Here is a 134,659-nt window from a genome sequence, read left to right as displayed (position 1 = left end):
TTTATTGCGCGCGTTAACGCGCCCCTCGCTGACGGAGAGCATGGCTCCGTTTAATTAGGGACCCTCGTCCGCGGGTATTAATGCCGTTTCCCGCATCGGAACGCTCGGCTCGGGCAAGTTTCTCGACAACCGGCGCGGGCCGTAACGTCCGACGCCCAAAGCCGCGTCAACGCGGCGGCGGAGCGCGATGGAAATTAGACCTGTAACGTTCGTCCAATCTGCCGTCGTATTTGGCGCAATATCTCAGTCCGTTTACTCGCTGGCGCGCGCGGCTCGACGCAGCCTTGCTTTACGAGCTCGGCTCTGGCAAACGACCGAAATAAAGTGAAAGGTGCCGCCGCCGCCGCCGCCGCCGCCGCTGAATATACATTCCGGGACTGCGACTGCGAGTGCACCCGCCGAGGGGAAAACGCCTCACCTGCCGTAAGTGCCGAGGCTGCCGCGCCTCTTGTCCTCGGTGCAGTAGTCCGGACTCTTGGTCGTGTAGAGCAGGTTGTTGTGGTGGTAGAGCGGCGGCAGCCTGCCGCTCGAGGTCGGCCTCACCTCGGCGGCGCTGGCGTAGCGCCTCAGCAGCCGCGCGCCGGCCGCGGCCGGACCGCTCGCGCCCAGGCCGCGCCAGCACGTGCGCACGCTGCACGAGCCCGACACCCCGTGGCACTTGCACTCGAGCGCCAGCGACTGCTCCACTGCCTGCGTGACGACGGACGGCCGGTGAGCGCTGGCTCGGCCCGAGAAAGCAAGAGAGAGAGAGAGAGAGAGAGAGAGAGAGAGAGAGAGAGAGAGAGAGAGAGAGAGAGAGAGAGAGAGAGAGAGAGAGAGAGACGGCAACGAACCCTGCGTCCAGCGCGGTTGTTGTGCATGTTGACGGCGTGGAGGAACTTGGCCTGGGCGCCGGCCCCGGGCTGCGGACTGGCGCCCTGCAGGAAGCGCTTGGCCATGCGCGAGGCCGAGCGCACGTTGTCGCCGCAGCCGCCCCACTTGAAGGCGCTGCGCGCGGCGGCGCCGGACCCGAGGGCCAGGTCGGCCGGCGCGAAGGCCGCCGCGCCGGCGGCCGTCTGGATGAGCGCCGAGGCCGCGGCCGGCGGCTCGCGGCGCGGCGGCGTCGCGCACGAGCAGGCGGCCAGGTTGCCCAGGGCGCAGCCGCGCGCCAGGCGCCACACCGCCGCCGCCGCCGACATGGCGTACACGAACGCCTGCTCCTTGGTGCCTGCGGGCGAGCGAGCGACGCGGTGAGCGCGGCTCGGACGGCGCCGCCCGCCCACCCCCGCCCCGTCCCCGCTCACCTGACAGCAGCTCGGCGCCGAAGTCGGGCGCGCGCTCCACGCTGCTGCAGTTCCAGCGCTGATGGCGGAAGGCCTGCTGGCACACGGCCACCGTGTCCCGGGCGGCCTGCACCAGGGTGCGCATCACGTCGGGGCTGGCCTTGCAGGCGCGCGCCTGCTTGCGCTCCAGCAGGCCCGAGGCGCGCGCGCCCATGCACGCCTCGCGGGTCCACTCGAAGCCGTCGGCCGCTCGACCCAGCGCTCTGCGACACCACCACCACCACCACGCCACGTTGCTCGTCCGTCAGTGCGCCCTTGCCCGGCTGCCCCTCGCCCAGCCCGGAGCGGGAGGGGACGGATTTACGACCGTCGCGACGCTGCGGAGCTCTCGGCGCGGGCCGAGTCGCTCGATGACGCGAGCTCGGCAACGAACGCCAGGGCAAATTATATATCCTGCGGCAGCGCCTGATTTATGCGTTCGGTGCTCGATGCGCGCAAGAAGGAGATCCGTTGAGGAATTGGCCACGCTGCGCGGCGAGAGGAGCGGCACGATGCGAAACGACGTTGGTCGATCTGGCCTCGCCAAATACGCGTAACGCTCGCCTCCCCGAAGCCAAGTCGAGTCGGCAGCGACTCGATGGAGAAGCTCGAGTGTCATCGGAACCGCGGCTCGGGAACTTGCATACTTCCGATCGAACGATGCCCGCCGAGGCAGTTTAGGTCCACGGGACGATCCAGTCAAATGAAATGACAGTACGCGCGAGACAAAAAGGAAAAGGGCCAGGTGACGCTCCAGTGGTTCTTCTTCTTTGAGGATTACCGTAAAGCCTGGCGCTTTTACGGGGTTTGGCCGGACGAACGGGAGCGGATCCAACGGGGAGCGCGGCAGTGTCGACGACAATGCGCTCCGGCAAAGGCGTCCGTCCGCAAGTGTCGAAGAAGACGAGCCGATCGGCGAAGATCATCCGCCATTTATAGCGACGGCAAAAGGCGAGTTATTATTATCGCGCGTAAATCCGCCGGCCGTTAAAGCCGCTGCCATTGTCTTCGAATGCGAGCGCGACCTATGGGAGATGCCGCGTTTCAAGGGGGGCCCCACCGCAGAGTCGTTAAATGCTCGGCGCGTGCGCGGCCATGTTGCGCCGACGAGTAACAATAATTGCGCGCCTTCGGCGATGAGCTCTCGGCCGTCGACGGGGCTCCTCGGGGCACGATTGAGAAGCGAAAGCGCCCCCGTTCGGGCCGTCGTTGCGCGAACGACGGAGTCTCGGCGTCGGCGGGCCTCAGCCGCGCGCAAGCACTTGGAAGGGAGCGGAGATCCGGAGAGAAGACAAAAGCAGCCGCGACGAGAAGAAGCGGAGCAAGGATAGCTTGTGGCGTACGTCGGTGAAAGCTGGCGCATGCTGCGTGCGTGCTCGAAAAGGGGAGAGGGCAAGGCGAAAGATCATTGTCGATCCGCGCACGCGGCGTCCGCGGAAAAATTGATTTTCACGCCTCTCGCCTTCTCGGCGCTCGGGCCCCGAAAGCCGAGGATTGTGCGCCGCGCCGCGATAAATTGCCGCGTGCGCCCGCTCCCATTTTCGCCCGTGATTCTCTCTTTCTCTCCTTTCTCTCTCCCTCTCATCTCCGATGCGCATACGGATTCGTTATAGTTTAAAGGTAATCAATCACGCGCTCGCGCGCCACGTTCCAGTCAACTATTTTACGTTCTTCGGCTTTACTTTTTTTTTCTTTTTTCCTTTTTTTGGCTTTCTCGACGCTTCGGTTATCGACTGGATATTCATTGGTTTTCATTATAGCGTTCGTCGCGAAACTGCAAGTCCATCAATAATAATCGTTTGACGCTCGGGTCTCGGCGTACCTTTTACGGCGGTCGAGCTTTGTTGTTTGCCAATGCGAAAATTGCGGAGCTCTGCAGATTTTCGTAGTTCCGACGTGCGAATGATCTTCGGAAAACGTCCATGCGTATGAAACCGAACTACGAAATAATAAAGTAGAAATGCAGCTAACAAAATTGGCCTTACTCCGAAGCGCGCTTTCGTTCGGCCAAAGCCTCTAAATTAAGTAATGCCGTAAACGTCAAATAAACTATCGCTCGTATCCCTCCAATGATTAACATTCATTGAGAGGCCGAGAAAAGGAAGGAGACAGACGTATAGGAGGAGCGACGCGACGGCATCCTTATGACTTACGAGGAGCTCGAAGCAAAACTTCTCGTAGACGGCGCAACACGCCTCCTCTGAAACACAGCTCTGATTACCCCTAAGGAGGTCCTGCGGCCGGTTTCTCTCCTCTCTCTCTCGGCGTCGCGCCTTGTAAATCGAAAATTGAATGCGCGTAGCGCCGTCGCTCGAAAAAAAGTTAATTGAGACACGAGAGCTATTCGCCTCGTACCTTTTTCAAATCTCGTAAATTAGCCTGTTAATTGCCGAAGAAAAAATGTTGCGCCTAATTAAAGCGGTGGAAAACATCTCGTTACGTCGCAGAGAGCAAACGATCGCCGTCGCCCACGCGCGCGGGAATTACAACTGCCGCGCGCGGGCCTTTCGAAAGAGGCGATATTCCGTTACGAACCTTCTTTTTTTCCTTTTCCTCTCTGCCGTCCGAATCCCTCGAGCCAACGCTGCTGCGCCTAGCCTTTAACGTCCTACGCACTACGTCGAGGTTAATCACCACCTTGCGAGCTCTCCCTCTCTCGCCCGCACACACGTACACGCCCGACCGCTCGCTTTTTTTTCTTCTCAGCGCGCGAACCGCCGATACACGGGAATGCGTATTTTCGAGGAAACGGACGATGATTATAAGTCGCCGCCGACTAGCCAACGGCCGTGCAAAAGATCGGGAAGCTCGTGGGCAGCAGCCGTCCCGGTTGAGAAAAGCCAAGCTTCGCCGCAAGCACGCGCGCGACGAATCAATAGCGGAGCGACCTAATAATCGCACCGCGGTCGGCGTGCGCGCGTAACGATGTCCAACCCTTCGCACGCCACTTGAACTCGCTGCTGCGTTTCTTTGTGGCGCGCCTACCGGTTTTTGCTCGCTTGCCGCCGAGCCGAGAGCGCACGCAAAATCACCATCGGCCAGCGCGAGCGCCCATTCATCATCCACGCCATCCCCTGTTTCCGGTCTCATTGTCTCACGTGAACACTGCTGCCTTGCGCTTGCTTACCCTCCCCCCGCTTATATTCTTCGCTTTTTGCTCTCTCGACGAACAATCGCTCGTGTGCCCCCCGACTCCCTTTTTTTTCAAACCGTATGGATTGCTAATTTTGGGCTCTCTCTCTCTCTCTCTCTCTCTCGAGTGCCTGTCTGCGTAGACATCGATCAGCTTATTTTCTTGTCTACTCCTCGGGGATGCAGTTATTGTTGCCGCCGTGCCCGGCAACTGGCGCGTTTTCGAGTGACGCTCGATTACGATATGGCCGCTAATCCTTGCCAGTTGCTCTTTCCTTCGGACCGGGCAGCTTCTATTCGGGATAGCATCGATCGCCGAGTTTACCGAAATCTCGTGCTCGCCGGCAATTATCGAGATTACAGGCTCGTCCAGATCCAGACGACTCGCAGTCCGCATTTGCTCGGTCGGAGAAAACGAAAGCGAAGGAGAAGCGTATCGATCCGGCTTGTTTTTGCAAGCAGCGCATCAAAGATCAAACGTCAGCGCGTCTCCCGCGAAGCCCGCCGTGGACGAGCCTTAGCGGGTCGTCCCCTTTCGGCGCTCGCGTCCGCACGCTGGCTCGTTCGTCGATGAGCGTGGCGCGTCGCGATTTGCCGCTCATTAGCGTGGCCGCATTAATCAACGGACCTCCTCGCGCGCGGGCAGCTCGGCACGCGCGCCCAAAACGATCGCCAACGCAGGCGCGGACGCAGCGTGATTTATCGGGCGCTTTCCCCGTCCGCCGAGCAGCGCGCAGCTGACGAGCGCCTTTGGAATTCGCGCGCGCGCGGCCGAGGCGCAGCCGAGCAATTGCCGGCAATCTATGCGGATAAAAATAGTGGGCGCTCGGAGTAATTAAACGGTGATGCGCTGATGAAGGGAGACGTCTCGGCCTGCAATTGGATGACTGGGATAATTGAGCGCAAATTCAAGGGTACTTACAGCCACTTGATGCACGTGCCCTCCTTGGCGAGCAGCAGCAGCAGTAGCAGCAGCAGCAGCAGCACCAGTGGCGGCAGCGGCCAACGTAGCCGGCCGAGTGCGAGGGGATTCCGCTGATTCCGCTGCATGTCGCCACGCAGATGGACCGCCACGAGCCGAAAATCACATCTCCGTCTGCGTCCCAGGCTCGTCCACGCTCACCCGCTTCGCCGATCTTTCTCAGTGGCAGCCGCAGCGATCGCCATTCGCCGTCCTCTCGCGCCCGGCTATGCCCATGTCGTCGTCGTTGCCGTCGTCGTCGTCGTCGTCGTCGTCGTCGTCGTCGTCGTCCTCGTCCTCGTTCAAATCAGGCTTTTCGCGCACGGCGAGCACTGCTGCGACGCACCAACTCATTCACAGTCACCAACCCGAAGAGAGGAGAGCGCTACTCCCGCCGCGAGAAGAGACGGAGCGCCGATGGTTTGGACGCGTGTGAGCGAGCGCCGCGTTTTAGCTTACAGGTGTCCGAGGCGAGCGAGAGCTGTGCGCGCCGCGCGGCGCTGCTCGCTTGCGCCAGCAGCAGCCTCAACGGGGATACAGAGAGAGAGAGAGAGAGAGAGAGAGAGAGAGAGAGAGAGAGAGAGAGCGACGAAGAGAAGAAGGGGAGGGCACCGTGCGCGCGAACGATGGAAGGGCGGTGCGAAGGGTCGAGCTCGCCGACCTGCATATGTAGGCAGCTATCGCTAATGATACGATGATTTTTCACACAAACCTTCGATCGGCCCGTTCCTTTTTACTTTTCCTTCTGTGGCAAGCTGCGCGATCGACTGACGGGTACGCGAACAAATTTTTCAGGTTTGGAGTGAAGAACCCAAGATTTCCGATTATTAACAACTACGATCGCGAACGAATTTCCGTTCCCGTTTTGTTCCTTGAATCCAAATCACGTATTTTTGCAGACATACGATTAGCAAAACTCAGTCGGCAATTTCGAGATTTCATGCACAAACTACGAGTACTGTCAAAATCATGCTACGGCATTGTCAACGGCATACGCGTTTCTTCCGCTTCACAAATACATAAACCCGGAAGCATCAAGAGAGCAGTTTAGTGATTTTTCTAATGCCCTATAGTTTATGAAACGACTGCGCGAAAAAAGGTGCGCGTTTCTGATAAGTTTCAATTTGGGTGCACTTTTAATTTGGTGATATTAGCATTATTCCATGTGACCTCAAGAATTAAAAAAAGTTAGACCTGTCACCAAATAAATTTACGGCATCCTTCTTTGTGCTCATAAAAGTGCTAAAATTAACATCGTTTCCGTGGTTTTTTAAAATTTCAGAAAATATATCGGAAACCATAAGTTGATTTAACCTCTATTCAAGATTTTAATAGTCACAAAAATGTAGAGCCAATACATATAATGGAAGATTTTCAAAGAAAAGTTTCAAAACCGAAATTAAAACAAAATATAGGTTTCGAGGTAAAATTAGATTTGGAGCTCAGGTTGAGGCTATTGCTTTTCATTTTTTATTACGAATTTCAAAATAAAAAAATTTTTAATATTTTTCATGTTTATCGAAAGCAGAAAGCAAAGCTCGTAGGTGGTGTTAACGTGCAAAAACTTGGATGACCACAAAAAAGTGGGGTCAGACCCAAGAATTGCGCACAATACCGTGAAATGGTGAAAACGATGCCACATTCAGCTACTTTTTTTCATGTAATCGGTCACATACGTGTGCACAGAGCAAGAACCGAGGCAAAAATTTCAAGACGCGAGAAAAGAACTGACCAAGAGGCATATCAAAGTTGGTCAGACAAAAAGGATACGCCGCCCAATCATTAGACCGCAGGGAAAGTGTGCACGAACGAACGAAGAGGCGTACGATAATTTTTTTTTTCTCGTAATAAGGTTGAAAGCCCGCACTCGTGGAAGTGTAATTCTTTTTTCGAAAGGTTCAATTTAAGCGTCGCAAATTAGCCCCGCAACAGTACGTACTCGACGGTGCTAAACTATAATTACAGGACGACTTGTTGAAGATATCACCGAGCATAAAGTGTTGCGCTTACGCGGCGTAGCGCTTTTAAAGTAGTGAATTTGGCGCTCGCAAGAGAGCGTCAACTTAACGACGTAATGAACGTCTGCCGGAATATTATTTATCGGCGAAAGGGCGGCGCGGTAGAAGCGCCTTTGTCGAGGAGTGAGAGAAACGGAAGATCGTTCAACTCTTGGCGCGTCACTGGCTACCGACGTTTGCGCGCGACGGCCCAGCGTTACTTTCGCACCTCCGAACTCGATTATGCGCCGGCGAATGAAAGCGCAGGCCGAAAATTGGCCGAACGACAAAAGGAACAGGGCCGTGAAAGCTCGCGGTATACAAGTCCGCGCACCTCGATATCGCGGGGGCGGGATCGTTAAAAATTTAATCATGATCCACGAAAAAAAGAGAACGAGTTCATCGGACGCTGAATTATCCATAGCGAGGCACGACGGCCCGGAATGCCGATAGGTAAAAGAATTCCAATAGCTATGCGGATTATTAAATGCGCGCCTAGTCTAATCGATAAATCTTGTAGGCAAGATGAAAAATCATATCAATTGTGCAGTGAAAAATCACGGGGGTCGTTTGGAGGATCGAACGGGTATGAGCGAAGGAGGAAGAGAGAGAGAGAGAGAGAGTGAGCGAAGCTATCGGCTAATTGATATCGTAAACGATTGTGCGGGCGCGCTTTGTTGGCGGCTAACGCGGCGTTGTGGGTGGGTTTTACAGAGTGCGGGAATTACCGGAGATAAACGATCCCCGCGATGCGTCCTTTGTTCCCAGCTCTATGAGAAATTGTATGATTCGCTTGAAATATTACGCGGTTGATTTCTTTTCTCGTCCCTCCATCTCACCCTCCCCCACGTTTTTAATCAAGTGCTATTTTTTACGCCTAGTACAGTCGTTTCGAATTAAATCTTCGATTAAGCGATCGAGTCGAGGTTTCAAGGGAGAACGTGCAGCTTTTACTGTGCTCCGGTGCAGTCGATCTGATCCAAGTAAAAAGTCGTCGAGCGTGAAACGGCAGAACGTCGAAGGGCCGACAGTCGCAGCGTTATAAAAATTGGGTTACGATTTTTGTGTATGATGCGTAACAGCCATCTCGGTGAAGCCCATGAAATATCAAACAACGAGACAGCTGCGCGGGTATTAAAAGCGACTTACGAGCAGCCCCGCACTCGCTCTCTCTCTCTCTCTCTCTCTCTCTCTTTGACTTCATAGCACACTGATCCTCTCGAGCCTTTTCTCTACCCCCCTTTCGACAAAGTTTCGATTAAATACACCCGCCGCCGACATCGTCGCGATCCGCGCATCTCTCTCCCACTGCCTCGCTCTCTCCTCGATCTCCTTTTGTTTTGGACTCCACTTTTTGTCCCGCTCGTCTTTTCCTGCATGTTAATTACCGCCCGCTCCCTCCACTCAGCCGCGAGGGCTTCTGTTGCAATTGGCCGCCACGGAGAGCTCCTTCGCGTTGCGAAATAATTGTTCTTTTTCTTTTTTTTCGAGCCATGAATGCCTGACAGACTCGCTCGTTGTTCACTGTTTTGATCTACTATTTAATTTCATCTCTTCCCTTGTACATCATTTGACTGCTCGTGGCGATTCGTTGATTTACGTTTTTCTTTTATTTGAAGCGTAGTGAATGGTCGGACGGAATCGATGCGAAAACCACGGGCAAGTTGCGTTTAAAACAGCCTCGGAAATAATCCGCACCGTTGTTCATCGATACGAGAGTCGCAGCGATAAACAATTATTATTCGTGCATAAAGGCCGGCATTCAGTCACCCAAATGCGCGCCGCGCAGTCAACGTCAGTTTTCGCGTGTCACGTCCAGACCTCGGCCGCCGCCACGCATTCGTGATGTATAACGGTAGGTGCACGTGGCAAACCCAAAGTGGCCTTTTACCGTCCCTCCCTCCCTCCCTCCCGCGCTCGTTTTTGCGCGCCCTGTTGATCTAGTTGTACGTTGAAAAATCGACTTCCATGAATCGCAGAGGAAAGTGCATAAATAACGAGGCCGCGAGCGCGTCAGGCGTACTCTCGGCTGTGAAATCGATCGAAGGCCACGACGACGGACGAGCAGCAATGATCCGATGAGATGAAGCGCGCGCGCGACTTCTCATTTCCATCGAATTGCGCGAAGCTTTAATATGGCGAGGCTGCGGAGCGAGGCGATGCAGCGAGCCGGGGGTACGCGTGCGCGCTCCTGGCATTAAAACGACATCAGCGCTGAAACTCGGCGGGCGAGAAGAGGGAAGACGCATCAGGGCCAAAATGAAACGGCGCGCGCTCCCGAGATTTCGCCTCCGCGCGGCCCGCGCTTCATCTGCATAATCCCTATACAATGACGAACAAAGCGAGTTTCTTACGCGCTCCTTCGCCTCCTCCTCCTCCTCCTCCTCCTCTTCGCTCGCCCGTCGACTCGCTCTTTTTTCATCCTCTAAGTCGCCAGCAGTCTAATTAACGACGCAAGCCGGCTTATTATAAATACGCGCTCGGCTAACTAATTATCCGACAGAGAGGGGAGGAGAGGGAGCCGGAGCCGGCTCGCGATTAACTATTTTTCATTTTTCTTTTCCTCCTCTCGCTGGCGGATGAAACGCACGACGAGGACGCAATCAATTGCGGAGTTGCGTAATACAGATACTACGCGCGTGCTTTCTTTTGCGCAACGGCAACGTTATTATCTATCCATTAGCGCGGGCTCTTTCTCCGTCGGTGGCCATGGCACTGAGGAATTACTTGGGCGCTCGCTATGAAAGAAATGGTAACGCGCTCGAAGACGAAGACGAACAAGTGAATCAATAACAGGATCAACATTATACGTATATTGATGCGAACGAGTCGACGCGCATTGTCGACTCGAAATTTTGCTTATCAGTTCGTTATCGTTCGTCATCGGAAGCGTTCTTGTTGTCCGTATTGTTTCGGCCCAGAATACGAGCAGGGCTCTGCTGTCGGGAGAGTTTGCGGTACCAAAACCTTGCGGTAGCTGTCGATGAACATCTTTAGAGCAACGACGTCCTGAAAAATCCAACAGGTCGCCGGTCACCGCATCGCCCTCGTCGTAAATTGTAGTCTACGTACGTTAGGTCTCTGCTTTGACAAGTCGCGCGTCTCGCAAGGATCGCTAACGATGTCAAACAGACACGTGTCGCTACACTTGGAATAGTTGGCCGAATGTCGACAGGTTACAACAGCACTGGCTCGCAACGCTCGAGCTTCGTCCTCGGTCGAGTTAACGAAGCCGGGCAACCGAGCGATAGCCAGACCAGCTGCCGAGTTGAACGCCTCCGTCAAGTTGTACGACGGGTACGAAGGACTGTTGCAGCTGTGCCCGAAATAACCGTCGATGGACTTGTCGACAGCTGCAAATCGACGAATAATACACAAAGGTGGCCGAGGTCTACGAACAATCTGAGATTTGACGCACGCTTGATGATCTTGAGTCGGCCGACGATCGCCGCTTCCTCGGCGCGCAGCTCGTCGATGTTCAGCAGCAGGTTTCGCCGCGGCGAGGCGAGATCTTCGGTGAGCGATCGCCACTGATCGAAGCCGTCGATGTCGGAGCCGAGGTCGGAGACGTTGCCACCCGCGGCCGAGTACAGCGTCGGCAGCCAGTCCGTCACGTGCACGTACTCCTCGGATAACTTCCGCGATCGCTTGATCAACGGCGAAAACACGAAGGTCGCGCTGCGAACGGCGCCCTCGAACAGCGTGTCTTTGATCTGGCGAGTGTCGTTAATGAGCGCGTGGCCCGTCGACCGGACGGGCCGAGCGCTCGTCGCACGCGTATATACGTACGCCGCGCAAAGGATAATTCGAGCCTGCGTTATTCGAGGGGCCGACCGTCGCCGCTCCGTTGTCGGACATGAACACGACGATGGAGTTGTCCAGCATGCCAGCGTCGCACAGGGCTTCCACGACTCTGCCCACGGATTCGTCCAGTGCTCGCATCACTCCTGCGATTGTCGATCGATCGATAGCGAATTGCCGGGTGAACTGTCGGAACGTTTGGTTAGCGTGTACCGTACCCGCGTGCCTTCTGCACTTCTTGTCCTCGATGTAAGCGAACGCTCGGTCGTTTTCCGTCGGGTCGCGAACTTGTTGCGGATCGTCGGTCGAGAACGCAGCGTGAGGCGCGAAATGAGCGATCTCGAGGAAGAGCTGCCTCTTGTCTGCATTGCTCTTGATAATCCTCACGGCCTCGTCGGTGATCAGATCGGTGAAGTATTTGCTGTTGTTCAGCTCTACCTTCATGCCATGGGAATCGTCGCGATGCAAGTTGTAACCTATCACCTCCTACGTACGAGCGTTTTTTTACCTTGTCGTCGCAATAATAACAGCCCAGAAACATACGTACCAGCTCGTCTTGCACCTGCTGGCTGGTCGTGTTGGTGAAATAGCTGATCAGTCCGTTGTAACAGCCTACGAAAGAGTCGAAACCTCGGCGTACCGGCGTATGGTTTTTAGTGTAATAGCCGAGATCCCATTTGCCGAGGAGGCGAGTCTCGTAGCCGAGATCGCGCAGATATTGTGGCATGAGTGTGACATTGAGAGGCACCCCACGTGGATGTGCATTATCCACTGGTACGCCTTGCAGCCCTTGGACCGACAAGCTCGTTATCCAACTGATTCAATGGAAATCTTGGCTCTTGCGTGCTTGACTCTTAATCGAGCACGCAGAAGCGGTTCGTCGTCTCGTTCGAGTATTCGAAAATTCAAGCGGTCGTATTTTTAAGGATTGATCGTTGCATCGAAAAAACAGTCTTATCTAAGGCAATTACCTTCTCTAATGGCATACCGACCGGTCATCAGGGACATCCTCGATGGCGTGCACGTCGGCAAAACGTAGTGCCTATTCAATATCACGCCGTTGTAGGCAAGGGTATCGATATTCGGCGTAGAAATTTCATTCGCTCCGTGAAAGCTCACGTCGTTCCAGCCCTAATGTTCACGCGTACGGAACAAAAATCAACGGCTATTGTCTCGCGTCAACTCGTTCCGGCTCGATCGCCGGTGCCTTAACTTACCGAGCTTCACTTACCAAATCGTCAGCGACAATTAAAATAATGTGGGGTGGCTTATCGCGACCGTCGCGAGCTTTCTTCCACGCTACGTATCCTACGTAACCACAAAGAGCTCCGATCAACGACACTCCCACGGCTACAATGATTATCTGGTACGTTTTCATGCTCGCGGACAAATTTTCCGAGTAGCGAATTCGCGCGACCATTTATCCTGTTGGAATCCTGCCTGTTGGATATTTACTCGCCACGTACTGAGCGTTGCAGCGAAACTTTCGCAGTGCGACGAGTAAAACGCCTAACTTATCGGCTTCTAAAGTAGACGCGCGCATGCGAGTTTAATGTGCTAATTGTCTATTTTAAGACAAATTAAGCCGTGAAATTGCTGACGAAACCTTCGAGAGCAACCGTGCATTAAACGCACACTTGTAGCGTTAATTAAGGAAAAGCGAACTAACACAAGGTAGGAGGTGGGCATCGACAACTAATAAACTCTTGGAAAACAATTGTTAGGGCGTTTAATGCGGCGCTCAAAGATCAAACTGAAACATTCAATCATCGACTAAGTTACCGAGAAGCACTGGTCAAAGCGGCGTCATCTTTCCTCCAAGGCATCCACGAGCCGTTGAAGTACTGGGGAAACGCACAGTCATCGATGTGCGCGACGCCTTGCGGCGCCAAAACTGCTCGATACTTTTCAATGAGCATCTGTAGAAGCTGCAGCATCTGCAAATAATTGATTTGGAAGCAATAGCAGTCGTGCCAGCACTCGAGCGAAACGAGATCGACTTACGAAGACGTTGACCAGCGAATAATTGCTTGACAAGTCCTGCGTCTCGCAAGGATCACTGATAATGTCGAAAAGGCAGGCTTCCGAGCATGTTTTCGGGACAGCCTCGCGTCGACAATTCACCACGGCACTGTCTCGAAGCTTACGAGCTTGCTCTGCCGTGACACTGGTGAATTCGGATAATCGACCGATGGCCAGACCTGCCGGTGAAGTCAAGGCCTCTTCCACGGTGTACTCGGGATAGAGCGGATCGTTGCCGGTAGCGCCGTAATAGCGTTCGGTGGAGGGGTCGGCGCCTTCGTCGCACGCCAACCAAAGAAAACACGTTATCGCGAGTAATTGTAAATGACATGACGCCAATGCAAACTACATATCCCCACACCTTTGACAAGCTTGTATCTGCCGACAATGGCCGCTTCCACTTTATGCGTTTCGTCAATGTTGATCAGAACGTTGTGTCGCGGTGAAACCACCCCGTTCACCAACGAATCCCACTGATCGTAGCCGTCGATTTCTCCGAGATCGGCGACTTGTCCATCAGCCGCGGAATAAAAGGTTGGCAACCAATCTGTCACGTGCACGTACTCCTCCCACAGCCTCGATGACTTTTTTATCAGAGGCGAAAATATGCAAGCTGCCCCGCGCACTCCGCCTTCGAACGTCGTATTTTTTATCTGATACAGAGTGTTCGTTGCGTGAACAAATCATTCATTCCAATCTTCCGATGTTATATATTGTTGCGTAGAACTGAGCGACAGCTAACAGGATTCCTTAACGTTTCCTAGTTACCTTATCCCGTGACCAGGAATCTCAAAATCATTTCACCGCTAACGTCCACGAGTATCCTTTACTTATGGAATTATAATGTGCAATCAGTAATTGCAAAAAAGTTCACGGGATACTTACACCACGCAGGGGATAATTAGAACCAAAATTTTCATAAAGATACTTTGTTGGCGCGCCGTTATCCGACATGAAGAGGACGATACTATTTTCGAGCATGCGAGCTTCACTCAAAGCTTTGACAACTTTACCCACGGACTCGTCCAATGCCTTCATCACTCCTGTAATTTATTTATTTTAAGTGGTAATCAACTGCTCTAATGTCGTTTATTTTCTAATGAAAACTCAAATAAAATCATTTTAATTGTAGCCATGAAGCAGCTTACCGGCATATGTTCGACGATCATTATCTTTGATATAGGCAAAAGTCTCGTTGACTTCTTTTGAATTACGAACTTCCAGTGGATTATCCTTAATACCGTTCGAGTGAGTCGCAAGATGAGCGATTTCAAGGTATAGCGGCTTTTCGTTACGATTGACCTGAATAATTTTAACGGCTTCCTCTGTTATCAGATCGGTAAAGTATTCATCGTTGCCATACTCTACACAGAGACGTTGATGATTGTCCCGATGTAAATCATATCCTACGTGCTGATCATCAAATTTGTTTGAAAGTGCGTATATCGAAAAAAAGAAAATGATTAAAAGATTTGTTTGAAATTTACCAAATGATCCTCGGCGCGTACAGCAATCGTTTTATTGAAGTAGGTAATGTGTCCGTTGTAGTAGCCGTAAAAAGAGTCGAAACCACGCCGAGCTGGTGTATGGCTTTCGGTGTAATAGCCGAGGTGCCATTTGCCAACGAGTCTTGTCTCATAGCCGAGTTGACGCATGTACTCTGGCATTAAAGTGACATTGAGCGGTAAGCCCTTCGGTTGGCCAGGACTAAGTGGCGTCCCTTGCATGCCTTTGAAAAATCAGCTTAAGATGGAATGCTTCTCTCTCTCTCCCAAATCATTAGGGATTCGATTAGATCCGAGCTACTATTTCAGCGTTTATTCGGAGGATGAATCCGAGGATTAATTCATCGAGTATCGCGGTCGCGGTACGCACGTGAGTATAGACGTGAAATAGCTATGGAGCCTTCCCGCACCCGCCGCTATTTATAATAAATTAGCTGATCAGGCCTCCCCCAAAAGTATTTTGTCGTCTTTATAGTGTCCACGCATCATATATTAATATATCAAATAGTAAAGTAAAAAGTCTAAATTAGCATTTTTCATTGAAAAAAAGTCCAATAAATGCAATTTGGATAATTATTTTCAATACAAGATTTTTTTGTCGTTTTCTCAGATAATTTTTCGTCGCCGGTTTTGCCTCAGGTTGACGCAGTGTACATAACTTGCATATTAAATACATACTTTGATCTATTACTAAAAATGTCACTTGAGGTGTGCAATTCTAAGCACTTGTATCTATGGGCCCACCGCTTTTTTCAAAAAATAAAACTGAGCTGCGAGTAGGCTACAGCTAATACCTAAAGCCTAACCAATTTTGTAGTTGTATAAGTAAGTAAAAATTGTAATTTAACAATTTTATACGCTAAATAACTATTTTCAGACGTATATTCCATTTTCATACGAAAGAAAACGAAATCGAAAATATGAAATTTCTTCTTTGTTTGCCTGTTAAGCTTTCGTTACGAAAAGCTTTCGACAGAAATAGAAAATATTACTTCAATCTTCTAACGTGAAATGTTGAGTAGTGAACGATGTTTTGCATGAAAATGAAAGTGAAGCACGAACTTCTTTCCTTACTGGTACGATAAATACTTTACAAGTACATTCAACAATGTCTCCTTTGATTTATTTGACAATCGGTGCATAATAGTAAAGTTTGAGTTCCAATGGCACTTACCGTCTCTAATGGCATAACGGCCAGTCATCAAAGAGGACCTTGATGGCGTGCACGTCGGCAAAACGTAGTGCCTATTCAATATCACGCCGTTGTAGGCGAGAGCGTCGATGTTCGGAGTAGGAATTTGATTGGCGCCGTGAAAACTTACGTCGTTCCAGCCCTAAAAAGACGTTCAAACTCTTGTACTACGCTAATGTTGTAGACGCGGCAAGTTACAAATTCTTGACTCACTGTTTCTAAATAAAAAACAAAAAAGATCTCGCTTCGGCAAATCCCAAAGCTTGGTTAAGCTTTCGAATAAAAATTGCGACTTACCATATCGTCAGCCACTATAATGATGATATGCGGTTTCCGTGCAGACGGAACTTGAAGCTTACACCATATCGCATAAGAATTAAAGCTCACGAAAGTTATGAGTAGTACTATGAACATTGGAAATGTTCTAGCTCGCCGTACATTTTGAAAGCCTAATCGATTGTAGTTCATCGTTCGTCAAGCACTACTAGGTACAGTTGTAGAACTGTCGATACTTCACCAATTCTCTATGCCAGAAAATGACAGATATAATCGACAGCTTATTGATTATTATAAGTCGTTATTCCGCCATCTAATAACAAATAATACAACGGCTCACGGTCAATGAAGCCTTATCCGTTCCGCTCTAACGGAAAAGTAATTCAACTAATTGTTCCGATAAAATATCAATTTTCAGACAGTCTAATGTAAGATAAGAAATGAGCACGAGGCATGTATATTTTTAAAGTGTTCTCGATACTTTCTACGAGAAAACAAAAGTCAAGTGAAACTTATTCTTCGAAATAAGTTGATGGGAAAAGAGTGTTGTATTTATTTAAGGAATATTGATAATGTCAAGTGACTATGCTCTTCAATATTGACACACGCTGCTTGGTATTATGGTCGATAGATCGCTTTTTAGCCAAGGCATCCAGGTGCCATTGAAATACTTGGGGAACGAGCACGCGTCTATTGGATGACGCGTTCCTGTAGAATTTCTTTGCTGCATCAAAACGCTTCGATAGCTGTCGATGAGCGATTCCAAAGCTTTTACCACCTGGACGACAATATTCAAAAATGAATGATTTGAACGGTGATTATTCGAAAGATCCATGCATGCTTACCTTCGGTCGCCGTTCAGATAAGTCTTGAGACTCGCAGGGGTCGTTGACAATGTCGAAAAGGCAGGTACCCGAGCAGTTGGCATATCTGCTGACTGGCTCACAATGTACAGTCGCTAGTTGGCGTAATTTTCGCGCTTTCTTGGCCGAAGGACTGACAAAGCCTTGTAGCCGCCTGATCACTTGGCCTGTCGTTGACGACAATGCATTTTCTACATCGTAAGCTGGATAAGAAGAATCGCTGCCGGTTTCACCGTAGTAGCCTTCGCCCAGATTTATAGCGCCTAGTAGCAACGAGAAATTTCGATTTAAAAAAATTAGTCTTGCTGGTAAACGAAGTGTGTGAAATCGAGTACATCGTGAATTAGTGAATTGCAAATGAAAACGCTGGAATATTGACAATGCAAGAGGAAATGACTTGCAACGCGATGCCCCAAAGCTTCATCTGACCTTTGACAAGTTTGTGCCTGCCAATGATAGCAGCTTCCCAATTGCGCATCTCGTCGATGTTGACGAGTACATTGTGTCGCGCCGGCGCGAAGGAAGCTTGCGTCAGTGCTTCCCACTGATCCATGCCGTCGATTTCACCGAGATCGCCGACTTGCCCACCGGCGGCCGAATAAAGGGTTGGCAACCAGTCGGCTATGTGAAATAATTGCTCGGACAGCCTCGACGGCGCTTTGATCAGCGGTGAGAAAACGCAGGCTGCGCCGCGAACCGCCCCTTCGAATAACGTGTCCTTTATCTAGAGTGCGACAGATAACGCGCAGAGCGTACGAACATTGGGTCATTTACACTTGTTGATTGACATTTCTATCGAAAAGTTAAGCAGCCGTGCCGACTTTGTCACGACAAGAGAAGCTGAGAAGCAAGGATCAATAAGCCCGATACGGGTGCAAAGGAAATCTTACGCCACGGAGGGGATAATTAGAGCCGGCATTCTCGTACATGTCGATTGTCGGCGCTCCGTTATCAGCCATAAAGACGACAATACTATTGTCCAACATTCGGGCTTCGCTTAAGGCTTTCGTAATCCTACCCACTGACTCGTCCATTGCCATCATCATCCCTGTGCACAACGACAATCATTATTCGCGGCAGCGCCGGCAAACAAGTCGCTTCGCCGCGCGTACCGGCGTATTTTCTGCGCTTGCTGTCCTTGATGTGGGCGAAGGTCTCGTTCACCACGGTCGCATTGCGAACTTGGAGTGTTTCCAGCGGGGAATCGCTGGCGTGAACCGCCAGATGTGCCACTTGAAGAAAGAGTGGCTTCTCATTGCCATTGCTCTTTATGATCCTTTCGGCCTCGCCGGTAATTAAATCGGTGAAGTATCGAGAATCGATGGGTTCTATGCTCAGACTACTTGGCCCGTCACGGTGAAGGTCCTTGCCGGCTCTCACCTATTTTTTATTGCCAGGCAAAAACATTGTTCTTTAGATCTCTCGATGACTACTCAACTCAAACGACCGTTTCTTACAGACGATACTTCGCGTCAAATCATTAATCAATGCAAGCAAAGCTCATGGTCTTTACGATCCATCTTATTTGTATAACCGATAAAGCTTTATTGCGGTATGATATCATCCGCCAATAAACATATGTACGTAGTCGAGGCTGTAAAATGCTTTTGTCGAAGCTTGCGCGTAAACGTGACCGGTAGAAAACAAGGCCAAGGTGTTCTTAGCTCTCTCTCTCTCACTCTCTCTCTAAGAGAGATCACTTTGTAAATCGAATGATATTCCAAATACTCACACTTCCGTCGTCCAACGTTTGACTAATAGTTTTATTAAAGTAGTCGATGTATCCATTGTAATATCCAAAGAACGAGTCGAAGCCTCGTCTTGCTGGTGTATAGGCTTCGGCGTAGTAACCGAGATGCCATTTGCCGACAAGCCGGGTTTCGTAGCCAAGCTGTCGCATGTGCTCCGGCATTAGAGTGACGTTCAGGGGAATACTTCGCCTTTCGCCTGCTTGTAATGGAAAACCTTGCATCCCTTCGGAGCAGATTCAATAATCAAATTGATTTTTAAAAAGTCATGGGATCTCGGTGTTTAACTTTCTTATCTATTTCTATTTTTATTTTGTTATAAAACAATTGTTGCTTCTATTAATTCTACTTGTGTGTTTATTTAATATTTAAAAAACAAGTATTCAATCATTCGCTACTATAGCGATTCCATTTTGAAAATTTAGGAATCAACTCCATATCGCTTGCTAATTATTTTTATCCTCTAAACGACTCCAAACAAATTGCGCTTCATCGTTCCTTCAAATTTCGAAGAAGATTCTGTCCACCAAAGCATTGCCATCGCTTTTTAGCTCTTTTTAAAAATTAAGTCTATGGTACGCTGAGCAAATCGTACCGAGGAAAGATAAGTGATAATTTAACCACATAAATAATTTGCTTTTCGGTCAACAATCGTTTCAACACAAGAAACTGACTATGCACCATTAAATGCATTATTTAGTACTTAAGATAATTTACAAAAAAAGCGCTTCAAAGTGCATTTGACGAAACTAAATAAAAGGTAAGTGTCAAATATACAGAAAAACACTGACCTTAATAAAAAACTGCTCCGAAGAAATGACTAATAAACGCGACAGTGAAATTATTTAAGTAAAATAAAATATGAACGTTAAAATGAAAAATAAACATTATAAAATTTTGAGCATTACTGTATAATTTAGAACAAGAGTTACAATTGCATTTAACAATTTCACTGGCATAATATAGAAAAAAAGATTTGCTCGATTACCGTCTCTAATGGCATAACGGCCAGTCATCAAAGTCGTCCTCGAGGGTGTGCAAATTGGCAGAACATAATGCCTGTTTAATATTACTCCGTTATAGGCGAGAGCATCGATGTTCGGGGTGGGAATCTGATCTGCGCCGTGGAAACTCACGTCGTTCCATCCCTAAAATTAATGCCAACCGCAAGCTCAGTATTGTCGTTACATCAAGCGGCTCTCTCCTTTTTATTTGCGACTATTGTCCGACAATCATCCACGTTGATTTTGACATTATTATTATTGATTGCCGACGTTAACATTGAAGATTATAGTTTCTACTTACTTTCTCACATGCCATTGATGCGCAACACGCAGTTAGATGGTCCTTAATCGATATAATGGAAGGACTAGCAATCACCCGATAACCACCAACTTGGCGTACAATTAAATACAAAATAATTCAAACACGTACCATGTCATCTGCTACAATGAGTATAATATGCGGTTTTCTCATCGATTTGGCTTGAGGTTTCTTCCAAGCTACAGTTCCATATCCCAACAAACTGCCAATCCCAATCATGCTCGAAAAAGTTAACAAACATTTCAGATACGTATTCATCTCTTCGCGGGTATCGCTACGAAACGCAATGTCTGCTCGCTTGCGCACGCACGCCACAAATTTATCTTGTCCGCAGTAGCACTGTTGGCGTATCGGTGCAATCAGCTGGAATGAATAGCTTTTTTCCTTCTCTGACTGCTTACAGCAAGGTCGCCGCCTGTGAGCACGAGCCACGCTCTGCAAGTGTCAATCCGCGATATTGCAACTCGGGCGTCGTTTTCGGTCGGACTGATTCGTTAATCTCGCTCGACTGACTGTTGTTGCATATCCCGTTACCGCGTCTGCAAACTCAATGTTACGGTGAAGCTAGTATCGTGGCGCCATGTGCTTTTTGCGATGACTAGATCGACTATATGGAAAAGTCATCGGTTATTATATAATGTAACTATTTTTATCGACTAATTCATTTGTCCAAATTTATTTCTGATTTTTTGTATTTTTTAAGTCTATAAATTATTATATATAAAAACATGTTTCGCTACTATTTATAGAACACTTGCAATTAATTTTCCTTAATGACGTCTACTTAAACTTATGGAAGATTTACTTTGTATTGAAAAAATATTGAGTCTGGTTGTTGAAAAAGAAATCAATATTGACATTGAGAAAAAGAAAATTTACTACGAAATTAACTTAATTGCATTACAAATAATTTCGTGCCAGCACATTAGTGCTCGATAATCACGGAAAATCAGGAATTGGTAATTCATGACTGACCGTCAATATTTTCTTTTCCTTTAATTCTGACAAGTATTGTTATAAATACTATTCACCAAGTGTATTCATTAAACAAATTTATACGTATTATCGTTTCCGATGAATGTTTTGTAAGTAAACCAATGAAAGGAGATCGACAAAGCAATCAGCATAAATATTGAGCGAAATGGAAGATCTTTGAAACTGGCTGATTATCCATTCAAACGTAATGAATGGAAAATAATACGGGGCGAAATAAGTTGCCACATTTTTTAAATTTTATTTAAAATTTAAGAAGTTAAGTTACGATCTGATAAAATTTTGAGTTACTTATTTATTAATTATTAAGCTTAACCATTTACAATACTATAATAATATCCGATACAGATGTATCTATTTTTTTTACATATGATCATCTGATTTATGAAACTACTCTCTATAACGTTTTGGTTTTCAAAATTCTTAAGCGTAAATAATACTCATTATATATATATATGTAATGTAAAATTTGCAATTAATAATAATAATAATTACAAAACGCTTCATGGAAAAAATTTACATAAACCGGTACAACGAGTTTCGAATAATAAACAGCACTGTATTTTGAACATTATTCTCAAAGAGCAAATGAAAGAAGTCCAAACAAGCTCACCTTGACAACTATAACAAAGAATCATCACTTTTTGCGATTTTAAATACATATGAATATTTATGATAATAAGAATTTTTTATAATAAAATGTATTTAAATAAAGTATGTAGACGTTCATTTATCTTTCATAAACTTCTTTTTCAATTGCAGTAGAAAAAGAAAGCTTACATTTTTTTGGTAATAGTATACGGAGCTCGCAGCGCTAATTGAAATTCAACACACGTCAGAGTCTTTCGTTGTGCATCAAATATGATTGCGTTTTAATCTTCTATATATCAATTTTCATAGACACTTCGGGTATCGTTATCCGTTCATCTTATCGTATCGTTTTTTTCCTTGTTACCACGATCGCGGCACTTGGGACATCGTTTGCAATTGGATTTGTCTTGAGGATTAGCACGAAGTCAGATGAACGTGCGCAATCCGATGATAATAAAAGCCAGACCAATATGAGCACAAACTGCAACGCCGCCAAAAGTCGAGCCAGCGTTTTGATAAAAAGACGTATAATAGCTATCGTAGACACCGCCGAGCCACGGTTGCCATGTGTAGTTCCAACGACGTGGCTCCGCATTGTAATCCACCGGCAGCTCTAACTGGCGTTGCAATACGTTACGATAACGTTGAATGTACTGATTCAAATCTTCTGTAAACTGTAGAATCAACAAAACAAAAACAATTGAAATTAATCGAAATGTAACCTACTGGTTTGTCTCTTATTTATTGATTATTCATTCACAACCGAGAGTACGCGGCTGCGTTAAAAATATTTTATTGAAAATTTATGCAAGCTACTGTATTAAAAGTAATTTTCACGCTGAATTCAATGAATAATTTAAGTAGCTGCTTAACTATTTGATTAGATCTAATCGATACATATTTAAATACGTATGATAATTGATTCGATAAAAGTCAAGTAACAGCCACAAATGTGTAGTTATTTTACGAACACAGTTCAATAAATATCAACAAATTCAAGTGATGTGATTCCAATATACAGCCGAAAAATGATGTGACGCTAGAAAACATAAACTACAAACCTTAGGATAACTCTTAGCAATATTATTGGTTTCACAAGGATCGCTGCTAAGATCGAACAAACATTCGCTGTCGTTGCACGACGTGAGAGTTGGTCGATTGACGTAGAGCATATTGGTGATATTTGGCCTGCACAAGACAGTCGCCTGAGCTTGAAGATGCCACATACTACTCGCTTGAATGACCGGTCCTCCGAGATGCTGACGTATCGCATCGGACACTGCACTCTGCAGTACTTTGGTCGTGTTGTATTGTGGTACGTCACGACCGCGGCCTGTATCGCTTTCAACGTTGTCGTAGTAGCCGCGAAATAGTGAACCTAAAACATGAAAATTATGTATAATAATTAATAAAAATTAAGCCTTCATTGTTGAAAAATTGTTAACGTACCTCTGACGAGCTTAAAACGCTGATAAATGGCAGCTTCAGTTCTGGTGACTTCGTCGATGTTTAGAAGAATGCGGTCGCGTACATTGCCAGTGCCGATACTCAATACGTCCCATTGATTGACACCGTCGATCGGTGGAAGATCATGCAGATCACCACCGGCTGCTGAGTACAGAGTTGGTAACCAATCAGTCACGTGGAACAGTTGTTCGGAAACCCGACCTTTGCTGACTAATCTTGGTGACCAAATTGCAGCTACGCTACGTACGCCACCTTCGTACAGCGTATACTTTGTCTGCACAAAGGCGATTGCAGTGAAAAGAAATGGTATGGAAAATATTTGCTGATAAGGTGTGCATACTTACGCCTCTAAGTGGCCAATTAGAACCCCAATTACGGAACTTGCCAATCGGCGCAGCGCCGTTATCGCTGAAGAGTACAATCACGGAATTCTGCAACAATCCCCGATCCCCCAATTTGGACATGACACGGCCGAGCGATTCGTCCAACTTCATCACCATTTCTGCAGATAATTATCCATGTAGAATAAAACTGTACTAGAGCAATTATTCACAATGAATACATTGCCAGGCTCACTTGCATAATTACGTCGATTAGGATCAATGATGTGTCGAAGCTCCTCGTCATACAGATACTCGTTAGGCACGTCGAGCGGTGAATGAGGCGCCAAATGATTGATCTGCATGAAAAGTGGCTGAGTCGGATCGTGACGTTCGATTTCATCGATGGCCACTGTGGTCAGTAGATCGGTCAAGTATTCACCTTCCATGCCGTAAGCTGGATTGTTGTTCAGGTGCATATCGAAACCAGACATGTTCTGCAAAAAGGCTCAGTGATCTTAGCCGATTAGCCATCTGAATCGTGACAATGCACAATGCCTCGCCGAGACTGGAGCAAATTGATTTTCGCTAATGGCATTCACTTGATAACGGTGTTTTATCTCAGAGAATTCAACGATTCAAAATCACATATGAAAAAATATTTCCTTATACATACACCTTGCGTGTACCGGTAGTCGTAGTAGCCAACGTAGCTATTGTAAAATCCGAAGAAAAAGTCAAAACCACGATGCTTCGGTGTGTGAAGTGGCGTGTGATAACCAACGTGCCACTTGCCAATGAGCTTCGTAGTGTAGCCAAGTCCTTGCAGGCACTCCGGCAAGATTTTCACGCTCAATGGAATGCCGCGGGGCTCGCCGCCCCGAATTCCACTCCCTTGCATCGCTGCCAATCGACCGAGATACTTCCATCAGCGAATGGAACAAGCGCGAATGGAACCAGTTGACAAGATGCGAGTGATACGTACCCATTCTGAGAGGATATTGGCCTGTGAGAAAAGCCGCTCTGGTCGGACTGCACGAGGGCTGCACGTAATGCTTGTTTAGAATGATGCCGTTGTAGGCAAGCGCGTCTATGTTCGGTGTCGGGATTTGTGACGAACCGTGAAAACCCACATCGTTCCATCCCTGCGTATTTCAATGAAATTTAATGGTTGTTTTATGCGTACGAATGCCTATACTCATGCTTGTTAACCAATTTTCAATTTCAATTTGCATTATCTGCAACGGGATCACGCCTTGCAAGTTTTTATTGAAATCGCGAGTGATGAATCGTCATTTCACAAGTAGCTGTGGCGATGCTCTTGAATTTCTAGTGCGTTTAGATGTCTTGCATGAAAAAAGAAAGGCAATGAAACAAATAGCTTAAATCACTCGTATATAGAAGATTATGTTCGAAAGACTGACTGTGCCGCAGTGTTACTTGACTCGTATAAAAAATACATACCTATTTATGCTACTCAATACATATATTGTTCGCTTACTTTTTTCTAGTTTATCAGCTTTATCTAACTGCTATGATCGTGCCGAGTAATTGATATTGTTATGAAATAAAATTTAATCTACGATCACTTGGTATTAATTAAAAGAAATGGATATTTTATAAATTTGGCATAGAAATACGTTAGTGTGTCTAATCCACTCGACACACAACGTCCGCCACTCTATCACTCGAAAAACATTTTAAAAAAAAACCTTAAAACTTCATCCAATTAGCTTGCCCGGAAGTCTGCAGAGCAAACGACGTCACCACGCTAATTAAAACCGGAAAGTAACCGTGCGGCTACATTTCGGCTCTGGGAATTTTTATTTGTTTGATGCTCGGATGTGCACATACTTATACGCGCGACAAGTCTTTCTCTCGGTGAATCAGCAATGGGCATCCTTGCGTAGGCGTAGACGCTGTAATTGTCTCAACTAATGACTACATTAATTCAAGTCTCGCGACGGCGCTAGTACTCGATTGTGGAAAAAAAGAAGAAGTCGGAAGACTACTCATTGCCGCACTCTAATGACTTAAAATAATAATATTATGCGCGCGAGCGGAACTAGAGAGAGAGAGAGAGAGAGAGAGAGAGAGAGAGAGAGAGAAGGAGAGAGAAAACCGCAAATGAAGAGCATATGTGTCATTATTCAATCAACCGATTGTTGCTTAATAGTCATTTATGATTACAAGCGCGCCAACCGCCTCATTAAATATACGCACCAGATCGTCAGCCATGAAGACGATTATGTGGGGCGGTTTGTTGTACAATGGCGTCTCTTGTTCTAGTTGACCATAAGTCCCAACCACAGCCCATAACAGCAGATTGAAACTCTTCCACCGCATCATATCCATTCAAATGAAACCTTCCTTTCTTATATCGTCTTTTCGCTGTTCTGTTGCTTCTACGTTGTCGTTGTCCACTTGGTTGACGCCGCTCTTTTTCTGTCCCTTGGCTCTCTCGTTCGCGCGCCGTCAATCGCACTCTATTAACATGCAAAATTAAAATCATTTAAATTGTATTTTGCTCGTTGAAAGGCATTAATTTGTTTTTCTTTTTACATTTCGTATTCGTTGTTAATTTGCAACGTAACAAATGTCGCAAACGTAACGGGTAGAAAAGAAAACATTACAAAATTCATATTGATGTTGATCTGAGCATTATCAGATTTTTAGTACCGAGTTGATCGAGACAATGATATTGAGTAAAGCTTAGTTTAGTAGAGTAACAATCTGAATAACAAAAATTGACTTAGATAATTCTGCAATCTGATCGCAGAGGCGCACTTTAAAAATATTGAATGTCAGTGAAACTACATGCTTTTTTCATTCATATCCAATTTGTCAATAATATAATAATACTATTTTTAAATAGCTTTTTTAGTCAAATTTAATCAATGATAGATTGTAACAATAACAATGAACTCACAATTTAAATAGTCGCACCAAAATGAACGCCAATTAGATTCATTAAAAAAAATCAAAATTAAATTTGAGCAACTATCACGTGTAAAACACAAGTAGATAATCTGAGAGACAATAAACGAACAGATGAACAAAAAAATTAAGCGTCCCTATGATCAGCGCATCTTGCGTTGCAAGTACTTTTCCCGAACTGAGAAGCTTCGCGTGAGATTAGGCCGGCTTTATATACCCCGCCCACGAGACAAGTGGCTGTTGTCGATGAATGAACTGAAGAGGGCCGCTTTGAGAGAAAAAAATACTCAAGACATAGACTTGTACTTCAGTAATGACGAGCATACTTACGTGACGCATCTCAACCTAGACGCCGACTTATACTTGCGCGTCTATGATCAAATAGAACGCCGATGAAGATCTTTTGCTTGATTGATTGATGGGAAAGCGAATGTGAGCTATCCGTGTGGTTTTTATTTCTTTTATGTTTCCATCTGTTTTCGATTAAATATTGAAATTGAAATATTGCATTTAAGTACAATTAAATTTTTAATTTCATTATTAAACACCTGTAAATTTTTTCAATTAAAGTTTTCTATAAGAATTTTTATATGAACTGTTATGAAGCACATGAGGAATTTTTTCGAGCACAAAGGATTTGAATTTTCGTTTACGTACAAAGATCAGGTTGATAAATTGATAAATGAATATATGTACCTTGATTTTTTTTTTACTCGAATAACATGATGTCAATAGTTTGCGTTTTTAATAAAAATGGTCAATTTTATAACATATTAATATTAAGTATATTGCATATTATTCAACGTAAAGAGTATTTCACAAATATTTTATTTGCTGCAATGATATTGATTGATTACATGATTTTCATATTTGATATTTCATCGTTATTATTAAATCGCAACGCATTGTCAAATTAAAAAAATATGCAACGGAGCATTTCATTCTGCACTCAACTGGACAGCTTTTATTCCAAAATTAATTCGATGTGGCTTTCATCAGATATAATTAATGCAATCAAGAAGTTAATTCGTCACGCACGGGACTTGAAAATATTCAAGTAAATGGCCTGTCAAAAAGAAACTAATTTGCGCAGCGTACAAATGTTAAATCTTCCGTAATTGTGGTTTGCTATATCTTGTAGCCTCGTCGCAGACAAAAGGTGGCGGTTTTACTTCCGTTGGGACAGTTTAACACTTTCTTTGTCTTTGTTGCTTTTCCTTTTGGAGAGACGTAGACAGAGAGCGTCAATTCAACTTATAACCGCAAGCTGCTGCATCTCGCCTCGCGATTAAAGTGGAGGAAGAATTCATGAACGGCACGCGCGTCGCCCCTCCCGTATCATCTTACACTATCCGTTAAACTAATTCAATCTAAAGCAGCGACATAGACGACAGCTGTTCCTGACGCGCGAGCTCGCCTGAAAAGTCGGAAGAGCTTTGTATAAGTCTGTGACGTTTAATTAATGACACACTGTGCGGCGCAATGCGCGCAGGGGACCTTGTTTATCAATGCCTTCAGGAAAATTAAGCGACCCGCGGCTTCGCCACTTCTAAGTGATCGAGTTGGTCTGTTATGTACGCGTGCGGCTGCTTTATATTCAACGTTTCGTTAAATGTTATTGAGACCAGCAGATGCTGTTGACTCGCTTAAAATTCTTTTCTGTACTTTCTCTGTGCTTTTAAACGAGATGCAGCTGATTGAATGACAGTGGACGACGCCTTGATATTAATTTTCTCAACAAATATTTCTTACTGCAGTAGTGTTCACTTTTGAACAATTGGTAAATGAACCGACGATATACCGAATCTATTTCAAAAAATTATTATAACGAAATTACGTATTATCGTTTCGATTGCAATTGTTGAGAACAATTAATGATCTTATTTGAATTGTCAATTGATTCACCGTTAACCAAAAATAATATTCTATTAAAAGGCATAAAATTAAAGACTAATAGAGATGGTTAACTCTTTTTAAATAGAATAAAATCTATCATCAGCTAATTCTAGGTTAAAGAAAAAATAATTTCGGAATCTTAGAAAAAAGTGCGCTGTGTTGTTTCTTCTTTTCGTTGTTTCTTCGCGAATACTCCAAAAGTAAAAGCTCGTATGCCTGAAATAAAAAAATTAAACATATGATAACTAACAAATATAAAATTCGGATTCTCAAACAAATGATTCACTGCATACTTGAATCTTGAATATTCTGACTTTTAGAATAATTGGCAGGTGACTGAGCAATAATATTTTCCGGTGGTTGCGGATATTGCATTTTAGGACTAATCTTCTGCATTGGAGAACACGCATTTCTCATAAACTTGTCATAATCTAGATCACCGTCCTCAGAATTCAGATCAGAGTCTACGATTAAAACATTTTTTTATTCGTTCGTATGAAAAAAATTTAAAAAGCTATTTTGCTAAAGTTTACCATACAAACGCCTTGCCAATTCAAAACTACCTCCAGGCTCAGTAATCTCACTGCCAAGAATATATGAGATATTATCAGGGAAGTTATAACTATTGTCAGCTGAATGCATGGTTGTAGACATCATACTTGACGGCTCTATTACTGCGGTTTTCGGAGTGATGTTTTCATTTTGCTGGACTCCATTTCCGAAAGGAAGTTGGTAGGTGACTGGCGTCGATTTCATTTTCGTCATAGCTGAAGTACTCCTAGTTGTTGATATTTCAGACAACGTTTGAGGTGCTGGTTCTACTGGTGCTTGAAATTTGCTTGACCGCTATTCAAAATTTAGCGTGTTACTCATTTAAATAATCTAAACATACGTTGAAGTCACATTTATTATCTAGAAAAATATTCCTACCTTGTAGTTAAGAGCTTGCAGATCGTAGTTTACATAATCATTCGATACGATCACTGGCTTGTTGGTAGATGAACGCTTCGAAAAATCCAATTGCTCCGAATTCTGTGGCGACACTTCCATTTTCTGAGTTTGTTGGCGCAGTTCTGAGCGTTGTTCGTCTCGCAAGTACATCTCCTGCTGATGATGATTTTGTTGATGTGTTTGTTGTTGCTGTATACACATTTTTTGAGACGATTGTCGTGATACTTGTTGCTGTTGATACGTTTCTTGAGATGGATGCCGTGATAATCGTTGCTCTTGATACGCCTCTTGCAAAGATTGGTGAGGCAATTGATTGTGTTGTTGATTTTCCTGCAACGAGTGTTTTAGTACCTAACTGTTTTGCTGTTGTTGAATAATTTCTTGTTTGTTAGTTTGATTATGCGAATGCTTTTCTTGGAACGAGCTTTTTGTCACCTTTGTTGATGTCACAATTGGGCAACGGGGAGAAGTAGAGAATTGAACGTTTTGTACTTTTCCATCATTTGCAATACTTACATTCAGCGGCATGTTTTCTTTGTTTTGTTGCTGTATTTTATTTACTAAAAAACAAATCATAATATTATCATAAAATAGATTAACCATAATTATTAAGATGCAATTATTGAATATTATGGATGACTTTTATGAAAATATAAAATGAAAGAAAAAATCTTACTTCGTTTTCTGGATGAGTTCGCATTTGAATGGCTCTCTTGGCTGTCTACCGCTTGATCGAACTGTAACAAATATTTACACTAAAATTAAATTAGTAAAGCTTACTCAAGACATCTTTCTTAGTTTAAAATAAATAAAATACAATTTTCATGTACATAATATATACAAAAATCTTTTCATATTAAACCAGTGATTGCATATAACTAACAATTCTATTATATTCGCCAACGTTGCATTCATCTAAAAGCGGAGTGGATTGAATTTTGCCCTCATTATCAGAAGCACCCTTGAAATCAAGTTTTCTCGGCGATTCTTTGGAATGAACTAGTTCACACTCTTGACTATTGATTTCTTCAGTATCGATTTCCATTGGCATAATATCTTGAGTATCTATGTCCATAGCTATGAAAAAAATTCTTTATAACAATAAACATTGAACAAAATCTCAAAATTTTAAAAAGTTTTTAGAATTCCCACCTTTATTTTGACTACTGTCTAATTTTTGACTGCTCTGCCCATTGTTATTGATGTATTCTTCCTCCAAAATATATGAATTGATGGACATAGTGTCTGAAATATATTCATATGTTTAATAATTATATAATAAAGTTTTTAGAAATTTCTTTGAAAATACAAACCTAACTTGTCTTGTCCTTTATGTCGGTGTATAATAAAACGCGACAGATCTACTTGAGGTAATTTTTGAGGTTTCATTAACGCCGAAGCTTTTTGGAGCTCAGTATTTAATTTTTGTTTCTTAGAATTGTCTTTTTCTTGAAGCTTTAAACGTAAAAAAGTTTTGAAATACATCCCATTTGAAAAAGTAAATGGAAATGGAAGGCAATAAGAAAAAATTTACTTGTTGTCGCAAATGTTGTACTTGCTCCGTGAGCTTTCTATTAAAATCCCACAGTTCTCGACAATGCTTTTGTCTTTTCATGTAGTCCAGCATCAGTTGAGCAAATTTGATGACTAGAGCTTGCTCTTGCTTTTTTCTGACTAGTTCTCTTAACTGCACCATACGCTGTGCTTCTTTCATTTTCTTCGAAACTAATCGATGTTTAATCGATGTGCACATATATTTTGCTTCAGCTTGGCGTATTTTTCTCACTGACGCTAAACTTTCATACTCTTCCTGTGTATCGAAAATCAATATAATATATAATATTAAAATTAGTCTAAAATACTAGTATTTGGTAAGGTACCTTGTATTTCTGCCAAATGCTTTTCTGCTCATCTAACATATGCTTGTACTTCTTTATCAATTCACGCTGTTTCAAGGATTCATTATCCTCCATTTTTGCAACCAAATCGATCTGTTTCCTCACCAATTTTTCAGATTCCTCCAATCTTACAAATAACGAGTGAGTTAAAATTTTTTCCGTTTATATACGGGATGAACACAGAAGCAAATACAATAGTGTCAGACAAGTCTTAAAGTTTTTGTATAAAATATATTGATTCTAATAGTAAATTAAAATACTAAAAAAATTGTTTTTAAAATTTAATAATTACAATATAAATGACTGACCTGTCTAAAATTTGAAGCTGGAGAGCTTCTCTCTGCTTGACTTCTTCAATTTTCTTCTTGAGCTCTTTTCTATTTTGCAGCTCATCTTTTATTTTTTCTATTAAAACTTTCACTTTGTTTTCATATTCTTAAAAAAATTAATAAAATTGAGTGACTTTTCGGTCAAAAAACTTAATTGATTTATGTGGAGACAGAAATCATTAAAGCCTACCAACAATTAATTCTGCAACTTGCTTTTCTGTGAGTAATTCCATTTTCCAGTATTAATAAAAAATGATTTGCGAAACTAATCGTAAATTGTCAATATACCTTTGTCAAACAACGGCTGTACTTATTTTGTACAAATTTACAATAAACAATTGAACACCCTACAATGAATTGCTTTTTCTCGACGAAATTGTTGAAACTAAAAAGTTGGTTTCTTGAAAAGTGTCGGGGACGTAACCGCCCTCTGAACGTTTTTTGAAACTGTTCGAACAACACCTACACATATATTTTCGTATCCATCATATTTACCTATTAAAATTTTTTATTTAAATACACGTAGATAATGTTACTACTCATTAAATTTATTTATTAATAATTTATTGATAATCTTTCAAGATAAATACCCACACCCGGTGTATAATTATGTTTTGACAATAATTTTATTTTAATATTTATTTTAATATAGTATGAAACATTTATATTTTCAAAATCTTGATTTTACAATAAACTATGCCTATGCACAGCATTTAAAAATAAAAATATAATTTTTGTTTTGAAATCTTACTGTCGGTAATACAGAACGATTGTGTACTCATCGCAGGTGGCAGTATGAAGCTGTGCAGAGCCTATATTAATCGCAGTTCTACTCCAAACTTAACACATCCATAAATATATATATATATGAATACACGTGTTTTTATTTTGTACTTTCTAGCGGATGTTTTGAGGTAATAACGTAAATAAAGCCATTTCCAGTTAGAGTATAAAATAGTGTCGATATTGTCAAAGATAAAAGTTAACTGTGTTGTAAATTATCGTTAAATGTATGAATAAGTCTAATCTGCACGCTCGATTGAAAGCGTAATCAAGGGATGCGTAATCTACACGCGCAGATATGATACCCCTACACAAGATGAGGTTTGCATAACTTGTGTAATGTTCTCAACGAAAGAGCAGTTGATAAAGAAAACAGGGAAACATGGGGTCGGACGCTTCGCCTTTTTACAACAGTTAGTCAATGAATATAACGCAAGCAAGTCTCGAGGTAGGTCTCGAAACAGTTGAGAATAATTTTAAAAAATAGATAAAAATTACAATATTATTGAAACTGACGAGTACGAATATAACGTAACCTTATTCCTCAAAACAAAATGCAGTTATCAATACTTTTTGTTTCAGAGGCAAAAGAACAAGTATTGGCTAATTTAGCAAATTTTGCATATGATCCAGTGAATTATGATTATCTTTGGAGATTGAGAATACTTGACTTATTTTTTGAAGCACTGGAAGACAATAACAATAAAATTGTTTCTTATGCTATTGGAGGAATTTGTAATATTTGTTTAGGTAAAGGAAAAGTTATAAAATCACATACTTGTGAAAGTGAAAATCTAAACATTACATTTTTTTGTTTACAGAACCATTGAGTAGAGAATATATTATTCGAAATCATGGAATAAAAAGTATTTCAACTCTCTTATCAAGTAATGAAGAATCCATAGTATTATCAGCCATAACATCTTTGATTTATTTGGATACTCCCAGCTCAAGAAATGAGATTACATCACTTGCAAATGTGAAAAGAATCACTGAATTATCTAAGAGCATAAATCCTAGAATAAAAAACATAGCAATTATATTCTTGAAAGATTTGTGCAATGTTAATTTCAGCACTCAATTACATTTAAGGAAGATAGCAACAGCAAACAAGAAAACTAGTCAGAACAAAACTTGTGATACAAATAAAAGCACAAATACTACAACAAGTACAACTGCAACTGCAAGTACAAGTAGTACGCCTTATTAAAAGTTATTAAAACAAAAAAGCAATGAAAAAAGCAAAAATGTTTCGCACAATACTTGCCTCGGCAAAAAAATATTGTAGCAAAACACCCTCTAGTTCAAGTGCAACAGCAACTCTGGAAGACCTTAAAATTGGAAATAGAGTTTCGATTCAAAGAACAGTAACCGAAGATGATGTTCTTGGATTTGCTCAACTAACTAATGATTATAATCCAATACATATAAATTCAACCAAAAATATTGTTCATGGAGCCTTTTTGAATGGACTTTTATCTGGTATTCTTGGTACCAAATTGCCTGGACCTGGTACAGTTGTAGTAGAACAAATACTACGCTACCCAAAACCATGTTATGTTGGAGACACTGTTGAAATTTCTGTTGAGATAACATCAGTAAGAAAAATAGTTAAATGTAAATATACTTGTGTAGCAAACTCAGAAAGAATTGTAATGGAAGGGGAAGCTAAGTTAGTAACAAATGCAAATAAAACTCAAAAGATCATATTTACAAAATAAACGATTAAATAAGTAGGCACATTTGTTTGAATATTATATTATGAAGTTTATTTAACATATAAGATTATGAAGAGTAATGTACATATTAAAGTGGGCCTCAATATACATATGAATGTGAATGTTACATCAGCCATTTAACGAATATGCAAAGCAAGCACTTTCATTCCATACATTTTGATTTCAACATTTCAATACACAAAGTTTGGTAAGAGGATAAAGCAAGAAAGAACTTTAAGCAGATCATTTGTACTCAATTCATCAAAGCTACTACATTCATTAAAATTTTAGTGAGTATCCACTATTCCACGATTTTATCACAAGTATTTTGATAAATTAATCATTTACTGACTTCTTAGGTAAACATGTATCAGTTCTTTGGTATACTATTACTAGTATCACTAATACATGGACACGAGGACAATTCAATCACAGAAACCATACCACCAATAGTAATGACTACAACAACAGAAATACCAGTTACTACGATAAAATCAGAACCATCATTAATTCCATGTAGTTGTGGTGTTTTCTTGAGTGGTCAATTAAAAAAAGGAAACAAAATATCACCCAGTGGAAATCCAGCTCTTCTTCATGAAATGAGTGAAACATACCCATGTACAAGTGCTGGAAATAAAATGTGCATTAACAAATGCTTAGATATGGTGAGAAAATTTTGAATTACCTACATCAATTTACCTATTTCTATTCAAATGCATTAAAAAAATAATTTATTGTATTGTTTCAGATTGTAAAACACTTACCCAACAGTCCAAATATTCTTTGTGGATCTATTGAAAGGGATATTCATAAAGAAAGAGTAAATTTATTTAAATAATTTATTTGTCAATTAGTTAATATTTTTCATTTATATTTACAATTTTATTAACTATACCATAAAAGTATTTTTTTAATTGAAAGATTTAAAAAAATAATGTTATAAACAATTTAATGGATATTTGTAATATCAAAAACATAAAAATAACAATTTATTGCAGGCATACTTATTCATCAAAAACTGCAAAGACGAATGGGTAAATACAAACTTATCTGCTGGTCGAGAATATTGCTGCAAGGATGGCCTACCTTACAAGTGTCCTCTTTTGAGCTGAATCCTCTAGCTAAAATGAATATTTATATCGTTATTTTTTTATACTACTATCGATAATTAGAACTAAGCTTTTTATATAACATGACATTGAATAATAAAAGTCCAGATAACGTTTTAATAGACATTGTCGATTTTATTTAAATATTCGTTTAACCATTTTGAAAACGTTTACTGACATTTAACAGCCAGCTCATCAAATGAAAATCTGCCCCGCTCCAAAACGTGCCTCTATATTTAGTGGAGGTCGGCGCGTGCAAGTTCGAGCAGCCAAGAATACGAAAGCTGCGCTGCTATCGGCAGCCTCGTCGTCGTAATCGAATGTAAAGTTTGAATTAGGAGAAAAAACGAGAAGATGTAACTGTGTCTTTGATTGAGAAAAAGGAGAAGAAAAATAAGCGCGAGTGTTAAGTGGTATTATTGAACAATACGAGCAGGACGCTCGACAACGTTGAACTAACAACCGCACGATCTCATCTTGTACTTCCCGACGATTATAATTTTGGGCCGAAAATAGTTGGGACGAGCTGCGTAAGAAGTGTGCAGTCTACTAGACGGCTAAACTCATTCATACGCTTTGAAAAAGTGCTATTGATAGGTTTTTAAGCCATATGTCAATTCGACAGTTTAGCCACAGTCTGGGCATCGACTCGACGCTGATGATTATAAATAAACCTTTCTGTATGTATTAAATAAGCAACCCACGTTGTTGTTTTTTTGTCTCTGTGCGTGTTTCGCGATTACGTATTCTTTAGCTGTCGATCGTTTGTTTGTTGTTCGTTTGTTTTTTCTTCGCTTGTGCCTTGCCAAATCGGTAGCTTCGAAGGTCTTTTTTTATACAACTGCATTTTCGTGAAATAATATGATAGAGCATTACTTAATCGCCTGGCATACGAGAATTTCCGTTCGATTAACAAGGCGCGAAGCTGCAAAAACGATGACGCCGTCTTTTATTCGGTGGGTATTTATGAAATAATTGTCGATAAAACTGTTGCCGAGCTGGTTCTCTGTACTACGTCAACTTAATCGAGATTGATTATTATATTACAAAAGCTGCGTGGACGTTGTTTCATTTTGTCGGTGTTACTTATTCCTTTGTCGAAGCGGTTCGAATCAGCACGGAATCCTCGCGAAGATATTGACACGTTGCATTTGTCATTAACATTTGATTGTTATATATACGCACCAGATTCAATCGTCATTCATTAAAACATTGAAAAAGCCAGCCTGAAATTCTGAAATGGTCTTCGAGCAGGCTCGCCAATAAGGATGCGCTAGCAAATTGCACTCGGCAGGCAATCGTCTCGATCGAGAAGGAAAAGATGTGTGCTCGCTTGCTGGCATGTCCGTTATGCTCGCAACCGGGTTTCCTGACACTGGATTCACTGCGAGCTGGTCTTGTCAGTGTGTCGACGCGTCCACTGGCGTGCCCAGTTTGCAACGAAGTGCTACTGGGTATCGACAAGCTGACCATTCACTTGTTCGGCCACACGGTCAGTTCCGGTAACACACCAGTCGGCGGCGGCAACGAGTCCGCCAAGCTCATCGAGAACGCCAACAACGCCCAAATCGTGCGCAGCGCCATTCAGTCGTGGAATGTGCTGGACGCGAACAACGTCCAGGTGAAGGATACCAGCAGAGATAACACGGGCAGTGGGATCTACATACCCATCGACGAGATCGAGACTTTTCGCAACCTGACGACCATCAAGGACGGGAGTGGCATGATTCCGGTGCAGAGCGCACAGGCAATGCTTGCAAGCTCCGGGGAATCGAGCGGAAGCTAATGTCGTTTGTTTGGTGTGCACGCAGAACGGCGCGCAGAACGGCCCGAGCCAGGTGATTTTCCTGCAGAACGTCGGCTCTCAACCCAAGCTATTCTCGGCAGACCTGATGGAGCCGATAGTCAAGCCGCACGAGCAGGCGAGCCTCTATCAGACGATCCAGGCGGCGACGGGCGTAGCTTGCAACGGCATGGCGGAGCCGAACGCGAGTGCCGATCTGATAGAGCTCGGGGCTCCAAGCCGTGCCGCTGAACTCGAGCAGCAGCAAAGTGCACGGGTATCGCTGCCGAGCGACGAGTGCCGAAGCCTTCGGTTTCTTGACGAGGGCGCGATTTCTCTGTTCCAGGCCTCGTGGCGCGAAGGCGCGAAGCCCAGCGAGTCCTCTCCCGCGTTCCCCCAGAGATCCCACACGGACCGCCTCGAGGAGCTCGTCAAATCCGCTCAGATCAGCTCCTCGCCGCTGGGCACATTCCACGAGGCGTACGACTGCTCGAGGCCCGCCTCGCCGAAGGCGGCCGAGGCGACGGCGACGAGCAGCGGCAAGCCGGTCGTCAAATCCACCCAGATACTCGCGGCCGGCGAGCGCATGGAGCGCTGCAACGTCTGTGGCATCAGCTTCCCGGGGCGCAACGTCTTGATTCTGCACAAGCAGCTCGTGCACATGATCAAAGAAAAGGACGCGAGCGTGTCGCCGGACGACCTCATGAAGAATTATCCGTGCCACCTGTGCACCAAGGTCTTCAAGATGCGCGGCAGTCTGATGGTCCACATGAGAGTCGCTCATCCCGGAGTCCATGTGCCAAGAGGTATTTACAAGATGAGTTACTTTTCTATCCTGCGTATGCATCAGAAGAGGATGCGCAAGTCAAGTTGAATTTGCCGCTTTTCTCTCTCTCTCTCTTCCCTTTTTTTACTCTGGCTCACTGTCTTTCTGTTCTGTTCTGTTCTTTCAAGTTGATCGAATAAAGCCAACATTCATAACCACGAGATTATCCAGTGATTATTTTGTATTTTTCTTTCTCTTAACGACTCGCCACGGAGCGACCTCGCCACTCGGTGCCGTCGGTTCGCGCACTCGATATTGTCGATCGTCGTCATAATGCAAAAACCATTTGAACGCAGCGTCGAAGCCGGCCCCGAAGCCGATTCAAGAGCCAACTCAAGAGCCGATTCCAGAGCCGATTCAAAACGACGAGCCAGCGAGCGACGAGCCCGAGGGCAACTACATCTGCCCGACGTGCGGCAAGAGTTTCAAAAAGGTGAGTAATGGCAGAGCGACGTGTCTCGATCGCAATGAACCGCGTGTACAGCAACGCTACGATTGACCCGCGAGCAGGAGCACCAAGTCACCCAGCACATCAAAATCCACGACACCAAGCAGTTCGAGTGCGACATCTGCAGCAAAATGTTCACTACCAAGTACTTCCTGAAGAAGCACAAGCGCCTGCACTCGGGCGAGATGCCCTACAAGTGCAACATTTGCGACAAGACCTTCACCTTTCAGCAGTCTTATCACAAGCATCGACTCTATCACAAAGACGACAAGCCGCACACTTGCAACACTTGCGGCCGCTCTTTCAAAGAATTGTCCACGCTGCATAATCACGAGAGGATTCACACCGGCGAGAAACCCTTCTCTTGCGAAACTTGCGGTACGACGTGCGCGCCTCTCTCTCTCTCTCTCTCTCTCTCTCTCTCTCTCTCACTCTCTGCGCGTGTGTGTGTGTGTGTCTGTGGCGCGCTCGTGTACACTCGTGTACGTAGCTTCCAAAAATACGACTTAGCTTTTCTCTCACTTTGGTTGTTTTCTAACTAATATTGCCGGTATGTTCCGCAAAGGCTCAAAGTTCAATGCAGCACTTTGACGGAATTGAAAGAGGCCCATCGCGTAACCGAATTGCATTTCCAGGCAAATGTTTCCGGCAAAGGGTGTCTTACTTGGTGCACCGTCGTATTCACACTGGCGCAATGCCATACGAGTGTCTGGCTTGCGGCAAAAGCTTCAGATACAAGGTAATCCTCGACGGACCTCCGCGTTCTTCACACTGACGAAACTGCTTATGAATCTCAACGACAGGTCAGTCAAAGGACTCACAAGTGTCCAATGCAGCCGCAAGACGGCTCGGAGCAGCGATCCGGTGAGGCGTCGCAAGCTTCCTTGGACAACGACAATTTCGAGATGAGAGACACGCTGGAGATGTCGTCGCAAGACGAGCACAGCATGGACGATTCGGTGACCAGCGAAGATAATCAGTACATCTTGGTTTTGGGCAACGACGGTCAGCACGTACTGAAAAAAAAGACGGAGGTCGGCAATGAATCTAACCAAACTTCGACGAGCGAACAAACCGCCAAGCAAACAAACCAACAAGCCAACGGCGAGAGCCACGCTGTAATGAGCAATATGTGGAGCGAAGAACAGCCCCATCGAATGGAATTCAAAGAAGACAGTTGTTCCAAGAGCGAAGACGCGACTGAGAACGCCAACTTGTGGGGTGAATCGTTCAATACCAAGAACGTCAATCAACATGAAAATTCGAACGAATTGTGGAGTCAGATAGCAAAGCGAAATGCCTCAGCTGAAAAACCATTCGACAAGAACGACTCGAGCAACACGCGCGATTTCCTATCGATGATACTGGATAACGAGATGACAACTCCGTCCGCGGAAATGGAACACTTGAGGCTGTCATCGCCAGTCAACAGTTCGGAAAACAATTCGAGCGAGACCAAGGACTGCTTTCCACCGATGAACAGCAGCGCCAGTGCAGTGCAAGTGGACCACCATCATCGTGCAGATGAGACGTTCAGTAGTAGTAATCTGTCGACCCTGCAAACCATCAACGAAGACTCGCTTAAAGAGTTGTTAAACAGCATCGCCGATAAATAAGAAAGCACAATTATTCATTGTGATTCTATACTCTAACGTTTACTGCATTACCAGTCTTAAATTTGTGTTTTTGTTTTTTTTTTTTGTTTTTTGTTTTTTTTGTATGAAACCCACTTGTTATAACTCAACGTGACTTTCTTCGAAATAAAACTGTTTTTTCTATCTTACCTCAATTTTTACGAGCCACGTTAATCTGTAAGTCGCGCTCGATAAAAAGCCCGCGCAGGTCAAGATAAATCGAAACAAAGATGGTTGAGCATTCAGACCAAACATCAAGCGACTCACAATATATACAGTACATATAGGACGTACAGTGTACTCTCGGAAAAGCTAGTTGGAACCAATACAAATAGAATATAGATAAACGTTATATGTGGACACTGCGCGAGGATATCAAATGAGTTTTGGCGTTCTTTTGCCTTTCAAATCTAATGCAGATTCATGACAATGTCAATTTGTATTGGACAAGGTAGGAAACTTATTATCAACGTGTATTTTCTCTTTGAAAATTTAACATTTAGTGTTGCAATGAGAGTCAATAAATTATTTGTGCCGTAGTAGTCGATCGTAATTAATATTTTACAGAAAAGAACGCTTGAAATGGGGAATGATACTGCTGAGTGGAACTTGTCTTGTTTATGCATCAAGAACATCTGTTCCTCTCTTAGTGCCAATAATTGGAAAAGAAAGAGGATGGAGCAAACCAGACTCTGGGATAATTCTCTCCAGCTTTTTCTGGGGCTACACATTAACACAAGTGTTAGGTGGATATATCAGTGATAGAATTGGTGGACATCGTATTATGTGGATCGCTGCTGTAGGTTGGGGTACCTCCACTTTCTTCTTACCTGATATTATTAGATATTTTTCCAAAGACGATTACTCTATTCAGATTATAGCTTTTGCTAGAGTCATCAATGGAGCATTTCAAGGTAATTATTCATTTTCATAGAAGCTTTACTGTTCAGTATTTATAATCTCCCGATGTATTTTTAGGAATGCATTTTCCTAGTATGATTAGCTTAACAAGTCAGAGACTGACCGAATCAGAAAGGGCCTCATTTTTTAGCCTAGTTACTTCAGGTTCTGCATTGGGAACCCTTTTAACAGGAGTTCTAGGCTCTTATGTATTGGAGAATTATAAATGGGACACTGTTTTCAGAGTCCTAGGTAAACAATAGATATTGTTTTTATTTTGCTTGTTCATTAACTCGAAGTGATAAACAAATGATTAAAAATTGTAATTGAATTGAACTTAGGGATCATAAGTGTCGCATGGACAATGATTCTTATTTACCATTCAATGTTATTAAATGGAAGACCTACAATTAGTAAATATTCATCCAGTAATAGATTGCCAATAAGAGAGCTGATAACAAAAGCACCTTTCTGGTAATAATGGTAGATACAGTCTAATGACTTGTTTTCTTTATTAACTTTAACTGAATAACACTTGTTTTAATATAATTTATCCAATATCTAATGTAAAACATTTTTTCAGGTCTTGTGTAATTGGTCATGCATGTCAAAACAATTGTTTTTTTATTCTATTATCATGGATGCCTACATACTTTCATGACACATTTCCAGAAGTTAAAGTAACTTTTTACTTTTCTTACTTTTCTCTCAATAACTTTCTTCATAAAGAAAACAAAAACAATTATTTACAGAGTTGGATCGTAAATGTGATGCCCTGGCTGGCTTCAATACCATCTATATTTGTAGGCAGAGCACTTTCTGAGAAGCTTATAAATACTGGTTATTCTATAACGGCCACACGTAAAATTATACAAACTACTTGTTTTGCTATACAATCCATAAATTTGCTCTTTATAGGTTTGTATACAAATTTTAATAATTTTATGAAATACTTTAAGTTATTTACACTTTACTTACAAGCTTATATTTTTTCTTTCTAGCTACAACAGATTCAGCTGAGAGAGCAATTTTGTATATGACTTTAATAATTGCTGGATCAGGGTTTCACAATAGTGCAATTGTTGTCAATCCCTCGGATTTAGCCCCAAAGCATTCAGGCAGTGTTTTTGGTTTTATGAATACTGTTGGCTCAGTACCAGGTAAGAATTATAAATTTTATATTTCAAAACATGTCTATATTAGTATCAAATTTTAATTAACTTTAATGTTATTGTAGGATTTCTGGGTGTATACTTGGCTGGACATATTTTACACTTAACACACAGTTGGGCTGTTGTATTTATGTATATTTTCATTGTAGAAATAATAGGATGCTCTGTTTACCTTATATTTGGCTCTGGCAAAGCAATCTTGTAAATACCAGTATTCCTTTTACAAAACAAATTTATTAAAGAGTCTTTGACATATAAGGTCCATCTAATTCATAACCCATTTTCCTGTAGTAATTTCTAGTTCCAACTCCTGTAAACATTTAATAAATTTAATATTTTCTTCTATTTAAAATATTTAAGACAAAACAAGGCTTGTAAACACATGTTACCTGAAATAACAGCAATTTTAGTAGAACCATGTTCTTCTTTTGCAATTCGTTCTGCTTCTTCCATAAGTAGCATACCAAATCCTTGATGTTGAAACTTTGTAGGATCGCGGGCATTTACAGGAACAACGCTTCCATAGACATGAAGTTCCCTCACAATAGAACATTTTTCTTTCAATTCAGATCTACAGAATTTTATTGAAAATTAGTAAATTATAACTCCAATTATATTTATAAACAGTACCTAAATGTATCAGATGAACATTTCCTAAGTCTTAATAATCCTACTAAAATATCTTGTAACGGGTCTTCGTACGATAAAAATGTTTCCCATCCGTTATTTGCTACATAATCTCGACGTATTAGTTCAATCTCGTAAGGTTGAATTTTATTATGGATTTCTTGAATACCAACTTCTCTAGTCCTTACATCTCTACATGTGACGCCCAAGTCTTTCATTCTTTCTAAAGCTAATTCACGAAGATTACCATGTTCAACGCCTGAACTGTAATAATATTTTTTGTTAAATCACATAATAATAATTATCCTCTGAATTCATACCTTACTAGTGGCATTGGAATATCTCTTTGTACTCGATAAACTCGAGTCCATGGTGGAATGAGAGCTAATATACGTGCTATAAGATCAATAAGTGTCAGAGGAGGATAGCTTTTATATCTTCCAGTTTTCCAAAGTTCATATAAACCAGTGCCTCTTATAACTAAAGTGGGATAAATTTTCAATCCATCTGCTCTAAATGCAGGATTTTCAAAAAATTCCTAATAGTAAATAAGTTATTTAATATTAATATAAAATGAAATGAAAATCTTTATACACATCTTTCCAGTCAACTCACAATAAATTGTTCGATATCTCTTTCAATATCTACATTTGGCAAATCTGGCATCATATGGGCAATTACTTTAAAACCAGCATCTTTAGACATGGAAAAACTTTCACATACTGCACGAACTGTGTGGCCTCTGTTAGTGTCTCTGGCTACATCTTCATACACAGATTGAACTCCAATTTCAAGTCGAGTGCACCTATTTGACACATTTATTTTTAATTTACAATGACTACAAGTTAATCAATGAATAATGTTACATATTACTTACCCATAATTAAGCATATCTGAAAGATGCTTTTTTAGACAATAGTCTGGTCGAGTTTCAATTGTAATACCTATACACTTAGTTCTACTTCTTTCTGAATATTTCACAGCTTCTGCTACATTATTACTCACATGTCCTGAGAGAGCATCATGTAAATTTCTTATAAAATAATCCCTATAATCTTCCGGTAAAGACATAAATGTTCCTCCCATAACAATGAATTCGACTTTGTCAACACTGTGTCCTAATTGTTTCAACTAATGAAAAAAAATTTATTTTATTTTATTTTTACAAATAAAATATAATTAATAAGAAATGTTTAAATATTTACAAACCTGTTCTATTCTATGTCTAGTTTGAAGAAAAGGATCATAACGGGCTCTTATTGCTCTCATTGATGTTGGCTCATATCCAGTGTAAGATTGTGTAGAATATTCAAAATCTGAATCAGGACCACCAGGACAATAAACACAAATATTTCCTGTCATGTTTATGTGAGGACATCTGTGTGGCTTGCACATGAGAGCAACAACAGCAATCTGAATAGATATGATTTTTTATTTATATGTATCAATAAATTACTTTACTAACAAAATGTCAATTACCCCACTAGCAGTTCTTATAGGCTTTGCTTTGAGTTTTGGTAATAAAATGTGTTTGACATCATATGGAACTGCAGCAATAATGTCGACTAATTTAGGTGATGACGAGAGTCCATACTTTGCAGATATTTGAGTTTTTAACTTATTTAAATCCACATCTTTGTTTTCCTCATATGCATTTAAAAGCTCTCGAATGATATCAGTAATAGTCATTATCATACGAGCTTCCTTACTTTCAGTAAATTCTAACAATATATCAAAGATTTAACGGCATATTTAATAATCGTATTTTATCATTCAAAATGAAATGTTAAACTAAATTCAAATTGACTTTAAAAGTTTATATTAATGTTTTGAGAAATATATTTGATAGATATTGTACACTTGACAATTAACAAATTTAATTATCAATAAGATTTATTTATTTACCTTTCCGTTTCTTCCCCATGATTTGTACAACTCTTCGGCAGTAAATAAAAAATAATAATAAATAAACGATGTGTGACAACTAATTTTACTTTTTGATTCTTATGAATACAGATTGGGAAAACCACGCACGTTTTGGCACATTCCTCTGGATCTACCGAATCAACCAATCAAAAGTGTAAACCGTTAATGGCGGAAGTAGCGCAGATATATTAGTTAACTTCGTGTTCGTGAGACCCTCGCCACATATGCGCATACGCGCGCGTACGAGCGCATACAAACGCGTACAAATCGCTAAAAATTTTAATAGTGCCAACAACAGAAAGTTACTACTATTCCTCGCATGGCCCAAACGAACACACTTACTCCCGGGACAAACGTATCATAACCTTCAATAATATAGCGTTATGATACGTTTGTTCCGGGAGTAAGTGTGTTCGTTTGGGGCATGCGAGAAATAGTGGTAACTTTCTGTTGTTGGCACTATCAAAATTTTTAGCGATTTGTACGCGTTTGTACGCCCTCGTACGCGCGCGTATGCGCATATGTAGCGAGGGCCTGAGTAGCCAATGTATTCGACTCAGTGTTACCGACCAAAATCGGTAATGAAGCTAGACTGTTGATGATAACACCTGTCTCATTGTCAGACATCTCTGATAATAACTTGGTTCGATATATATACGTATAGTATTCCAGCTTTTTATGATAGCAGGGGTCCGGGGACAGTGTTGCCGCTGGAAAAATTGCTTTCAGGGACCGTATAAATTAAGGCACTAGATTTCTGAATGTTTGAGTTGTGTCGGCTGCTTGACCAGTGCCGTATTCACCTTATTGAACTAAAAACTTGCCGGTACCACTGCTCACACTTTTTTAGGTGATAAATAAACATAACAATGTTATTTATTGTTGACAATTAAGATTAGCTGCGTCGATTCTGTAATTGAACTAGCCTGTAATAAATAAATTACGTACAAAGTAATAAAATCAAAATAAATTATTAGGTATATACAATAACAGACTCCGAGGTTATACATTCAGTTAGAGTAAGCACTTATCTAAAATGAATACGTAGCAGGCATTGGTCGAGCAGCCAACGCAACCCAAACATTCAGAAATTGTCTGAATTTAATTCTAGGATCCCTGAGAGTTTTTCCAGCGGCAACGCTCTGCGGGGATCTTGGCCGTATGGCGGCGAACAAACAAACCAAAGGAGGGACACATGCTTATATACGAATTTTTTCATAAATTTATCAGTATGTGGCGGTCTCATGATTCCGCTCATCCACATCGAGATAGCATCGGCCAGCCACGAGCGGCAAGAAATACGCTCCCTAAGTATATAAGTTCGCATAGCGACTGACGCACTTCGAGCGTATGAGGCAGATGTTACCGGCCGTCGAGCCTCACTGACGAGTCCAGCCGGTAACATCGGGACGAAACCCTTCCTTCTTTACCGACTGCCCGAGTTTCAGCCTGGCTAGCTCACACTGCGACCAAACCTTTTCTCGAGACTCCTCGTACCAATTTACGCATGCGCGAACGACGCGCATGTAGCCAAAAGTACATCACGAAATTTAAAAATAATTTATTTTTTTTGCACAAGAAACAAATTTATGTTAATGTGAAAATATCTTAATAGATACTTACCATATTATAGTACAACCGATTACTTATTTATTTGTAAAACTTTCAAGTAGTACATTAAATTTCCACTGATTTTTAGTTTGAGCATAGAATAATTTACACGAATGTTCAATATACATGCAAGTAAGTGAGCTGAATATGTATCAAATTAAGTTTTTCTTTGTGGATGTGAAAAGAAAGGAACAAAAGAAGCAATAATAGTCCAAGAAATAAAATGAAACTCATTTATAATAAAGGATTGGCGTAACATAGCTTGCGTTCATAAATGGTAATAACTTGGATTTAAAGCTTATCCATATTACCAGCACGCATTTAGTACGATTTACTCCTCAATCATTTCTAATTTAACTATAATTTTATTTTATACAACTGACGCGGACCACTTATTTCTCTTTACACATACATTATTTTTCACGTTGTTCTTAATCCGTAAGATGAATTACGAATAGAATGTTGTAAAAATAATTGCATATTCTTTGTTTATGGCTATACAATAACATATTTATTAACATTGCCAAGTAAACGCTGCATACATCATCAGACCAATAATCATATAAAATATGTGCAGTTCATATTCTCGACTTTATGTTCCTTTTCCACATGTCAGGACTTCAAACTGAAAAATTAACACTATAGTTTGATATCAACTTACATACGAAAGATCACTTATATAAATACACATGACATAGCTCATTAACAACAAAAATCAAACTTCGTACTTGTTCAATTGACTAACTGTATTTGAGAAAGTCACTGTAAAATAGATAAAAACGTGGTCTGGTGATGCTGGCCGTACTTTTACACAACTAAGTAATAATCAAACTGTTGACCTACAATGAAAAATATTAAATGATAGTTACGATGATACACATAATAAAATTAAATGTAAAGACGTTGCAATTTCAATTGTGCATCCGTATATGCGCTATCCGTCGTTCTTCGGAGAAACCGGCCACAATGTAGATGCGAAGAGATCGATTACAAAAGAAAAAATGAATCTCACGAGAAAATAAAGTCAAACAACGAACAAGAGACACGATATCATCCATTATCATATAGTTGTATGTATATTATATATGTTTACGGGTACGGTCATCCTTCCAATCCCCATTTATATCGCATTTATGCACTAACTCGATATAGCACATGCCTTGAGTTATACCTTTTTATTTTTCCCTTTATGAATCATGAAGAATGCTTAATCTCCGCACCGCTTGACGAGGCAGGGGAGAATGGGCATTTGATGCACAGAGATGCGAGAGGCATCAATGATATAAAACTTTTTACTTACATCTAGCAAACGTCCTTTTCACGTTAGCTTATACTTCAATTAGTTATAGTTTATATTGTGATACCGGTTTTTCTGAACCATCCGTTCACTATTATATAAAGTATTTATATATACTTGCATATCAAACTATGTCGAGATAATATACTTCATATGTACAACGTTTTCGTTTTCATTTTTTTTCTTTTTTGTTGCTCTCAAAATGTTTATTTTAACTTTGCAACACACACTCTCACGCGCCAGAAAAACAAGTCATTGCTTTCGAGTTCAGAACACTGCGTAAGTGTATCTGACTTGCAACCAATACTTTAACCATCCCAAATATCTTATACTCTTGGTTTACTCTTCTATCTGATAAAATTATTGTATATCACAACTCCAAATCGTTACACGTACAAAAATGAACACTAAATTGGAATTCATAAAAATGAAATATAAACAAGAAAATAAAAGTAATATACGGAGATATTGATCCGTTTCATAAAGCAAAAACTAAATTCTTGTAAATTGTGTAAAAGATTCATTGTCTCCAATATGTTTTCTGCTATTTTTATAATCGTTTTTTTTTGTTTATTGGATTGCTTCTCGCGCTTTTTCACTAGGCAGAGCCAAAAGTGAAAAAAAGAATATACTGTGTTTCAAATTTCCATTTCTAGGAGAGATGGAAAGAATGTTGTCCTTCTTGCGCAGCTATTCTGAGTTTTTCTTTCATAATTTCCAAAGTAGAGTAGTCGGGCAGTTTTAAATAGTTGACACAAGTCATAACCGATGGTAAAAATTCGTCTGGTTTCATAGAAACATCAAACGTTTTTCGCACTATTGTAAGAGGTGGCGTTAAACTCTTGAAACCTAAAAAGAGGAAAAAAGAAGAAAAAAATAGAAGAAATTTCCATTAGCTTTATGTTCTTTGGATAACTAAGCTCTAGTTAGATGAATTAATTTATGATGTACTTTATAAATTTGAAACTTACCGCCAACGGGTAATCGTGGGGACCCAGTAACAAATTGAACGAACTGTCTCTGTTCTTCGCTAGTGTATTCTGCCATACACTCATACAAAAAGCGTATAGCTCGCGAGTCGGGCGTGTAACCATGATCAGTTCGACAACACTCGGACAATGTCTTTATATCCCACTTGCCACCAGCTTGCGAATGGCCACAAAACACTGCTTCTAATTCTTCAGGAAAGAATAGCCGCAACTGTGCAGGTGGGAAAACTGATTCGAATCCTTCTCGGAATGCCTCCATTTGTCTAAACACTCCTTCATAAAGATACCAATGCACCACAAGCTGCAATAATTATAAAAGAAAAGAATCGTCAATTATTATTGTAAATATATTTTTTTATTTTTCAGTAAAATTATTTATACCTTAATATACTGATCTAGATTATGAATCGTAACGTTAATATCACTTCCACCTTTACGCAATTCAATATTGTCGTAACCAGGTAATTGATAAGCTAATCCGAGTTCAGCGATTCGACAGCCATCCAAGTCTAATGTTTCTATCATTTGGGTTTTTTCATTCGATCGCAAGTTTTGATCTTTTTCGATTATTTCTTTTCGTTTAGCAATATCTTGTAATTTACAAAGAGTACGGTATACATCAGCGTCTACGTAGGCAAGATCTGATAAATTAAGCGCATGTTCTTCACCTAACAACCATCGATAGAAAGTTAAACTGAATGGAAGGTCCAACTGCAAAATAATAAAAATTGTTTGAATGATAAAAAAGTTCAAAATATCTCTATTAATAATATTTAAAGCAATAACAATACTCCTGCAAATAGACTTTAAGATAATGTCGCTTTAACTTTCAAACTTAAATTATACTTAATTGAACAATATAAGCTACACGTGTTTGGTATGAAAAACGCAGAGAGATTTTATCTAATCGATGGTGTAATTAACTTTTGATTAAAAATAATAGAAAAAAAGTTATTGAATGTTGAAAGTTAAGACGACTCATTTAAAATCTACATTTAAACAAGACATTACCATTCTCGAATCGTAGATTGCTTTCGCCATAAACTTTCCTAAGAACTTGAATTTTGTTTTAAGTTTGGCAAGGTTGGAGACTTTAGTATTCCATGCAATCGGAGCAGGGAACAAACCCTGTGAAAGATATACGTAGCCTTGTTCTGTAGGACTTGAGCTTCCGTGCCACAATTCTAAATCAGCACGTTGCAGTTCTTTTGATACTAACGCATAAAATTCTAGAGTTGGTCCGAGACCAGTTCCAACCTATGATAAAATATTCCATGATTACACGTAAATATGCTTAATTTAATGTCAAATAAAAGCAAACAAATTGCAAGAATTACCTCATTTACATATTGCACTTCCAATAGAGCTTTACTCGAGGCTAAATCTTGAATGACTTGTTCGGCTTGTTTAAGAATATCAGTTCGCGAGATCGTTCGTTTTCTTCTCTCCAGTCTTGGGGTAACTCTTTCTTGGCTATCTGAACCACTCAGTTCCGGCGCGGAATCAAGAAGTCGCTGCAAAGCTCTATCACGATCAAAGGACGTTGCGTAGAATAGTAATTGTCTTGTTTCGAACGGGAACAAGAATGGACTAAAAGCAAAGAAACATTTCAAATACTGTTTTTAAGATAGGTTCTATTAATTGATCACACCTGTTAATTACTTACCAAACTGAAGCAATTTGTTGTAACCACGAAGGTAAATTTCCAGTCATTATCACTAGTGGATCTTGAAGTTGTCTACTTACTTTAGCTGCTATCTTATTATTAATAAAGTCTTGTGAAGATAATACACTACTACTCTTGACATTTGGGTAGAGTATACCCCAGTGACGATTTAGAGAGTAGAGTAGACGTAAGAGGCATAAGCCATCCAGAGAAGCATCTGCAATGGTTACAGCCGGAGGTAGGATTGGAGTCAAGAATGGCATTAAGGGGCAGCGTTGTTGAGGTATCGATCCCTCGAGCCATAGGCTGTCTTCTTTCCTCTTGGAGAGAATCTTTGTACTTTTACCTTTGCCCTTACGGCTGCTAGATTGCGAGCTAGAACCTGGCTTTGACGACGAGGATGACTCTTCCTCGGGTACTGGCCTGTAATATATCGTGTGAGTCTGCACCCAAACGGCATCGTGACCGAGAGGAGGCTCACTATCAGCATCAGCTTCTGAATGATCGTTGTTTGGGCAACTAAATTGCCTCACAGCTTGATAAACAGTCATGTTGAATGGAAGAATTTCGTCTCCAATCAAGAACTGTAACTTGTGCTTTGCCGAGCCTTGAGTGATGACAACTGCCGCGAGAGTATCATCTATATCATCTTCGCTGTTGTCGTCATCGCTTATCATAGATTCAGCATCACGTATTCTTCCATAGCCACGGACCATCAAATAACGTTCTATAGTCTGTACAAGAGCAAGTGGATCGACTTTTACGGTTCCGCCTTTCCACTGTTTCAAATTATTACAGTCTGGATGACGTTGAAGATTGCACTTGAGTTGATGTGTATTGAAAAATTTGAGGGCACTTGTGCCACCTCTACCTGCTCCAGAACCGGCTGGTAAGTCATGAACTTTGACTGGAAATTGTTCTAATTGGGATACACAACTACTGAGCTTCGAAACCAATGCTCCAAATGCACCAGGTTGAATATCTGCCAAGTTGTCTTTTTGCAACTGTAAAACACGATTGATTATTACAAAACATCCTAAAAATAATCTAAACTCAATTATTAAATGTGTATAATATACTCACTGTAGATTCTGCAAATAACTTCCAAAACATTTTAAGACGATCATAACGACTACCAGGACTTTCCGTTGTGGTAAGATAATTGAGCAGGGCTTTAATCAGGCCACTGTGATTCATTTCAAACGGTGAAATATCACTCTCCAAGATCACATCACGTAATTCCGTAAGTGCAGAATACATTTCTTCCAAGTCCTAGAAAAATACCGAGCAGTGTTAAAAATAGTTGTAATTTTAGACAAAAGTAATTTTTTTGATTACGACTTACGCTTGATTGTAGGCGTTGAATTGCTGAAGTCAATCTTGATAGAACAGTGAGTGCTGGATGCGTACATGGAGCATCTAATTGATATCTAACCAAAAATTGTTGTGCTTCCTCTCTTACCCAAGCTTTGGCTTTTTCACGATTGCTACCTGTCAAACTTGGATTGCTGGGTGGTTTCGACAGACTTGTGGACGAACTGGAATCTCTCTTTTCGCTCACGCTATTAGGCGACGATTTTTTGCCCCAACGAGCTGGATTTAGATTGCCCAAGAAACGACTATTCTTAGGCGTGAAACCAGTAAACATAGACTCTGGCTGCTGAGTTTGCGGTGATGCGTTACTTCCTAAGCGTGAAAATCGACTCTTTTTATTCTGGCGCTTTCGTTTTAGCACGTCACCGATTCTCATGTGAGCATTTGGCGGTGTAGTTGAATCTTCCATACTGACGCTCAAGTCGGATCTACTGCGAGTTTCCATAGTGGCAGCGAGGTTTGGCTTCATTTGACTTGTAGCTATTGTACCGAAGAGAATATTGCCGTTGGTTGTTGGCGAAGCAACCGGCGATGTGGCACTGCTAGAAGACAATGCCATTGTAGAAGATAGAGGAGTGCTTGATGGTCCTGGTTGTGGACTTGGTAATGAACCTAAACATATAAAATTAAACATATAATGTTTTAAATATTAAATTTTAATAAATATTTATATTAATGGCGAAAATATTAACCAGAAGGGCACTTGGGTGGAGATACTCCAAGAGGAATATCCGGATCGGCTAGTTGACGTACTTGATGCAATACTCCCTCACGATGAAAATGAACTCTAAACACGTGAGGCAGCCTTGTCATTAATATATTTGCCATTTGCAGAGCTCCAATAACTATTCGCAAATCTTGTGATGCTAACATTCCAGCTATATGAGAAGAAACTACTTGATTTTTCAGCATCTCCTGGAAATAATAAAATGATGAAAAATAATTAATTTTTTTTTGAAGTTCACAAAATTGAAGCTTTTACATACCTTCAGGAGATCACTTGGTGAGTAATATAACATTCTAAGTAATGCCCGTAAGCATTTACATTTAACAGCCGGACCAGCTGAACTACTGTAAACCTCATACAACACAGAGAACAGTGTTCGTATAAAATTTACAACCCACTCATTAACTTTGACTACGAGAGGCACAACATAAGAGTTGCTGAAAAGAAAGAATGATAATTTACGAATAAAATCTCAGCGAATTTATTATTTTAATTTAACATATTTGCAAGACATTTACTTTGACGACGAAGGTACGTTTTCACCTTCAGTGGGCTGAGTGTTTACTCTACGAAAAATACTTCTAGCGACTCCGATGTCTTCGTTAATTTGCTTCATCACAGTTAAATCAATTGTATAAGTGCGTCCGAGAGTGGACAGGCAGATTTCATCTTCTCCATTCTGGAAAGCCATCTGTGAATAGTGAAGAAAATTATTAAACAATAAGTCTTAAATTCTGAAAAATAGTTTTGTATAAAACAAATGCTGTATACCTCAATGATTCTGGAATCAATAGTGCTAAATGGATGACAGCACTGTCTCTCGTCGCGCCACTCCCAGGTAACGGTCTCTTGTTGATTGCTAGATCTATCGAGTAAACTATCTACATTGAAGATGCCGTCAGTGGGTAACGGTGGCATGAGCTCCTCGATCAAACACGTTATCTCGAAGAGTTCTTGTGGTGAACGTGGCACCAACTCAACGTCCTCCATCTTAACGTCTAGGGAACCAGTCAAAAGATAGCTTAGAGTAAATGCTATATTCTGCTGGAGAAGCAGAATCGCTAGGTCGGAACAGCGATTCGATATCACAGAAAGCATTCGTAGAACAGTTATAAAGTTGCCGGTGCTGTTCACTGGAGGCGTTATCATCAACTGTAAATAATAAAAAATATTAGTTTACGACTCTACATCTACTCTCGTAGACCAACAAAAATCAAACGGTGAAATTGAATCTTTTACCAATTGTTGTAAGTTCTGCAATAACTCTGCATTCACTATTTTGTACAACATCACTTCGTCATGTTGGAAACTGTCGACCAAACGACTGAAAGCTTGGCACACACACTCGACACTCTTTTTGTCTTGGTTGGTCAGACGGCTAGTAAGAAGAGGAAGGCTGTCAGCCACAAGATGAAAATCATCGGGATGTAAATTCTGACAACAGTTCGCGGTGATGGTCAGTGCAGCACGCTGAGCGGTAATGTTGAAAAAGTCGACAAATTTCAAACAAGCCGACACGCCACCCTGCAAACGCGAAAAAAATATATTTTACATTTGATCACAAAGAAATGCATATAAGTTATAATAAAAATAATACTCACTGCATGGAGGATAGTCTTGCTGTGTCTTCGAGATAGCATCGCCAAAGCCGTTAAACACTGCTCAGCAACGTCCATACACTCGATGGACTCAAGCTTCTGCAAGAAAACGGGCACGGCATCGACGACGACAGTCGAGGAGCGTGGCAAGGCCTCCATCATGTAGGTCAAAGCCCGGCAAGCATGTGTCATTATGGCGAAATTGTGCTCGATGCCGAGTAGATTTATGAGAGCTGCAACGACCTGCTTGACGGGGAAACCCGTGAGGGTATCCTCATTGCCCATCACGAGAATCTCACCCATGCCAATCACCGCCTGGAGCTGCTCGCCTTCATCATCGACGGCTTGCAATCCAGCTAAAAGCTGTTGCGCTTTTGCGGCTGAAATTGACAGGTAAAGTCCTACATTGTGACAGGATTGCGGGCCAAACAGAAAAGAAAACACGTTTTTGATGACTAATCTGATGTGTGACTGTGTTGTTTTGTAGTTATTTATTTTACACGTATAGGTGCTTACATGTGCGAGTTTTCGAGTTTTGTTAGATACATCGCATTTTAAATATATTTGTAAGTTATTTAAAATACGATATGCACAAATTTTCAAGTTAAAATTTGTCAGTGTCAGTAGGCGCTTTTAAAATGTACTATTAATTTATATTTCAAACACCCAATGTGTTTTATATATACAACGTGTGCAATAATCATGTGAATATTTACATGATTTTAAAAATGATAAGTACAAAAATACAAAATATTAGAAAGATAAGCTATTATTTTGCCCTAAAGTTTCAAAAAGACATACGTGCACTCGAATAAAATCCAAAGTTATGATAAGCGATATTACATTAAATTTAATTGTAGTTGCAATATAAAAGTATTCTGAAAAATTTTCAAGTTAAGAGCAAAACAACATGCTCGTCAAAAGCATATAACTAGATTTACCGCTCAGTCTTATATAAAAATAATATTCTGAAGTTAATACAATTTGTCGTGCTATCCATCTTCCAGTTAACCTGCATCATTGCATTATACGCATTTTGCTCATATTAAGAGATCTCACAGACAGCACGACAAATATGTTGTTAACGAAACCCGTAAAAGCCCCCAGCTGCGAGCACCCATTGCATAAAAAACATCTTCTAAACCTACCGCTGCTTGCGCCCATGCTTCTATTGAGCAGATGCTGCATCCTCGGACCAAGTGCACCAAACACGTGCGGCGGCAACCCTCTAGCTTCTAAAAGTGCCTGAAGTCGACCAACTTCACCATCGTCACTCTCACTGTCAGCTGCAGCAGCGGCGGCAGCACCACCACTCATTCCTGACGGTCCGCCACCGGTTGGTGTCGGTTGCGTTGCTTGTACTGTGTCCTCTTCGATACCCGTGACTGGCAACGGTAGCGTCGGTGGAATTTGAGCTGTATTTGCTGTTGCAGCTGCTGCTACTGACGTCGACGTTGAAGTTGGCGTTACACCGCTTGTATTTCCGCTGCCGTTGGTCAGCGAATCACTCGCTGACATCACAAGGCTAGCGCTGCTACTTGCGGCACCGGCTACTACTGCTGCTGCACAAGCTGCTTCTGCTGCACTTGCTGTTGCTTTTCGTACGCGTGACGATGAACGATGCCTGAAAAATCGAAACTCCTGTTAACACGTTGTTATTTTTTATGTTGTTTCTAATTAGTTTATTTGGAACTAATGGCCCATATTTTTACACACAAGTACATTTGAAATATTTCAAATGCTAATCTTATTTTTACGTTTTTTACCATTTACAACTGAAAGTCATTCTGGCAACGATGCTATTCCTAAATCTTAGAGGTGTTTATGAGACTATGATAGGAAGACGAATGACACCGGTAGTTTAACTCTCAGGATAAGATTATTTGTGGGGGCGCATACCTGCGAAATCCGTATCTCATTTGAATTTAAGCGCGCAGGCGTATTTCTAATTTTCCGTGCTATACCTTTCTACTTCCGCCACTCGTTATATACGAATAGGTGTCGTCTGCTTCGAATACAGCATCTTCTCTCCTATATTGTTTGTGTTGCAGCATAAATATACTCTTCCATCGCTCAGTGGCATTTTAATTCGGAAACAAAAATATATTTTTTCCCCAAATCACGAAAAATTACGGCTTTAGATTAATCGATTAATATGATTATTAATCGAATAGAAAACAATCCGCAAATTATTTCACATTCTTGATACCTTTTATTATATATCTTCAACGTGAAATTCTCAATTTGTCTCATGTATTATGTTCGTCTTAGCAATTTCATCAAATCGAACAATAATTTACACGATCATTCAACTCTCTCTTTCGTGTTGTATAATTAACACAATTTAATTGAAGTTTTTTTGAAGCACAAAACGCGAAAAAAAGAATTAGGCGAATTCAACGCATCAATTATAGTTTCGCCAGCACGCACGACCTTTTACGCTATAAATAAATAAGTACGTAATCATTGATCTATAACGAGATTGAAAAGTGCGTTTCAAGCTTCTTCACACGCTGCTCCAAATAGCAACATATTTAAATTTACAAATAAATTACCTTTCCAATGGATGATTGATTAATACATCCCAAGACCCAAGACATCAAATTATCGAATGCTCACTTGGAATTTCAAAATGTAAAAATGGAAGCGGAAGAAAATGAGACGATCAGCGAGCATTATGTGTACAAACTTTGGCGTCGATTCTTTATCATGACTATCGTGCATACCAGCGCTGAAAAGCACGTGACAAAGCTGAAAAAAAGCGCGCGATGGATGTACGGTTACATAAAAATGCATAATCCCACGGCAACGTCACTGCTGTAAACGTCGGTGACCCCGCGACTGTTGCTACTGGCGCGTTTAACCTTGTGTGAAAAGGGCCGGCGCTAGAAATAGCGCATTTCCAATTGGCGTAGTTGTGCTCACCTAGACGAGGAGGAGCTGGCGGATCCGGAGTCCTTCTTGTGGTACTTGCCGGTGTGCTTGCTTTGCTGCTGGAAGTCTTTGAGGTGCTCGCCTCCGAGTTTGACGCGCGACCTGAGCAGGTGCTTGTGCTGGGGCACAGCTAGCAGAGGTGGGCCAGCAGCGGCTGCAGTAATAGCAGTAGCCCCGACGCTACTGGCCGCGGCGGCGGGAGCCAAAAGGTGGTGGTAACCGGCGACCGAGTTACTACTGCTGCTGCTGCTGCTGCTCGCTGCGGCGGCGGCTGCTGCTGCGACGACCTCATGAGCCGCGGAGCTGAGATTGACCGCCGCGGCAGCTCCGCCCTCGCCGCCGCCACCACCACTGCTTGCCGCGTTACCCACTCTGGCGGAGCTGCTGGCGCCGCTGCCCGCAGATGCTGCTGCCGCCGCCGCTGCCGCCGCCGCCGCGGCCGCCGCTGCTGCCTTGGCGAACTCGACGTTCGACGATGACGACGAGGACGACGACGAGGTGGTGGATGACGAGCTGCTGCTGCTACTGCTACACTGCTGCACTGCTTGCTTCGAACCTGCAACGATGCATCGGACGGGCGGTTAGTACGGGCAGGCTACTACAGAGCACACGGACGGATGGCTCGAATCTAGAGCGCGAGCGTCCTTTGTATTTTTAGAACGAGCACGTGGGAGGCCACAGTCGCGTTCTCGCTCGCTGGCACTCGCTCACTCGAACCTTTTCCTTTCGCCACCACATATTACCATTGGACAGACACGCACACACACGCACACCCCGAAGTGCACGAGGCATAGCACGCACGTGTGCGCGACATGCTCTCTCGCGCACTTTCGCCCCTATAAATTTCCGAAACGCACTTCTTTTTTTTAAGCCGCTGCTTTCATTGATTCTTTTGAAAATTTTTCTAACGAGCGATTTACAGACGTTAGAGCCATTCATCCGCTGTATATAGTTATGTGACAGAATGAGGAAAAAGATTTTTTGTATGCGTGATTACTGTTGTAGCTAGGAATTTTGAAGCATGGCATTATTACTTGGTTTCGGATTTCGCAATGTTATTTTTCATGAATAGAACAATCGTATAATATTTTATTTAAAGTGAATTTCCAATGAGAATTTCGATATACATATTATCAAATAATCAAGAAAACGAACTATTCAACGTTTATCAATTCTAAATTGCAGCTTTTCATCCAAATCGCAACATAAAACATGAGCACACGTTTAAGTTGAATAATAAAAACATTTACTTTCTTTCAAGGCCTCATTTCTCATATATATATGCTTAAGAATTTTTATTTTATAATGATTATTCACAAAAAAAATAAATTGATTAAGAAAGGTTTGAAAATACAATACTTTATGGATTTCCATGCAGGTATTACATAGACATAAATGTGTGTTTAATATGGAAAAAAATTATATACAGTTGTCTGCAAAAGTTTCGGGCTAAACCTATTTTCATAAATAATTTTTTTTATTTAATCGAATAAAAAAAAACTAACTAGTGTCATTTGAACTTAATTACATTCATTTTCAATATACCCAGTTAAACATTTTTATAACGAAACAATAATAAATTATATCAAAATATATGAAACACACGTGGTCAAAAGTTTCGGGCCAAATAAATTTCTAGAAAGAAAACTATTAAATGTTAATTAAAATTAATCGTTTGAATCAAAATAGGCATTGTAAGGACATATATTATTAATATTTTGTTGTCATGCCCTTATACTATCACAGTGAGACATCGCCGACATTCTATTAATGTCTCAATTGTTTTCTGGTTAATTTTTTCCCATTCTTTTTGCACTATATCCAATGAAATCTTTTTGTTTGAACAATTCACTACTCCTACTTTTACTTTCAACCCTTTTCACAAATGTTCAATAGGATTCAAGTTCGGAGACTGACTTGGCCACGGAAGAACACGAACTTTTTTCTTATTGAAAAAATCTTTAAGGAGATAAGATCGAAATTTGGGGTCATTGTCTTGTCGGGAAATCCATTCTCGTGGCATATTTTGGCTTACATAGGGAAGCATATGATTTCCTAAGATATTTTTGTACAAGCATGCATCCATTAGGCCTTCAATTTTCACTAAAGGATCAATACCTTTATACAAAAAACTTCCCCAAAGCTACTCCATAATACTACCTCCACCATATTTTACAGTGGTATCGAGAATTGTAGGGGATATTATTTGGTCGCCGAACATATCTTCTAACATTATTTCCAAACATATTTATCTTCGTTTCATCTGAAAATAACACTTTCTTCCAGTGTTCGACTGTTCAGTTCTTGTGAGCCTCAGCAAATTCTTTCCTTGCTTTCTTACTTTTTGCACTAATCAATGGTTTTCGAGTTCCGAAGCGTCCAAATAGTTCAACTTCGTTTAATCTACGAGAAACAGTACTGCGACTTACATTCGCACGGCTTTCCTCGCGTAATTCTTGTGCTATAATTTTTGCATTCTTGCGTACATCTACGACTGCCTTTCTTTTAATAAATTTATCGACGCGTTTTATCGTTTTTCTAGGCCTTCCAGATGCTGGTTCATCTGCCAAGTTATTAGTTTCTTTCCACTTTTTGATAACATTATTAACAGTCGTTTTTCCCAAGGATAGTATTGAAGAAATTGCATGAGAAGTTTTTCTTTCTTTATGTAACTTTATAATAATCTCGCGAATTTGTAATTGCGTGCATTTAGGCATCTTGACAGCATCGTACTAGCGTAATATGTTTATACTACGGTCCCTCACTATCACAGAAGTGTAACCGAAGATGTAAAGATACAGTTAATAAAATCACATATATGTAAAAGCTTGGCCCGAAACTTTTGATCGCGTGTGTTTCATATATTTTGATATAATTTATTATTGTTTCATTATACAAATGCACAACTGGGTATATTGAAGATAAATTTAATTACGTTCAAATGACACTAGTTAGTTTTTCTTTATTCGAATAAATAAAAAAATTATTTATGAAAATAGGTTTGACCCGAAACTTTTGCACGTAACTGTATAGTACGTGATATATAAACAAAATTATAATTTAGTACAATGGTATTTTAACTTTAACTGTCTTTATATCTCAGCAATATTTGTTTCTAGAAATTCAATAACTAATATTTAAGGAATACTTATTTTAGATTTATTCACCTTATCGAATATATCAAAATAATTCAATTTTTGTTTACTAATTTGTGTTTAAATTTACAATACTAATTTTTCAAACTACATAAAAAGATTTGAAAAAAAATTGTAATTGAAGCACTTGACAAAAGCTTGGGTAATCTGATAATAGGGTATTTATGAACTAACATTTTGATAAGTTATCAAACTTTTTCAAGAACATTTCTTTAAATTCTATTAATTTATCAAAATGGAAAGGTAAATCTACTTTACACACAAAAATTACAAAAATTACACAAGGTACAATCAAAATTTGTTTTTCAGCTACATGCAGACATGACGATACGCAAATTAAACTTAAAGGTCAGCAAAGTACAACTCATATTTTTTGTTCAAAGATATAGCGTACTAGCTAGTGCAATGTTTGGGTTGGGTATCAACCTAGAAATGTTCGGTATAATGTATATAAAAATATATATTTTAAGGTATACAGCATTCTTTGAGTTTTCGTAGCTTCTACATAAAAAACAAAATAAATAAAGAATATTGATCGGAAAATGTGATTATAAGTTACATTATCCCACAGGCTTACCTTCTTGATGGTACGTTTGTGCTGATATGGGAAAAAGCGCTTTCACGGCTGAGACAAATCCTTCCAGACATTCGCTCATCTTCGTGCCTAATGTGATACATTCTGAATAGACTCTTTATTTATTTCAATAATCCTAGCTCTAATATTTTATAGGCTAATTTTGTTTCTGTTATATCTTAGAAGCGTTTCAGCCCTTGCAATAGATACATTTATAATTACGCCACTACCACAATTACTTACATCGATTACAATTTATAGTGATCTTAGCTTATAGATTAATGTTTTTAATACTAAAAACCGCCAGAGTGAATGTGTTATACAGAAGCAATTTAGAAACAATGATATACAGTTCTCGAATTTTTTACTGAAAGTTTATTTTCCGCTATCGTAAGGCATTAGAAGTTATATCTCAAAGCCATCACAATACTTGATAACAATTGATAACAATCAAGTTCCTAATAATTGTTCCGATAGTGTTATTGTTATTGTGACTTCAAGAACTACGTTCACGTGGAACTCTGCAGAGGTACACTAGGTACCTGTACGCATTAGCCTTGGTTCCTACAGTCATAAGTATGATCTTCCTCACCATTTTTTGAAAATGGTGTAGGAGAAAGTTTTACACACATCATGACTGGACCTACAGTTTAAGGTGGAATCCGAATCACGGTAACAAACATATGAAAATTTCATTTCTGAAAATCTTCACATGTCCAGGGCTCGAACCTACGACCTCTTGCACAGAAGCCTGGGCTCTTACCCACTGTGCCATCGTGACTCCTATATAGAAATGAAGAAAACTATTTGTGCGAGTGTTAAATACAGATAACTTAGACATTTCATTTTTTGATTATTTTTCTACTTAGTAACAAGCATAACTGTTTTTTTTACAATGCAGATAAAAAGCTTGAAACCAATTTCCTTGCACCCTAATAATTTTTCCTTGTCAATTAAAAACCATGCTTTTCCAAAAATACAGGATAATGATACAAATATTGTGATATAATGATAACTGATCCCATCACCACACCTAAGTTTACTTTCTGTACTTCTCAAAATGTACCACAACTCAAACTCTATATATTAACAGATTTTTAATTTGTTAAAACAACAGATATGTAATTGTAATATTTTAAACAGAAACTCTAAATGTATCATTTACTATATGACATGTTTATTATAGTGATTTTGTTATATTGAGTTGGTTGAGTACTATAAGAGGAGTACTTATGATTACAGTTAAAGAACAGAAAGTGAAATAATCAACTTACCTCTAGTAGTCTTAGAAGTTGATGGATGACTCGAAAGTGGAGTTGTTGAAGTGAAGTTGTTATTGATGAAAGATGAAGATTTTCTATTGTTGCTGCCGTAACCACTAGATAATGTTGAGTCAAAGCTGTTGTTGAAACTTTGTGAGAAAACTTGTGGATTTTGGGGGGTGCGTGATCTTGTGCGCGATGCCACACAGTCTATAAGTGCTGAGCTTAACTCTGGTAAATTGTTAGCTTTTGAGCTGCGTATTCTTGAATTGCTCCCACTAGAGTTGTAATTAGCCTGGTGTGTTCTTTGCTGCTGTTTCCAATCTGTATCTATCAAAATGATAAGGAATCTCAATGTGACATACTATTTTATATTATTACCAATGATTAAAAGATAATAACAATCAAGATCAGCAATTGCAATTTATTTTATGTTTGCAGTTCATTAATTTATTTTCTGTTTTCATGTCAATTTTTCATGTCAATTGTAAGTATATAAAGTTAATAATTAAAATTTATGGCTGATCTTTTGAAAGCAAACATTATTCATTTAATGATTTGAAAGTATCAAACTTACCGAATAAGCATTCTAAACCTGCTCCATTACTTCTACGTTCATTCCTTGATCTACCTTCTCCTTTCGAGGATTCAACAGGGCGCTGATGTTTGTGAATTTGCGTCTGTGGTGGTTGCAAATCACCAGCAGTATTTTGTCTACGTCTTTTCTCTTCAAGAGTGACTTGCACAGGGTTGTTATTATGACGCTTTCTGTATCCACTGCTTCCACCACTACTTGAACTCTTCCCCTTGGATTTAGAGGTGTCTGTTGAAGCACTGGCCTTCTCGACAGACCCCCCGGATGACGACTGATCTTGTTGATCTGCCATAGATTAATCGACTCATGCCACTATTCTATCTGTAAGTAATCAAATGGAAAATCACATCAAATATTTTATTTAATGAACAAATTGTTTTACCTATGTACTACTAAACAATAATTTCAATTTATAACATTTTATTTTAAATAAAAAGAAAAATAAAGAATTTGAAAATATGTTCTGTGTAGATTTAATGCAATGATCAGAGAAATGTTTGAAAAGTTGACAGTAACAAACAATATTTCAGTATCTATTAGTATAGTTAGTATATTACATATAACACTGTAATAGCTATGCTTATTACGTAAAAAATACGCAATATAGGAATTAAATATGATTATAAAAGATTTCCGTCATTTTGAAACTTAACCTCAAAACCTTGTTAAAAAACGACTTTTCATAGAACACTTTTTTTTCAGGAAGCATTATTTTTTACTATTGACTTAGGCATAAAAGTGACTTTACCAAAAAGCTAGAAGTTCAATACCAAAAAATTCAGCAAACAAAAAAACTTCAAACGCCTTGAGGGCCAAGGTTATTCAGCACTGTATGTAATGATAAGGTAGTGACAATAAATGAACGTAAGAAATTTATACATTTAGTTGTATAATAAGTTGTATTCATATTAGTATTGCAAATAAATTATATTCCGTAAAATCGGTGAACAAGCAACGCTCATTCTTTCCATGAATTAGACGGAAAGCACAAAATGGTTGTTCCCGTGTGGGTTACTTTTGCGGCAAATATCGAAAAAAAAACGAAAGATAAAGACTACAAAAACTGGCGAGAAAGATAATCTATAAGACTAACCAAGAGAAGACAGGCTGACTGACATTGGCCAACCATGACAAGAAAGAGAAAAACGTCGAAGAGAATCGATTGACGCGGGCTCTGTAGTGCTGCTGCACTCGCTGGATACTCGGACGGCTGACGCCAGACTACTGCCGCATTCCCTGAGATTTGGGAGAACCCTTCCCCTCTTCGGTTGTGCACCACCCCCTTTCCTCATACGTATACGTATACAGCCAGGCCCTATTACTTCTGTACGTATAGCCTCCCATTGTGTACGCGCGAGTATACATACATACATACATACATACATACATACATACATACATACATACATACATACATACATATATATACATACTTATATATATATATATATAAGTACATATAAATGCCAAAGTTATATACTTACGCATACTGGCACAAAACAAGCTGACGCATCGTCACTTTCTTAGGTAGGTATAATAAAGAGGAAGACGGCGACATGGCATACCTAGTAATGGGTTCCTTATATATTGACAGACATATCCAGGTATAGCACAGAAAATAAGGGGACTCTGCATATTTATGTACATCCGAAAGCATCGACTCTTAGGGTCGTCGATGTTTATCGTACAGTTCGACACGACCGCTTTACCAAAACGATATTTGTTGTTTACGATACGATAATATTACTTTGAGGCTTTCACACAAGTGGCAGCAGCAGTTAGCAGCCAGCGTTGATTCGCGAATTCGAGGATTTTCAACACTCCGAGCGCGGACTACGTCATTAGACATCAGAACCAATCCGGTTCGAGTGTATGCTCTACGAACAGCAGCAGCAGCAGCAGCAGCAGCAGCAGCAACAGCAGCAGCAAGCTCGTTCCTGTTACTGTCCGCGACTGCGCATGTTTATGCTCAGTCTCTTGAAATTTACACACGACCTTCCCATGCCCAGCTGATCTTTTATTTAGATCTATGTATATCTATCTAACGTGATAGTGTGCGAGTTACTATCATGTCATTTCAGTACAATAAAAGATAACTCGATCTTTTTTTCAAATTTTATATTCGCTGTTACGCTTATGGATGTCGAACGGGACGAGCGTGTCTTTATTTACGAGTTTGTTGTTTATATTATTAGACAAATTTTCGTTTCAGATAACATATCTGCGGTTATTGGTCGATGTCTTTCCCTCTCTTTCTTTATCACGACGTTCTTTCGATTAAACAGAGAACTTAACTTAGAGTGAAAAAAAATATTCAACATTCAAATCACGTAAATGAATTTTAGCTCTCACAGCAAAATTCTCTTTGTACAGATCTCATTCTTGATTTATGTTTTGCCGCGATCTTGATATATTGTGATGTGCAGCAGCAGGAATGGTTGCAAGTTTTCACGGCGTAAAATCGTGCGCGGATGAAACGTCGCACTTTCGCTATCGATAAGCCTGCTACTGCTGCTGCTGATCGCAGAGTCGAATGACCAACACTACTGCGTTATATATTGAACACGAGAGAGTGAGAGACGAGGGGGAGAAATGATATTGGGGCGAGAGAGTGAGAGAGAGAGAGAGAGAGAGAGAGAGAGAGACGACGACGACGACGACGTGTACGTATGCAGCGGCGCTCGATAACAAAGAGACAGAACGAGCGAGAGTGCAACAACCGTGATATGTGTGTAGGACCAAAGCCAGCCCTTCGTTCGGATATCTCCGACGACGTTTTATATTACATATACGACGTATAGGGCGTATTCATTGAAATCTGGATTTTTGTTGCGTGAATTACGTAGTATAATGTTTTGGACATCTCTCGGTGATGGATAAACTTTATTCCTTTTATCCCGGCACGTTATCGACGCCCCTCATTGTATGCGTCGAGACACCGTAATATTTATTTTTTTCACGTTGAGGTAAGCCTCCCTCCCACATATAACGAGGAAGACATTTTTTTGGTTACTTTATTTATTTATTTTTTGTAGCACAAAGCTCCGCATGCTACTGTTATCTTTCTTAACACAAAACAGTCCCTAACCGTTGTCGTCCTCAGCTCTAATTAAAAGCGTTGCTTTTTTCACCTTCTGAAAATTACATTTGAAAAAGCTTTTACGCGTGCGACTTTGGAATTGAGAGAATTCTTTATTGTTTTTTCTTTTTCGAAGTCGCGCATGCGTACGAGCGTGAAACTTTTACTTCACGTAGTATGTATATGTATAAGATTTTACGGCTGCAATTATTACAGTGAAAAGTCCAATTAGCGGCCAATTCAAATTAAGAATACAGTTTGTAGTGTAATAAAAACTTGAAACAAGGATTAAATGTTAACGAGATAACATTTTGACAGATAGCTTTTATATAATTTATTATGAAGTGTGTTTCAAACAACCATTCACAAACGTACCAATAGTACTTAAAAACGAGAGATCGTAATAGCCAATTCATGCTTCAAACGCAGTGTGTACTTGAAAACAAATTTTACAGGCAATTAGAGACCAATTAAACGGCAATCCTCAAAGATACTTCCGTTCGTGTTGTCTGGCAATATAGGCACGTTCCAAAATAATAATTGAATAAGAAACGAAGTAAAACACATTACAATTAAGAACGAAGACGACGACTGCGTTTCAAAGAGCAAGAAGAAGCTCGACGACGGTAACGGGACTGTAGCTCGCTTTGTAAGAGAGTAACAAGTATCTCACCGATTTCGAAGGTGTAAGGCACACACACACACACACACACACACACACACACACACACACACACACACACACACACACACACACACACACACACACACACACACACACACACACACACACACACAACACGCACACACTGAGGTACAACCGGTCGGCGGTCTCCCCCCGGGTCCTTTTTAAAAAGACTTCTCAACTCCTCTCTTGCGCTCGCACGCTCACTCTCCGCGGCGCGAGTCCTTGATCGAAAACCAAGTAAGTAGTACGAGCCAGGCAGGCTCGGACAAACAGCCGCACACAACACCTGTCGCTATGTGTATATGTAGCCGTAAATAAACAAAGCCTTACTGCCCCTCGCATGCAGCTACACGTGAGAGTCGGTTGCGCGTGACTTTGAAAAAAAAAAAAATTCCTTTCTGTTTCGTTTATCGGTCGTTGTCACCTTCAGCGACTTGTGCCCGATAAAAAAAATCAAACCAACTCTGTACGCCACTGATATGCAAGATTATCGGTGATGACAAATGAGATGGATGGAAAAAAAGAAATTTTCCAGCGACCTCCGCGACACAAGCTTCGTCCGTGTCAGGGTCGTCCTAACCGGGCCAGCGAACAGCAACATACAGACACATACTTCCCCTACCTGCCGAGGGCTCTCTTTCTCGCTCTCTCTCTTTCTCACTCACATCAAGTTCATCGCTACTCGCTCTTCTCTCTACCCACACACCCAAAGTGTAGTCTGCGTTCTCTCGAGCACACGCATGCACGCAAGAGAGACGAGCTCATACATACGCGGAGAAACTGGCTGGACTGGAACTGCTGCTACTGCACGAGAGTGTGTGCTCGCATGCGTCGACCTCTCCTCCTCGTGATCCGCAGGCTTAGGCTGATCGCAAGCGCGACGACAGTCTGCCGCTCCGCTGCTCCGCCCCCAACTGAGCTTTCCCAGGGTACCTTTTAAACTGCCCGCCTTTTTAAATGTCACTACCGCAAGCTACCCTTTGTCCTCGTCTATCGCACTCGCCCTCTCTCTTATTCGCGCTTAACCTAGAAAACTCTCTCTCGTAACCAGGTTTTCCGAAAGGGAGAGCGTGAACTAAGAATAGAGATAAAGAACGAACACTGTATTATATATGTGTGTACTATGCCTGTGCGCGAGCGAGAGAAAGTACGAAATAGAAACAAAGAGCCTGTGTGGGGGAGGGGCGCTTCGCTCTGCAAGTAAGACAGAGACAGAGAACCTACGCGCAGTAAACGGGAAAATGAAGAGATGAAGAGTAATGTGTCGCTTCTTTTTTTGTATAATTACGTACTCGGAATTCATGGTCCGCTCTGCAGCGCGATGATGCACTCAGAGGCTCGAAGTAGCCATCCTTTTGCACAGACAACAGTTCTTTTCCTTTCAATCTCTCTTTAAAGGTACGCACCAAAACAAAAAAACTGCGACGTAACATGCACAGGAAGCACGGCAAATCCAACTGTATGTATATATAGAATTACTGCGCGTCGACGATACCGCTGCTGCCAAGGCGAAAAGTCAACTGAACACTAGCGAGTGAGCGTTCGGAGCAAACGCGTAGCAGGCTACAGCCGCGACGTTGCCAGATCTGAGGCGCGAAAACAACACATTTTCAAAATTAACTCGAGGCTTGCACTTTTTTTTACCAACTTTTCTGCTATGGGCTATCGCGAATTATTGATTTTCATCGAATATTGTATGTAAGTTTTCTCATTTATACGAAAAACGTATCTACTAGGAATGGTTTTTGGAGTTTATACGTGTGGCACTGGTATTGATTGGGAGTGTAGCGTGTGTCTATGTATTATACGAGTCTGCGATTAACATGGGCGTGAAAATATATTTTTGGAGCAATGCTGTTTCCATCGAGTGATTTGACAATATTCGAGAGATTCCTGTATTTATTCCTCACGTTCGTCGATTCTGGAGTTTCTTTTTTATTTTTGGAAGATATGCCGTTTATAATAACTGGCGCTGTCGACCAGATCAGGATGAGAACGACGTAAGGATGATGTGCGATTAAGACGCACCCGTGGAATATGAAGTGGGCTTAGAGCGCGATTTATTGTATAAGTTGATTTTGTATCAACGATATTTAGGCCCATACATGTACCGGAAAAATAGATCGAAAGAATGATGGAAGGGTCATGAACATAACCTGAAACGATATAGAATCCAACTACAAAAAGAATTCACTGTCGTTGATTTTAGAGATATTACTATAGTTCATGAGCTCTATTTTTGAATGAAGAAACGCCTACTGCCGTGTGATTCACTGTTGCAACGACAGAAAATAAATCAAATAATTCTTTTTGAAAACGTTTTTTCAGCAAGAAAAATGTGCAAATTTCCTTTAACGTGATGCTCAGTAATGTTGATAGAGACCTGATTTAACGTCGGCAAACGGAAGAGGATCTTTGGCAAAAGCCGCGTAATGATGAATTCGAAAAGGGGCGGAGAGTCGAAAAATATCTGATGTCTGCGCAGAAATTGTTCTCGCTCGCGATATCTGCAAAGTTGCGAATTTTCGAATGCACGCGCGCGCCAGCAGCAGCATTTTTATCCGTCGCCCGTTTCTCTTTGGCAACAGAACGAGAGTAATGTATATGCGAGCATCACGTTTCAGAGCGTGTAGCCTCAGACACGCGCGCGCACACACGCACACACGCTACATTGTTGAATAACTTCCGCGTGGCTTCGCGCTTTGAAACTTTATTAAATAATATTCAAATGCTGCTGCTTAATCGCCTCGCAATGTCACGCGAAATATATAGCACCAGTCGAAATAAGCCAAATTGCGCGATTTCCGCGCGTTCCACATTTTACCATTTTGCGCGCTGTCGTTCGCGCGTTTTTTTCGGATTTGATAATTCAATCTCCAAGTTCTAAAATTGCAACGGTATATAACTCGATTTCTCATCGCATCCCCATGTCAACTGGCAAACGAAGCGTACGAGGAGAGTTGTAAAGCGCTTCAACGGTATACAATCGAGTGAGACGTATACCAGCGCGTCTGCTGGGAAAAGAGAATAACGCTAAGGTTATTCAATTCAAAGCATATACCTGCCGATGGAATTAGAAAATGAATTTTGTCGACGTAATACAAAATTCCGCCGCCCTCTCTTTCTTAGGCAGAGGCTCCGTGTCGTCTTCTTGGCCACCGAGTGAAGCGTGGGTTCCATTTTGTACAGTTTCGAGGCAAGGACGGCCTTAAAGTAACATTAGCGTTTGACTTTTCGGGCTCTCTTTAGCTGGACAAAGTGAAACACGATAGCTGAAAGAGTTTTTCCTTTCATTTTCTGCCACGAATTTCCTTTCCATTTGTAAAGCAACGCTTCCAAATTGCAACTCAAACAGAGACCAAATCCGATCGTCTTCGACAACGCAAACAAAGCAAAATTTCTTAAATTGCATCGCATCAGATATTTAGGTCTAAATTCTTCAATTCAAAGCGACACACGTCTCGCCTACAAACCTCGCTTATCCTTCTCATTACAAGTGCAAACACGCGAAATTAGTCAAAATTTGAAGTAACGTTTACTCTACTTTCGTAATTTGGGTTGCATGCTTGAACGCTGTGAAACCGATCGGAGCACTGCAGAGAGCTAGCTACACAACCATGATTTCATTAGGTTAAATGCATCGCAGCGTACTGCCCGATAAAAGATATACACCGAAAATGAGGCAACCAACGTTGTATAATGGCTTAGAAAAAAAAAGGAGATTACGCTTTCCCCGGTGCGTTCAGCGCTCAATTTTACAATAAGGCTGTGATACTTGGTTGCACAAAAGCTGCAAGCACGCTGTGTTTCAACTGGCAAGTGTACGGATAATTGAATCAATAGGCCTAAACATTTTTTAATCGTCATGCATACAACAAGAGCTTCATAAATGACAGCAGTGCTTTTCTGCATTTGGCAATCTGGAGTTTCCAAAGGTGGCCGCAAGTCCTCATCATCATCATTATGATCCTTTGCAAACCAGTTTAATTCCACAGTCAACGCAAGATCAACAGCAGAACAAACGCAGCAATTAGTATAGCAGATTGCTTTGAAAGACGTTTCTCTCTGCGGTTCTCGCAATAGGCTGCCCGAAAAAAGAAAAGTACGATTGGTGAGACAGCACGGCAGGCACGTATAACGACAGGCCGACTAGAAGAGGTCAAACGCATAGAAAAAGGGCCACCCAAACCAGCTCTCTCTCTCTCTCTCTCTCTCTCTCTCTCTCTCTCTCTCTCTCTCTCTCTCTCTCTCTCTCTCTCTCGTTCTCTCAATGTGAAGAAAAAGAAGCTCGCGCGGCCCCTTCCGAAGACTATGTGCCTCTCATTCACGTATGCATCAGAGGCAATAGCAGCAGCCTGCAGCCGACAACAGCAATAGCAGCAGAGTTAACGTATACAGCAGCGAGCACAGGCAAGGCAGGAGAAGAGATAGTAAACTCTGAGCATTGCGCGAGACGTAGGCCCCTGTCGTGTCTGTCGACTCTTTGGATTGTTTCGTAAGTCAATGCGGAGGTGGCAGCAAGCAGCAGCGGCGGCTCTTGATATCGGCTGGGGTTCCATATAAAAGCCAGTGAAAGACTGTTGCCGCAAGAGACGTGGCAACGCCGGTTTTGAAACAGCTGTTGGACTGCTGCTGGCTCGGCTCTAGTGCGAGAAGGTTTCCACTTAGCCTCGGCCAGCCAGTCGATTGGGTCGGGCCGTTCCCCGATAAAGCTGCGCGTCGATTGGCCGCTGATAAAAAGCTCCCTGCTTCCATCTCGACGTCCCCCTCCCTTTTCCAATCGTAACGTCAACACACGCTCTCTTCGTTCTCTCGCTCGCACCCACACGTAAAACGCGCTCGCGCGAGCCTCCAACTCATTTTTTTTCTCGTACAGTCGACGATATATGTATCGAAAGAACTTATTAATGGTTATGATAGCTTTTTTTAGCAAGGTACTCACCGAGATAGAAAGGAGCGAGACACGGCTCCTCCTTCGAATCGAGCGATGATGTGTGGGACAGAGAACACGTCTTCCTGCTACTCTCTCACACACCACACTGACTTATTACTGCTAGGCTGTTTTCTCGTCCGTATATTGTGAAATGGATAGTGCTCTTGATGAATTTCGACTTCTGAGTGTATTGAGCTTGACACCGTCGTCGTCGCTTCCTGCATACGAGAATTTGTGCTCTCTATCTCAACTTCCTATACACGGTCGTCAGCGGAGACACGTGAAGCAATGTGTGCTACCTTGTGTGCGAGCAGTTGTGGAGAACGGGAGAACCCCTTCTCTCCGCTCGACTTCTCCGTAATGCGCGCGCAGATTTCGAGTTTTTCAATTCCGACTATGTCTGCGATCTATGATTAGCGCTGCTGTTTGATATGTTTTGGCTTGTCTGACTAATCAATGAAATTTACATTATTTGTTTTGTTTCCTCGTCGGGCGATGTTGCGTGCAAAATGTCAACCCATTTTTGTTTAGTCCTCCGACGACGAGGTTATAATCCCTTTGTCGGCCCCAGCGCCCTCTCTTGTGACAGTTCTAGACATGAGATGAGAACTGCTGATCTGATGGGGAAACTTTTTTTATTCTTTTCTTTCTTGGCCCTGGTGTGTCCGGTCGATTCGAAACTTGCTGTTGTGGGATTTTGGAGCAGGAATTTCAATCTCTTATTGCCGTAGACGTTTTGTTGAAGTAACATATTTCAGCTTCTCTTTCAAATAAGACTAAATTAAATCACAAAAATCGTTAGGAAACCTCGATAGCTCATGTATGTAATTAACGATGCCTAATTATAAAGTATACGTATTACATTATTATATCTATTTACCAACCATTAGTTCTAACGAATTTTAACTTATAGTTACTAATTTTCAAATATCAATTTTCGAATTATGAATCAAATTTGATCAATCTTATGATAGCTAAATTAATTTTTAAAATAATTACATTTTACTATACACAACTGTTTTCATGTTTCTTGTCATATCTTTCTTACATCTCTTCGAGAGAATTTATCGTTAATAATAACGTACCGATTGTGAAAAGCCCATAGTACATGTGCGCACTTGCATATAATGTATGCATAATACGTCAGTTAGATAAAAATGATAATATCCGCAGTATGTGTGTGTGTGTGTCTGTGTGCGCACGCATGTGTATGTGTGTATTAAACTAATGGCAGTTCCAAATTAATTCAAGCTTTTAAAACTATAAGAAACATCTCAATAATGCTGCATATGCAAATGAAAGCATACCAAGAACCAAACTTACAGGAAGCAAAGAAACAAATAAACCTTGGTTGAACGATGACTATAAAAAACAATTAAAAACGTGAAAAATACCTTTTATTACAAAAAAAGAAATAAAACCATTGAATGCGATATCGAATTCAGATGACTAAAAGCCATAGCCAAACGTACAATTAAACAAAGCAAAAGATGAGCTTGGTTATTTTTTATAAGCTCTATAAACACTGAGTTACCTATTAAGAAGATCTGGAATAAAATTAAAACAATAGAGGGAAAACAATAATAAACGATAACAGCCTTAGAAGTTAACAATAACGTAATTAAAGAACTAATCAAAATTGCTAACATTTTTGCAGACACTTTTGCCAGTAACTCTAGTGATAAGAACTCTAATCCAGAATTTATTCAATTAAAAAAATCTATTGAAAATGATCCAAAGACCGAACGAAACCCCTCATATATTAGTATAAATGACGATGCAATAAATGAAGCTTTTACACATTCTGAGTTAATAAAAATGATTCAAAAAAAAATACAAGTGCTAGACCTGATTCGATTCCTAATATATTTATCAAACAATTGCCAGACGAAGCATTAGACAGTCTTCTAAAAATTTACAACATATAATCTGGCAAAAAAATGTATTTCCCACCTTATGGCAACAAGCTATCATCATCTCAGTATTCAAGCCTGGCAAGAACAAACACAACAAAGATAATTATAGACCAATTGCACTAACATGTTACCTAAGCAAATTATTAGAAAAAAATTATTAATAATAAACTCCGCTCGTTTTTAGTAAAAAATAACGTCATCACAAAATTGCAAAGTGGCTTCCGCCTAAATTACTCCACTACAGATTGCCTAGTAACCCTCGAAACTATTTTTGCGAAGCGCTGAACAATAAGCAACACTTAATAGCTGTTTGCCTAGATATGGAAAAAGCTTACGACTTAATATGGAGGCGTAAAGTATTAGAAATTTTAATCAAACTTAAATTAACCGGAATTGTATATAATTTCATTAAGAACTTCCTTACTAACAGGTCAATTAGAGTTAAAATCATCAATCGATTATCACATAGTACTACAATAAATAACGGTGTACCACAAGGATCAGTAATTAGTGTAACGATTTTTCTTTTTGTCATCAACGAAGTCGTTAAATGTATCCAAACTCCCGTTTCTTGTTCAATGTTTGCCGATGATCTAACATTCTTCATCAAAGGTAAAAATATTAAATCATAAAATCATACAGTAGACGCTTAATAAAATTATAAACTCGAATAAATCCGAATTCAAAATCTCAAAAAACAAAACTAAAACCATCATTTTTCAAAAATACGAAAAGAAAACTAATGAACTATATCTTTATATAGATGATTACAAATTAAAAGCAGTAGAAGAGATAAAAATCCTAGGACTAATCTTTGACTTGCAAATTAAATTGGAATGCCCATATAACCAAACTAAAAACAGACTACCTTAAAAAATTAAATATACTGAAAACCTTAGCTATCAAAAACTGGAGCACCAACCAAAACTATACCAGGCATCAATCTTAGTATAGGTAGGCTAAAAAAAGAAGCCAATTTTCCCATTCTCTCGACTTCCAGTTTTTTCTTTCTTTCAAAGTGCGCGTTAAACAATTGATTTGATAAGGATTTTGCATTTTTAATAATATAGAATCAATATCAGCTATTTTATCTTTCAACACATAAGGAACACCAGATACATCAAACCACATACGCGCATATTGGCGGCAAGCTCCTACAGATGAACAATGCATTTCATCGGGAACAAAGCCGTCAATGATGTCAAAATATGGCAAATGTATTAGAGGATACATTGCTTTAATTCCAAACATTTTTATTGACACTGATATTTTTTCAGAAACAGTTTTCATAAGCTCTAAATGACTCTAAATCTAAATGACTTCTTTTTTTCTGGCACAAAGTCAAGAAGTGGATATTTTATAACTTTCTTTTCCGTCTTTTTAATTGGTATACCAGAATGGTAGCACCAGTTACAACTGCTGTAACCGTTAAACTGTACAATGCCCTGTAATGGTGCACGCGCAGTCGCACCTGCACAACATACAGGGTATAATCTTATTGTTCTAACACTATTTACAATTTTACAAGATATACCTTCCAAATCCAAAGCATTAACGGTTTTAACAAAGGTCTTAGCGAAAATATTCACATGCGTCTTCTTTCCGAACCATGAAGCCGCGGTGATCTTATTACTTAATCGTACATTCGAAAAAAGTTTATTTAAAATTATGTGTATTGGCCATATTGAATAGTTAAAGCTTTTCCACACAAGAGATCCATCATTATTCATTGTACAAATAACGTATGAGTTTTTAAAGTCACTTGGTAACGACAAAACAAACTCTCAATACTTATAGCCGTCATAAATATTGTTAATATTTTCAGTTTGCTCCGAAATATCTTTTTGTTTGTGCAGTACATCATCGTAATATTCATCGTGCGTTTCTAGTAAATGTTTTACTTTCTTTCCAATATCCAAAATCGCGAAAAAACTTACGTCATTTCCTTTAACGGACATGTTATTTTCATACATTTGTCGCAAAACATGATTCGTTCAGTAAAATTGAAGGGTCGAAGATACATCTCGCATATAGGGCAAAATGCATGAAATCGTTTGATATCGTCGGATCGCAATAATTTATCTATATGATACTGTATATTTGGAAGTACGGAAACATTCATAAAACTATTAAACATTTGACATATCATTTCAATACCGATCGTTGGCAAATGAAAATGAGCATAATAATTCACGAAAGCACAAAGCATTTCTGCTTGGTTCGCAACTAACTTGGCAGATTTAATCTGATCTAAATTCTCGTTTTTTAATTTCTCTTCAAGTTCAGAAAATCGCCTTTGTTCTGAGTATTTCCAAAACTCATCTGCTTCAAAATCATCAGAATCATAATTCGCATGGTCCTCAAGGGATGTTGGACTTGGATTATCAATCTATAATTAAGGTTGAATTATGATAAACATTTTTTATTTTTGAGATAAAATTTAAAAGTTTTACTAATCAAAACGTTGTAATGAACATAATAGGAAAAAAAACTCTGTCAACAAGTGATAAAATAAGATAAAAATTTATAAGAAATATTTGTCTGCAAACAAAATATGAAACTTTAGCAAAACAGAAATAAAAATAATTAATACATATCGCTAATGAACAATTAATCTAGTATATTTTATAATTATAACGAATATCATTTTACTTAATTTATCTTTTTGTGATTGAAAAATTATTAAATTTTTTTCTTTTTTAAAGCATATTACAATCCTTTTTCCATTCGAAATGTACTGACCATGGAATTACAATGTCTAATATCCAGAAGTAATGGTTTTGTATAGTCCTCTACATGAAAATGTTTTTCATTAGACGTATATCCGACGTATATCAGCATCAGACCACATGACTGGCTTTCGATATCTCTAGAGACTATTTTAGAACATACTTGATCAAAACTTATTGACATTCCGTTGTCTGGATCACAGCTTTCTCTCGCAAACTTCTAAATTATTTGATCGTGATTACTTTCAAAATCGCCAAAATTTTGCAGCTTACGTACAATACTGCTGTAGAATTCCAGTAGTAAATTTAGTACTGATTTAGTAATTTTGAAACGTACATATCGATGTTTCCTTCATGATAAAATGGATTCAATATTGCTATGAAAAAAATTATAGAGAAGTACATTTTATTTTTATAAATTAACAAATTATTTTAGTGTTTCAGATAATTTTTCAATATTTCGAGAATATAAGTATACTCAATCTACCTCCTTATCGCACGTGCTAGAACTGCTATCATCGTCACATGCCAATCTTCTCTTTTTGTGATCAAATTTAGTCGATCGTGGTACATCGCCTCCTTTTGTAAAATATTTTTGATAAGATCCAGTTTTTTTTACATGTGACTGAAGAAAAATTAGAATAATTATAATCTGATATATTCAGTTTTTGTTATTGAGATTTATACCATTTTAAAAATAAAACTTCATTTTTTCAGAAGCAGTATTAACCAAACTAAAACCAAATTAATATCACCGGTATTGAGCAGCAATTTAATTTATTGAATTCATTTTATTTAGATTTTTCAATTTCTAAACGTAATCATCAAATGAATAAAAGCATCTGTAATTAGGAGGCACTATAAAATTTTTAGCATTTTTGAAATTGCGAAAATTTGTACAAAAAATTTTTGTAAAATATGTAATTCAATTTATAAATATTACTTACTAATCGACAGCGTTTTAATTTTTGTCACCAAAAACTTATTCAAAACTCTGTATCGGTTCTTGATAAGTGATAAATAATCAAATATATTGTTGAGCAAAAAAATATAAATTCAAACAACCCGAGGTTTTAACCTATTAATTCTTCGTAGTGGTAAAGCAGACGACTTATAGCAGACACGTACTGGCATGAGCAGACATCGAATATCCTTCTTTTATCCTCTACTTGTTTGTTTTGATTGGCGAATAACACCGACTAACCTCTGTGGTAAAATTTTGAATTCGAGTACTGCAGTGTATTACACTTATCAACCAAAATTTAAAAATGGGTGAAATACATGATATTTACATTTTCTTATTCTCATAAGTAAAACGTCATAAATTGGAAAGTTATAATGAATCGGCAGAAAATTATCTCTCATGTCCTTGTGTATACCTTAGCAACTGATGCTTTTCATGTAATGCCCACTGGAGATGTAATAGATTTGGAAACTCTCACACTAGAAAATGATTTTATTCATAATTATGATTATCTTATGTGAAGGAATAATACAGAAGAAAAAATTCATGTTCTTGCTTTAGGAAGTAAGTATTACATATTTGTTTTATCACTTTTATTGCATATTTGTTATAAATGCTGTTGAAATTTCAATCTAAATCTTTTAATATCAATAATTAATATCACGTATTGCTTTAAACTTATTTTTCAACTTTTTAAACTTTTTTAATTGCATGAATTAACAATAGTACCCATTAAGAATATCAAAGAATTCAGAACTGTAAATTTCAAACATCACCTTCAATTTGATAAGTTTAAAATTTATCAAGCAAAAGCTGAAAATAAATATATTCATCAAAGCATTGCCATTCATCAATTAGGAGGTTATAAGTATAGTTCAATAGTTTATTAATATTGTTAATTTTAGATTAAACCTTAATGTTAATTATATATTTTCTTTCGCAAATTGTAGATTATAATTGATTGTTATCCAAGTGTGATGAACTGAAAAACGATATATTCTCTGTTCTTGTGAGATTTGTAGATGATGACTCTTTAGAAGTAATAAATGTGACTGATGTTGAGAAATTTAATTTGGATAAGTGAAAAAATAAATCAGATTTTGAACCACTAAAATGTTATTTTGGACGACTCAATTATATGGAAGACTACAAAAATATTCAAATTTTGAAGTTAAGAAGTAAATTTTTGCATTATGTATATGTTCTAATTTAGTTTTTTAATCTACAATTGTTATCGTTTATATGAAATCTTTTTTATTTATTAATGTTTTTCTTTTTAAGATTCTGAGGAGTGTATAAGGTGTATTGATTTTTATAATCTATTTTACATGCATTGATACTTTATAAGCCTAAAAACACTAAAGAAATCATACCCATCAAATGGATAGAAGAATTTAGGAAAAATCTATCTAAGAGTAACAAAGATTTTAATCAAAATAAGCCATATATATATACAGGACTGCTTCCTGGCGTGACTAAATATTGTCCATTACAAATTGTCGAATTAGAATGTACGTTTAAAATCTGAAAAAATTAGTACATTTTATATAACACTCATTATTTAATTTTTTTAAGTGATCAAATTCTGAATTTTAAAAATATAAATAACAAAAAGAGAGTATTCATAATTTTTTGAAAAAGAGTGTTTTGAAAAAGTTCAATAGAAAAGTATCAGAATTGAGTGATACTGAGGAAACAAGATAATCTATAAGTGATGACACTGAAACCGATTCTACCAGAGAAAAAAATAATACGGAAAAGAGTAATTTATGAAGATCAAGGCCTAGAACAAGAATAATAAAAGTAAAAAACTTAAAGTTTCTATGTGTACTCAGAGACTATTTTATTGTAAAGTGCACTGTTTTGCAGCACGATTAAGATGAAAAAAATTAATTCGAACGCAAAAGATCTAGAAAAAAGAAAAACTTTATTATTACAAAGTGTAATGCGTGAAAGTAATCGGGCTGGAAGGGGTACTTCTAGTGATCGAGAAGTGTTGAATACGAGAAGGACTAATGATGTTGGTTATTTTGATAAGAATATAAATAAAAATAGTTATGTAATTCTTTCAGTCCTGATAAATCTCCTGGGCGTCATGGGGATAGTAAATAAATACATATAAATTTGAATGTAATTAAAGTTAAAATGCATAAGCAAGTTCAATTAAATTTCTATAAAATGATAAATGCTGAAAACTATTCGTTTCTTTCACCTTTAAAGATTGAAGTTTCCAATAAAAAAACAGAGCGAACTTTGATAACGAAGAAAACTCAGCGGATGAAATTTTAGACACATGAACTCAAAGGCGTAGAAAGAGGACTTATAGCAGTAGAGGATCATTTCAATCTAGAAAGATTTGTTCTTAATAATCATCGTAGATGATTATCATGAAACAAGATGCTGAAGCGATGATAGTACAGATTCAACCGAAGAATACGGAATGTTGGAAAATTTTGAAGCCTTAGACAAAGTTACTAAGAAGGTAAGATAAATTTTTTAATTTATAGTGTTCTTGAGTTCATTAAAAAATTATTAAAAATCAATAACTTTTTAGAAAGTAACATACATTCATATAGGCTGCCATTAAAAAATTACTTACGCATCTTGGAAGAACATTAAGAGTGAATGTTTTAATGAATACAGTTTCATTGAACAATTATTGAAAGTATTATTTGGAAAACGAAATATACCTTCAAAAAAAACCATTTATGAGAATTTCTGATGGTAAAATGAGAACAAAGATTAGTGAAAATGAAAGCAATGAAAAGTATGGATATAATTTTTAATATAACTACATGTTATTTATTCATTAATTATCTGATTTCCCAAGTAAAACCTTATTTTATAATTATTTTTTCACAGAAATTTTGAGATACTGGGTTGGTGCTTATGCAAGGCATCTACTGCAAAGACGAACCATACAGCAAATTACGACGCTAGAGCATATAAGGCATATGTTATCTCGAGCACATTATATTACTGCAACACCTAATATGTTACATTATTAATGTTTTATTGTAAGTATTATGTATCCAAAATAAAACGTTGTCATATCATTTATTGAAAAAAAATAAGCAAATGATTTTTGATTGGTTAATAGTACATTACGATTTTTCCGAATTTCCGATTAGAATTATATATAATTCGTAAAAAATTCCTATGAAAAACATACAAAATATGTACGTATTTGGTACGTATTTCGTACAAATTTTGTTCGTAAATATGTACAAATTATGTACAAAATTCGTACCTTTATTTTTAGAGGGGATATGATAATGAGGATGCTATATTAACTCATAATTATACGTAATGAGGAATAAGATAGATTTCTAAAAATGGAATATATAATGCACGTGCACCAAGAGTGTTACAATGCTGGCAGGCCAAATTATGCCGTACGTCTTTGCTACTTCAGCATGATTGCATTTATATATGTCATGCAACGTGAAAATGGAGTTACTGCTCTGCACGTTGCCAGTGTATTTTACCATCCTTGTATTGTAAAACGCGACAACAGGATATTATAATACAGAAAACTTGGTATATTCAATGATGAAAGACATTATTGACCTAACGCTGTAATATTTCATAACGTTATCCTTAACGATTAATGCAATTAATATAAAAATATAATAATGTTCTTGATGGAATATAACAATTGTATTATAACGATATCTATTTCAATTTTCTTTTGAAATTGACGTGTCTTCTAAAATCATATTTGCTGTCAGAACAATGTAATTAAGCTATATACGTACACTTAATTTACATTAGTTAATTCGATCAACAATTTTTGAATATGTGCGCTGAGCCATGCGCGTGACTAGTTACTTAGTTTTTCTAGCTGTGATCTGGTACCTGAAACAGGTGAATCGACGATAATAACTAATAATAGTAACAAGCTCCATAAAATTTATTTTTAATTAAGTATTTAACTAAAATCTTGACGTAACACGTTTTAAAAAGTAGGGCGTTAATTATATACTATGTGTTTGTTACTCTTATGTCTTTATGTCTCTCTTATGATCATTTAACGTATCCCTTGTATCAATAAACTCGTCAAAGTAGATACACCTATAATAATTATACTAACGTATAGAAAAGCGAAACTCGATACTTTTTAAAATCAATTAACGATCGCATTAGAAGTGGATTAACAGAAATCAATGCAAACGCTCCACGAAGGCTAATGATTTCTTAATAACTTATAATTTATTTTCCCTAGACAATTAAATAATGTAATTGCGTATCCCGAAAATACGGTTGCTAATTATATCTATATAGATATAGTTCTCCTAGTAAACAACGACGCCACAGCAGTAGGACGGGTAGAGAACTGCATAGGTAACAGTAGGCCGCGCTGCACCACACCACTGTATCGCTCTGAATTTTTAGCTTTTACAATATCTTTCTGTAGGCTCGGAAATTCACATATCTGGCGTGAAAAAAATGTTTTGTTTGAAGCGCACATGCAGATTTAATGAGAGGCTATACGTGCTTAAACTGTTATTGATATTCCAGAACGTATCTTTGCTTTTAATTACTTTTTTGCATCCGTGGATTTCTTGTTAAACAAAGAGTTATGTCGTTATTTGATATTCAGTATCAGTAATTTAAACAATTAAATTTTTCGTCAGTACGATTAGTTTTACGTATTCTGCGGTACTAATTGACAGTTTTACGATTATCGAAATTAAGTAGATTTTTCACAAAATAACAAACTATTTCGTTGACCAATTGTTTTTGTACACTACTTTATACGGGAAAAAGTTGTAATTGAATTTGTCCAAGCGCTGCGAAAATATACATCAGCAGTTTACATTTTACAAATTAACACTATCTCTGGATCCTATCGTTTTATCAAAGTGAATTTTCTGTTGTATAGCAAGTCATTCTAAGAATTTGTGTTCAACGGGTTAAATTACATAAAAAAACTCCAGTGGTCCCATCTAAATTAAAAAGCTGGGAACGGCGACCTCAATGCCATCCCAACTAAACTACACGCGCAGACGCGAGAACTACGCTCGCTTCTTTTGCTACGTTCACAGGCGCGTGTGTGTGACTCCGAGCTGACATTATTGCTGCGCGAGAGTAAGAGAGAGAGAGAGAAAGGGGCGGCGACTGGCAACCACAAATACACGTATATACACGAGACTTCACATACACAGAGCCGCGCGCGCTTGACAGCACAGTAGCAGCGGCAGCAGCATCGGCAGCAGCAGCAGCAGCGGCAGCAGCAGTGGCAGCAGCAGTAGTTTCGTTCCATCCATCCAGGGGGGCCGATCAATCGACATCGACATTCGGCAACTGCATAAGGTGCGTAGGTAGTTTATTTATGTCGCCGTTGCTATATTTTGGAGCAGTCCTTCCGAGTTCCGAGTACCTCGGCAAGTATCTACTATCCTCGAGTTGGCATTCAATTCCAAAACTAGCTTTCTTTTATGTCTACCTGACGAGCGTGCACACAACGACGTCCCTACTTTGCCGCCCGCATAACATACATAAACTGCACTCTCCGTGCTCTACACTCGCTACGGTCTATGTAGCGTCGCGAGCAGATTTTTCTGATCAGTGTTATTTCTCTACTTTTTTGCGGATAGGTAGTGCGTGCGTGGTGCTACCCTAGGTCTAAGCTCTAACCGAAGATGACGGTCATCACGAAGGCAATCAGCGAGAAGAAGGCGAAGACTGCCTCCGACAAACTTGAGCAGCCATTGGTTGTTGATGGCGCGGATGGAGCCACCGTGAGTGTTCCTCTGTGTTGTTGATTCCTTTATGTATAAGACGATACTTTTCTATGTCTTTCATGCGGATTCGTCTCTCCTTTTTAGATTTGACGTGGCTTTGATCGATATTCAAGCGAGTACATGACTCTTTTTGTTAAGTCTATTGCAGTTATTCGGCAAAAAGTCGCTTTATCTTTTATTTATTTGTTTATTTTAGATAACATTTTTTTCTCCGAAGTGTAGGATTATTGTCAAAAATTTCAACGAAAATTTCATAGTTAATAGTTCATTATATTTTCAATCACTCGATCGTTACTTTTTAATGTATTGAATTTACTGCTCAGTCATTTAATTATCAACTAATGTAAGAATGACATTGCGCGTATGGTTGAAAAATTTAGTAGACTGATGCCGTAAAATAATTGACTATGCACGTGTATTTGACGTGTTGTGCAGATTGGAAAAGTTGATTGTAATTTTTTTTCCACATTAGGACGATTCACAAGTTGATCCAGAATCTCAAGTTCCGAAAAGCGATTTCGTGGTCAGGAAGCGTTACTTAATTTTGAGCAGCAATGCCCTTCGTCCCAGTGCCATGACAACATTATGCCTCTTTATGACGGCGATCATTGTCATGAGCATTGGCATAATTGGAGGTCTTTGCATTTACAAACTGTACGCCAGAGACCAGATGCAGAGATTCCGTACCGGCTGGTATAGCATTCCTTATGATGGAACAAACAAGCCACAGTACGATGAGTACCACTACATGTCGCAGAGTGTGCTCAATGATGATTTATTCAAAAGTTTAACCAGGGCTACCGAACAGCAAGCCATGGCTCTGGAAAAAGCTATTCAGAATTCGGAAAATTACTTCAAGGAACGCTTCGAAATTGATCTTGAAAATGAATACTACGAAAAAATTGATGTACCTGATTTTCGCGGAGGACGACAAGGCCGATTTATCCACGACTTTAACATTGTACGCCATTGGTATTTTGGAGCCATGATTGATTCCGAATACAAGATTTTTCAAACGAATTTTTCACTTTGCAGAACAAAACTGGCATTGTTGATATAGATGGAAAATGCTGCTTTGTTATGCCATTGAACCGCCAGCGAGTCTTGCCGCCACGTAATATGTATGACCTTTTGAAGAAAATGTACAATGGTAAGATGATCACTAAGGAAATTCAGCTTTGCAAAAAATAACGCATATTTTTACTTGAGCGCTTCTTTGTCCAACAGGTTATTATGAAGTAGATACTGAAATTGTTAGAGAAACTATGAAAGTTGTTGTTCCACCAATTACTGATCTTTCCACTGTTGGAACATATATTGCTCGTGAATGTCAAAATATGTCAACCTACTTGTTGCAACCAGTTAATGGTATAAGTGAGTACTTTTGTCTATTGGTCTATGTTAAATATTGAATGTGTGTCATTAAAAATTTATTGGTCATATCTTTTTTAAATTTCAGTTTACAAACGCAGTGTATCCGATGGAGTATATGGTCAATTTGCAGGTGAAAAAATTATAGAATTGGATATTCTTAATTTAGACACCATTCTTGCCAATAAAAAATAAATGTTAATTCTATGGCATACGTATATACATGATTATATGCGTATTATTTTATTTAGCAATAGTTGCGTATCTTTTGTTATAATTTTTCCATTTTTGGCCGTAGAAAACAAAAGTCATCTCTGACACAAATGTGCATAATATAACTTGCAACTTCATAGTTATTTAATTTAGCTGAGAAAAAGCATTTGAGTTGAGTGAGACTGACTATTGTGATCGAGCTGCGTGCGTGCGTTTCAAGTATTATTACAACTATTCAAAGTAATTGTTTATGTATTTAACATATGTTTCTATAAATACCAATGTGCAAAGTAATTGTTACACTGCAATTATCAACTTTTCTGTTCACGCCAAAGTGCGATGTTTGTACGTATTTTAAAAGTCTGTAGCTCTTATCACGTTTATTTCTTCATGAATATCTTATTGACACATTTATATACTTATATACTTCACAATATACATATAGTTGTGATTTTGATATGAATCACAAAATTAGTGTCTACATTAAGATGTGTAGAAAGTAAGCGAAATTTCATAATGAATTTTGGCTTTTATAAATAGCAACATTTTGGTTTTGAAACTAAATTGTTGGATATTGTTTTCATATGTGTCAATGGGATAATTGGAATATTTTTCAATGCAAAGATATCTCAACAAATCAATTTTAGGTAAGTTGTAGGTTTATTATATATTTGCTAATTAGAGACTTTAAAAATTAACTTTTATTGCATTCTATAATGTGTCATGAAATTCAAATGGTCAAATAAAAATGTAAATTCTTATACAAGAAATAAATACAAGTTAGAAAAAATTTGTCTCTACATTTTTTACAACATTTACATTCTACAGTAGTATTAGTCTAAAGTAGTACTGTTACACAATGTCATTTATAGATCTCTGCCTTAAATTATATAACTTTTTTACCCATCTATCGAACTTTGCTTCTTTGTCGGTTATTATCTGCGAATAAAAGCATCTATTGTTAAACAAAATATATTATTTAAATATTATTGTATACATAAATATTAACATACAGATGTGTGAAAGATGCTGTTTGAAATTTCTGAAAAATCAACTATTTTTGGAACATGTATTGTATCACTACTAACATCTATCACGACATTTTTCATTTTTGACTGTTTATCTCTCCCTTTGTCTTTGGCTGATGAAACAAATGCTTTCGGAACAAACTCATCGTTGTTAATATCTTCTAAAACCGATGCTTTGATCCTACTGGAACCTGTTAGAAAATCATCTAGAAACACAAATAATATTTAGTAATCAATTTGATTTTACAATAAAAGAAATTTTAGATTTCCTACATACCTCTTAAGCTAGTGCTAGCTTTATCAAGATTGGATGCTTTAACATTTGACAGCGAACTGCTTGATCTGCTGGTTGATTTTTCTCTAGATGCTGACCTTCTTTTTGATCTATGTTCTGTAGATGAAGACTTTGACCTGTGTGATCGACCCTTTCGTCTATCCCTTGAACTGTCTTTTGAACGTTTGTAATTTTTTGAAGATCTCTCTCTGTCTCTACTTTTTGAACGTGAGCGATACCTTCTTCTTGATTTTGAATATTTTGAACGCCTCTGTCGTGACGCAGAACTGTCACTTGACTCTATAGAGCTATACAAAAAAATAATTACATTATTAAAAATAAAATTAGTAACAATACCATATAATTTTATACAATATTAATCTAACCTGTACACGGACATTCATTTGAAAACAATGAGATTATTTAGGCAAAAATAAATACATGAAAAGAATACATCGAAAAAAAATAAATATTTATTATTAAAATCTAACATCAAAATTGTTAACATATATCAATAAATAAAATAAAAACAGCAACATGTTTACCTCGATCTTCTAGTATATTTTTTACGATATTTGTTGTTACTTCGATCCGAGTCGGAATCAGAAGAATATTTAGCCATGATTGTTTATTTTTTAAAAATAATTTGTTTAATTTTTTATGGTTCGATCAATAGTTTGCAGCTTGAGCAGTTTGAGCTCAAGCATCACAGTATAACACACGCGTCCTCTTAACATTATAGAAAATCGGTTAATTCCGACGTTACCGACACTGCTGCCGCTTCCGAGTTCTACTAAGCTATATTTATTATACTCAATATACCTATCTAAAGGGTTTGTTCCTATTAAAAAATACTTATTGAGGGTTGGTCAAAAATCATTTCAATATTATTTAGTTCGAATATGTAGAATAGTGTTGTCTTCAACCGTTAAAAATTAATATTTCTTTTATTTGCCATTCATTAGTTATAGACTTATTTTTTTGCAATATCAAAACTTTGATAAAAATAGAAATAAATTACATATTATTCCTTTAATTAAAAATTAAAAAGATATAAATATATCTTTCTTTAGATTTCTCACTTATTATATATAAAAAGAGAGTTTCATTTTAAGCTCTAGAGGAAGTGTTGATTTACACTATATATGTCATTATAGCCAATCTGCGATTTTAAGTTTGATAAAGCATATATACTAATACAAAAAAAATGAAGTGTCGCATAATAGTTTCGATCTCATATTTACTTTTGCAAAGTCAAGTAAAAAAGCACTAATAAAATGTTAGTAATTCTAGTGTAGCCAGTGTTTAATAAACAAAAGCTTTTCAAAACTAACAAGTTTTGAATATGTTTGATCTCACAAAATTATCAACGAAGCATTTCAAATCGTAAGAAGCGAAAATCTCTCATTTCAAACAAAATCAGCAACAATAAAAAAAATATATGCGAGTTACTAGAGAGGGAGAGAAAGAGAGAGAGAGAGAGAGAGAGAGAGAGATATCCCGAGGCACATACGTACACACATTTATAACGGCAGCGGCAGGAGGAGGTAGAATCTGGTGTTATAACGAGGTACGCAAGCCCCCTTCGTACGTATAAAGCGAAAGTGAAAAATGTCGTTGGATAAGCTATGGAAGTTCATACATACAAGCAGAGGAGGGTCGACGGTTGGAACTTTGCTTTACGTACACATGCGGAGGGAGTTTCATAATTGTACCTTGTCACACACACACATACGCACGTTGCGCGCGCGCGCGCAGTTTGCCCGCAGTGGTTTTAGTCGCGAATAAAAAGCTCTCGCGATATGAAAGCGCTATCCGACTCTGGACTGAACTAGTTGTTGCAAGACGGAAATAGCGCGCTCGTTGTTACTCCCCTTTCCAACCGAATCTTCGAGCCCTTTACTTTTCCGTTTGCTCTCTTTGGTAAGCACCGTTGTTTTTCACACGTGTTTGACCATTCGAGTGCAAGTGACAGTGAATCGTCAGAGCAATCCACGTCCAAAAAGAAAAAAACAATTGTGACTGCTCGAAAAGGAAAGGAACATCGGTGATATAACATGTATTATAGCCAATATATAAATAAGACACGTTAGGCGGATTGCAATCACGTTGAGAAAGTGAAATTAATAAAGGAGATAACGTATAACGTTATCTTTCTGAAAATTCCTCTGGCAGATCACTCCTACAAAGTATATTGAAAAGCGTTCGACGTACTGTACACACAAGTTGTAACATTCTGCACAGGAAATATTAAAAAATTGTCACGGGCCGCGCATAAATATCCAAATTGGACGGCCATCGTAAAGTTATCGCGCGCAGTTTCCATCACGGAGGTGGTGTGGAGCGTCAGTGTGCGCGCGATGCACGTGGGCCTGTGGGTCGAGGAGCGCGAGTGAGCGACATGTGCGCCAACGCCGCGACGGTGAATTTCGTCAGTGGTGGCCCAGCACCGGCGGCGTCGCGGCGGCATCAGGCGTCAGTTGTCGTGCATCTACCGGCCTCTCCGGTCCTCCTCGACGCTCGATAATACCACACGGAGACGCACGAACACGTCATCGCGAGTGCAACGACTCTGCGGACGCGTTACGCGCACACGATCGACGAGCCTTTCGGTTTTGAAGGGTTGATCGAACGCAGACTGCAGCACACGTGGTACATTATAGATCGCGACGGTGGTCTGGGCTCTGAACTGTGTGCTGCCGCAGCCAAAAGTCGCGAGAGGGGTGAGTAGTATGTATATATTTACCACAGTGCGCCTTCTTTGCTTGATGAGGGTCGTCGAGAGAGAGAGAGAGAGAGAGAGAGAGAGACTGGAGGGTTTTTTTGTTACCTACATTGCGAGATGCTGCTACATTCACCAAATGTACTTTTCTTTTTGACTGGGAAGCCGACCAATTTTAAGTCCCACGTGCTCGTCAAACATTCAAAAATTCACTGTAATCTATTCGAGTTTCTTTAGTAGCTTATAATTAACCACAAATATTCAACAATGCGAAATTCGTATTTTCTACGATAGTTAATTCGAATTTGTTAATGGCATTGTTAACTGACATCCGCGCGTGCCGAGCACAGTAGGCGGATGATTTTTGTGTCACGTTAACAGTTGTAAATCCACGCGAATCCCAATGGCCATTACAGCATCTTGACAGAAATACATGATGCAATACTAAAAAGGTTTGCAGAGGCATTCAAATGCTAAACTTACACACGCTACCTGCGTGAACTACTTCCCGTTAGACCGGTTGGAAGAACACGAGCGCTACTGCTTCGCCACTCCGCTCATCTTCGAAACTAAATTTATGAGCAATTTGCCTTAGCTAATGTGTCATTAATTGTTGGATTGGTCGGCTTTTCAAGATAGTGCATTATCGCACTGCTGATAAGCTAATAGCAGCAGTCCACTGTAACGAAAAACATCCTGACGACGCAATTTTTTCTCAGAGAGCACATTACAAAGGAAAAGGTCGTTAAGCTATCGTTAGTAAACATGTGGAAACGCGCGTGCACTATTCAATTATGTCTCACTTCGAAAAAAGAAATTAAGAAACAAATAAACAAATGATTCAACGAGTGTCCGCACGAAAAACAACAGTTGCCGTGTACATTCTGTATACTCTGAAAACTTCTAAATGATATTGCACGCGGTACGGTGTCTTTATCTTGAGCGATTCTTTTCGATATTTTCTTTTCGGTAGAGAGAGAGAGAGAGAGAGAATGCGTCGCCCGCATTAGTACTCGCTCGTGGTATACATTGATAAAATGACCCGTGTCGGCATTGTCGTTCGCAGATTAGATATATCTGCGTCATAGCGTCGAGAAGCACGCGAAAGCCAAAGAGAGAAAAAAAGAACATGCATGCCACTTTGTTTGGCGAAGCCTTTCGGAAAAATTGCCTTTTCGCGCGCACGCCTCTTGTCGAAATCGTGCTACACGATAGAGGTCGTCAAGTCGCTGTTTCTCTCGCGTAGCGGCACGCGCGATGGCTTTACAATTTTCGACAAGAATGAAATCGTTTGCAACAAAATGTTCTCGACGAAGATGATAGAAAACGAGTTTCGCGCGCGACGTGACAACTCGTGACTGCTGTTTGTCGCGTTGAAGAGGAAACACGCCACTGCTTTTTCTTTTTATTATTTTTTTTTTACTTTATGTAGCAATATTCGATTGGTTGATCAGATTACAGGGACATCGCTGCCCGCGATGAATAAATCAAACACGATCTTACTAATATTTGAACATTATCGACTACTCTGCCCCGAGTGAATATAGACGCTATAGTTATCCATTTTGAGATCCTAATACGCAGACTCGAATCAATCTCCAGGCTGTTGTTCGTATGCGCGCTCTCATTGAATTTCCAGAGAAAGGTAAGGAATGCAAACAACTGCAAAGCATGGCGGGTGATGCACGCTTTGTTCGTCGAGAGGGACCATGCGGAGGTGAAAAACAAAAGGCGCCGTGAGGGTTGCGGTGCGAGGGAAAGCCGTGCCGGAAAAGCAAGCACAGAAACATCGATTTCTCCTCGGAAAGTTTTCGTTGATCCGCCTGGTCATGGGAATTTTTGTTGGTGGAGGGAAAGACACAAAAACTACTTGCAGCGCACAAGATTCTCGCCCAATTGTTTGGCCGAATATAGACAAATAGAACGGATGTTTGCGCAACGGTTGCGCTTGCGGGAAACTACAACTCTGGCCCAGTGAAAAGCCGCACAGTTGTTTTGTGATGTATGCGCTTCCTTCGATAACGCACTGTTTACCAAATAAATATACACGCGGATGGGATGGTAAGCTGTATTCGAGATAAATAACACTGTTTCAATAATTGAAAATTATTTTAATGAATACAAATAAACTTTCTTATCGAGAGATCGCACTCGATCAGTTGGATGCGACCAACTAATTTTATAAATGTACCAGGTAATAAGAAAAATTTATTTTTATTTCTCACAGTGCAAATGATACTCGATATCAAAATACTGTTGTCATCGTTTGCGTTCAATGCAGAACACAAAGTCATTCAGAATATCGAAAACAAAATTAATTGGAATCGTACTTGTTGGTCGTTGCCTCCAAATCACAAAGGCAAGCACAAAGTCACGCCTGAAGTTTCTAATCCCCGAAACTAAAACGCGCGAGGTGTGACAAACGAGCTTGTTCATCCAGAGTGGCTGGCAGAGCAAACTGAGTTGAAGTAAAACGTTCTACGGCTCAATCCAATCGATTGTGTACGACCGTGCGCGCACATACACGCATCGGCTGGGTTTTCCGCTCGATTTTTACGTACATCCGGCGACGTACGCAAAGAGAAAAAAACGAGAGAGTAAGAAAACGACTTCCGTGTTAGTCTAGGGGCCAGGGGTGGGGATTTCGTGGTCGATCAAAGTCCACGCAAATACCAAAGTTTTTAAATGTATTTTGTCCTGAATCCGAATATCTGAGATATTCAGTCGTAAAAGGTAGCTTTCATAAGTTATCAATAAATTAATTGTTTGAACATTTATAGCTTTTTTATAAACAAGTTCTAGTTTTTTAAGCTTATAAGTCGATGCCTTGTCAAATAATTAATTGAAGAAATTCGTAACGATAACAAATTCAATTATTTATCTAGTTTTAACTTTTGAAACCAACAAAAAGCCAAAATGATTCTTTATTTCTTCAAGAATAAAAAATTATATTTAAAAATTATAAAAATATACATTAGAACGAAAGATATCACTAATTAACTAACAAGAAAATGAGTAATTTTGAAAAATTTAATTGTTTAAGCCTAGGCAGGTGACGATTGCTGTAAGTATACTAAATCATTCTCTGTGTAATAAGGAATAAAGTTTTTTTTTTGTATTATTAAAAAAATATTCCTTGGAACCGAAAATATAGCGAATTTACGAGAAAAAAAATGATGATGGCGCACGAGTACGGGAAGCGTGCGAGCCGTGCGGCGTGCACGCACACTTTGTTGTCATTAACTTGTACTATTCCGTGCTTAGTTTTGAAGAATAAACTTTAATCTTTTTTTGATTATAAAGTTGAATTTGCCGCGAATGTATTTTTTTGACATTTTCAACAGTCGAGTTCCAAGTGGCCACTCGTTTATCAAATCGTTTAATGATCTGACAGATTGTTCAGAAAGGGCAGGAGAATATTTGATGAAAGTATGGAAAGTAAAATCAGTTGTGCATAAATGACGGGGTATAGCCAGCGCTTCGCACACTTCCCTTACTCGTGCGTCGTCATTTTTTTGGTGGTAAATTCACTATATTTTCGATTTCAATGAATAGTTTTTAAATAATATAAAAAAGTTTTGTTCCTTATCAAACAGAAAATGATTTAGTATACTTGGAGCAATCGTCACCTGCTTCGGAAAAAAGTTAACTAGAATTAAACAATTAAATTTCTCAAAAATACTACAATTTTTGAAAACTGTCGTATTCTTGAAGAAATAAGTAATCATTTGGCATTTCGCTGGTTTAAAAAGTTGCAACCTGATAAACAATTGAATTTGTTTTAACTACGAATTTTTTTCAGTTAATTTGCAATATCTTCGGTAAGAATGAATATTTGTTAAATTTGAAAAAAAAACGGCAGATTAATTATTAGATAAGGCATCGACTCGTTAGCTTAAAAAAACTAAAATTTGTCAATAAAACAGTTGTAAAGGAGTTACGAACGACCGAAGTACTCACAGATAAAAAAGGTTTGTGTTCTCGGGGACGTGGATTGGCCACGAAATGCCCTAGAGACTACGTGCGTGCGAAGCCTTGGCTAACGGAGTGTAGCGAGCGTAAGTCCTGAGCGCGAGCACGTGGGCAGGAGAGAGAGAGAGAGAGAGAGAGAGGGAGAGAGAGAGAGAGAGAGAGAGAAAGAGAGCGAGAGCGCGCCATACGCGGCATTACGTTTACGTGGACAGATGACTGGCGAGAGAGGCTTGGTAATACGGTTTACTTGCGGCCGTGGAGCAGCACGCAGGCATTTTGTCGTTGCGAGCACGTGTTCGTCGCGCCGCTTGTGAATTGCGACTCCGCGTTCCGACAGGTATTGCGCAAGATTCAGTCGGCAAGTGTCGCGGAGGAGGAGGCGCCAATTCGGCAAATAAAAGCTTTCCGGCAGTGCGACACGGTGCGTACCGGAAGCGATCGTTTTCGCTGTTTTCATTCCGATGGCGCCGTTCAACTTACCGCGCCGACGCTCCTCTGCTCTTGCTGCACGCAGCAGAATGTGCGCCCGACAGCAGTACGTAGTATCGTACAGCTTTTGCCGTTATCGCGGCAGGTATTTCGTGTTTGTCCCGCGCTTCGTTGCTGTTTCTCTTATCATAGTCGTCGATTGCACAGCAAACTTTTCGACGTGGGAGCCCGTGTCAACAAAAGGCAACATTGTGACGCGAGATTAAAAAAATACAGAAGCCTCTATTTTTCGTTCTCTAATCTCAATTCAATTGTTTGTCGTAGGATTGCAGCTGTCGGGATCTGTCGAGTGTAGCGTCACGAAACGCCATGCGCGCGCGCGCGTAAATGAAAACAGCAGGTTTGACGTTTAAGTGTAATTGAACATTCCCGGATCGTGGCTCTGGAATTCGAAAATCCAATTCTCTTCCGCAATCAGTTGATCTTGGCTGAATAGCAGAGCCTTATTGGCGACGCGATCGCGCAAACTCGCGTTCGCTCGTTGCGAACGTTGCAAAGGATTGCAATTAACGACAAAAAGAAGAAAAAAATTGCCATTTGGCCGATAATCCATCGCGCGCGCGCGCAATCGGTCGAGTCTTTTGCTCGCGCTAATGCAACGTTTCTTAATAATTAACGCTTGTAAAGCGACGCTGCAGCACGGAAAGTCGCTAGAGACGGTGTTCGTTGCTGGAAATTCTAATCAGATGTGTATTTGTCGTATTCGCAGAGAGAAGTAAGTTGCAACTTTTTTTATGGGAGACGCAGTACGGAGATAAAAGAAGATGCCGAAAAAGGTGGTGCCGACGGAGCGGGCGAAGGCGATCCTTCGTGGTGAGAACAATTCCAGGCCACAGAGCTTCACCGCGATCGAGCAAGACGACTCGGACTCGGACTCGGGTGTGAAGCTCAAGAAGGAGATTGGCCTGGTCGACGGTGTGGCCATAATCGTCGGCATAATCGTCGGATCGGGGATCTTCGTGTCGCCCAAAGGTGTATTAACGAACATTGGCAGTGTCGGACAATCGTTGATCGTTTGGATCTTCTCCGGGTTCCTGTCGCTCATCGGTGCGCTATGTTACGCCGAGCTGGGTAAGTGTGGCAACAATTCACTCGTTGCTTTCGTTTACGTTGGTCAAGTTGACAAACTCGGTGCTCTTTGCTCGCGGCCATCATGGATGTTTCAATGAATTTCCAAGACGCCGATCGGAGAACGGGCGACGCCATCGCGCCGTCATTCTGCGTTTACGGACGGAAAATAGAAATGACCGATAGATGAGATAATCGCGCGCGACACGCACGCTTGATTTTTAGCGAGCGCATCGCAGCTAACCACGATAATATTGAACGTTTTGTTTGGCAGGTACGATGATCCCGAAGTCAGGCGGCGATTACGCGTACATCAGCGACGCGTTCGGGCCGTTGCCTGCGTTCCTGTACCTGTGGGTGGCGCTGTTCATCCTGGTGCCGACGGGAAACGCCATAACAGCACTGACTTTCGCTCAGTACATATTGCAGCCTGTGTGGCCCGGTTGCGAGCCGCCCTACGAAGCCGTGCGCCTGCTCGCCGCTGCCGTCACGTGTACGTCACTCTCTCGCCCATCCGTAATCGTTTATTATATATATGGAGCACACAGCTAGCCGTTGCTGCTAGTGCTGGAATATGCATCGCCACTTTTTTCTAGCTTTCGCCAAATAATCTTCCGATTGCTGAAACGCGAGCTTGTTCAGTCGCAAACTGTGACAGCGTTGACAATTATCCTATTGATTTGGATTTGTTTTCGTCAAAGTGCATCGGTCGACTGGGTGTCGCGGAAAAGACAAAAGGAAATTAACACCTTAATCAAATTCTATTTGAAGAATAGTGTCTGGCTGGAGTTCAATTTTCAAATCAATGAAATCGTTATCTGTAATTTCATTGGTTATGATTTATCGTCACTCAACTAGATAATAGAGAGTTTAATGTAGCCTACGACTGCGTGAAAACGTCCAATTGATTTGCATTTCAGGCCTCCTAGTTTGATCTAATTACGACGCAACCTTTCTTTTTTGTGTTTTGAAAAGCTGGTTGAATGGAACATAAGGCGTTATTAACGATGACAGACGACGAGCTCGTGATCCGAGATATATAATATACTGGTCGTGCGCGGCTATATGCGGGGCGAGCGGTGGAGAGTTATTAAAATCAATTTCAATATCATGCGCGCAGGCTTCCTGACCGCCATCAACTGCTACAACGTCAAATGGGCAACGAGGCTACAAGACATATTCACGGGCACCAAGATATTCGCTCTGATAATAATCATGATTGCCGGTGCCTGGTGGCTGGGTTTGGGACACACTGAAAACCTTCGGAACCCAATGGCCAACACCAACTATCAACCCGGCTACATTGCTCTGGCTATCTATTCCGGGCTCTTCTCTTACTCCGGATGGAATTACTTGAACTTCGTCACGGAGGAGCTCAAAGAACCCTACAAGTAAATTCATTCGTTCTTTCTGAGCGCAAAACATGCTCCAACTCTGAACGTCATCTTATTTTATTATTTTACAGGAATCTTCCACGAGCGATTTGTATCTCAATGCCACTCATCACGATGATTTACGTGCTTGCCAACGTTGCCTATTTCGTCGTATTGACGCGCGACGAAATACTTGCATCCAATGCCGTTGCCGTCGTGAGTATTTTCAATACAGAAAATTGAAAAATGTGCTCGAAATTCCACGCAGCAAAAATATCGAGGGATACCAGTTTTTGCACGGCGAGCTTCAACTAAACTATTTAACTCTAAGCGGATCAAGTATGCATTTTCGATAGCGGCCTCATTTATCTAAATTTAAAATTACGCGGACGAGACAGAAAGAGAGAGAAAGAGAGAGAGATAAAAAAACCAAGTTTTATATACTACGAGATAATTCCATTTTGGAAACGAGAGGTCTTGCGAACTCTCAGCTCTCATCGACTTCGCAACATTGATGGTGATCTTTGAATCAACTGTGACAGTTCTAAAATTTCCTAACGATATGCCTACCCAAGTGCTCTTTATCATGTTATCAATTGAATTAAATATTTCGACTACAATGCAACTTGAAAAATCGATTGAGAAAAGACCAGACAATAAAATTACCTACATCGTTTGATTTCCATTCCAGACGTTCGGCGACAAACTGCTTGGAGGTATGTCGTGGATAATGCCATTCTTTGTGGCATGTTCGACGTTCGGCGCATTGAATGGTGCAATATTTGCGAGTTCGAGATTATTCTTCGTCGGGGCGCGTAACGGCCACTTGCCCACGGCGATATCGCTGATAAACGTGAGGAATCTAACGCCGATGCCATCGCTCATATTCCTTGTAAGTCATCGCTTCTAAACTCTAATCATGGGGCGCCCGTGTGACCTTATTTTTCACTTTCGTCTCCTCTTTCAGTGCATCATTACGCTGGCATTGTTGATCATCAAAGACGTCTACGTGCTGATCAATTACGTGAGCTTCGTCGAAGCAGTCTTTACCACGATGTCGGTCACTGGACTTTTGTGGCTCAGATACAAAAGGCCGGATTTACATAGGCCCATCAAAGTGAGTTTCTTGTTGTTGCTTTCTTTGTTGATTCGCTTTTCTCTTGCTCTCTATAGGAGAGCCATTCAGAGATGCTGATATTCGACCTTTTGCAATCTGTAGATAAACAATTGCAACTGCGAAGTCGTTGAAATGTTGTCGAATCGGCTGTTATGGAAAAGCGAGAAAGATTAAATAATGAAATGTTTGTTTCGTTGTTCACAGGTACCACTAGCACTGCCCGTCATCTTCTTTATAATCTGTGCCTTCCTAGTTATACTTCCTTGCTGCGATTCGCCTTGGGAAGTCGGCGTTGGTGTCATTTTCATCCTGTCCGGCATTCCCGTTTACGGCATATTTATACACTGGCCCAACAAGCCCAAATGGCTCGTCACTGCTTCCCGTGAGTTTTATTGAAAAATTTTGTCGTTTCAAAAAGAATGATGAAATTTAATACAATTTTACAATTTTTCGTTACAGACAAATTCAATATTATATGTGCCAAGTTATTTATGTGCGTACAAGAGGATAAAACTTCATAAAATATGCATATATGTTCATGGTTGACTAGTATAATGATTGTTTGCGAATTGCCAGGTAAAGATGAAAATCTGTACCTCTCGCCTGTGCATAATTGAGGCAATAATGATAGGCTCACAAAGTGCCCACTTTACATACATAATACATACATATATTTTAAATACTTGTAATTTTGATAAAGAGGTCAGGTTAAGACAACCTCGATTGACGCGCAACATTTTTGTATGCCATAGCCCAGTTTGGGATACACAGATTATCAAAGATTATCAGTGCTATTTCGTGATCATTGAACGATTCTTATCATATTCAATGTTGACTGCCTATTTAAACAATAAGAGATTATTCATAACATTTAATCGTCGTTTTTAACCCCCGAATATACATAGTTCATTTCAACAGTATTCACTTTTTATCACGTCTACCATTAGAGTTTTCAAATGATATTAAACAATTATTACGGCGGTAATATTTCTTTTTCAAATATATTAGTTTTTAATTAACGGTCGCGACAATCGAAAATGAATGGTAACTCAATAATAGTGTTTGAATTTGGCATACCTTTTGATCGTCTTTTAACAAATTTACTGCCAATGATTAAAAAAAGTTAATTTAAATCGTCATCAGTTTTTAAAAATTCGTTAAGATTTCGTTAAAATTCATTATTGCTATCAATACATGTATTCTAAAAATAATTGATCTTGGATACTTTTGAAATTTACGGATATGTTAATCATGCGACTTTTATAGACTATTATTTTTGCAACAATTTTTAATATGCGAATTAATTTACATACATAATACATTTCGATCTACTAGTTGCTTAAGATATTAGAAATATGTAAAATTTTGTCCACTTCATTTTTAGAATTTTAATAGAAACTCATTAAATTATGAGCATTTTAGAAAGATTTAGTGTTTTATAGGATCCGCTGCTCATTTATCGACTCTTTATAGTATCAAATACGAATACTTTGCATTTTCAATGAAATCGCTATGCTTAATTCAATTTTAGTTCGTTTATAAACAATAGTTTACACACGATATGTAAATCTACTTATAATCAACATATATGTAAATATTTTAATTTAAAAAACATTGTTAGCGATTGAATTGAGTTGCAAAATCATTCTTTGAAAAAGATAACTAACAGTTAGTTAATTTTTTCTTTAACTGTATACTAAAAGAACTATTGTTATTAGAACTATTGTTAGTAGAACTAAAGTTGTTATTACTTAATTTTAGAATACAAAAAATTATGCTTAACATATATCAAATAGTTGGATAGAAGTGAATTATTGAAATGAAAATTAGTTTACACAAAATATTCCCTGTAGAAATCGTATGGATTAAAGGCGAAACGACAGATATTTTTATAGTTACAGAATGTATTAATGTCATTTAATATTACGCAAGAAATGTCCTTTATAAGGATTATATCAAGTTCATTATAATATTTATTGCTTATAATTAATTTTACGATAATTATTCTTACATTCTTCCAACTTTTTGACAAATATGAAAATCTATATTTTGCGACATATGCAGTAAATGATTCCTTTATTGAAAAAAATATAATTTTAGCATAAAATTTCCAATGAAAATTATAAGACTATTTTTTTGCATTAGATGACCACATTTGGTATTTGTAAATGCACAAAATATTTTGTAAATAAACAATCAACTTATATCTAATTAAAAGTTACGTTTCTTACTAACTTTAATATAATTAATAAAGAATCTGGAATGAATATCAAATTTTTACACCATAAAAAAGTAACAAAACGTTATTATTACAAGTATTTTATAAATTTATTCAGTGATTGATATAATTTCATAAAATACAATTTTATATATATAAATACATCATTTAAAGAATCTTATTTCATTGTTTTACAATGACTCAAAATATATTAAACCTAATTAATATACAGAGTACAGTATTCAAGGCATTGAGAAATTAAATTGATCTCTAACATTTTTGACAAAATAACAACGATTCTCTTAATTAGTAGATTCAATTAAGGTCATAAGTTTCATTTTTTAATCTTTGTTCCTATGTTAGTAATATAAATTATTTGCAAGCAAAAAAAGCAGTCTTTAACAACTCAATGAGATAAATAATATAAATAATGTGCAATACTGATAATGTAAATTATTCTAAATAAAGCCAAGCAAATAGTTAAAAAAAAATAAATAATTTGAACAATTATAAATATATATTATACTTTTTTGATGATAAATAAATTTATAGAAAAAAAATTGTACTCTTACTGCAGGCACTCATAGTGCTGTATAAAGCATCGTGTTTCCTTAATACATATTGACAAGTTTAAAGGCACATGTAGCAAAATACCAATAATCCATTCAAAATTCCAACAAAATAATTGAGTTGTACTGGAGAAGATTCTTGGATTCTATAACTACAAAACGATATAATATTGAAACAGAGGTTTGTTCCATTGGTAGATTAAATTTAAAATAAATTACCTTTTCTTAGATGGACTAAATGGTGACGGTGGATTAACACCTGGTACATTACTGTCTTCATAAATAATGAACCATGTGATTCCAGTAGTTACCAATCCACTCAATACAGCCTTTATCAACCAGCTGTACCTGTTCAAAGGCTCAATTACAGAATTTTGTGTAATATCCTTGTAATAAGGATGACTTCTATTGATTGCAAGAATTGCTAATCGATCAGTACTGATATCCAAGAAACTGAAGAAATCTGTAAGATTATGCATGTTATATAGCATTTCCAAAAATAGTTTCTACTGCTACAGTCAGTACACATGTTACCTAAAGAAACATCAATTAACAGTCAATGTTAAGAAAGAAACAGAGAAAGAACATAAATACAAACAGAATTTTTTCTAAAATCAAACTATATATTTACTTTTTTAAGTTACTGAAATCATCAGTATTACATCAATATCAATACCACATACCATATTACAGTAAACCAAAATACTTTTACTACAATAACTTACTAAATAGCATAAATTGAAAAATATTAACATGCGAACAATCATCCATTGACTCAGAAAGAATTTTACCATTGCCATTGTACACATACTAGACATATCTAAGTAGATAGATTATCATATAAACAAGGATGATATAAGAAACTTGGTTTGTTTACACATCTTCCAATTTGTACTGTCATTCCTATATAATCTACGTGCGTACGAGTACGATGCAGACTCTCGTGTGCGTGTCATTTTAGCGTTGACTGAAGATTTGCTCACCGTGATTGAGGAACAATTTGCCAATGACGATAGACAAAGAGAAGAGGAATAGCAGCAACGTAAACGTCCATTCGTCGAACTGTAAACTCTTCCATCTTCTTGCGGCATTTTCCTCGTTGTGAACTTGTGAATAAACCTTGGACTTGCCATTCGCGATAAGAGGAGTTCGCTGATAACGTTCGCTCATCGTGGTTGTACGTGTAGCTGTTGTGATAAAAAACGTAGATAGGTTTATAAGTCGGTGGTTGTCACCAAGAGTCAAATGGACTAAATTAAGAAACTCACAAGAACTTCGAACCAAAGAGGAGTCACAAACAATTTTATTCCAAGGCGCCACGGATACCCCACCACCTTCCTTGCTGTTTGCTTTTGAGTACGTCACGACTTTATTTGGATGTTTTTACCTCATCGCGCATTTATTCCAAAACGTGTGTGGTTACTACACCAACATAGCCGAGCAAAAGCGTGTTTAGCAGTTGGCTTTCTTTAGGACGCCGTACAGGTGCGGTTGTGCAATGTATACAGAACTACTGCGCATGCGTAGTCTGCCTCATTATCTCTCGTTTTTTTATTTTAGGCCACGCTCATTTTAGCAGACGACCGAGAATTTTTCTCGAAAATTAACTCAAATTCTTGCTGGGTGATGCGTTGATGTTTTTTTTAGATAGTGACATCCCTCACGTTTTATATTATTTTTGGTTTATTATGCAATTAATTTCATTGAAAATGCAAACTTTTATAAATTCAACATTTTTCATAAAACACGCTATAACTATGGTGAGTTTGCTGTAAAGACGACTGTAACTATATAAACTTATAAATAATAATTAATAGGCTTTGTGATATTTTGGTTTTCTCTTTACTATGAGCATTAATTTATATTATTTATATTATCTAATAAAAATAAAATAAGCTGCAATTTTATATACTGTGAGTAATGATGTAAATATAGAAAATTAATATTTATTTACAACTACAACAGTTTCAATTGCGAATCCCTTACGAAAATATACAAACTCTGAATTTACAGTATAGAACAAGTTACTGATTCATAAACTTTCATATCAATATCATTAACAGTTCCATTTCTAATGGATTGAGCTTTTAAATCTAAATAAGTGTTTTTATTTTTTTCTACTATCCAGTCGGGCAGTGGTGCATTCCAATTTTCTGGTGGTTTATCTCTTTTCTTCCAAACATCATTCTGATAATGTGGTTTTAATCTCTCAATTCTACGTTTTTCTTCACTTTCAATCAATTCTGCCTAAAAAAATTAATTAGTTGAATAATTATATCTAATATATTTATGAAAAATTAAGAAAATTATTTGAATTTATATACTCTTGCTTTCTCATCCTTCTTTTCTTGCCATTTTTTACATAATTGAGCATCTCTCTTCCATTGATTACAGTCAAGATAGTCTCCAAAAATAAATAGCTGATGAAAACGTCCTTTAGGCCTTTCACACTCATGAAACTCTGCCTCATATAAATAGCAAGGTCTAATCTGTAAAGTAAAAATTTGAATGATTTAAAAATAACATTTTAAACAAAACCGCTTGTATTAAAATTTAAAAAATGCTCTCACCATAAATTCATCGGGACGTACTGGTTCTTCAATTGGTACTTCTTTTTCAAGACCCATTTTGCAATGACAATTGTTGAATACAATTTAAATTGTAAATTATAAATTGATACGCAAGGGTTACACAGTCAAAACTGACCACACTAAAATAAATCAGGCTTTCACATTAGCATGATTCTCTAATAATGGACTGAGATAAATGATTGCATGAGATGAGTTAGTAAATTTTCTACTGTGGCCAACATTCTAATTTTGAAAGTCTCCACTTATTTCTCAACTTAGCTTTCAAATTCTAAACCATGGTAAATGTAACCTTAAAACAATAACATTAGAAATATTCGTCTTTATATACGTATATATTAAATATAAGATTATATTTAAGTATCATTAAAATTTTGCAACTTGAAAAATGGTATTTACCAAGTACCAATGAATTTACAAAATAAAGAATTTTACGCATCTGATATTGATTCTGTTTTTAAAGAAATTAGAAATAGGATAAGCAAGTTTTTGAATTAGGCAACGAGATAGATAAGCTAAAATAATATATTATACTTGTGTTATGTGCTGAAATTTATAATTTTATTTTTCCTGAATAAAATACTGTATGAAAGTTGATGTACATAAATATAGTACAATTACCTATCTGCGTATTTTAACTATTGATATTACACATCTACAACTGTTATAAATTTTATTGAAATTATTACTGTTGTTGATATTATTATTGTACATCTACAATTTTCGTGTATTACAATACTTGGATTGAACTAAAACATTTATAAACTTTATTTGTATTTTGAGGTTATAGTATTAAATTATTATATTAAATTTTCGAAGTTGGTAACAGCAGAAAATTCCCTAACTAAACGCAAACAAATTTTTTCTCCATGATTTTGTCGCACGTATATTTTCGCGTCTATTGAAAAATCAGTCTAGTAGACTGATGCGATAGATTACAAGCCATGGTCAAATGAGATGTTTATTAGAAAATGTTATGTTACTTTCAAAATAGGCAAAATTGAAGAAAACCAAAGAAGAAAACATGCAAAAATAGCTTGAAACCGATATAATATCATTCGCTTCTAAATTTAAACCTAACAAATACAAGATGAATTTGTTTTTAAATTTATTTTCTGTTGTACTGCCAAACGTACTATACTACGCCATCTTTTCTCATAAAAACTAGCCTTTATACTTCATATGTATAGTAAACCTAAAATCAGTATAACATAACCTGTACAGCTGAGGCCCCAGAGCGCTTCCTTTATTTTTAACAATCTACTAGTAGTTAGATGTGGTTTTCATAGTAGAACTGTAACTGTTAAAAGTGATTTATGCAAATTAAAAAACTGAAATAATATCATGATGTCTCGATCAGTGAGAGCAGAAACTAGAAGTAGGGCTAAAGATGATATTAAACGAGTTATGCAAGTTGTTGACAAAGTTCGCCATTGGTGAGTTTTGTAATTTCACGTTTATTTATTAAATTTTTTATTGAATATTTATAATTTCTCTATGATATATAAATTTTATATATAATTAATAATCTTTTGTACATTTTAGGGAAAAAAAATGGGTTACAATAGGTGAAACTACTATGAAAATTTATAAGTGGGTTCCTATATCAACATCAGAGCAAGTTAGTCTTAATAATTTTTTTTATCATGAATCTAAGATTTATGATAAAAAAATATAAATCTTTATCATACAATATAATTTATATTGTAATTATTTGTAAACTATATTAGTATTTAAAAAAAATAAATATAAATATGGATATTTTTACTACTTAACTTACAGTTTAGTTTTCAATAGCATGATCAGAAATTTTGATATTTTTATTTCATTTTTGAACTTAGAGCAATAGCTTTCTATTTCATAATGCACAGTAAATAATTTGATTGATATATTTACAGAAAAAAAAAACTAAAATTACAATAGAAAAAGAAAATGGCTTAGTAAGAAAAACTGATTTGAGCTCAACAAATACAAGTTTTGGATTAACAGAAGATTCAAATACATGCAAGTATTAGTTTATTTAATTGTACTGCATTTTATAAATTATTTAAAAAAATCTTATACTGTTTTATAGGTTTTTCTACTGTGAGTGATTCTCAAGGGTTAACAGATTTTTCAGCTCAGTTAGGATTTTCTGAAGACTCTAATTCGCAAAATAGTGAGCCAATGCCGAAGAGGCTAAAGACTGATTGAAACTATCTCAATGAATTGTAAACATTTTATGACTTGATAAGTGCTTAACTAATGAATGAATTTTTATTTGCTGTATGGTGTGCATGCTATGTAATTGTAAATGTAGAATTGGAGAAGTTTGATGATATTCAAACATCTATATTTAGTGAGAAGTTTGAGAGCGTTGTGACATGAATTGTCTTCAGAGACGATTGATTATAATTAAGTTTTAACATTTAAAAGTGCAGTTTAATGTACATTGAACATCACCTTAACTTTAATTTATGATTTATTTCAAATTCTTTAAAAATTGACTTTAAATTAGATAATGTGAATGGAAAATATGTATATTTTTAAATTAAAAAATATTGATTTATCAATGTAATGTATACAAAAGTCGGATACCTTTTTATATCTTTGAGAACACATATTACAAAGATAGTACAATTTAGGTACAATGAAATTGTATATACTTTAGACAATAGGCGGATAATAGCATTTATGAGTTTTTACTAGAAGATATATTAACAAGTGAAACATCATCATTCACTTAAACATGAACAAGATCATGAATAAATAATTGTAAAACAAAGTATATTCCAATACAATACTTTACAAGACACTGATTTTAGTTTTGTTTTACAACAATTGTTAAGTAGAAAAACTTGTGTGGAGCATCATAATCCCAATAGGCAAATTTAAATGTTGCTGATCTTAATTTTTTGACTCTGATTTATTAATAATACGTAAACAAATAAGCACCTATTTTTAAACATTCAACAATATTTTATAATATCAAAATCGGGATACAAGTGAGTTCACCATGGCAAGGTTCTACCATCATGCTGGAAAAATGCACCTGTGTGTCTTTCAGTAAGTGATTCTAGAGTATTGAGCATATCTCTTGTACTTGTTTCCACATCTAATGGAGCATTCGATCCGCCCATGTCAGTCTTCACCCATCCAGGATGCATTGCTATCACCAAAATATTATCGTTTTTCAAATCTAAACTCATTGATTTAGTAGCAGCATTCAATGCAGCCTAAAATAAAAAAGCCGCGAATAAATATTCGTAGTTAGCAAATACTATAAAGCAGAAATAAAATATAAACCTTGCTGCATCGATAAGGATAAAATCCACCAGCGTCATTGCTCGTTATGCTTCCAAGAGTAGATGACATATTAATGATAGCAGCTTTCTCTATACTCATACCTTGCTTGTTAGGATGATTAGCGGCAGCTTGTTTCAGTAAAGGTAAAAATGCCTGGAAATCACAGGAAAGAAATGCATTATCGAACTAAATTAGTTATTGGTTTTCGTGCAAAATCGAAATTACTTTGGCCAAGAGAATTGGGGCAACGGTGTTGATGATGAAATTTTCAGTGAGTTGCTGCTCTTTAACAAGGGGAAGTCGAGCGAATTTTGTCGATGTTCCAGCATTGTTGAATAAAACATTGAGTCCGGCATTGCCGACGTGATCTGCCACTTCCTTGACAAGCTTAGGATGCTCATCTGAATTCCTTAAGTCTACGTAATATGACGTTATTGTTCAGTTAACGATGTAAATTGATACGCGAGAATAACGGCAATTTTGTAAGTTTAAAAATACCTATTTCTATCACATGAATAGTTTTTGCTTCTTTAGCAAGTGCGGTCAATTCCTGCAAAATTTAAGCAGAAAGATATGTTGAAATGCATCAACATTTTTTAAATATATATGTTACGAACAGACGAATAAACCATTTCATACATTTTGTAAATTTCTTATGTCGAAAATGATACCTACAGAACAAACTTAAAAGAAATCACGACACGCCAGTAATTTTAACTGAGGAAAATCGATAATTATCGCGAACACGCAATTCGTTGAAAGTATAAGTAACGCACTTTGTGTTGTTTGCGTGATCGATAATATGAATTTTAAGGGTGTAATGTAGTTCGTCTCAAGCGAGACACATATTTGCAATGTTTTGCTGAGGGTTGTTTAATTCTTCAAGAAAGCCGTTTCAGCTCGTTAAAAGTATATAAGTAATGCGCTTTGCGTTGTTTGCGTAATCGATAATATGGATTTTAAAGGGGCTATATAGTTCGTCTCAAGCGAGACACGTATTTGCAATATTTTGCTGAGGGTTCTTTAATTCTTCAAGAAAGCCGTTTTAATGACAACTTGGCACTAAAATTAATCTTGCTCATTTCATCCTAATGGTAGCTCGTAACAAAGAATGGACATAGCAAATCACGCGTATTCCTTATCAATTTTATTATCAAAACCGACAAGTGTATCTACTTTAGGAATTGGAAACAGTATATATCGGTCAATCGAGGAAATGAGGAAAAAAAGATTTTGCGGATTGTGTCAAAGAAAATCAGAAATATTGAATTCCGATTACGACGGTAAATAACAATGCAAAAAGTGCAAAAGTTATGAATGAACCGATCGAGGCGAATCGTAAAATATACAATGGTGTTTTTATAATCTTTCCCTAACGGAACTTAATTGCTAAGAAAGGAATTAAATGTCGAGTAAGAATGCGCACTTTGACTGATAAAATTACTATTACTGTGCAGAATTACTTTGAAATTTTTGCTCGCAAAGTGTGTGTATTATGGAACTTCCGTGTTATGTTTTTAGAAAGTCGAAAATGAAATTGACATTGTTTCACCGAGGTCATTGCATTTAACGCGTTTGAATATATCAGCAATAGGAGTAACATATATCGTACGTGTTTTATTTAACTCCCAAGTTCAAAAAAATTACAACATTATAACATTTCGGCATCGCAAAATTTTCACTGAGACGATTTTCATCAACTGAATGAAAAACGTTCACCTACATAGTCACAGAAAACATGAAAAGCAAAAGTTATAAGTTACTTTGATCATTCACACGAACATTAAATTCTTGTTAACAGGATAAAACGTCGGCAGTTGTATGACAAGACATCGAGATAATCGAAATGCTTTTCCGTATGTCATAATTTTTACTTGCGATGAAAAAACTGAATTTCCCTAATTTGATCTATTTCTAGCATCCGAGGTCAGAGAGCAAAGTGAGCCGCTCAAAACTGAAGACCAAGTGCAAAATAATAAACTGTTGGAAAAAGAATTAGAGGAATCAGATGACTTCAAAGTAGATGAGTTCGTTGAAAATATCATCAATACCACATCAGACATAAAATTAAAAAATCGAACAGAATGCCGTACTGACAATTGTCAACTTGAATTGCGTACGTAGCATTGTTCAATTCTTATGATAATCCATAAAAAACTAAACGAGCACCGCAATTACTTTTTTGGGTATATACACACTCTCTCAATTTAGTTTTATGCATTGAAAATATGTATGACGTTATGCAGCAATTTCAAAATTTGAAGTCATAATGGGAAAGTATAAATACTGTAAATAGTTAGATCGCAATGTCATAATCGCACATCTGTAATAAAAATATGCCAATTACCGCACGATCGACCTACATCCTATTAAAAAACAATTAGTGTAAAGTTACGATTGAGGTATGTCAAATCGAACGTTGAAAAAAAATGGCACGTCATCCTCATAAGTTGCGTAACACTCATTTACGGAAAAACTATTTACCGCATGGAGTGTCATTCGAGTATGTCTACCTAACACATACATACTTTAAATAGTGGGAGGAGAGAGAAAGACAGAGAAAGGAATTTTGAAAAAAAAAACGCCGCGCGCTCACTTAATACAGCTAACGTGGCGTCAGCTTTCCAGTCATCGATTAACCGTCACGCAGTGAGGATCGCGATCGTGAGTTTTTACAATACTATTGTAACTGCTGCACCGCCCATTCGCTCTCTCTAAACGTATAAGAAGTGTGATATTCTTTCGTAGTGTAACTGTCCTGTGTGGCTTGCATTCTATTCCAAAATGCCACCCATTGGTGAGTTTCCGGCTATTTTGCAATGTGGTATTTTTAAGGTTACGTAAATTATCTCGTCACAGCAATAAAATTATCGTCTCGAACGATTGGTCGTTTAGAGGTAGAACTTACCGCGGCTTTGTCGACATCTCGGCACGTGGCGAATATCTTCTCTGGTGGATTGTTTGATCTTACCAAACTTTTAACGAGTCCAAAACCTAAGCCACGGTTACAACCGGTTATCAAAATCGATCGCATTCTTTTTCTATATGTTGCTCCAAATTCTTTTGCTGTACAATTTGCGCTAGAATTAACGATCGCGTCGCGACTTCAAGGCTATTGCAGCCTCGAGGCGCCGCTATGCGAGCGTTAAGCCTTGGCAAAAAGGATCGTCGTGTGTGAAAAAGAGAGCGTTGTGTTGTTAGACTCACGATATAGTGTATTGAAGGAAGCGGGACGAGATGGGTGTGGACGGAGTGGGATGGCTGAATCAGCCGGTCTAGTCGTTCGTCGCGCACACGCGCAGTCAGTTGGTGCCAGCGATGGCGATGTTTGCGCTGGTGCCGAGACTCGTGCTACTAAGCCGCAGCCAAAAGCTGCCTACTACAACGACACAATTAAAAAGCCGGCGTCGGCTATTTGGCCAGGTTATGTGTGCCTTCTATTCCAGTGAGTTCATTCGCTCTCTCCCTCTCAGCAGCTGTTATCTCGTGTGTGCGAGCGTGTGTGTATACATACACACAAATATATATCACTGGTTCACTTGCATTTCCTATTTTCTCGTCTTCTAAGTAGAACATATAAATACGCGCTTACGTAAAATCGTTCGGAGCATCGTGCTCTCAACCTGTGGCCTCGAGTGGCTTTTGTTTTTTTATTTTATTGCCGAATGTAATACAGAATATCAGCGACATTTCAACCACAATGGTTTTATCAAAAGTCACTTACAATATTGGAGTTGATCAACTACTGTTGGATTATGATTAAATTTACTATAACAGTGTAAAATCTGCATAAAGTCCAAACGAACATTTACGAACAGTGTCATATACATCAACAAACATATTGTATGACAATGCAATAGTTACAAATATTTGCTCACGTCATTGTGATGGGCCAGAATTTTGCATTGTTTCGTCATACGTGTATATAAATGTTGCGTTCTTTTGCTAAAGTCATCTTCGCTACGAGCGCTTTGTTTTTTGATACGGGATCACCAGGTTGTGTATCACTTAATTTTTTTCCTCTAAATAAGCAAGCCTATTATCCACTTTTACGATATTTCATTTGATAACTAATGACTCAATTTTGTTTGTGACATGGAATATCGATCAAATTTGTATTTAACCCTTACTTCATTGCGTATGTTGATTTTTCTTTTGGCATTTTTAATTGTGTCTAGTATTTATTTCGGATAATATCGCGAAAATCTAAACCATAAATAAAATCTTCAAAGAAATTTACAGACTTCCAACAGAGCTCTTTAATGAGACTTGCTTTAAACAATGCTAATAATTAGATAATTACAATTCACACGTGATTGCAAAGAAAATATTAATAGATTAAATAATAAATAATAAAATTAACTCAATGTTGTAAAGTTAATTACATAAAATCAATTTTATCATACACATTGTATTAAAACAATATATATTTATCATTTTAGTTGTCTTTTCATTTCAGATGAGCAGTACATGTATGACTTGGTAGTCTTGGGAGGTGGTTCAGGAGGTCTGGCTGCTGCTAAGCAAGCATCAGAATTGGGAGCCAAAGTAGCTGTATTCGACTACGTGACTCCATCTCCTCAAGGAACAAAATGGGGTTTGGGTGGTACTTGTGTCAATGTTGGTTGCATACCCAAAAAATTGATGCACCAAGCTGCTTTGTTAGGAGAAGCTGTTCATGTAAACTTTTTATTTATGTTTATTATATGCTTACTTTCAATAATAACACTTCAAAATTACCAAGTTTCAAGTAATTCTTTTAGGAAGCAGCTGCTTTTGGATGGCAAATTCCTCAGATCAAGTCAGTTCATATTGATTGGGAAGCCTTGACAACTGCTGTACAAAATCATGTTAAATCTGTTAACTGGGTTACAAGGGTTGAGCTTCGAACTAAGTTTGTATTAACTAATCATCTATTACAATAAATCTCACATTCATGCAAATTTCTGTATTTAATACAATTTTTTAAAAATATTTCAGGAATGTTGAATACATTAATGCACTTGGAAACTTTAAAGATCCACACACTATTGGTGGCCTTATGAAAAATGGAGAAGAAAAAATTGTGACAGCTAAGAACATTATAATTGCTGTTGGTGGAAGGCCTAATTATCCAGATATTCCTGGTGCAATTGAATATGGAATCACTAGTGATGATATTTTCAGCTTGTCTAAGCCACCAGGCAAAACTCTAGTTGTTGGTGCTGGATGTATCCTTTATATTACATTTCATTTCTAATAAAATTATTTCGAGCTTCTTCAATAAATTCGCAATGTTTCCTGAGCCATTCGAACAGATATTGGTCTCGAATGCGCAGGATTCTTAAATGGACTTGGCTATGATGCAACAGTCATGATTCGATCAATAGTTCTCAGAGGATTTGATCAACAGATGGCAAACACTATCGCTGAAGAGATGGAACACCGCGGTGTTCATTTCATTTGGCAAGCTAAGCCTAAAGCTTTAGTGAAACAAGCTGATGGCCGTCTTCTCGTACAATGGGTAGATAAGGTAATGTGATACGTGAAAGTTTTATATAATTACAATTAATGTGATTCAATTATTGAAAAATAAAATTAATTTAATTATTTGTTTGTTTTTAGGACGGTCAAGAACACAAGGACATCTACGACACAGTATTGTTCGCTATTGGGCGTAAAGCTTTGACGTCAGATTTGAAATTGGAAAACGCTGGTGTTAAAGTTGTTGATGACAGTGCTAAAATTGATGCACAAAACGAACAAACAAATGTGTCTCACATTTATGCCGTAGGAGATGTTTTACACGTAAGTTTTATTATATATAAGTGTAATTATTATTTTATTGTTTTCCGAAATAGTAATTGCGGTAATTCATTTGTATTTGTAGAAAAAACCCGAGCTAACTCCAGTAGCCATCCACGCCGGTAAACTGCTGGCTAAGAGATTGTTCGGAAATTCGACGGAACTGATGGATTACACAAATGTAGCAACAACTGTGTTCAGTCCTTTGGAATATGGTTGCGTAGGTCTTAGTGAAGAGCAGGCTGTTTCTATTCATGGAGAAAATGAAATCGAAATTTATCACGCATATTACAAACCTACAGAGTTCTTTGTACCTCAAAAGTCCAATGATCGTTGCTACTTAAAAGTTGTTGCTTTGCGCCACAAAGATCAAAAAGTTCTTGGCATGCATTTCATCGGACCTAGCGCGGGAGAAGTTATTCAAGGATTTGCTGCAGCTATGAAGTACGTATTTCTTATTTTTGTTACGTTATTTGCAACATTCGTTCAAACTTTAAAATTATAATCAATGATGTTATTGAATACATTTAAGCATTATTATTGACAAACTATAAATTTAAAATGAATTCATTTGTTCCTTTTTCAGAGCTAACTTGACATTCCCACAGCTGAAATCTACTGTCGGTATTCATCCAACAACCGCTGAAGAATTTACTCGCGTATATGTAACAAAGAGATCAGGATTGGATCCCAAACCACAAAGCTGCTGTAGTTAAAAAGATGATAATTTTTCACAGTGCTTACAATTGAAAGTACTGCTATGCTTTACTTAGGGATTACAAAATAACGCAAACATTCTGACTAGTAGTTCCAACTTGCTTTCAGCTAGAAAGCGGTTAACTATTACCTAATTTGAGGATTTCAATTGAACAACGATTGTTTTGTAATAAATGTACAAACAAAAAAAAAGAAAAATGTAATCACTAAGAGCTGTTTTAAGTGTTATACTTTGTACAGTATTTATACTAACAAATAGTCATGAATTGACGAATGATTCAAAAAAGGCGTTTAATATCACATTTGAAATTTTTTATACCGTTTTAATTGCAAATCATACCTTGAAAGAACGTCCATGTTTCTTAGGTAGCTGTTATTTTTAATTGGAAATAAAATATTGGCACACAATGAATGAGGTGTCTTTATTTAATCTTATCTAGTAACTTGCCTTCAATGTTAATAAAAATATTTATGTTTATTTATCTATCAAATAACAATGAATAATGGTAGTGAAACTTTATTAGGGAAGATAACAAATTTTTAAAATATTTATGACAATAATTGATTTCGCGTGCAATTGTTTGATTATTTACCTGATTGATTCATGAAGTTGTCCGGTGACAAGGTTCTTTTGTTATGCGTTAGTGTGGTGAAGCAAGCACCTGCATTATTTTAGTTGCATAATTTTACGAAACTAGAGTGTATAAAAATGTCGTACATGGATCTATTTGAATCCAATTCTGAAAGCTCAGTCACCGATTCTGATAAAGTAGAAATTACCCATTTATCAAGTCCTTTTGTAAGTTATTCCACTAACCTTACACCCAATCGATTATCTTAACAAGTTTTCATTTTCATTAGAACTTGCAATGGGCTTTCGGCTTTGATCCATTTACCCCAGTAATAAACTTGAGTACCGCGAGTCGGTCGCTCATTGCATACGCAAGTTCGCACGTAACGGTTCTTTACGATTACAAAGCAAGGAAAATGTTCAAATTGCAAGGGCACGTCAGTAGCACAATTATCAATAGCAAAAATTTGAAATATTTAGCTAGTTGAACGGGACTTAAATGCGATTTTAGCGAAACTGCGTTAGAATGCTGTCAACAGATCAGACTGGCAAGTGGCTACTCACGGCTGACTTTGAAAACGATTCGCGGGTAGTTATTTGGGACATATGCAAAAGGTTTATTAATTTTACGTATATATAGCAAAAGCTGGACGAATGTTACTTAATTTGGACGATTGCAGAATCCCAATTTTTACGCTTTTCCGTCCTCACGATGCCAGTGGAATGACGGCTGCGTCGCTGAGTCCCGATGCCAAATATATTGTGACTGTTGGCAGTGAAGAGATACAATTGGTTAAAATTTGGTATTGGGCTTTTGACAAGAATCAGCCTGACGGTACTTTAGAAAATCTACGTGTTCTGCGTCTCTGCAAAATATCACGGGAATATCGTAAAAATAAGTCCAATAAAATTTCTATAAAATTTATAGCTGAGTCGAGTTTAACTGAAACAAACTGCGGACGAGTTAAGGATATTGCATTTGATTGGAAAAACCGGAGTTTCTTAGCACTCACAACTGACTCTCGTGTGATATACGTCCAAATTGTTCGTACAATTTAACATTTATTTGATCATAAACTTTATTCTTCTGAATTTTATAATCTTGAGTGACCTACATTACAGGATAACGAGAAACATGTGATCACAAATTGCCCATCGATTCTAAAGAAACCCAGTGGCCTCGGAATATTTAACAATACGGCATTTATTATGGAGACTTCAAAAGTATTCACTGGAACTCAAAATGGTTTGGCTTTATTTAGAAATACCACGTTTGTTTTTTATAAAAATCATAATTGTCAGTATTTGTCAATAATCATTCTTACTATATCTTTATATAGGGTTCATGTTAGTGTGGGATAGAGATACTACGAACGATCCTCGACAAGATACCAAAATGAGACATATAAAATCGATTCCTTTGCAGAAAGCAAACATTAGCCAAGTAATAAATTATTTAGGGTACGTAATTTTTCCGATGGATACATGCAAAATTTTCGAATTCGCTAGCAGATTAACGGTTATCCAAATATCTGTGTGAACAATTTCAGAATGATCGTGGTGGGTAACTCCCGAGGCGAGATCATTTTCTACGACAACGACTTGCAGATTTTATACGCCTGTCGTGACTGCGGACTCGATTTTGTCACCTTCATTTCATTTGACATTGAATTCGAGGAGCGCAGTTGCGAGCGTGAACGTGGTGAACGCGGAAAAGCTAGCTCGCGCAACTCCTCGCGCGCCTACTGAAGAGTCCGTTTTGAATTTCAGGAGGCGAGCCGCGTCGTGGCGATCTTGCGCGCGAATCGAGCAGCGCGGCGCCACACGAAGACGTCGACGCTTCCAACGTTACCATCAAAATCGAGCATCCGCCGGCGCCGAGGCACGTAGACCGGAACTGCGATAAAAAGTGCTTGGCGTTCAAGAGAAAATTCGAAAAATTTCGAGTGCCGCGAGACGCTACCCTGCAGAGCAACGAGTTTTCCGCGGACAAGTTCGTCGTTGGTTAGCGAGCAGAGCGTTTGTTTTGGAAGAGCCCTTATCGATGGGATATCGCATAGCCATGCCGAAATCTTTGTGATTTCAGCGACCAAGAGCGGTCAAATGGCATGGATAGACATACCGAGTATGAGGTGCCGGTTGATATCTAATTACTTGGAGTCGCCTGTGACTGCCATAGACGCACACCCGCAAGAGTAATTGCAACGCGTATATCGCGCTGGACGTTTGCGAAACGACGACGAACGAGTTACTGGGCTTTTAGTAAATACTTGGTGGCCGGTGACGAGAACGGATCGCTATACTTGTTCGACTACGCGACGCACCGGATGAAGCTGAAACGGAGACTCCCCACCCTGCCGGATTTGCTGCCGATTCTGAAAGCCGAGCTGATGGCTCGGAGAGTTGTGCACGTGACGCGCTCGGGTGTCCACGGCGACGAGGAGTCACATCCGCGCGCCGTCAAGTACTCGCCCGACGGTAGGCGAAAGCTGTGGGGCGTGGGCGTGGGTGCGGAGAGCGAGGCGACTGCCGAGCTGACGGTGTGCGGCATTCGCGACTCGCAGCTGCCGCGCTGGTCTGCGCCCTGGCCAACGGGACCTTCTGGGTGCTTCATCCGGACACCCTGGAGCCGCTGGACCCGCTGCCCTACAGACACTCGGAGACGGCGATCCTGGACCTCGCCTTCTCGGCGTGCTCCGGCTACGTGGCCTACTACGACCGTTCGCTGACGGTGGCCGTGTTCCGGCGACACCAAACCGCCAGCCGCCACTTCTACGACTTCGTCGGTAAATGTCGCGCTCACACGTCGCCCGTCCGGTGCATTCTGTTCGGCGCGCCGTTCGGCTCCGACGAGCAGCCTCCGCGCTTCCTGTCGCTCGGCGACGACAGACGGCTGGTCGAGTACGACTTGCCGCGCAGGTGCCTTGGCCACTTGGCGGCGCAATTACCGATTCCAAACAACTCGACTGCTTTCAGTGGCTCGTATCCCGATCCAGGCCTCGTCGTCATGGAAATCAGTCGCGTCGAGCAGGACGAAGTGCCGCTGTGCATGGACTGGTACCCGCGATTCGGCGCGGACAGCTGTCTCGTGCTTTCCAGCTCCGACGTGAGACTTGGTTCATGATATTGCTTTAACTTGCCGCGTCATCGTCACCGCCCCTTAATTCCAGCACAAATTCAAACTGATCGACGCCCAGAGCAAAGAAACGCGAGCGACGATTTTAGGCCCGACGTCTGACTCGCCGGTCAAGAAAATGATGGTCAGTGGCGAGAACCGCCGGGGGCGTCGCGGGTACCTCGTCATTCTCGGTCAAACGCTCGACTTGCCCGTGTACAGATTCGCCGAAGCGGCCGAAGCGAAAGCGTTGTGCACATGGTGTTCGCGAGCGACCGGCACATTGGTCTGCAGCTGCTGCCTCTGGATGGGAATCCGCGCGGCATTCTCAGCTCGATCGGCCATCCCAAGAAGGTAAGCGAGGCCGCAGCTCGAGCGGCGAATGAGCGCGCGTGACCCGAGGCGAACGCGCAGATCAGCTGGATGCGCGGCGCCCACTGCGGCAATCTGTTGTTCACCGCGGCGCGGGACGATCGATGCGTGCTCGCGTGGAACATCAACTACGAGTGAGCGTGCGGCGAGTCCGCGCGACCGCGCAGCGTCGATAGAACGTGAGGCAATTTCACGCAGGTCCGTGGAGACGACGCGTCGGCTGGGGGGCAGCGGCCTCGTCCCTTTCTACAGCCTCATCGACGGCGGCAAGGACGGCTGGCTTTTCCAGGAGATGCAGGACCTCTTCGTCTACGCGCAGATTCTGGAGCAGGGCGAAAATTCCATGGTGGCCAGGCGCATCGACGACCAAGTCTCGGCCGACCAGTTGCCCAATCTAATGAGAGCCGTTGGATTTTATCCGTCAGACTATCAGGCACGACTCTTGCCGCTGCCATTCTCAAGCCTTCTTTCCTCGATTACCTGACTGTGGCTCGTCTTTTCTTCTTCGCAGCTGGACAATCTGATGAAAGAAGTTACCCGGCGTTGCGCAAGCAATGGTCAATCGAATAAGCCTAGAGTGACGTTCGAAGAATTCGTTAAATTGTACATCAATCATCGACCAACTTTTGGCATTTCGATGCAGCAATTGAAAAATGCCTTTGTTAAACTTGGAGGCCAGGAGGACCCGAACGACGTATCGATCTCAAAACAGCAGTTTTTTCATATTTTATGCAACGATAGAAATGGCGAACGAAGTATGCTGCTTTGAACCATACAAACCCGTTGCTTCGTAAGGTTCAAAGCTGTTATTTTGCATGAATAATTCGAAGGTGATGCATTGAATGTGCAAGAAATGTACAAGTATCTCAAATATTTGATAAACGGCGAGGAAAGCGAAAATTTTTTGACAACTTCGAGACGCAAAGTAATAAATGTTCTTGAGTTGCTGCCGCAGGTATAACTATGATTATTACAATTATATTCTTTTTCAATGTTACTTTATTAACTTTATCAATGTTGTATTTAATGGTTGCACCTGCGTACTATTTGGACAGCGTTTATCTTACAAAGACTTTCTCGCTAACGTTATGGGAATTCGAATGTCGATGCAATCGGAAGCTATTTAACAATGAGGCATACATTTCTAACAATCCTTGTCTTTTTTTTAATAAATTTATAAAAAATAAATTATAAAATTTATAAAAAAGTGTTTAAGAATGAATTTAGTTACCGAGAAACATGGCATTATATTGTGCTTTTATATTTACATATACTACCGCTGTCTAGTGCGCTTATCTTTTTCCTCTCTCTTTCTGTATTCGTGTTAATGCACGAATATAGATCAAAACTTTTATCGATGATATTGCCAATTTGACAATTCAACATACATTAAATATTCCCATCATTCAATATTAGATATAGAGATAGCTGACATCATTTATTGGTAAATAAGTATGCAGTTATGTTGATATTTATGATTTATTTTATATATTACTGCTGCTTTATATAAACATATCACAGTGGAAAACTTGTATTATAGTAAAATAGCTCCACATATTCTAAATTCTTGAATTATCATATCAAAAACCGATAAAAACAATCTATAATTCTTTTCAACTTTACGGGTCAAATTACTATTAAACGTTTATCTTACTCTTTTCATAAAGATTATGATATTATAACATTTTTTTCAATCTTACACGTTTAAATATCAGATTATCAAAATAATTAAAAAAACCTCGCGCTTTTATCAAATGATTTATTCGCTGCTAGTTTCATAAAATAAGTGTAAAAATAATAACATCGTAACATACTTTTTTATTTTCATTATCTTTAAAATTCTTCGTATCAATTATGATAAAATGAATTTTTATTACTAAAACCTCATCTCGAAACCACATCGACACGCATATTTACTGCTATAACAGTATATCACGTGACTTTACCTCGGCCAGTAAGATCACAAATAAAATGCTTCAATATGGCATCCATCACCTTTTTATAAGGGGTAAATGATAGGATAAGGAGAAAAGGGGAATAAGGGGTATATTTTAAGAACAAAAAAAAAGAAAAAGCAGGAAAGGAGAATATAAACAATTTTTCTTAACATGAAAAACGTAAGCTTAAAAAGAAATGTGTACAAGTATAGTACTGAATGTTAAGTTAGAGAAATTAACGAATACAAAAATGTGTAGGTTTCATGAGAATAATGTATTATTATCGATTTTTTATAATACAGCGTATATCTTACAAAGAATTTGTCACCGACGTTTTGAGAACCAAGTCATCTAGAGAGACGAGGACTGATTGTAAATGAAAACGCGGTATTGTAAGAATTGTCTTCTTTCGAAAGTTGATCGTAAGAAAATTTATAAAAATAAATTTAATCGTCAAAAAATACGTAGTGTTTTTTTTCGCAACACTTGCTACTATTATGACTAAAAATGATAATCAGCTAAAAATTGTTACACCAATGGATTTCAAGTCGTACAAGCAAATACATGTTTTCGTGTAAAAACGAAGCTTTTGGAAAGCTTTTACAATTTTTTTAGTCTGTCGTTACAAGCATCGATGAATATATACAAATACAATTAGTTTTTTTTAGTAAATTACGACCTAATGTAACAATGAATTTTTCATCGTCAAATTTCAAATAAGAGCCAAAGAAATTCTAATGGATTAAAATGTGAGATAATCACTAGATCAAATTAAAACGACCGTGATATAACTTTTTGGCACGTAATTTTTTTCAACATTAATTTTGTGTATATATTATATCTTGATATATAAATTTTTTTTATTGATTTTATTTCTTTTTTCCTTGAATTTTACATTAATTTTCTTTTAATTCAAGTTATGTGACTTCAAAAAGAAATAGTCAGACGCTAGTGTAACATATCAAAAATTCATTTAAGTTATTTTTCAATTTACTGAACCAAAGTAATGTAATCGAGAAAAGCGTATTAAAAAATAGTTTTGTAATCAATTTTAAAATACCACGTCTAATACGTCTAATATCTAAAGCATTTCAAAAATAGCTTTAATAGGTTTAGTTAATTTTTTTTATAAATTTGATTTCGGAAAAATATCGATACGTTTTTCTCAAATTTCAACATAAAAAAATGTTGGAAAACATTTTAGTTTACATTACGAAGCTAAGAATAAAGAAAAGTATGCATTATACCGTTGTTCTTTTAGTGCGACAGCTTACAGTTTCTGAATCGAGTGTGAAACATAAAACAAAATGTATTGCTTTCCCTTTCAAACAATAGTACTTTTCCGATGCAATGAAACGACAGACACTGCCAGCAGTTCTGACAGTAAAACTCAGCCCATAAGTAAATTTCGCCAATGTAACAGCCCTCCATCTTTTGCAGTTTATGCAATTACTGTACTATTAACGTGTATATACGTGTAGTTTTGATCCTAATATATAAATGTACATTGACGTATCGTTAAAAGAAGTACAAAGAAATTTACACAAAAACTTATGTCGTTCATTATCATAGAAACTCTAGGGGCGTATTTACAAGTATTATATACAAACGCGAGTGTGACTACGTTCGATTTTAAGAGAACTATAAACACGTTGACTCCTTGCTCTTTCGTTGCATCCGTGAAAAAGAGAAAGATAAGATAATAAGAGAAAGGAAATAAACAATAATAATAATAATAATAATAATAATAATAATAATAATAATAGTAATAATAATAATAATAATAATAATAATAATAATAATAATAATAATAATAATAGTAGTAGTAGTAGTAGTAGTAGTAGTAGTAGTAGTAGTAATAGTAATAGTAGTAGTAGCATAGTAATAAACGAGCGCTGAGACACCCACGTCAATAAGCGTTTTATCCTCAAGTATAAAGTGATCAGTCCGGGCAAAGACATCGTCCAGTCGCAATTATCCATTGGCCATTTCCTCATCGGACATTCCAAGATTCTTGCGGCAATCCGGGCAGAACCACTTGCCTTTCGGTGGCACTGTAATTCCCACACATTCAAAGTGAAACCATTCGATCTGACAGTCATCGCCATCGCAGGCGATCATCTCTGAAACTTCGTCGTAGGGGCACTGGCAATAACAGTAGAGATTGTTAGAGCGCTCCGGAATGATAGGATGTAGTTGAGGGAAGTTTGAATGAAACAGTGAGCCAGAACTCGCTGCCGCCATTGTCTGAGGTACAGCTATTGCTGTTGAAGTCAACTTGCTCTTTGCCTCGGTAGTTTCGTTGTCAGAATCGCTCGAGTCACTACTGCTGCTGTCATTACTTTCACTGTCAGAAGCTGCGATCACCAAGGCTCTCTCTTCGTCCTCGTCGTCCTCATCGCGTTGCTGCTGCTGCTGTTGTCTTTGAGCCTGCAACAGTTGCTCCTGTTGAAATTGTAGCTGTTGCTGCTGTTGTTGGATGATCAACTGTTGCTGCTGTTGTTGCATAATTAGTTGTTGTTGTTGTTGAATGAGGAGTTGTTGTTGCTGTTGCTGTTGTTGTAGAAGTAGCTGCTGTTGCTGTTGAAAGCTTTGTTTGTTGAGAGCTTTACTCGATGACGAGGGTGACGAAGTGCTCATCATTGGCGGAGCATCGGTTCGCCGCCACTTTAACATTCGCTGCATATGATTTTCCTCATCACTCGAGTCATCATAAAAACGTTTAGGCACGCGCTTTCTCTTGGACGATCTTGTTGTATCCAATTCCGAGCCACTGCCAGCAAGACTGCGAGTCCTCGAAAAACTCGCTGCTTCCGGCGTCATCATTTGATTAGTCTCGAAAACAGATATGTTGGAAACGATCGAGTTTCTTCTTCCGCGTGGTGCTCCACGTCTCTGGTAGCTGGTTTTTGGAATGTTGACTTTGATCGAATCGACACTTTTCGTGGGATTTCGAGCCTTTCCCCAAAGACCTTTTCTGCGCCTTCTTGTCTTGAACTTTCGTTGCTTGCTAGCAGTTGGTATCACGAGAGTGTCCAATTGACTGGGCGATGCTGCTGGTGTCTGTGTTGATAATTCACTATCCATAACACCATTGACCGGCGTCGTAGTTGTGTCTGTAGGACCTGATATACCGGAAGCAAGCAACGTTTGCTTACGTTTTTCAGCCAGCAATTTCGTAGCCGTTTTCTGAGGATTTTCATCGTAGAACTCTTCGTCGGTGTCAGTCTCTGTTGTTTCCAAATCAGACTCTCTTATTATAAGTGCTGGAACTTTCTTCGGCAGTGGTTCGATCGGAGCTGTTTCAATCTCAATTTTTACCTCTACCGTCTGTTCTTTAGTCTCTGTTGGCGGCTTCTCGACAACTTCATTTTTCTTCTCTGGCTCGCCTACTGGTTCTGTTGCTACCATTCCTTTTCCTTTTTTACGCTTCTCCCGATCAACTTTTTTGGGTGAATTCGATGAGGAACTGTCAGAATCAGAACTGCTGCTTGAACTGGAACTGCCACTGCTGCAGGTACTACTACAGCTACAGTCAGGACCACAAGAGCAATTACTAGACTCACTGTCGCTGGATGAATCACTGGACGACGTGCTAGTGTTCTGTTTCTTCTTTTTTGGAGATTTTACTTTTTTCTTAGTCGATTCACTTTCAATAGTTGGTAGCTTGTTAGCAACACTTGGTGAAGGTGTTCTTTCTTTTGTAAAATTAGTTTTATCTGTTTCTACATTATCATCAGTCTTTTTTAAGGTACTGCTGGATGAATTCTGATCTTCTTCATCCTTACTTGGATATACTACACAATAATCATGATCAGCTAGTATTGCTTTATTTAAACGTTCAATTTCTTCTTTTTGTTGTGCATTTTCTACAATTTGCTTCTCGATGTCTGCTTCCATAGCATTAGCCTCTTGTTTCTCCAAACTTGCTGTATAAGACTTGAAATTACCCCAAATGCCATCCATAATCTGCTCCTCCTGCTTTTTCTCTTCCTCATTTCTTTCAACTTCAACTATCACGTCATTTGTAAGCTCAATTGATGGTTCTGGCTGAACCATTTCTAGTTTGTCAACTATATCTGCCTCAATTTTCTCTGGTTTTTTGTTACTTTTGCATTCATCTGGCTTTTCTTCTTCGTCATCACTGTCACTGTCTGACAAATTTAACGGTGGTAGATCAAGTACATCCACCACTTTTTTTACTGGTTCTTTTGGAGTCTCATCAGGTGATTTAACTTTTTCATTAACATTTACTTCTGTATTGCAGACATCAATATGAACATTATCTTCCTCTTTAATTGTTTGATTTTCATTGGGTTTTGGCAGTGTAATTGGTGGTGATGATGGTCCTGATTCTCTGTGACTTTGTTCATGCCTAGCCAATAAATGTTTTGAAATCAACTTTGCTGAGCACTCAGTACAAGGGTAAGGGAATTCATTTGTGTGAATTCTTTTATGCACTTTTAATGCAACAGCTTTGTGACAAATATATCCACATTCTTCACAAGGAAAGTCTGCTGGCGGAACACAAAAATGATATATGTAAGGCCATTTTTTTTGTAAACACTTTTTGCACTGCACACTTTCTGTTCCATGTTTCCAGAAGAGATGCTTTGTAATGTCTGGCTTATTACGATAAGCTATACCGCATCTATAACACAGATGATTTAATTTATGCTTCCAAATGTGATTGGATAAATTTTGCTGATTGCCAGTAGTTTCCAAACAAACGTCACAGGCATTATGCAATTTACGAAGATGTACCATAAGCCTGAAAGATGATGGGATATTAGAGACTTGACACAGACAACACCTGTACTGTATATCAATATTTGCAGCGTAAACTCCTGGACATAAATGGCACAGTAACTCACTATAACTTAAAAACGTTGACTTGCACATTATACACAATAGATTTGGTTTTTGATGCATTTTTCTATTATGTAAATAAAGTTCTTTGTGAGAGTTAGAGTGAAACCTGCAGTTGAAGCATTCATAGGTTTTTACCATGGAAACATTATAGGTTCCTTGTTTGCTATTGAAAGAATCCAGATTAAAAAAATATGACTCCAATTCATTGAAATATTTCTTCACCTTTGCTATAAACTGTTCTTGGTTGATGATAATTGCAGGATGTTGAGGTTGAAACCTGTGTTCTGAAAGCATGTGAAGACTCAATTGTTTACCATTGACAGCTATCTGTCGAGCATGATTACAATAAACACAAATTCCACAAACAACTTTAATACATCGTTTCAGTAACTCTTCCAGCTCCATCTTTTCCAAAAGATCATCCACATCTAAATCTACTACTGGAATTTCTTCACCAGCCAATGGAATTCCATCGAAAGTTTCAACTTTACTGTCTACAGTATCTATTATTAGCTTTTCATTCACGGTTTCTTCATTCTTTTCATTCAGTTGATTCTCAACATCTAATTTGTTCTCTTTGTTAATGTCTGAGTCAAAATTTATAGTACCTAAAGTATCATTTTCACAGTTTTCTGTAATTTCTATTTTTTTATCATCTGAATTAGTGTCTTGTGCATCCTTTAAAGATTCTTCAGTCGTTTGTTGTGTCTTGCCAGATTCTTTACTGTTATTATTTTTTTCTGATTCTTTATAACTATCATAGTTTTCAATACTATTTTCTATTGATGGTGTTTTTATTGAATATACAGAATTATTTTTGGTACAAATTTTGATTACTAATTTCCTATCTGTAACAGGAGTAGCACTCAATATTGGTTTACTTTGTTCATTTTTTGTTGGGGTTGACACTATGTCATCAAATAATTCATCCGCTGCATTACTAGAGCCGTTTGATGCATCAGATTCAGAATCTGAATTTAAATTCTCACTTACATCATTTAATGAATTGTGTTCCAAACTAAGCTCTTTGGTTTCATCAAGTTTTACAACATTCTTTTCAATCAATCTCACATCATCTTCATCCTTTGGTTCTGAAGTTTCAACTGTACCTTTGCTTGTGCTACAGTCCAAAGTACTTTTTAATTTGCTACTAGACATTATATCTGGATGTATAGAATGATCAAAATTTGTACCTTGAGAAACTGCCATTATAGTTTCAGTTACACTATCATAAGTATCCTTGGCACTAACACGACTCAATGATTCACTTTCACTTTCATGACTGTCATTTTCTAATACAATTCTATCATTTTCAAAATTGTTTCCATTATCAGCACCAGTACAAATTTCCATACCAGAATCAGAAAATGATTTCCGATTTGCTTCTCTAGATTCAATAGCACATATATCTTTATGGGAATCCAAACAAGCGCTATTGATAGTTTCAGATGTATTTTGCAATTTAGTCCTTTTTGAACGAATATTGGTTAACTTTGTGTACAAATAAATATCATCATTTAATCTATTAGGTTTTATTGTTCTTTTTGAATGTCGTATCACATTTGTCACTGTTTGATTAGTTTTTGTACGTTCAACTTCTGTAGTCCTAGAACTGCTCGGTAAACTTTGCAACACCTTTTTACTATCACTTTTTTCAGGAGCTAACCTACACCCATCTGTATGTGAATTTATTTTTTTGCACTGAGAACAAACTCCAGATGTTGATTGTACTGCTTTTTGAGATGGACAAAAATGATCATAAAATTTTTCATTCTCTGAAAACATCTTCTCACATGCACAACAGACCAGGAAACAAGGGCCTATAAAGACTTTGAAGAATTCTTCTGCTGAATTGAAATTCATATCTGGAACATTGTGTTTCTTTAGTAGATGATATGATAACCTTTCGGCTTGGCCAAACATACCAAGGCAAAACAAGCAGATATGCCGTTGATGTACTTCTCGCATATGTGTAAAAAGATTCCAGTTTTCAAAATATTTCTCACAAGCTGCACACAAATAAACTTTACTAGTGATTTTGAAATTTGAAGGTTGACTGGTAGATGGTGCTTCTGAACAAGAATTACTTGAAGCTAAAGTTTTAACAGATAATGATGACCGGCTGCAATTGCTTGATAGAATTGGATCTTCATAACTAGTTGATGGAATGGGTTCATATTTATCAATAAATACTTCAGATTTATCAGTTTGAAGTTCTTTGGAATTACTGTCACATGAAAGTACTGTATTAATGTTAGGCGGAGATTGAATATTTTCATCAGGTGGCAGTTCTGAGCTATCACAAGATGCTGATTCTGAAATATTTATCGTAGGTAATTGTGAGTAATTACTAATTGGTGATTCACTGTCTGCAGGTTGTGGTTTTGGACTATTAATTGTAATAATATCCATATCATTACTAACTGATAACTTAGATACTTCAACACATGGTGACATTGGAGTTTGAATATGTGATGCTTGAGTAGATGAAGATAGTGACACATCAACCAATGGAGATTTTGGTGCATCAGTTGCTGGTGATATACATACATCAGCAGATGGTGATCGAGATGCTTCTTCACAAAGGGATTGAAATGATTCTGTAAATGGGGATCGAGATGCTTCTTCAGGTGACGATGCAGGTCTATCAGTAATCGGTGATTCCAATGTCTCTACTGATGGCGATTGCGATACCTCCATTAATGGTGATTGGAATGATTCTAAAGTCAGAGATTCAGCTACCTCCATGGATGGTGATTGAACTATTTCTAGAACTGGAGAGTTAGTTTCTTTTATGGATGGTGATTGAACTATTTCTAGAGCTGGAGAATCAGATGTTTCTACGGATGGAGATTGATCTATCTCTGAAGCTGGAGATTTAGTTGTTTCCATGGATGGTGAGTGAACTGTTTCTAGAGCTGGAGATTCAGCTGCTTCCATAGATGATGAATGAACTGTTCCTGGACCTGGAGAGTCAGATACTTCCATAAATGATGATTGAACTGTATCTGATGATGGTAATTGAACTAAGTCTTGAACTAGAGATTGAGATACTTCCATGGGTGATGATTGAATTGCATCTGAAGTTGGTGATTGCAATACATTTGAAGATGATGGTGTAGATAGCTCAGCTGGTAGTAATTGGGGTGTCTCTTTAGGTAGTGACTGGGGCGTCTTTTCAGGTATTAACTGTGATGCCACTTGAGATGGTGACCGGAGTGCCTCTTTCAGTGGTGTCTGACATGTAGATTCAGCAATATCTTCATCCACTGACTTATTCAATTTTTTAGATATATTAGTGGATGGTGACGTTAATGGACTGGCAAGATCTGATTGATTTGCTTTTGTAGATGGTGATGTGGTTGTATCAACTGACGGTGAATAACAATTATTAGCAGGCAAGGATTCTTCATCATCTGTAAATAATACTTTATTAGCATTTGTGACTAATGAGCAATGTATGCTTATATTTATAGAATTATTTATATGGGGTAAATCAACATTATTGTTGCATAATGGAGTATTAATGAAAAATGATAGAATTACCCAAACTTGATGACTGAGAATTTTCTATACATGCTAGCTTATAATTACTACTGGTAGATGGTAATTTTGCATTATTCACTAGATAAAGCTTAGAACTATCAGCATCATCAGCTAAAGTAGAATTTTTTGCTGAAGAATCACATTGATCTTGTTTAGATTCTCCTGTAATAGTCTCACTTTCAAAAGTATTACATTGGTTGCATTCAGGTTTCGATGATGCAGGTTGCAGGCCCAAATATTGGGCGTACTCTGCCATATTTTTTTCTTTCACTTCAACCATATTGATTGTTCTTTCTTTTGATGTATCATTGAATTGAACAGCTTGTTCTACTGATGTATTATCATTTACTACTTGATTTTCTTCCGGTTGAATTTTGAGAATATTTTTCTTAAATCCTTTGATAACATTTTTTAGATTTATATTGGAGTTACCATTACCATCAGAATCTTGGGGATAAGAGGAATAAAAACAGTCTTCTCGAGTTTCATCAATGTCATCTAGACTGACATTTGAATTATTGATTTGTGCTAATGATGTATCAATGCTTGCCTCCTTATAGTATGCTTCTTCAAATAAAGTCCATTTATCGACAAGTCCATTCTCATTGTCCTCATCTTCCATAATAAAATTATAGTTGAGTGAGCCTTAATATCTGAAAAGACACATTGACACAGTCAGGAATGAAAAAAAACGTAATTATCTGCAGCATTACATAAGATGAATGTGTCAAAAAATGAATTTGTACTCATTAGCTAGGCAAAGAGCTTTTATGTTAAATTGATTTAGTAATTAAGTGACTTGAATAACTCTCTGAATAAACCAGACTCAAGCTTTTCTCATAGAAAAAAGTGAGTATCTAGTATGACAATTCTCATTTATTTGGCCGAGGCAAATGCAAAATCCAATCGCGAGTTTGAGGAGGAAACAATGCGCGAAAAAAGAAAATCACGAGAACCGGAAGCTCGACAACCTACCGAAAGGAGCTCGGCGAAGAGAGTGAAACGGTGAGAGAGAGAGAGGAGGAGTAAGAAAAAAGGTGGTTTTGTTAAGAGCTGTCTGGGTGTGCGTCGGTGATTGGGGCGGCACGCGGCGGCCTGCACTACGGCAACGTACCTAGGGAGGAGAGCGGCGGCGGGACGCCGAGGTTAGTAAAATGGCGTCGTGGTTGCAGCGGTGCGCCTCGTCGTCCTCATGGTCGTCCCGCACTCCACCGTGCGGACCGTGCCTTTGTCTCGTACTCTCTGCTGCGGTCACTGCTGCTCTTGGCTAAGATTTTGCAGGTTAGGCCGAGACGCTACTTCGTTATGTAGCAATGAGAGGATGTGTGCGAGTGTGAATTGATCGCAGTGTGTATTCGATCGACGCGACGGCAAGTCGCTTACTGCACATGTGCCAGCGATCACTACACCACGCACCAAATACTAGCTCTCGCGCCGACTGTGCTCGGCCAACTGCTGCCTTGTGCGATAGGTATCCGCTACGACCACGGGCAGGGGCCTGCTGAGTGCTGGCTATTGCCGTTTGCTTTGTTGGTATAGGTAGTGCTAAATGCGCATGTATGAGTATTTGCGACGCTGTATATAGTGTATACATATAAGTGAAGTATCCCTTCCATTCCCCCCCCTATGTTTGTAAGACGCCCCCACGCCCGTAGAATATGTGCCTCTGCTCGCGCGCGCTGTCTCTCTCTTACTCTCGTATGCACGTGTATGACTGCTGCCTTTTCCCTCGCTTTTATTTGCCGCGCCCGCGACGAACACGTTTTTGTCGTAGCCAGCATGGCTATTTTATGACCCTCGTATTGCCCCCGCGGAGGGTTACTCTGAAACTCTTCAAAATGCGACAAACTTGCATGCCTTTGTTACTAAAGTAGTCGGTGATTTTTATGGGCTCATTTTTGCTGCGTCTGTGAGTTTCCATTTTGATGTGTTTCAGCACAGGCTGATCTCTTGGAGACTTTCAAATTGTTGCTAATTCAATCTTTGGATTGACTAAGTTACATCGTGGAATCAATAGTCCTTCGGGCTACTATACACTTTCGATTCCAAATAATCGTTTCTTTTGCCGTTGCGTTCGATTACGATTCTTCGAATCATTGTTATCTTCTACAAAAACATGCAATCTCTTGCAACGTCTTAAAGTGCAATTAAAAAAAATTTACTGTGATAATTTGGTTAATTAAGAGTGAGAAGCGGATCCACAGATAAATAAAAAATTTGCAAAGTATGCGCGTACGTTATCTATTTAGTTTTTCTGTCAAAATGTAATTTTGTATTTGTATAAGGCTGGTATGCAGCGTAATCTATCGTCAGCGCTCTAAAAATATCAATCGATCATACGCGAATCGCAAGCCTCCCTTCGTGGGGTCACGTGTTACGCGAATTTTGTCCAACGTTTCAGTGGCGCCGAGACAGCCCAAATCCCCCCCCCCCCCCCCCACCAACCTTTGACGCTTTCCGTTCTCTCTCTCTCTTTCTTTCTCTCGACGACTCGGATAATTATTTTGTTTCTCTCCCTCTCACTTCATTTTTCTTTAATTATTATTAACCGTCTCAGATTTATCTGCGTGAATCAATATAACTGCATTTTAATTTATAAATCTATTTATTTGTAATGAATATTAAATAAATGAATGTTCGTTTAGGATTTCATTTAGATTTCGCTTCGGATTAATTAAATTCTTGATTACATTGTATAGTACGGCTTATTCAAACGCATATTGAAGCTTAAAAAAAACTTTACATGAGTCGCTTTTACAATTATAGCTCGAAATTGTAAATTTAGAGACACGCTGGCTAGATCTAATGCGCCTAATAATAGCAGCAGAAATGAAAAATTAGGTACTATTTACAATGTTCATCACGTTATTCAATTAAATAACAAAACACCTGAGAAGGATCAAATAGAAGTTTTTGCTCCAAAACAATAAAAATTAAAGAAAAGGAGCGAAAAAAAGAAAGTTGAGGATTTGGAGTTAGACCGTAATGACACGTAGGTATCAATCCGAATCGTGCCTTGGAGTTGGCGCCTCGGTGATGTAATATATATATATATATATATATATATAATGGTTTTATAGAAATTAAACTATAGCGTGAAGGATGTACTTTTCGATAGTGTAACGTGGCGTTAGCACTCGGCTCTAAGTTCAGAGTCGACAAAAAGAGCTTCCCCCCCCCTCTCATATCGCGAGTCGTTAGGTACTAGAGAGCGAGTATGTATGTGTGGATACTGGTACAGTAGTGTAAGTATGTACGCGTACACCGTGAATGCGCCAATGTATAGAATAATAGTGTCTCGGCTCGACTACTGGAACGTAACTATTTGTTGACGTGGTTTGTGTATTTACCGCGCTGGAATTAAACTTGCGTTAATCGTTGCCCACGGGGCTGTAGTTTGATTAATCTCGAGCTCGGATCCCGTGACCAAGTGGAGGAGTAGAGCTCAGTTCCTTCGGTCGTTGTCATTTGAAAAACGGAAGCCATCTTGTGGCCGAGCCTCCCATATTATAAGCCAACAAGAGTGCGAGAGAGAGAACCGCTGAGCGGATTACACTCGGTGTACAGGGGCTCAAGTCGAAAGAGAAAGATAACCAGACATTGGTGATACACATTTATCCAATATTCGTCAGCCCCTCAGACTATGCATGAATTATCGCATCACGCTTTTACATAGCCATGGCTGCGACGAGAAAGTTGCAAGGTGAGGACTCGCGCGCGAGAGAGACAAGGCTCCTCTCTCGCTCTTTTCTTCAGCATGTTTACATCTGATCCTATCCGTCGATATATCAGCCCTTGCAACCCCTTTCTCGGCACTAATCAACTTCCAACAACGCTTGTTACTTCTACACTTTTCCACGATTTCACAGCTACTTGGCTTCCCTCTACACGCTTTTTGGTTGGCCTAAAGTTTTGCTATACGCCATCGTTCGCTGGCTGGCTACTACCAGCGCATTCTTCCAATTAAGGGTTAATCAGGCTATGTTTCACGGCCTGGACTCTTTTATCTTTGCTTTGTATATCGTGCTCGATATTTTATCCTACTGCCTTGCTCCCTTTCTAACTATTTTCACGTACTTTTCTTTCACTACATTCAGCCTTATCATGACAATGCATCAGGATAACCTCTCTTTATAGCAATCTTCTATTTCATTTTGGAAAGCTTTAATTGTTTTTAGTATGAATAACTTTTGTTTTAATAGAAGTATTATTGCATTAACCTCATATATATGTGATTTAATTTAGATTTTTCACGGAAATAATGAAATTTCTTTTGTTTTGGAATTGACACCACAGAGCCTCTACTGATGTATGTTGATGCTTATCAAGTATCTAAGTTGTCTAGTAATAAATTTTCTATTATGATCCTTGATGTTATACTTTCTTGATATGTCTAACTATCATTCTGGGTTCAAATGGGATAAATCATTCCTCATGAAATTTTATATTAATTTCATTATATTGTTATAACATACATTAATTTCTGTACAGGGGAAATTGACAGGTGCCTTAAGAAAGTCACAGAAGGAGTTGAAACTTTTGAAGATATCTGGCAAAAAGTTCACAATGCCACCAATAGCAATCAGAAGGAGAAGTATGAGGCTGATCTCAAAAAAGAGATCAAAAAGCTTCAGAGGCTACGTGATCAAATTAAAAGCTGGATTGCCTCAGGAGAGATCAAAGATAAAAGTACCTTGCTTGATTACCGAAAACTTATTGAGACGGTTAGTTAATGAGATATTTAGTTGAAATATTCTATCATATGAATGATGCAACAAACTAAATAGTTTAAAAATTTATTTTAGCAAATGGAAAGATTCAAAGTTGTGGAAAGAGAGACAAAGACAAAGGCTTACTCTAAAGAAGGTCTAGGAGCAGCTCAAAAACTTGATCCTGCCCAAAAAGAACGAGAAGAAGTTAGCAATTGGTTGGCAAATTCTATAGATACTCTCAATTTACAGGTATAATGAATATTCAAATATTTGTTTTTATAGGGCTTGAAAGATTGAATAACCTGTTTATATTACTTTTGTAGCTTGATACTTTTGAATCAGAAATAGAATCCTTACTAGCAGGGAAGAAAAAGAGGTTAGACAAAGACAAACAAGACAGAATGGATGAGCTCAAAGCAAAATTGGATAAACATCGATATCACATAAAAAAGCTGGAAACTTTGCTGCGCATGTTAGATAATATGTCTGTTGAAGTTGATACGGTAAAATCTCAATATATTTTCCAACATAATATGTTTAAGTTTTCAACTAGTTGTAATCATGTTTTGATCCCTTGATGTGCAGATCAAAAGGATAAAAGATGACGTTGAATATTATATAGAATCGTCCCAAGAGCCAGATTTTGAAGAGAACGAATATATTTACGATGATATTATTGGTATTGACGATGTAGACATTACGGGTGTAACAATACCGTCGTCTGCGACAACGGATAGTAATAACAGTAATGAAACTGGCGGCACTCCGACATCCACAAACTCCGGAACATCGCCAATACCATCACCTCCTTTGAGTTCAACAATGCACAATCATTCGAGTGATAGCTCTACAGATAATGATAAAAAGACTAAGGTAATTTTGTAAAATTAATGCAATAATAATCGGAACTGAACTAAATTATTCTTTTGTTGTAGCCTGTAAAACCAACAGCAGTCAGGCCTCTAGTCAATTCCCAAGCGAGCATTCCAACAACGGGAAGCACTGCCAATGCGAAAACGACGTTATTGTCAAGCACTCCAAGCAAAACCATTCCCATGACATCGATAAGCCATAGCTCGCCGAGTTCTACTAGTAATCATCTCGCTACAACTAATGCTGGCAATTTTGCCACAGTAGCTGCCTCTCATAGCAACTCGCAAGCCATTCATACTACCTCTAATAAAGCAGCGCGTAAGTATTTTTGACTATCCGTTTGTATATTAATTCTTAATCGCGCAAGTAATAACGAAGCATCTTCAAATTATAGCGCACAGTATTGAGAATGGATTATCCACGTCGACGATAACATCAAGTGTAGCGTCCAGTGTGCCACTGAATCTTTCGCAGCAGCAGCAGCAACAGCTGCCGCAACCGCAACAACAGCAGCAACCTCAACCGATACAGCAGCCACAACCTATGCAACAGGCGCCACAGCCACCACAGCCGCAACTTCAGCAAGCTCAACCGCAGCAACAACCTTTACAACAACAGCAGCCGCAGCAACAGCAGTTAATAAATCCGGCGCCAACGCAGGTGGCTCACATTTTACACAACCAGCAACAGCAAAGCCAGAACTATGTGAATGAGGTAGATATAACGACACCCGTGCCACCACCTTCGTCGTCGCCACGCTCGTCGATCAGCAGCCAATCGTCGCCCGTTCCTATAAATTCGTGCTCACCAGCGCCATCCACTGCCAATGGTCTCATCCCTAAACTTCCTGATGGTATGTCCACTTTGAAGTCGATCGCCCAGCAAGTAATCGTGCGAGCGGGCTTGGAAATGCCCCAGCCATCCGAACCAACGAGGAGCATCTTCGATGGCCCCAAACCGAACAATGTTATTAACAGTAACAGCAATGCCACCGGAGAAGCCCACATTCCACCGTTGCTTGGTGTAGCACCTTTGGGGCCGGTACCCCTACAAAAGGAGCATCAACATCAATTCCAAATGATGGAGGCTGCTTACTATCACATGCCTCATCCTTCGGACTCAGAACGATTAAGACCGTATTTGCCTCGGAATACTTGTCCTACGCCTATCTACTATCAGCAGGTATCTGTTATTAAAAAAGTGGAAGCATCTTCGATTAAAATTGCAAGTAGAATGCTCCGTGTTTACGAGACATTGTTTGTTATTAGTTGCAGATTCCCCATATTGATACGGTGGACTTTTTCGCTCGTCTTTCAACGGAAACATTATTTTTCATATTTTACTATATGGAAGGTTCTAAAGGTCAATACTTGGCAGCTAAGGCATTGAAGAAGCAGAGCTGGAGGTTCCATACCAAATACATGATGTGGTTTCAGAGGCACGAAGAACCGAAAATCATTAACGAGGAGTACGAACAGGTGAATACTTTTGGGTTTTTAAAGTTTACATACACGTACAGTAATTAATAGCAAATGTTTGACAATTTCAGGGCACTTATATCTATTTTGACTATGAAAAGTGGGGACAGAGAAAAAAAGAAGGCTTTACATTTGAGTACAAGTACTTAGAGGACAGAGATCTCAATTAATCTCAAATCCTGTTATTATCAAAGTCTCCAAAAATGCACTATTTCTGTATTCGTACGATTGAACATTTGTGGATAGACATTATTTTTTACAGCTCTATATTTTCGCAATTACACTTTTAATTTATTAGCAATATATGTCAAAGAACGTTGAATCAATGAGTAATTGAAGAAGCATCGCAGTTTTTGCGATCTTGCAGTAATACAGGTTCTTTTCCAAGATTAAACACTAAGAATTTTGAAGAGAGAATAGTTATCGAACGCGCTTATTGGGGACAGTAAATTGTATGTATAATTGATAATATGAAAAGCACCGGAATCACACTTTAGCGATATATAGTGTGCGGTGTGTGATAATATGAGGAAGAAGTTGTACTCGTTGGCGACTGACTCTGTAATACCAGTACAAACATGAGTGCATCCCATCTACCATACCTATGGTTAGGTGGCGAGTACACATGCTATGGTATGTCTTAATGTTAGATTATAAGTAGCCTTTTTGTATAAAGTATATTGAGGTGTAAAACCCTTAAAATGAATTACTGTACAGAATGTGTAGAAATAGTGAATAATAATATTATGGAATATATTTTATTTCTCATTTGAATGAAACCTTCGTTGTTTCAATTCTATCACTGCATTTTAACCTAAGTAATATATATATATATATATATATATATATATATATATATATATATATAAACATTCCATCCATTAGAGTGCATATAACTATATTGATTAGGATTTCTCATATATGAATATACAATTAAAGAATCAAACAAGTATAGAAGTTACAAGAAATTTGTAAGCAATTGTTCATCAAGATTGAAAATCAGTTGAATTTGTGAAAGTTTATTTTAGAAGTCTAATTGCTTAACATTTTTATATTTGAATATAAAATAATAACTGTTTTGCAGACTACGTAAGCAAATCGTAAAAATATTTCTTTCCGCTTTCATACAAAATTTGTTACCATTTGTGGAATTCAAGCATTTTTCACTATATAGTATTCATTTTTTACAATCTTTGACGACGACCTCACGTGACTTAATTATACACGAGGAATATTTTCGAATACACGATTGTAATACGAACAATATGACAAATGAGAAAATTCGTACAATTCCATCTTTTTTAATATTTATGAATAAAACTTTGATATTTTTCCAATAATTAAATTATAGCATTCAATAAGATACCGACAATTTAATAAAATTTATTCAAATATTATGATTGATCAAAGTAATGTAATATTGCTAGAATTTACGAAAATAATCAAATGTAAAATCATTATTAAGTCGTCATTCGATTAGTATAAGCTATAGATTCGGTATTATATAATTATTTTTCTGCTTAACTGCTTTAAAATTTTTAATAAATTACTTGCCCAGAATAATACAATAGTTGAATTTAACTTTGTTATGTCGATGTTGAAGTTTATCTTTAGGACTTTTTTAAATATCATTTTCTATTTACCCTTCTTTTATATTCCCTTTGATTCGTTTGCTAATGCTAATATTTAATTTTATTTTACGAATACTATACTTTTTCCCTTTTCTCAATTTAATATTAGCATCGTGTTTATATTGTTTATCCTACTTGTATTTCCATGGATATCATATTCTGTAAACCAAATTTATTTTATTAGGATCAATTCAGTATTATAATGTTTTTTCTAAAGAGATTATAAGAAATTAATTACATTTTGACTGATTGCAGAGCTTTTAGTACTATCTTTTGAAGAACTCTTAATTATCTAAGTGATAAAATGTTGCTCAAGTTGAACTTTACCACAGATATCAAATATAAAATCAACATTGAGTTTTCGCAAATTTAATATGCAATACTTTTTTCTTAATTTATTTTTAGATATAAAATACGCAATTAGAAACTTTCAGTATATTAATTTTCCGCTTTGTTGTTTCAAAACTTAATAAATGATTTGCCCAGAACTTTACTAT

The 134,659-nt window shown here is 38.8% G+C and overlaps 21 protein-coding genes and 1 long non-coding RNA gene across 48 annotated transcripts in view; 11 read left to right on the top strand and 11 right to left on the bottom strand.

The window, feature by feature from the left end:
- Positions 1 to 8,818, bottom strand: part of LOC131671179 (protein Wnt-11b-1-like) — a 10,668-nt gene extending 1,850 nt beyond the window's left edge. The window contains exons 1-4 of the mRNA XM_058947422.1: positions 5,356 to 8,818; positions 1,284 to 1,525; positions 834 to 1,207; positions 419 to 690 (exon numbers count right to left, since the gene is read on the bottom strand). Of these exons, the coding sequence (XP_058803405.1) occupies positions 419 to 690; positions 834 to 1,207; positions 1,284 to 1,525; positions 5,356 to 5,483 (1,016 nt within the window). The 5' untranslated portion in view covers positions 5,484 to 8,818. The remainder of the gene's footprint in view (positions 1 to 418; positions 691 to 833; positions 1,208 to 1,283; positions 1,526 to 5,355) is intronic.
- A 495-nt stretch (positions 8,819 to 9,313) lies between these two features.
- On the bottom strand, positions 9,314 to 20,569 carry LOC131671204 (uncharacterized). Its single transcript, XM_058947455.1, has 21 exons — positions 20,233 to 20,569; positions 19,787 to 19,946; positions 18,783 to 19,024; positions 18,163 to 18,430; positions 17,941 to 18,098; positions 17,480 to 17,774; positions 17,033 to 17,313; positions 16,795 to 16,965; positions 16,209 to 16,382; positions 15,894 to 16,053; positions 14,702 to 14,943; positions 14,363 to 14,627; positions 14,100 to 14,257; positions 13,576 to 13,867; positions 13,197 to 13,489; positions 12,975 to 13,129; positions 11,740 to 12,007; positions 11,181 to 11,678; positions 10,810 to 11,104; positions 10,464 to 10,744; positions 9,314 to 10,400 (listed from the first exon to the last, which is right to left on the bottom strand). The coding sequence occupies exons 1-21, from the start codon at positions 20,377 to 20,379 to the stop codon at positions 10,272 to 10,274; spliced, it is 4,932 nt and encodes a 1,643-aa protein (XP_058803438.1). The 5' UTR covers positions 20,380 to 20,569; the 3' UTR covers positions 9,314 to 10,271.
- Positions 20,570 to 20,957: 388 nt separating this feature from the next.
- Positions 20,958 to 26,596, bottom strand: LOC131671173 (arylsulfatase B-like). The gene is made up of 9 exons (XM_058947416.1): positions 26,422 to 26,596; positions 25,716 to 25,978; positions 24,478 to 24,637; positions 24,169 to 24,395; positions 23,749 to 23,989; positions 23,517 to 23,674; positions 23,155 to 23,446; positions 22,767 to 23,083; positions 20,958 to 22,379 (listed from the first exon to the last, which is right to left on the bottom strand). The coding sequence occupies exons 2-9, from the start codon at positions 25,845 to 25,847 to the stop codon at positions 22,131 to 22,133; spliced, it is 1,776 nt and encodes a 591-aa protein (XP_058803399.1). The 5' UTR covers positions 25,848 to 25,978; positions 26,422 to 26,596; the 3' UTR covers positions 20,958 to 22,130.
- Positions 26,597 to 32,392: 5,796 nt separating this feature from the next.
- Positions 32,393 to 34,012, top strand: LOC131671203 (uncharacterized). The gene is made up of 4 exons (XM_058947453.1): positions 32,393 to 32,734; positions 32,869 to 33,036; positions 33,108 to 33,478; positions 33,510 to 34,012. Exons 1-4 carry the CDS (start codon positions 32,626 to 32,628, stop codon positions 34,005 to 34,007), a joined length of 1,146 nt encoding a protein of 381 aa, XP_058803436.1. The 5' UTR covers positions 32,393 to 32,625; the 3' UTR covers positions 34,008 to 34,012.
- Positions 34,013 to 34,155: 143 nt separating this feature from the next.
- LOC131671166 (follicle cell protein 3C-1) lies at positions 34,156 to 35,273 on the top strand. Its single transcript, XM_058947403.1, has 4 exons — positions 34,156 to 34,294; positions 34,364 to 34,669; positions 34,753 to 34,824; positions 35,003 to 35,273. The coding sequence occupies exons 2-4, from the start codon at positions 34,370 to 34,372 to the stop codon at positions 35,114 to 35,116; spliced, it is 486 nt and encodes a 161-aa protein (XP_058803386.1). The 5' UTR covers positions 34,156 to 34,294; positions 34,364 to 34,369; the 3' UTR covers positions 35,117 to 35,273.
- Positions 35,274 to 35,319: 46 nt separating this feature from the next.
- On the top strand, positions 35,320 to 39,841 carry LOC131671163 (zinc finger protein 252-like). Of its 5 annotated transcripts, none has more exons than XM_058947395.1 (8): positions 35,320 to 35,643; positions 35,739 to 35,793; positions 36,368 to 36,860; positions 36,925 to 37,702; positions 38,019 to 38,155; positions 38,233 to 38,548; positions 38,806 to 38,909; positions 38,974 to 39,841. In XM_058947395.1, the coding sequence occupies exons 3-8, from the start codon at positions 36,435 to 36,437 to the stop codon at positions 39,784 to 39,786; spliced, it is 2,574 nt and encodes an 857-aa protein (XP_058803378.1). In that variant the 5' UTR covers positions 35,320 to 35,643; positions 35,739 to 35,793; positions 36,368 to 36,434; the 3' UTR covers positions 39,787 to 39,841. The 5 variants fall into 5 exon arrangements, with proteins under 5 accessions (XP_058803378.1, XP_058803379.1, XP_058803381.1 ...); XM_058947399.1 differs by having other exon boundaries at positions 35,321 to 35,793; positions 36,925 to 37,173; positions 37,243 to 37,702; XM_058947396.1 differs by lacking the exon at positions 35,739 to 35,793.
- A 185-nt stretch (positions 39,842 to 40,026) lies between these two features.
- LOC131671165 (voltage-gated purine nucleotide uniporter SLC17A9) lies at positions 40,027 to 42,186 on the top strand. Its single transcript, XM_058947402.1, has 8 exons — positions 40,027 to 40,255; positions 40,372 to 40,718; positions 40,783 to 40,956; positions 41,046 to 41,178; positions 41,288 to 41,384; positions 41,457 to 41,622; positions 41,706 to 41,864; positions 41,942 to 42,186. Exons 1-8 carry the CDS (start codon positions 40,218 to 40,220, stop codon positions 42,079 to 42,081), a joined length of 1,254 nt encoding a protein of 417 aa, XP_058803385.1. The 5' UTR covers positions 40,027 to 40,217; the 3' UTR covers positions 42,082 to 42,186.
- Positions 42,049 to 44,770, bottom strand: LOC131671164 (elongator complex protein 3). Of its 2 annotated transcripts, XM_058947401.1 has the most exons (10): positions 44,538 to 44,770; positions 44,409 to 44,440; positions 43,983 to 44,224; positions 43,713 to 43,916; positions 43,381 to 43,634; positions 43,119 to 43,308; positions 42,824 to 43,041; positions 42,507 to 42,767; positions 42,266 to 42,447; positions 42,049 to 42,186 (listed from the first exon to the last, which is right to left on the bottom strand). In XM_058947401.1, the coding sequence occupies exons 2-10, from the start codon at positions 44,425 to 44,427 to the stop codon at positions 42,113 to 42,115; spliced, it is 1,644 nt and encodes a 547-aa protein (XP_058803384.1). In that variant the 5' UTR covers positions 44,428 to 44,440; positions 44,538 to 44,770; the 3' UTR covers positions 42,049 to 42,112. The 2 variants fall into 2 exon arrangements, with proteins under 2 accessions (XP_058803384.1, XP_058803383.1); XM_058947400.1 differs by having other exon boundaries at positions 44,409 to 44,770.
- Positions 44,771 to 46,275: 1,505 nt separating this feature from the next.
- LOC131671160 (E3 ubiquitin-protein ligase TRIP12-like) lies at positions 46,276 to 71,207 on the bottom strand. Of its 6 annotated transcripts, XM_058947384.1 has the most exons (21): positions 67,271 to 67,480; positions 63,696 to 63,776; positions 62,194 to 62,532; positions 61,629 to 61,946; positions 60,358 to 60,444; positions 56,617 to 57,181; positions 54,840 to 55,315; positions 53,695 to 54,092; positions 53,333 to 53,617; positions 52,865 to 53,245; positions 52,612 to 52,784; positions 52,353 to 52,530; positions 52,059 to 52,281; positions 51,338 to 51,978; positions 51,076 to 51,264; positions 49,993 to 50,996; positions 49,664 to 49,916; positions 49,338 to 49,583; positions 48,708 to 49,037; positions 48,309 to 48,627; positions 46,276 to 48,186 (listed from the first exon to the last, which is right to left on the bottom strand). In XM_058947384.1, exons 3-21 carry the CDS (start codon positions 62,501 to 62,503, stop codon positions 47,990 to 47,992), a joined length of 6,573 nt encoding a protein of 2,190 aa, XP_058803367.1. In that variant the 5' UTR covers positions 62,504 to 62,532; positions 63,696 to 63,776; positions 67,271 to 67,480; the 3' UTR covers positions 46,276 to 47,989. The 6 variants fall into 6 exon arrangements, with proteins under 6 accessions (XP_058803367.1, XP_058803364.1, XP_058803363.1 ...); XM_058947381.1 differs by lacking the exons at positions 63,696 to 63,776; positions 67,271 to 67,480 and adding an exon at positions 70,921 to 71,207; XM_058947380.1 differs by lacking the exon at positions 63,696 to 63,776.
- Positions 71,208 to 74,090: 2,883 nt separating this feature from the next.
- Positions 74,091 to 75,848, bottom strand: LOC131671183 (uncharacterized). Its single transcript, XM_058947427.1, has 3 exons — positions 75,834 to 75,848; positions 75,570 to 75,776; positions 74,091 to 75,216 (listed from the first exon to the last, which is right to left on the bottom strand). The coding sequence occupies exons 2-3, from the start codon at positions 75,738 to 75,740 to the stop codon at positions 74,761 to 74,763; spliced, it is 627 nt and encodes a 208-aa protein (XP_058803410.1). The 5' UTR covers positions 75,741 to 75,776; positions 75,834 to 75,848; the 3' UTR covers positions 74,091 to 74,760.
- Positions 75,849 to 76,509: 661 nt separating this feature from the next.
- On the top strand, positions 76,510 to 79,495 carry LOC131671185 (uncharacterized). 4 transcript variants are annotated; one of them, XR_009302515.1, is made up of 6 exons: positions 76,510 to 77,084; positions 77,247 to 77,381; positions 77,471 to 77,698; positions 77,802 to 79,002; positions 79,075 to 79,287; positions 79,383 to 79,495. It is a non-coding gene; the product is annotated as an uncharacterized LOC131671185 (long non-coding RNA). The 4 variants fall into 4 exon arrangements; XR_009302518.1 differs by having other exon boundaries at positions 77,471 to 77,715; XR_009302516.1 differs by having other exon boundaries at positions 77,247 to 77,388.
- A 2,183-nt stretch (positions 79,496 to 81,678) lies between these two features.
- On the top strand, positions 81,679 to 84,327 carry LOC131671171 (integral membrane protein 2B). Its single transcript, XM_058947414.1, has 6 exons — positions 81,679 to 81,836; positions 82,121 to 82,264; positions 82,740 to 83,228; positions 83,303 to 83,417; positions 83,495 to 83,641; positions 83,727 to 84,327. Exons 2-6 carry the CDS (start codon positions 82,166 to 82,168, stop codon positions 83,831 to 83,833), a joined length of 957 nt encoding a protein of 318 aa, XP_058803397.1. The 5' UTR covers positions 81,679 to 81,836; positions 82,121 to 82,165; the 3' UTR covers positions 83,834 to 84,327.
- Positions 84,328 to 84,440: 113 nt separating this feature from the next.
- Positions 84,441 to 85,907, bottom strand: LOC131671172 (U4/U6.U5 small nuclear ribonucleoprotein 27 kDa protein-like). Its single transcript, XM_058947415.1, has 4 exons — positions 85,699 to 85,907; positions 85,157 to 85,461; positions 84,865 to 85,085; positions 84,441 to 84,790 (listed from the first exon to the last, which is right to left on the bottom strand). Exons 1-4 carry the CDS (start codon positions 85,773 to 85,775, stop codon positions 84,704 to 84,706), a joined length of 690 nt encoding a protein of 229 aa, XP_058803398.1. The 5' UTR covers positions 85,776 to 85,907; the 3' UTR covers positions 84,441 to 84,703.
- A 1,643-nt stretch (positions 85,908 to 87,550) lies between these two features.
- LOC131671170 (Y+L amino acid transporter 2) lies at positions 87,551 to 98,100 on the top strand. Of its 5 annotated transcripts, none has more exons than XM_058947409.1 (9): positions 87,551 to 87,876; positions 93,046 to 93,407; positions 93,679 to 93,897; positions 94,525 to 94,795; positions 94,870 to 94,993; positions 95,469 to 95,669; positions 95,745 to 95,894; positions 96,099 to 96,276; positions 96,354 to 98,100. In XM_058947409.1, the coding sequence occupies exons 2-9, from the start codon at positions 93,101 to 93,103 to the stop codon at positions 96,413 to 96,415; spliced, it is 1,512 nt and encodes a 503-aa protein (XP_058803392.1). In that variant the 5' UTR covers positions 87,551 to 87,876; positions 93,046 to 93,100; the 3' UTR covers positions 96,416 to 98,100. The 5 variants fall into 5 exon arrangements, with proteins under 5 accessions (XP_058803392.1, XP_058803394.1, XP_058803393.1 ...); XM_058947411.1 differs by lacking the exon at positions 87,551 to 87,876 and adding an exon at positions 91,915 to 92,184; XM_058947410.1 differs by lacking the exon at positions 87,551 to 87,876 and adding an exon at positions 91,915 to 92,268.
- A 359-nt stretch (positions 98,101 to 98,459) lies between these two features.
- Positions 98,460 to 100,157, bottom strand: LOC131671156 (ADP-ribosylation factor-like protein 6-interacting protein 6). Of its 2 annotated transcripts, none has more exons than XM_058947371.1 (4): positions 99,950 to 100,157; positions 99,665 to 99,868; positions 98,901 to 99,144; positions 98,460 to 98,827 (listed from the first exon to the last, which is right to left on the bottom strand). In XM_058947371.1, the coding sequence occupies exons 2-4, from the start codon at positions 99,849 to 99,851 to the stop codon at positions 98,743 to 98,745; spliced, it is 516 nt and encodes a 171-aa protein (XP_058803354.1). In that variant the 5' UTR covers positions 99,852 to 99,868; positions 99,950 to 100,157; the 3' UTR covers positions 98,460 to 98,742. The 2 variants fall into 2 exon arrangements, with proteins under 2 accessions (XP_058803354.1, XP_058803353.1); XM_058947370.1 differs by having other exon boundaries at positions 98,460 to 98,833; positions 99,950 to 100,149.
- Positions 100,158 to 100,583: 426 nt separating this feature from the next.
- On the bottom strand, positions 100,584 to 102,415 carry LOC131671157 (UPF0545 protein C22orf39 homolog). Of its 7 annotated transcripts, XM_058947374.1 has the most exons (5): positions 101,891 to 102,325; positions 101,669 to 101,815; positions 101,252 to 101,561; positions 101,006 to 101,170; positions 100,584 to 100,928 (listed from the first exon to the last, which is right to left on the bottom strand). In XM_058947374.1, exons 3-5 carry the CDS (start codon positions 101,306 to 101,308, stop codon positions 100,689 to 100,691), a joined length of 462 nt encoding a protein of 153 aa, XP_058803357.1. In that variant the 5' UTR covers positions 101,309 to 101,561; positions 101,669 to 101,815; positions 101,891 to 102,325; the 3' UTR covers positions 100,584 to 100,688. The 7 variants fall into 7 exon arrangements, with proteins under 7 accessions (XP_058803357.1, XP_058803361.1, XP_058803360.1 ...); XM_058947378.1 differs by lacking the exons at positions 101,669 to 101,815; positions 101,891 to 102,325 and adding an exon at positions 102,351 to 102,415 and having other exon boundaries at positions 101,252 to 101,391; XM_058947377.1 differs by lacking the exons at positions 101,669 to 101,815; positions 101,891 to 102,325 and adding an exon at positions 102,346 to 102,398 and having other exon boundaries at positions 101,252 to 101,391.
- Positions 102,416 to 102,484: 69 nt separating this feature from the next.
- On the top strand, positions 102,485 to 104,013 carry LOC131671159 (B-cell CLL/lymphoma 7 protein family member B). Its single transcript, XM_058947379.1, has 4 exons — positions 102,485 to 102,705; positions 102,815 to 102,890; positions 103,168 to 103,273; positions 103,344 to 104,013. The coding sequence occupies exons 1-4, from the start codon at positions 102,614 to 102,616 to the stop codon at positions 103,460 to 103,462; spliced, it is 393 nt and encodes a 130-aa protein (XP_058803362.1). The 5' UTR covers positions 102,485 to 102,613; the 3' UTR covers positions 103,463 to 104,013.
- Positions 104,014 to 104,112: 99 nt separating this feature from the next.
- LOC131671155 (C-signal) lies at positions 104,113 to 107,602 on the bottom strand. Its single transcript, XM_058947369.1, has 5 exons — positions 107,463 to 107,602; positions 105,053 to 105,104; positions 104,780 to 104,970; positions 104,555 to 104,707; positions 104,113 to 104,484 (listed from the first exon to the last, which is right to left on the bottom strand). Exons 1-5 carry the CDS (start codon positions 107,586 to 107,588, stop codon positions 104,260 to 104,262), a joined length of 747 nt encoding a protein of 248 aa, XP_058803352.1. The 5' UTR covers positions 107,589 to 107,602; the 3' UTR covers positions 104,113 to 104,259.
- Positions 107,202 to 111,495, top strand: LOC131671154 (thioredoxin reductase 1, mitochondrial). 3 transcript variants are annotated; one of them, XM_058947368.1, is made up of 9 exons: positions 107,202 to 107,218; positions 107,303 to 107,351; positions 109,014 to 109,234; positions 109,318 to 109,448; positions 109,535 to 109,764; positions 109,852 to 110,066; positions 110,159 to 110,341; positions 110,424 to 110,782; positions 110,925 to 111,493. In XM_058947368.1, exons 2-9 carry the CDS (start codon positions 107,339 to 107,341, stop codon positions 111,052 to 111,054), a joined length of 1,482 nt encoding a protein of 493 aa, XP_058803351.1. In that variant the 5' UTR covers positions 107,202 to 107,218; positions 107,303 to 107,338; the 3' UTR covers positions 111,055 to 111,493. The 3 variants fall into 3 exon arrangements, with proteins under 3 accessions (XP_058803351.1, XP_058803349.1, XP_058803350.1); XM_058947366.1 differs by lacking the exons at positions 107,202 to 107,218; positions 107,303 to 107,351 and adding an exon at positions 107,735 to 107,999 and having other exon boundaries at positions 110,925 to 111,495; XM_058947367.1 differs by lacking the exons at positions 107,202 to 107,218; positions 107,303 to 107,351 and adding an exon at positions 108,153 to 108,550 and having other exon boundaries at positions 110,925 to 111,494.
- A 269-nt stretch (positions 111,496 to 111,764) lies between these two features.
- Positions 111,765 to 117,430, top strand: LOC131671202 (cilia- and flagella-associated protein 251-like). Its single transcript, XM_058947452.1, is given in 20 exon segments — positions 111,765 to 111,854; positions 111,917 to 112,063; positions 112,138 to 112,241; positions 112,307 to 112,461; positions 112,555 to 112,670; positions 112,734 to 112,872; positions 112,967 to 113,087; positions 113,177 to 113,328; positions 113,397 to 113,630; positions 113,713 to 113,821; positions 113,890 to 114,104; positions 114,143 to 114,545; positions 114,603 to 114,732; positions 114,797 to 114,918; positions 114,984 to 115,095; positions 115,156 to 115,247; positions 115,312 to 115,546; positions 115,625 to 115,875; positions 116,069 to 116,153; positions 117,353 to 117,430. Coding segments are annotated over 20 exon segments (3,090 nt in total).
- On the bottom strand, positions 116,655 to 126,901 carry LOC131671177 (uncharacterized). Its single transcript, XM_058947419.1, has 3 exons — positions 126,583 to 126,901; positions 125,469 to 126,121; positions 116,655 to 125,338 (listed from the first exon to the last, which is right to left on the bottom strand). Exons 2-3 carry the CDS (start codon positions 126,088 to 126,090, stop codon positions 119,025 to 119,027), a joined length of 6,936 nt encoding a protein of 2,311 aa, XP_058803402.1. The 5' UTR covers positions 126,091 to 126,121; positions 126,583 to 126,901; the 3' UTR covers positions 116,655 to 119,024.
- A 1,794-nt stretch (positions 126,902 to 128,695) lies between these two features.
- LOC131671176 (CCR4-NOT transcription complex subunit 3) lies at positions 128,696 to 133,302 on the top strand. Its single transcript, XM_058947418.1, has 9 exons — positions 128,696 to 129,171; positions 129,960 to 130,192; positions 130,274 to 130,429; positions 130,504 to 130,683; positions 130,766 to 131,053; positions 131,116 to 131,371; positions 131,448 to 132,235; positions 132,322 to 132,531; positions 132,603 to 133,302. The coding sequence occupies exons 1-9, from the start codon at positions 129,147 to 129,149 to the stop codon at positions 132,699 to 132,701; spliced, it is 2,235 nt and encodes a 744-aa protein (XP_058803401.1). The 5' UTR covers positions 128,696 to 129,146; the 3' UTR covers positions 132,702 to 133,302.
- The last annotated feature ends 1,357 nt before the right edge of the window (positions 133,303 to 134,659 follow it).

This window comes from Phymastichus coffea, unplaced genomic scaffold (assembly GCF_024137745.1).
Source record: "Phymastichus coffea isolate CEN01 unplaced genomic scaffold, Cenicafe_Pcof_1.1 PCOF00120, whole genome shotgun sequence".
Lineage (NCBI taxonomy): Eukaryota > Metazoa > Arthropoda > Insecta > Hymenoptera > Eulophidae > Phymastichus > Phymastichus coffea.
Note: the sequence above shows the minus strand (reverse complement) of the source record. Positions and strands in the feature narration are given on the sequence as shown.

Bases quoted from the DNA above. Each gene is read 5' to 3' on its own strand.
- LOC131671204 (XM_058947455.1), bottom strand. From the start codon at position 20,379: ATGAATACGTATCTGAAATGTTTGTTAACTTTTTCGAGCATGATTGGG. The intron at 13,868-14,099 runs GTAAGTATCCCG...ACTCTGTATCAG, and splicing joins CTAATTATCCCCTGCGTGGT to ATAAAAAATACGACGTTCGA. The intron at 10,745-10,809 runs GTGCGTCAAATC...GTCGATTTGCAG, and splicing joins CCGACTCAAGATCATCAAGC to CTGTCGACAAGTCCATCGAC.
- LOC131671173 (XM_058947416.1), bottom strand. From the start codon at position 25,847: ATGGATATGATGCGGTGGAAGAGTTTCAATCTGCTGTTATGGGCTGTG. The intron at 23,990-24,168 runs GTATGTATAAGG...GCCTTTTTGCAG, and splicing joins ACTACCGGTACACGCAAGGT to AACATGTCTGGTTTCGATAT. The intron at 23,084-23,154 runs GTACGTTAACAA...TTCATGTTTTAG, and splicing joins GCGTTTTAAGCTCGTCAGAG to GTTCACTATTTCGCGGCTAC.
- LOC131671203 (XM_058947453.1), top strand. From the start codon at position 32,626: ATGTTCTCAACGAAAGAGCAGTTGATAAAGAAAACAGGGAAACATGGG. The intron at 32,735-32,868 runs GTAGGTCTCGAA...TTTTTGTTTCAG, and splicing joins TAACGCAAGCAAGTCTCGAG to AGGCAAAAGAACAAGTATTG. The intron at 33,479-33,509 runs AGTAGTACGCCT...AGTTATTAAAAC, and splicing joins CAACTGCAACTGCAAGTACA to AAAAAAGCAATGAAAAAAGC.
- LOC131671166 (XM_058947403.1), top strand. From the start codon at position 34,370: ATGTATCAGTTCTTTGGTATACTATTACTAGTATCACTAATACATGGA. The intron at 34,670-34,752 runs GTGAGAAAATTT...GTATTGTTTCAG, and splicing joins TTAACAAATGCTTAGATATG to ATTGTAAAACACTTACCCAA. The intron at 34,825-35,002 runs GTAAATTTATTT...AATTTATTGCAG, and splicing joins GGGATATTCATAAAGAAAGA to GCATACTTATTCATCAAAAA.
- LOC131671163 (XM_058947396.1), top strand. From the start codon at position 36,435: ATGTGTGCTCGCTTGCTGGCATGTCCGTTATGCTCGCAACCGGGTTTC. The intron at 36,861-36,924 runs GCAATGCTTGCA...GTGTGCACGCAG, and splicing joins TTCCGGTGCAGAGCGCACAG to AACGGCGCGCAGAACGGCCC. The intron at 38,910-38,973 runs GTAATCCTCGAC...TCTCAACGACAG, and splicing joins GCAAAAGCTTCAGATACAAG to GTCAGTCAAAGGACTCACAA.
- LOC131671165 (XM_058947402.1), top strand. From the start codon at position 40,218: ATGCAGATTCATGACAATGTCAATTTGTATTGGACAAG. The intron at 40,256-40,371 runs GTAGGAAACTTA...AATATTTTACAG, and splicing joins GTCAATTTGTATTGGACAAG to AAAAGAACGCTTGAAATGGG. The intron at 41,385-41,456 runs GTAACTTTTTAC...AATTATTTACAG, and splicing joins ACACATTTCCAGAAGTTAAA to AGTTGGATCGTAAATGTGAT.
- LOC131671164 (XM_058947400.1), bottom strand. The intron at 43,917-43,982 runs GTAATTGACATT...ATATCTATTCAG, and splicing joins CTATAAGAACTGCTAGTGGG to ATTGCTGTTGTTGCTCTCAT. The intron at 43,635-43,712 runs GTTTGTAAATAT...TTTTTTCATTAG, and splicing joins CTAGACATAGAATAGAACAG to TTGAAACAATTAGGACACAG.
- LOC131671160 (XM_058947381.1), bottom strand. From the start codon at position 62,503: ATGGCAGATCAACAAGATCAGTCGTCATCCGGGGGGTCTGTCGAGAAG. The intron at 52,282-52,352 runs GTATGTAAAAGC...TATTATTTCCAG, and splicing joins CACCAAGTGATCTCCTGAAG to GAGATGCTGAAAAATCAAGT. The intron at 49,038-49,337 runs GTAATGTCTTGT...ATTATTTTGCAG, and splicing joins CAATCTACGATTCGAGAATG to TTGGACCTTCCATTCAGTTT.
- LOC131671183 (XM_058947427.1), bottom strand. From the start codon at position 75,740: ATGTCAATAAGTTTTGATCAAGTATGTTCTAAAATAGTCTCTAGAGAT. The intron at 75,217-75,569 runs GTCAGTACATTT...CCTTAATTATAG, and splicing joins TTAGACATTGTAATTCCATG to ATTGATAATCCAAGTCCAAC.
- LOC131671171 (XM_058947414.1), top strand. From the start codon at position 82,166: ATGACGGTCATCACGAAGGCAATCAGCGAGAAGAAGGCGAAGACTGCC. The intron at 82,265-82,739 runs GTGAGTGTTCCT...TTTCCACATTAG, and splicing joins ATGGCGCGGATGGAGCCACC to GACGATTCACAAGTTGATCC. The intron at 83,418-83,494 runs GTAAGATGATCA...TTTGTCCAACAG, and splicing joins TTTGAAGAAAATGTACAATG to GTTATTATGAAGTAGATACT.
- LOC131671172 (XM_058947415.1), bottom strand. From the start codon at position 85,775: ATGGCTAAATATTCTTCTGATTCCGACTCGGATCGAAGTAACAACAAA. The intron at 85,086-85,156 runs GTATGTAGGAAA...TTGTGTTTCTAG, and splicing joins AGCTAGCACTAGCTTAAGAG to ATGATTTTCTAACAGGTTCC. The intron at 84,791-84,864 runs GTATGTTAATAT...TTTTATTCGCAG, and splicing joins ACAGCATCTTTCACACATCT to ATAATAACCGACAAAGAAGC.
- LOC131671170 (XM_058947409.1), top strand. From the start codon at position 93,101: ATGCCGAAAAAGGTGGTGCCGACGGAGCGGGCGAAGGCGATCCTTCGT. The intron at 93,898-94,524 runs GTACGTCACTCT...TCATGCGCGCAG, and splicing joins GCTCGCCGCTGCCGTCACGT to GCTTCCTGACCGCCATCAAC. The intron at 96,277-96,353 runs GTGAGTTTTATT...TTTTCGTTACAG, and splicing joins ATGGCTCGTCACTGCTTCCC to ACAAATTCAATATTATATGT.
- LOC131671156 (XM_058947370.1), bottom strand. From the start codon at position 99,851: ATGAGCGAACGTTATCAGCGAACTCCTCTTATCGCGAATGGCAAGTCC. The intron at 99,145-99,664 runs GTGAGCAAATCT...ATAATCTTACAG, and splicing joins CAAATTGTTCCTCAATCACG to ATTTCTTCAGTTTCTTGGAT. The intron at 98,834-98,900 runs GTAATTTATTTT...ATCGTTTTGTAG, and splicing joins TTTAGTCCATCTAAGAAAAG to TTATAGAATCCAAGAATCTT.
- LOC131671157 (XM_058947378.1), bottom strand. From the start codon at position 101,308: ATGGGTCTTGAAAAAGAAGTACCAATTGAAGAACCAGTACGTCCCGAT. The intron at 101,171-101,251 runs GTGAGAGCATTT...TTTACTTTACAG, and splicing joins TACGTCCCGATGAATTTATG to ATTAGACCTTGCTATTTATA. The intron at 100,929-101,005 runs GTATATAAATTC...TAATTTTTTTAG, and splicing joins AGAAGGATGAGAAAGCAAGA to GCAGAATTGATTGAAAGTGA.
- LOC131671159 (XM_058947379.1), top strand. From the start codon at position 102,614: ATGATGTCTCGATCAGTGAGAGCAGAAACTAGAAGTAGGGCTAAAGAT. The intron at 102,706-102,814 runs GTGAGTTTTGTA...TGTACATTTTAG, and splicing joins GTTGACAAAGTTCGCCATTG to GGAAAAAAAATGGGTTACAA. The intron at 103,274-103,343 runs GCAAGTATTAGT...ACTGTTTTATAG, and splicing joins AACAGAAGATTCAAATACAT to GTTTTTCTACTGTGAGTGAT.
- LOC131671155 (XM_058947369.1), bottom strand. From the start codon at position 107,588: ATGCGATCGATTTTGATAACCGGTTGTAACCGTGGCTTAGGTTTTGGA. The intron at 105,105-107,462 runs GTAAGTTCTACC...TAAATTTTGCAG, and splicing joins GAGATGTCGACAAAGCCGCG to GAATTGACCGCACTTGCTAA. The intron at 104,971-105,052 runs GTATTTTTAAAC...CATATTACGTAG, and splicing joins TATTCATGTGATAGAAATAG to ACTTAAGGAATTCAGATGAG.
- LOC131671154 (XM_058947366.1), top strand. From the start codon at position 107,873: ATGGCGATGTTTGCGCTGGTGCCGAGACTCGTGCTACTAAGCCGCAGC. The intron at 109,235-109,317 runs GTAAACTTTTTA...TAATTCTTTTAG, and splicing joins TGTTAGGAGAAGCTGTTCAT to GAAGCAGCTGCTTTTGGATG. The intron at 109,449-109,534 runs GTTTGTATTAAC...AAAATATTTCAG, and splicing joins AGGGTTGAGCTTCGAACTAA to GAATGTTGAATACATTAATG.
- LOC131671177 (XM_058947419.1), bottom strand. From the start codon at position 126,090: ATGGAAGATGAGGACAATGAGAATGGACTTGTCGATAAATGGACTTTA. The intron at 125,339-125,468 runs GTAATTCTATCA...TATTATTTACAG, and splicing joins TTCTCAGTCATCAAGTTTGG to ATGATGAAGAATCCTTGCCT.
- LOC131671176 (XM_058947418.1), top strand. From the start codon at position 129,147: ATGGCTGCGACGAGAAAGTTGCAAG. The intron at 129,172-129,959 runs GTGAGGACTCGC...ATTTCTGTACAG, and splicing joins TGCGACGAGAAAGTTGCAAG to GGGAAATTGACAGGTGCCTT. The intron at 131,054-131,115 runs GTAATTTTGTAA...CTTTTGTTGTAG, and splicing joins ATAATGATAAAAAGACTAAG to CCTGTAAAACCAACAGCAGT.